Genomic DNA, 115399 nt, shown 5'->3' with positions numbered 1-115399 from the left:
AATTGAGGGTGCTGATGCACTGTTTGTGTATGGATTGGTGTGTGTATAAACACCTTCCTGTGAAACAGTATTAATATACTATACCTGAGTAATTGGGTGTGCGAAGAGCAGTGTGAAATGATGCCATGGAACGTATGAAGGCGCTATCCAGCCTGTGTAGGAGCTCTACTGTTAGATCTAAAATTTTTGTTGATGTGTGTATGAATGGTGTTTTTATAAATGTGTGGTCTGTGTTGGGGAGAGGTGACTTTTCCTTTTGGATCAGCAGGGTTATCTAACTGGAAACTGATTCCTCCTGCCAGAGGAGACATAAACACAAGAAAGCCAGTGCTTTACATTTAACTTTTAAGACATGTCCTAAGGAGTTTTCAGAAGCACTTTAGTGTACCTTTTTTGACCTTCCTGAGCTTAATATACTTGTTAGGGATAGTTATTTTCTCCTCTCTCCTCTCTCCATACCCTTCATTTTTTTCTTCTCTTTGTGGATTATGAAAAAATAAAATCAGACCCTAGTCATGGGTTGTTTAGGGAACCAGAGCCAGGAGTATAAGATCCCAAATAACCAATGTTTTTCTATTACCATTTTCCTCCTTGACCTTTTTGATGTTGCTTTTCATATTAAGGATTTTGGTCATTCTTGCTCTGAACACTGCCCTGACATGTCTTGGTATCATTTATTTGCTTGTTTACTTGGAGAGAAGTAGTTACTCATTGTAGTGCCTGAATAGAAACTCTTTGGATGACAAATACTCATAGCTAAGTCAAACTTCATAGAAGTGTAGACTGGTCACATCAATGCCTTAAAGCAGGTGGCCCACATGTTCCTGGATGTCACTTTGCATGGGCTTGCTCGAAGTGTGGAACAGGCTTCTTCCACTAACTTAGCAAGTTTATATTCTATTTTGGGGAAAGCAACCTTTAGTGTGTCTGTAGACTTGAATACAAACGTTCTTGAACATTACTGAAGAATTTGAGGGAGAGTTTTAATGGAAACATTTGATGTGGGTAAGTCATTGTCCTCCTTTGTGCGGCAGTTCTTAGGGGAGAAAAGCCAGGCTAGTTGTGCCCAGTACCATCAGAGGTGAAAGGAAGAAGTAAGTAGTTAGCAGTGTCTGTCAGGTTTAGGGTGGTTAGCTGACATCATGATGCAGCTGTTTTCTGGCACTTCCGAATTGTTTTCATGGTAGTAGGGTTGCCTTGTGTTGGGCCGCCTGTGCTCTTAGAAATGGAGGCATGCACACGGAAGAGGTGCCTGGGGGTTAAAGATGCTGATCATCAGACAGTCGCTCTTGGAAGTTAAGGAGTTCTGGAAGGGTCAGTCTCTGACTGTGCTCTTTACCAACTGGGTATTGCTTTCAACCCAGGTATGCCCAGCAAGGAAGCTACCTTGTGTTAACACTTTGCTATGAAGTGCCGTTCACCTACCATGATGCCAGCATTTTTTTCTTAAATAAAGTTTTAATAAAATAACCTGTTAATTTAATCAGTCTGTGTATCCTTGTTTTGAGCTTTTTTTTTTAATTGAAAAGGTTCCCCCTTTCTCTTCCTCTGTATTAGGTGGTAGGTCAAGAACTTCACTCCTGCCCCAAAGAATTAATGTGACCTTCAGCAACGGAAGGCTTCGGTGATGGAGTTAACTTACTGACTGACGCATTGGTTACATCTAAAGGCAAATAATGCACCAAGGACTCACGATAGGTTTGTGCTTTCAGGAATCCAACTCAGCATTAGAAAAGGACCTGTTCTCTGGATCGACAGAGTACTTCAATTTGGCACCTCTCAAGCATATCCAGTTATCGTTTTAAAATATAGGGGTTTGGATCAGAGAATTTGGAAATGATGCTTGGCTTGGGGGATCTCTGATTACAGGTGTGCTAGCAGTCTTAATGAAAATTCCACAAATATGTCATGAAAGGCATTTTGTTTTGAAATTTAATGGGATGTCAAAAGAACTCTAGTTCATATTTGTATTCTCACTCCCTGTTTGGGAGGGAGATATAGAATATATCTTCTTCTCTGGTTGCCTTTTCCTTTTGACTTCCCAGCGGCTTTGTAACTATTCCTTAAGTCATCTGCTCTTAGTATTTACTGGCCTGGTTCTGTCTGATAACGAGTTCTTTCTTAGCTGAGTACTTTGCACATTGCCTAGCCTACCCTAAGCAATTTTTCATGTTAGTTTCATAATGTGACTACTCTGAACATTATCATTCCACGATGAAACAAACAAAAAAAAACTGGTACAGTTCTGAGAAAACCAAGTTATCCAAAGACATTGAGAAGTCCAAAGACATGATTAATTAGTTTTAAACATGTGATGGTAAATATAACGCAAATGTTAGCTTTTTGGTTATAAATTGTTCCTGTGCTAAAGACTTAAGTGTTGATGGATAGAAATAAAATTTAAACTTTAGCATTGAAAATTTTTCTTAACGTTCAGAATATCCTGTGTGTATTAGGAGTATTCTGAATTGCCCTTATAAATAAACCAGAGCTTATAGTAGGCAGTTAAGTTTCATATGAACATTGAACCCCAAGAATATCTTAAAATGGTATTTTTACTGGTCCACATATGATAGTCTTGAAATGAAAAACGCTGTTTAACTCAGGCTTGTCCTATATCAAAGAAATGATCCCTTAATAACTATCTTTAAAAATATGACTGAAAAAGTAACAACAGCCCTGTGACTTTCAGAAAATTACTTTTATTTTAAAATTATTTAAGTGCTGTGATGAGAACCATGTAAGCATTCTGGTAACCTGGATTGAATAGGTACTTAATGACATGTTAACAGTTGTATTTCTTTCACTGAAATTTGGAAGACTAAGGGTAATAGGTTAGGTCCATTTACTTGTGTGGGTGGATTAGGCCATTTCTATTTTGTTGCTACAGGACATTTCCTGAAAGTTTTGTTGTAAGATCTATTTTCCCACGGAACCAATGCTATTAATATTGAGGATTGACTTCCTAAAGAACTTGGCAACAAATACAGAGAACGGTGTATCCTAAAAACAAAGTTACCCTCATTCTCATCTGCTCTATAGGTGTAACTGCTAGGCCCTGAAAAACATGTTGAGAACAATTCAGTTAAATATTAATATATTCCGGTACCTAAAGAATGGAAACAAGCATGGTCTACATTGATTATCCATGTGCATCAGTGCTTCACTTACTATTGCTGACTTTAATATATTAGCTCTAATAAATGATTAACATTTAATTTTCCTTGCTATGGAAATTGAAAGGTCCTTTTGAAAAGTTACTTGCATGGCCCTTTAAGTTTTAACTGATGCATTTCACTATGTGGCTGGCTTTTTATAGAATCATTGAAAAATCACTTCACTGACTAAATAGTGCAATTCAAATTGCTTGTTAAATAATTATTTCATGATGATATTTCTTCGCAAATATACAAAAGTAAGGGCTGATTCAGTATTTCTTTGGTTCTGTCAGCCAAAACCCAAATCAGTACCAATGAGTGCTGTTACACGTTCTCACGCTGGTCTGCTACAACTAACTGTTACTAGCAGCTTTCAGAGGAAGTCTGCAGAAAAGTGTTTTCCTATAGACATTTTATATTCTATACAGATGCTTTTTTCTGTTAATTCTCTTGAATAAAGACCAAGAAGTCCTGTCCCTGCCCCAACTTAATCCATCTTAAAACATCTTAGTTCAGTGATAGTGAAGTAATCCCAGAATGGTTAACTGGTTTGTTTGCTCAAGGTGTTTGGGGTGTTAGAACCCTATGGACTAGGAAAGATAGGCATTCTGTCACTTTTGCATTCTGTTCCCAGATGGTATTAACAATTGAGAAAATTTAGGTAATTAAGCCTGTTAAAACCTAGTAGAAAAACAAGTTAGTTGATTTTAAGAAAATTACTTCAGTTCTACAAACAGGTGATAACCAAACATTTCCTTCAATTATGACCTGTTCATTGTACAGGAATTTTAAAAAGAATTGTTACAAATTGGACCATGGACTTAAGTCTGTCTAGGATAAAGAGCTAACATTTACCTCAGAATTTCACTCTCATAGTCCATGTATTGGGACTTTTGACCAGAAGAAGATAGTGCCAGAGATATGAAGGCTTGCACATATGCAGGACCTTATTTGTTCAAGTATGCTAAAACTATCAATGTAACAGCTTTTTATTTTTTCAAACACATAAATTAACAATTAGATATTAATTGTGGTACATGGACCCTTATAGGAAACAGTACTGGCATATTACGTTAAATGGGAGTGAGTTAGTCTTTCTTTTTTAGCAACTTTAATTTAGAAAACATTTCAGTTTTTGTTAAATTTCCCTACCAAAAGGACTCTTCCCCCTACAAAAGAAAAAGATGAGCCTCCATGATATTTCCACTAGTTTTCATTGATTGAGAAGATACTTCTGACACTACTAATGCCTCAGCAGGTCTATGATGTTCTTGATGAGATGTGCTTGAGCAATCCAAATTGTCAACCATTGATGCTTTCTCATCCTGTGCACCATTAGTCCACGCCTTTCAGTCCTCCACAGGAGGTCTACCCATGTTCTGGAGATTTTAGACAGATGGGTCTCATTACTACATAAGGCTGTTGATTGCTGTTATGACTGACCCATCCCTTTTCTAGTCATGTATCTCTTGATACTTGGTTTGTGTATGCAGTATGACCTTGGTCACATACTGCAGTCTGTTCAGGAAAGTCCACAAGCATTTCTCTAGTGCCCTTTGGGTGACCAGTAATTGATTCCTCAGGGATTGTGGTATTCCATTATTTACATCCAAATAGCATTGCCAGAAGAAAGAACATTAATTTTTTTTTTTAAGGGAGATAAAGGTTATTCAAAGTACTGTCCATTTTCCAAAAGGCAAACAAGTGCCTTCTTTTCAGTTCTGAGTCCAGCTCATTGTCCATCTCCAGTTCTGTCAGCGGAGCAGCTGTGTGGATCATCCATCTATTTGCATGTCAGATGGAATGTGTCCTCTGCAAGGATAAGTTAGGCCAAATTGGAGGGTGATTGTAAACCTCAGTTAGCAAAGTGCAGATGTTATCTGTCTGCAAATAGCATCCTTGGTGAGGGATTGGCAGACTTGATGAGCACACGGTCCCTGTTTTATGCTTGACTTGTTGATAATCCGAGGAGCATAAAAGTTGTCTCTGGCAAAGAATCTCGTATGACTATATCACATACACAATAGGACACTTAGAGGATATAAGATGGCTCTTCTGCCAGATAAAATCCTGCCTCATATCCTTACCACCTCAGTGAATTGTATGATAGAAGATGTGTTCTTTGCTAGAGCAGGGCTCGTGAAAGTCCGTTGTGATTTTTTTTTTCATCAAGAGTGATGTGGCCACAAATTATCTCAGATTTAAGTAAAGACAAAAGGCCTGTCGATTGGTTATTGATATTTTCATGATTTCCTCTTTTTGGCAGTCATCATCCATGTTTTGTTTTTAAACATTCAGTATTTTTCTTTCCTTAAGATGTCTTGAATGTCAGTGTCTTTGTACCCTTAAAAATTGTTCAAGTTGCCTTCAGCACACACCCTCTCTGTATATTGGTTTTTGTTACATTATTTTTGTATCTATCAACCTTTGAGTGTCATTCCTTACATGTTGATGGGATGATCTGACTTAAATGGAACTCTTGTCAAACTTCCTGTAAACCAATTTTCTCTACTGCCCCTCACTGGTTTATGAGGTGATTCACCATCCTCTAACACAAGATGTGTGTTGTAGGTGAGTTTGTCCTTTACAAACCGGTGTGGCCCTTGGCTGCCATATTTCAGTGGGCAAGGAGGGTCAGTTATGTACTAGTGGGGAGACAGTTTTAAGTTCACCAACTTTAAGTGCTTGTACCACTTGTATAGAAAATGGTGCTGGTCCGTGTTGACATATATTCCTTTATTGCCCATTTTCCAGCATCATAGTTTACTTAAGTATTTGTTTTTTTATTTGTATAAATATCTTCCCATTTTTATTCTGTTTTGCTGCCTTTTTTGATAATTTTTAACAGGCTCTCCTATGCTCACTTTTGCATTGAAATCTAGTATGTATACATTTGTTTAATTTAATTAAATTCACATAATTTCTCTACCATCTCCTTTTAAGCAAATGTACGTTTGCTTTTTCCTTGTTTGACATGAGCTCTGCCAAGTGAGATGACCAAGTAACCCCAGTAAATTGTTTCTTGTTTTGGGATGCATTATGAAACATCTCTGAAAGTTTTTTTTTAATCTTATAGTTTTAGCTCCTAGTTTTATTTATAGCAAGAATTTGAATATTGATATGATTTTTCAGTTTTTCATATAACATGTTAGCTAGGTAATTGGACCAGTGTCCCACTTTTATGAATATTAGCAATTAGATCAATGTTGATAGATGGTCTTGTGTGTGTAACACCTGTTGGCCCTTTTCCCACCACTCTGTTAATACTACTGAAGGAGCAACTAAGGGCCGAAGGATTGAGGGTCTCTTTGTATTTTTCACGGTGCAACCTACCAGAGTTCACTTGCATGGCCCTTGAGAAGTTGGATTTGCCCGCAGGCTATTGTGAAGGATCATACTTTTAGTGGGAAAATAACATGATCATAAAAGGTTTCTGTGAATCCAGTAACACTCTCAAAATTAATTTGCGTTTTATTAACAGTAACATCTGTTGTGTACATTTGGTAAATAATAGTAACTCATTGTAAAAGAATCCTATGTTCGTTATACAGAAGATGTGTTTGCTGCTTATACTGGTCACCCGCATATTTTGTTGGAAATAAAGATAAAAGTGACAATGCTGTGTCTCCTGGATTCTCAAACCCTTTGCAACAAACAATTCCACTGGACTCCACGATCCCAGACGTAGATGAGGAAACATTTTTGGAATGATGTCAATGAAAAGTGTTACTTGCCAAACAAAAATTAGAACTTTAAAGTATCTCAGAATCTGAATTAGATCATAAGAGAAGACTTTAGGATTTGGCATAGATTACTGCTAATTAAGAATAACTTGTAGAAGAAAATAGTTTGTGAAAATGCAGAACACCCAGAAATGATTGAATAAAAACCTAAAGTTACATTTTTTTTCTCCAGTACTGTGAAAACTGTATTTTTCCCCCATCAGATCCTTTCATCTTCATTCTTACCACTTTACCTAGTTAGCTGCCTCCACTACTTTCAAACTCACACAAACCTTTCCAATCATACATGAAGACTGGCTTTACCTTTAATCCCCACTAGCCATAGCTATATCCTCAGCTAAACTTGAACAAGTCATCTCTATTTGGTGCCTCCACTTAACTATTGTGTCTTTTAAACTGTCTGCAATTGTGCTTCTGATCTAAAAATGAAAACTAATCTGTCAAACTGCAGTGATGTCATAACTGGCAAATCCAGCATCATCTTTCACTTCTCATCCTTGACATTTGTACAGGGTTTGACACTGACCTCCTGAACATTCTCAGATTTCATTTCGCTATTCTCTCTCAATTCTACCTAGCTAGGTCTCCTTTACTGCATCATTTTCATCCATCACAGAGTCCAACTGAGAGTCCCCCAGAGCTAGACCCTGTAATGGTCTTATCAGGTTAAGGGTTCAGTTATCTTCAATACAGATGACTTAGGTATCCACCCATAGTCTCAATTCTAGTTCTGTGTCATTAACTGCCTCAGGATAAATTTCAAAGGAAGTATATCCAGAACAAGTCTTCCTTTAAAGATTTTCCAATAATTAAAGTGACCTTCAGTTTCTTACTATACCCCATCACTTGTTTACTTTTGACTTCAGTCTCCTTTATAATGTTCCCTTATTTTTACTTACATAGCCACTATCCTAAGTGAGGACCCCACCCACGACCTGGACTACTAAGGCTTGCTAATTAATTTCACCAGTCCAAAAAACTGCCAAAATGATTTTCCTAAAGTCCAAGTCTGATCCTTGTCACTATCATCCCCTGCTCCTTCCTTATTCGATAAACTGCTGTGCCAACCTTCTAGATTTAGGTTTAAATATAAAATCATCTGGCTTTTAAAACCATCACCTGGTTCCTCTTAGACATAGTTTGCCTTTATGCATTATGGTGCTGAACCATAGTGTCATTCTTGCTGCTTTCACATATGATGCTCATGTTCCGTCTTGCTGGATGTCCCAGTGTCTGGAATACTGGAACTCATCTCCAGCTTTTTAGAATCTCTGGTTTCCTTCATGACTCAACTCAAACATCAGCTTTTTAAAAAAATTTTAGTTTTCAACATTCACTTTTACAAGATTTTGAGATCAAAATGTCCCTGCCTCCCCAAGACAGCGTGGAACCTAATATAGGTTATACATATACTGTCATTAAACATTTCTACATTAGTCAGTTGTGGAAGAAGAATCAGAAAAAGGGAAAACTACAAGAAAGAAAAATATGTTTTAACTTGCAATCAGACTCCAGTTTTTTCATTTCAAAAATTTGCTTTCAGTTTTCAACAATCACTTCCATATGTTTTAAGTTTTCTCCCCCTCCCCAAGACAGCATGCAATATTATTAAACACATTTTCACATTAGTCATGTTGCATAGAAGAATTAAAAATGAATGGGGGACATCTTGAGAAAAAAACGAGAAAATAGTCTGCTTCATTCTGCTTTCCAATTCCATCGTTTTTTCTCTGGTTGTGGATGGCATTTTTGCATCCATTCCTTTGGGAATGTTTTAGGTCCTTGCACCTCTGTGAAGGGCTAAGTATCAGAAACAGTCCTTGCACACTGTGGTTGTTGCTGTGTACAAAGTTTTTCTAGTTCTCCTTATTTCACTCAGCATCAGTTCACATAAGTCTTTCCAGGCCTCTCTGAAGTCTTCCTGTTCAACATTTCTTATAGCACAATAGTATTTCATCTCATTCATATACCACAAGTTGTTCAGTCATTCCCTAATTGAGGGGCATTCCCTTGATTTCCAGTTCTTGGCCACCACAAAAAGAGCTGCTATAAATATTTTTGTACATGTGGGACCCTTTCCCATTTCTGTCATCTCTTTGGGTTGCTTATAATTTCTTATAGAATAATAGTTTTCCATTACACTTATATATCACAACTTTAGCCATTCCCCAATTGATGGACATCCCCTCAATTTTCAATTCTTTGCCCCCACGAAAAGAGCTGCTATAAATAAATGTTTTTGTACATGTGTTCCTTTTTCCTTTTTTTTGTCATCTCTTATACAAACCTTGCAGTGGTATTACTGGATCAAAGGGTATACACAACTGTCTAGCCCTTTCGGCATAGTTCCAAGTTGCTCTCTAGAGTGGTTGGATCAGTTCACAACTCCAGCAACAATGCATTGTGTTCCAGTTTTCTCAAACACCACCTTCTACAGAAAGTATTTCCCATTTCCCCAGCTACTTGTGTCTTTTCCATCTAAAGTTACTTTATCTGGCACATGCTTATTTGCATACAAGTTGACTCCCCTACTGAAATACAAGATCATTTTAACTTGTATTCTCAAAGACAGCAGCAGTTTTGGTCATTCTAGTAATCCTTTCTTGTTAAGAACAGGATGTACTTCAATGAAATCCTTTCTTTGGGGGTGGAGGTGATGGTGGAAACGTCATTACCAGATCAATTATTAGGCCCGAGAATGTCAAGAAACTACAAAAACCTTTAATACCAACTAAAACAGTGTCATATACAGACAGGAAGCCATGTTTGATGGTTGGGTCAAAGGAAAAAGAAGGGCAGAGAGAGGGAACATGGTGTTTGGTAGAAGGCTGCCTAGGAAAACTTGTACAAATACGTATGTTCCAGGTCCTACAAGAAACTGATATTCCATGGGGAAAACTGGACATGTGCTTCCCTTTACTCTGAAACATGGGAGCAAGAGGCTAAGGAAGACTGGATCCCAGTTCAACAAATACTAAGCAACTACTTATACTGTTTTAGGCAGGGGAGTCATACAAAGATGAATTAAAACCTATTTGCCTGTGTCCTTGGCAAGCCTATATGTCCTGTGAAGATGAGATAAGATTAAGTGACAAAAGTGTGTAGAAAAGGTGCAAAGTTTTAGGATTCTAAGCTTTTTGTATTGGAGCTGCAAGGAACCTCCAGGGTCATCTAGTGGAACACCTTACTTTACAGGTGATACATCCCCAGAGTGGTTCTTTGACTTGCCACAAACTGCACCAGGTGGTAGGTGGAAAAGTTGGAAGTAGAGTACATTGACTCTAAAACCAGTGTTGTGGTTTAGCTTCAGGGCTTTCCTTTAAAAAAGAACCATAAAATTGTAACACCACACTAACCTTTAATCCTCTTGCAAGACCCCAAATATCCAGTTAGGCTCTCCATGAAGATTCACAAAGAGAGAATTCTGCCCTTCAAGGGAACCTATTGCACCTTGGGCCAACTCTAAATTGTTAGGAATTTCCCCCCTTATGTTGAGACATAATTTGTTTTGGTATAAATGGAAACTAGTGTGATCTTGAGCCTTTCAGCAAATATCTTTCCCACCTCAATTAAATGGAACAAAGCTTTTCATAAACAAATGAAATAAAAGGTCCTAAAATAAAATCCCTGGTTCATGTAGCACATTTACATAAAAGTGTATCAGTCCAAAAGAAGGACATATGACAAACTAAGTTCATTTCCTATTTATTTAAAGGATATAGTGTGTCTGAATCACAGGAAGAAGCCTCCTTCAAAAGGGGAAAAGGTTTTCAGAAAAGGGAGCCTAAAAATTGGGCAGTGTTCACAGTTTGCCTAAGAACCCACTGGCCTCCCTCTTTAACATTAGTTGTGGGAAGACATTAAAAGCTGTGCCTGTTTATCATAAGAAACCATACTAATACACAGCCTAGAATACCATAACAGTTTAGTATTTATGTTGCAACACTTGCATGGTTTGTGGGCATTCATTTTTCTGTGTGTTCACAAGACCAATTTCTTATCAAGCAACAAATTATCACTATAATTAATATTTGACCATAAATAGTAGAACCTTAGGGGCAACTTAGTGGATAGAGCTCTGGGCCTGAAGGCAGGAAGAACTGATTTTTAAATCTATGTGACTGTGGGCAAATCACGTACCTCAGTTTCCTCATCTGGAAAATGAATTGGAGAAGGAAATGGCAAACTGTTCCAGTATCTTTGCCAAGGAAATCCCAAATGGGGTCATAACTGAACAAATAGAACCTTAGGTGGAGAACAGACTATCTGAGTAAAATGAAACAGAAAATCTGCCAGGTAAACTACCCCCAATGGCTCGTTAATTAATCAAATCTGCATCTGCTCATTCCCTTCTCCTGTCCATTCTGGCTGGACTATCGGATTACTTCCTAAAATACAGTTCTGATTATGTCACTACAGAGATAAAAAACTTTTCTTCATTTCCCACTATCCAGAAGAGAGAATTGAAACATCTCACTGTAGCACTCAGCCTCCATAATCTGGCCAGAGTCTGCCTCTTCATCTTTATCACATACCAGTCATTCATCCTAATTTTCAACCAGACTCTGAGTATGACTTGCATTTTCTCACACCAGAGCCAGTTTTTAACTTAATAAGGAATATTCTGCCCTCTTCCTTTTCCTGACAAAAACCAAACTATTGTCTCGAGTTAAAAGTTACCTCCTCCTTGAAGTCTTTCTTGATTCTCCCTAGCTAGAAATGTTCTGCTACATATTTCTCAAGACTCATATCATATAGAATACTGCCTATAATTATATTAATATACATGCATTATTTCACTCACAGAGGGAAGGCACTGTGCATTATTTATCTTTGTATCCTGCCCACACGTAGACATACACACACACACACACACACACACACACACACACACACACACACACACACACACACACACCCACCCCCTTGAGTCTCTGGAAGGAAGAGGAGGGGAGGGAGCCTTACTATCCCATACCATCATCCCCTGCATGGTGTCCAGCCTTCCTCATAAGAGGAGAACAAGTCCAATCTCTAACCACATTGGAAAGTGTCTGTAACACATGGCTCACCCTTGAAATTCAGATACTGCCAGGATGGAACATTGAGAAAAAAATTTTCTGGACTAAGACTTGGAGGTGGGTAGGCAACTTGTAGGGTTATTCCATCAATCATAGAATTTGCAAATTGGAAAAGACCTCAGAGGGCATCTAGAACCAACCCATTCACAAAGGAATTCCCACTATAAAATTAATTGTCCGGCTCCAGATCTCCAAGGAATGGGAATTGACCACTTCTTTAGGCAAGTCATTCAACTCTTGGGGCAATTCTAATAATGAAGAATGTTTTCTTGACATCAATTCTAAATTGGTCTATTGCTCCTAGTTCACTAGAGCCAAACAAATTGAATCCCTTTTAAAAATAACATCCCTTAAAATACTTGAACACAGATGTCATGGCTCCCCTGAAGCTTCTTTTCTTTAGACAACATATGTCCAGTTACAATGTTATCATGGACTCAGGTCCCAAATCACTCCACTTGCTTTCCTTCTCCATGCTGGCCAGTTTATCAATATCTTTCTCTAGCTGTGGTGCCTAGAAAACTATACCCAATATCTTCAGCATGATATGTATACCCTGAATAGTCACTACAGATGAGTAATTAATTTAATGAATTGATTTACCTAGAACTGGACCCAGTAAATACCATTTGTATACTTTGAATAGGCAATGCAGATGGGCATTTTACTGAATAAATGAATATATATAATGAATATATAAATAAAAATAATGAACATAAATATAAAATTTAAACTTTTTGTAGTATTTTTACCATAAATAATACTGTTCCCATTCCTCACACAGTGAAATAGATAGAAAGTGATTTTTAACTTAACTGTTCATATTCCCCTATCTCCCCATTCTTCTTCCCTCCTAAAATTTGGGAAGAGTAGTCTACCTCTCTATTTCATTCTGTTCAGATCCTTTATAAATCTGTTTTTCATCTCCTCCACTCTATTGCAACTGCTTTCTCAAAAATCACCAATTGCTTAAAAAGTCATTAAATCCAATGACTTTGGGGAGGAGATTCTTATCTTCTTTACCTTCTCAATAGCATCTGATATTATTAATGATCTATCCTTCCTAGTACTCTTTAGGTCATAGGTTATCATGACACTGCATGCTCATGTTTGTGCTATTACTTATCTAATCACTTTTCTTTTGCTACATTTTCTCTTATTTTTAAAATGTGGCATCCCCAGATGATATGAGACTAATTTAGAGAATCCCAAAGGTTCAACAAAAAGTTAACTGAAGCAATTAATTACTTCAGTAAAATGGATTGTTTTTAAAAAAAACTCACAGAAATCGTCAGCTTTTCTGTATATTGCTATTAAAAACCAACAGGAGATGATAGAAAAAGAAATTCCATTAAAAGTAACTACAAAATGCATACAATATCTGGGAGTTAGCCTGTCAAGACATACTGAGGACTCATGAATACTTTTTACAGAATTATAGGAAGACTTAAATAATTACAGAAATATTCTTAGGAGAAATGACTTTATTACCTAAATGAACTCGCTACGCGTTTTATGCCATGTCAGTTAAACTACCAAAGACTTACTTCATAGAGTTAGGACACTGGGGAAAAATAGCAATGGAAGAGACCTAGCATTACTATGTCTCAAACTATATTAGAAAGTGTTCTTTCATCAAAAAAAAAATCAAAACTATTTGGAACTGGTTTAATAATGGGAAAGTCAATCAATGGATTATATTAAGTAAGCAAGAGTCTGAAGACATTGAACATAGTAGCCTATTGTTCATAAAACTAATAATATAAATAATTGGGGGGTTAAGGATATACTGTTCAACAAGAAATCCTGGGAAAAGTGGAACACAATAAAAAGGAAATAAGTTTTACATCAATATGTTACAGCAGACACAAAAATAAGTTCTAAATAGGTACTTGACATCAATATGAAAGGTCACATCGTTAAAAAAAATGAAAGGAGGTACCTTGTAGAAATCTGGCTAAGTGAAGAATTCTTAACTAAACAAGGAATGGAGGTGATTGTAAAAGATAAAATAGTGTCAAGGACATGAGTGAAACATTACTTTACACAAACAAAATCAACGTAACTAAAACAAGAAGCAATATGGCAAAAATCTTCACAGCAAATATCTCTGACAAAAGTTGGATATCCAAGATATATAGGAAAATGATACAATTTTGTATGTAAGAATAAGACATGTTCCACAACAGATGAATGATCAAAGGGTATAAACAGTTTCCAAAAGAAGAAATATGAACTATAAATAACCATGTGAAAGAATGCTCCAAGTTTCTAAAAATAGACAAGTAAATTAAAATAAGGTTTCACCTCATACCCATCAGATTAGCAAAGATGGGAACACATGAAAATGGTAATTATTGGGAAGATTATCATCCAGTGTACATTAATCCTCCTTTAGTGGAACTGTGAATTGGTCCAAACATTATGGAAAACAATTTGGAATTATACTAGAAACTGTATCTATCCATTGACAAAATGATAGTACTATTAAGCATGTACCTAAGGCAGTCAAAGACAGAGGGAAAAGTCTCATATATAACAGAATATTTATATCAGTATTTTTGTGTCCATTAATTGAAGATTAGCTGAGTAAAAATAGAATGTAATTGTAACATAAGAAACATTTAAAATGAAAAATTCAAGAAGCCTGGGAAGACTTGTATGAAATGACACACAATGAGGGGAAAACCATAATAATCATAGCAATATGAAAGAAATCAATGAAAATCATTAGAAGTCTGATGATGTAATTTCAGAGTCCCAATCATGAAGGATGCCTCTCTTTCCTCTTGGTAGAGAAGTACTAGACTATACAGGTGTCGAATGCAGCATAAGTTGTCAGTCATGACCAACATATTGTTTTGATTTGCTTAACTCTATTTCTTTGTCACAAGAGAGTGTCCTATTGAGGGTTAGATGAGGAATCATTAGGAAGTAACTATGATGTTAAAAAAAATCAATACATTTTTCTTAAATGTAGATTCTCTCCTTCTCCTCCCTCCCCACTACTGCCATTATACTGTCCTGCCATTATTACTCTGTACAAATCAATCCCAAATCTATATCTCCACCCTGACCTCTTCCAAGAGTTCCACACCTGAAACTGTGCTATATAATTCCACCTGAATGTTCCACCATCTCAAAACCAAAGCTCACAAAGATGATAAGTTGAATAATAAGGATACACATCCAGGTCTAGTGACTCCAGGTCTTCACCTCTTATTTATGAAGTTTCTATTAGGCTATCTCAGTTTCACTCTCACAAAATGAAGATAGTGCAAACTGCATGGTACAGTGGCCAGAGCACTGTGTTGCGAGTCAGCAGACCAGGATTCTATTTTTCACTCTGACATTAATTAGCTCTGTAATCTTGGGAAAGTCATTTCTCCTCTTTGGATCTCAGCTTCTCATCTGTAAAATAAGGTTGGACCTGAAAGGCTGAACCTCGAAAGTACCTTCCAGTTCTAAAAGTTATGGTCCTGTGAAATCTGCTTCCTTGCCATCTATTTCCCCATTCCTTCTAAGGAACCTGGGAAATGCTATGTTTCAATCTTAGTTTCACCTTACAGAAACCTTCAGCAATTTGCTTCTGACTGAATCTCAAAATTACATTTGTCATCATGTCAATAATAGCTTTTTCACCTCCTAAAAAGACTACCAAGTGGATGTAACAGAAAAAGACAACACGAATATTTTGAGAGACTTTTATACTGAGGCTCTTGTCACAGGATTAGAATTTCCCTTTCTCAGAACCAAACTGCTTAACATTGTCATCATCGTCTCATTCTATGGTGACATGGAGTAATGCACAAAAGGCACACATGTGCTTGCTGTATTGTATTCTAACTCATTTTTGCTAACCCGATTGCCCAATAGTGTTTTATCCATTTGCCCAGTTTATTTGAAATTAAATAAATTCAAAGAAAGCCTTGGATCAGCCTACTTGGCTGCTTATACTGGTGATGACATCTCTTTAGGTAACATTTCCCTCCTCCAGGAGGAAATCCATTTTCTTCAACAAGTTTCATGGTGATGATCTCAGAGCGTTTTCTTGGGCTGTTCATACAAACACTTTCTTGACTAACATCATCTGTGCTGTAGCATGTAGATAAATGTCCCTTCTCAAGTAGAGCTTCTGTGACTCCTTGACATTAGACTTATAGACTATCCACTCTAATCTTTCCATTTGCAGATGAGGAAACAGATTCAAAGAGATGAGAAAATGGGTAGAATCACACAGAGAATTGTTTTCTGACTTCCAAGTCTCTCTGCTGGATCCTCATCCCTGACCAACATTTGGGAACTTCATGTATAATTATTTTTAAATATTTGCTTTTATTTTTAATTAATATTAATTTAAATATTTAATTGTAATCCTATGCAGTGCATTGGAAAGAGCCCCGGATTCTGGGTCAGCTTCTGAATCCATTGGGTAAGTCACTGAAGCTGAGCCTTGCCTTCTTTCACTGTAATATAAAAGTGGTCTCTAAATTGGCTTTAACTCCTGGCAGGGCAGGAGGAGAATGTGTACAGCACACCTTGTCCAGTGGGAGCAGTTGACCTGCCAAAAAGCAGCTGTTTAATTATTAAACTGAATCAATGAACTGATTTAACTGGACAAGAAAAGATTCTGTCGGGGTTACGAGGGAACTGGGATTAAAGACAGAAGGATGACGGAGGAAGGGAAACGAGGTAACACAAGGCACGCCCCCTTCCCCGGCCGCCAGGCCTCTCTGATGTCACGTGTCAGGTTACCGACCGCAACACGTCGGTCTCACGCAGTGTTACTGCGCAGGCGCAAATGAAGCCCGGAAGCTCTGTGCTCCCTTACACCCTTCCCAAGTCCATGACAGACGAACTGCGCAAGCGTGGGGGACGCCTTGGGCCGGGTTTTCCCAGTGCGCACGCGCACGTTTAGCTTCTCATGTCCTTTCACTTCCTGCTCTTCCTTTCGTTCCTTTCCGGTTCACCCGGCACCTTGGCGTAGCTGTCTTTCCCTGCCTCAGTTTCCGGTGCAGTCGAAGTGCTGGGGGCCGAAGCGGCCTCGGGGGAAGCGCGAGCACCATGGTGAGTGAAGGAGACGGGGGAACTTGAAGACACGAGCCCGCGCGGGATCGGTGGCGAAGCCAAAGCGTCCCTGGAGGCCGGGGCCCTCCCCTCCCCGCGCGCAGTGCTGTGCGGGGCTCAGAGTCGGTGGCCAGGGGCACGATCCCCGAGCGCTTCTGCCGGCGCCCCCCTTGTGTCAGGGCCTGCCCTCTCTCCCCTTCCTGCCTCGGTTTCCTCCTCTGTCGAGGGGCCCTTAGAAAGCTGTGCAGCTGGGTCTGTTCTTCTCCGAGTCCACCAGCCAGGCTTCCTCCGAGGCGAGCCTTCCCCCCAGGGCCAGGGTCCGCTGCATGGAATAGGATTTCTCCCGTCCCTGGGGCTTTTGGGCGGCTGGAAGTCTGCCGACGAGGTTTGAACCCCAACTAATACGGAAAATGGCATCGATAATAAGATAGCATTACCTGACTCGGGGACCTGCCTGTCTGTCGGAATGAGGGCTTTTTAACCGTCCTTCATTGTCTTTGTTTTTTTAATATACCTTGAAGATGGGTCCTCTTGTCACTATGTAGTACATAGTATTGTGTACAGCTGTACACAATTCAGCAAATATTTGTTATTGATAATGCTGCATATATGAAAAGAGATAGGAGCCGAGTAGAGCTAACAGTTTACTGGGGTTGATCAGAAGTGGGATCAAAGATTTAGAGTTAGAAGGGACCTCATAAGGCATTTCATCCAGCCCCCCCTTTTTAGAAATGAGGAAACTGACCTCTAGAGAGATTAAATGATGTGCTAGTAACAGAACCAGGATTTGAACCCACATCCTCTGATTTCCAAATCCATTCTTTCTATTGCATCTTCCTGGGTACCCAGTAACTTTTTGTTGTTCAGTCAGCAAGCATATGTTAAAGGCTACTTTTAAAATGTTGATTTAAAAGTATTTTATAATAAAAATGCACATTTACTAATAGGTCAGGCTGTGGAATAAATGCTGGAGATACAGCATCCGTCTTTCCCCCCAGAAAAAAAAAAGGCTCCCTGCTCCTTAGGAGCTTACGGGCTGATGGAGGAAACATGCAGACATTATGAACTAGCAAGATGTGTGCAGGGTGGGTGGAGATGGTCAGCAGAGGATGGCACCACCATTAAGGGGAATCCAGAAAGGCATCTTGTACAGGTGGTATTTTAGCTGGGATGTGCAGGAAGCCAAAGAAGCTCAGAGACAGACTGGAAGGTCAATTCCAGGCATGAGAATGTCCAGAGTTGAGAGATGGAGTGTCTTGTTTGAGGAAGAGCGAAGAAGTCAGTGTGGGGATTGCAGAATATGTGCGGGTTAGTAAGGTGTAAAAAGACTAGGAGGATGATCTGGGGCTTTGTTGGGCAACAGAACTTTACGTTTAATTCTGAAAGTGGTAGGGGAAGCCAGTGGGATTTATTGAATTGCAAAGAAGATAACATGGTCATGTCTGTGTTTTAGGAAGGTTGGTTGGACAGCTGAGAGGAGGATGGACTTGAGTGGGGGGAGCCTTGTGATAGGCTGGCTGTGATGTGAGGAGGGCCTGCACCAGGATGGTGGCTGGGTCAGAGGAGAGAAAGGGGCCATATATTAGAGATGTGGGCTTGGCAACAGATCGGATGGGAGAGAATGAGCAGTCATGAATGACACCTTGGTTGCCGGCCTTGGGGATTTATTAATTTCAAATAAACTGGGATAGTTAAGGTAAATGGATAAACCAAAATATGTATTGGGCAAATCAGATAAGCAAAAATTAGTTAGAATACAGCAAGCACATTTGTACCTTTTGTGCATATTGGTGGTGCCCTCAACAGTAATAGGAAAGGAAGGAAGGATAACGAGTTCAATTTTGTACATGTTGAATTTAATATGTCTACAGGATATCCAGTTTGAGATGTTCAACAGGTAGTTGGAGATGGGAGGCTAAAGGTTAGCAGAGAGGTTAGGGCTGGATAAATTGATTTGTGATTCATCACCATAGAAATGATAATTGAATCCATGGAAACTGATGAGGTACCAAGAGGGAAAAAAGATAGTCCTAGAAGATACCCACAGTTAGTGGGCATCACCTGAGTGATCCAGCAAAGGTTGGAGAAAGAATTGGTTATATAGATAGATGAAGAAACAGAATAGAGTGGTGTCCTAAAAACCTAGAGAATATGAAGGAGAAGAGGGTGATTGACCATGTCAGAGGCTACAGAGAGGAAAGGACATTAGATTTGGTAATTAAAAGAGCATTAGTAACTTTGGATGCAGCAGTTTTGTTTGAAGGATGTGACTAAAAGCCAGACTGTAGAGAGTTAAGAAGAAATGGAGGTACCTAGTTTTTCAGATGTCCTTCTTAGGGAGTTTGGCCACAAAGGGCAGGAGAAGTACGGACTGATAGCTATCATCACATTATGGACTGAGGAAGGCTAGACCAACATTATACACCCTATTCCACAATACATTCTGAATGGATGCTAGACCTTACTATAAAGGTTGTACTATAAAAAAATTAGAAGAGAAGCAAATCACATATCTCCCACAGCCTTGGAAAGGAACTGTATTCTTAACCAAACCTGGGATGGAGGCAATTAAAAAAGAGAAGAGATAACTAATTACATGAAACGGAAAGCTTCTACACAGACAAAATTGATATACTTAGGATAAGAAGGGAAACAGTCAAAAGGGAAAAAAATCTTTGTACCCAGTTTCTCTGACAAAAGTTTAGTGTCCAAGACACACAGAATTAATTAACAGAAAAATAGACATAGGTAGATAAATCTATCAATATGTAGTTTATGATTTCTGAAATTAAGAATGAATAGAAAGAAAGAATAAAAATGAATTTTCTCTCCTCACCTTCCCTCATCATTTAAATGCTAAACTTTGTGATATTGAGCATAATTTCAGTAGGAATTCAAAGTGTGAACTAGAAGTGGTAGCAGGGAAGGTTTACAAAGGCAGGGGAGGAGAAGATCCAAAAGGGGAAAGAAGCTTGAATACCTGACAACAGCTCACTTCACTATTGCCACTACTGGGCAGTTTTGTACTTTCATTCTCTAGGGCACTTCGATTCCCTTTTGGAAATCTTGTGTTGGAGAAATAGAGTATAGTATTAAATTACAAATTTCTTGAATACCATTCTACTCTTTACTATTTTGTAATAATTCTGAAGTTCCTTATTTAAGAATCCTTTTTCTCACTGTTCACCCTGGTGGTCAGTCTGGATGCTAGAGTGAGTTCACTCCTTGATTTTGTTACTTTATCATTTTGATTCACAAGTTCAGTGGATCCTATTTTCTGTTTGCATTTGTGCACCCTTGTTGTATTATGCCAAACTGCATTCAGCTAAGCAATATATTAAATAAATATGGACAATCTTTCTTCTCTCCATAGGCTCGAAATGCAGAAAAGGCCATGTAAGTACCAACTTTTTTCCAAATTGAAATATCCTTCTGGAACTTGTTTGTACTATAGTTGTCGTTTTAGATTATGAGAGCTTTGAGAATCATTATCTTTAATAAAGCCCTTTGTATACTAGTTAAACCAGCCATCAAAGCAGATTTATCTCCCATCCGTTCCTAAATTCACTAGCATGTTCTTTTCATCACTATTTCTATTTAATGTTTAGTACACAGCCAGCAGAATTATAGTGGATAGCAGTGCCTTTCACTTTCAAGGGAAAGCATTTATAAAGAGTGGGAATTCCTGGAGTGGCTACTCAAGATCAAATTATTCAAGGTTATTCTTATTACCAGAAATAGAGAGGTACAAACCCAGTAAAGGCTATAAAGCTACCTTGTTCCTCATAATAACTCTTAGTTGTGTAAATTTGTGACCTTTAAAATAAAGATACTACTCTCTGGAGTGATGGTCATCCAAGTGCCAGAATAAACACAGAAGTCCTGACATCATGAAATGCCCCACAACTACCTTCTTGCCACTGCTTAGTCACTGTACATTTTTTTAGTCGTTATGTGCTTGAGTAATTTAGACTCTGATGCCAATTTAGCGGTATCCACTTAACTTTGAAAGTAAACTCATGGAATTTCCTCTTCTAATTTTAGGACAGCCTTGGCGAGATTTCGCCAAGCTCAACTTGAAGAAGGGAAAGTTAAGGTTGGTTTACATTATTTTTATTTTTTAAATTTGAATGTGTTACAAATAAATTCCAATAGTCTTCTCTCTTGGGTCACATTTGGCATTCACTGCTCCAGAATTCCTATGTGGTCCCTACTGTATTCATAATATTTGAAGGTCTTATGGGTCCTTATATTTGAGTTTCAGTTTCTGATACCATCCGTAACTAAAGAGCTAGTTAAGAATAAAAAATTACCAAATGTGATGAGATCTATGGTCCAATCAGCCCACTATTCTATCTCTCGTGGTAGCAGTAAATGGCCATGGTGACTTTAACCAAAATATACTTTAAAAGAAACCCCAGGCATCCCTCCTTCCTCCAGGTAAAGCTGGTGGGAAATGAGGTTAAGGAAAGAGAAGAAGCTCAAAAACATAGACCAAAACATCTAAATCAGACGCACCTGAAATGAGTGCAGTAAGCCAGGCCGAGGACAAGGACCTTTTGCTTAAATAGATTTGGAATTGCCAAATGTGGAGGAGGCTCCCCACAATTGTAGCCACTTATTAAGTTCATAGGAGTTTTGGAATAAGTGCAGCATCAACATGGATATTTTCCTCCCATTCAGGAACGAAGACCTTTTCTTGCCTCTGAGTGTAATGAGCTACCAAAAGCTGAGAAATGGCGACGACAGGTGTGTTTGATGTAGATGAGTATTTGTTTGTCACATAACTCAGCAGCTAGTGGTTCTATCCAGAATGAATGTGGAGGTTATGGGTATGTGCTAGTAACAACACTTTAGTGTCTCAATGATATTTCAAAGTTCTTAGCATTCCCCCTCATTTTACAGATGAGAAAACTGAGGCCCAGAAAGTTGATGGGAGACCTCGTTTTTATTCAGTTCTGTGGTCTGATGTGCTGTTCTTTTCACTGCTTACAGCCCTGGTTATATGACTTAATTCTGGAATATTGTTCCTCTTTCCTCCACTAACATCTTACTTCAATGTTATCTTAAGACGTTGAGGTGACTCTGAATTCTAAAGATTATGTCTCTTGGAGCACACATTTTTCTGGTCCTAACAGCCTAGAAGGACTGCACATTGGCCCAGTTGCAAATTGTGTCTGTTATCCGTTGAGCATCCTAACTAAATTTAAAGAAGACTCACCAACTAGATGATTTATTTTTTTATTTACTTATTTTACTATTTATTTATGTCATAGTAACTCACAAAAATTGTCTGCTAGCCTAAGGCAGTAGTATGCTTCATTGGAAAGATACACATCCATACCAATGAAATCCTGAAAGTATTGTTAGTATTTCATTACTCTTGATTTTTCTATTCTAGGTAGTGATTTTTAAAAAAATTATAATTTAACCTGAAAATTGGCACAATTTGAACAAAAACCTGCATTTTCCAGTTTGAGGGATTAAAGTTATCTTTCTATGCAGTATCAAAACTATGCAAAAATATTTTTGTTTGTTGCAGATTATTGGGGAAATCTCAAAAAAAGTGGCACAAATTCAAAATGGTAAGCTAGATTTTATTTTTCATTCATCACATTTATTTAGCACTGGCAGAGGCCTGTAATAAGCACTGGAAATGCAAAGGGGAAAAACAGATTGTCTCTTCAGAGAGCTTGCATTTTAGTGTGAGAGAAGATAACTCTAAGTATAAGTTAATGTGTTTTATTCACTGTTCCTCACAGTTGGGTTCAGGTTGGGTACACAGGGGTTTAAACAAATGAGTGCACAGACCCAGAGGAGAGAGTATGTGAAAAGGCAGTGGGAATAATCCAACTGGAGAATATGTATTTTCCCTGGTTTGGAGAGTAAAATCAGTCAGTCGATAGCCATTCAATAATTGCCCTGTTGCTGGGGTCCCAAAGAAAAGCAAAATGTGTTTGAATCAAATTAGGTTTGTGTTATAGGTGGATCCCAGTGTGGCCTGACTTGCCAGCTGAATATCCTCTTGTCTTATCTGAGTTTACTGGTTGTTTTGAACAAGATTTTGAATTCCAAATTTTCTCTCCATCTCTCCCCTTCCCCCACCCCAAGAGATTATGCATTCCAATTACCCCTTCCCCCAGTCTTCCCTCCTTTCTATCACACTTCTCCCTTCTCTCATTCCCTTCCCCTCTATTTTCTTGTAGATAGATATTTACACCCCATTGCCTATATATCTTATTTCCCAGTTGCACATAAAAACAATTTATAATATTTGTTTTTAAAAAACTTTTGTGTTCCAACTTCTCTCCTGTCTTCCCTCCCCACACATCCTCACTGAGAAGGCTTGTAATTCGTTATAGGTTATACATGTGTAGTTATGCAAAAGACTTCCATAAAAGGCATGTTGTGAAAGACTAACTACATTTCCCTCCATCCTATCCTGCCCCCCATTTATTTTATTCTCTCTTTTGGCCCTCTCCCTCCTCAAAAGTATTTATTTCTAATTACCCCTTCCTCCTATTTGCCCTCCCTTCTATCATCTCCTCCACTTGCCCCCTTCTCCCCAAATTGAGTTTGCATGTTATTCCCTCATTAAGCCAAATTCGGTGAGAGTAAGGTTCACTCTTTTCATCTCACCTTGCCTGTCTTCTCTTCCATTGAAAAAGCTTTCTCTTGCCTCTTATGTGAGAGACAATTTTATTGGGGGAAGCTTTTAAAAAAAATTATAATAGAACTAAAATTCTTAATGTTTTTATTTTTAGCTGGTTTAGGTGAATTCAGAATTCGCGACCTGAATGATGAAATTAATAAACTCCTAAGAGAGAAGGGACACTGGGAAGTTCGGATAAAGGAGCTGGGAGGTCCTGATTATGGAGTAAGTGAAATGAAATTAATGGAATTTGTTGAAAAAGCATATCTTGGATAAAGAAAATTCACAGAAAGGATGAAAAGAATAACTTCCTAAATTGTTACTTATAATGACCTTTTGATGTAATATTTTTAAAAGTCCCCCTTCAGCATTTGAAATTCATTGAATTCATACAACCCAAGAAAAGTGATGGGCTCTCATATTTCATCAAGATGCTTACCAAGCTCAGTGCTTCTAGGATCTGGACCCTCTCCCCATATCCTGTCTTAAAGAGCCAGCAGTAGTTGCCCGAAGGACTTGAATTTGACCGTGGGGTTTATTGCTTTGAAGGCAGCAGCTGTGGGCATCTTGGGTGGATGAATCAGTGGTTCAGTTCTAAACTGGCAAATGTCCATGATGGCTTTTCCTTTAGAGTGGCAAAGTGAAAGTAAGCACCACCAGTAACATATTAACTACAACAGTACGCTCTTGTCCATATCCAGTGCCTTCTACCAATCATATGACGTAAGACTCAAGGCCCTTCGCTGTTCTGATTGATCTCCTCTTCCAGTTTGTCAGTGGACACTTCCAACTTGTCAGTGTCTTTCTTAAACCATGGCACCTATAACGGCACATGGTATTTCAGGTAAGACCTGACAAAGGCAGAGTATAGTGAGACTGTCACCTCCTGGTTCCTGGAAACCATGCTTCTCATAATGTAGCCAAAGGGTAAATGAGCTGTATCAAACTGCTGGTTTGAGCTTGCAGTCCATTAAAGTCCCCAGATCTTTTTCAGAATGCCTCCTGTCTATCTGTGGCTCCCCTCTCTTATTTTTTTTGTACCCAAGTAACTTCATATTTATCTTTCTTGAATTTCATCTTACTAGATTCAGCCCAGACAGCTTTTCAAGATTTCGGATGCTAACTGCGATTCAGTGTTGGCTACCCTTCCTAGCTTTGTGTCATCTGCAAATTTGGTGAACAATCTAGACCTTTGTCTGAGTCATTGATCCAAGCACGGATCTCTGGGGTATTCCACTATAGACTTCCTGCCTTGTTGACATTACACCATTAACAATTACTCTTTGTATTTGGCCATCCAGCTAGTTCTGAGGCCCTCTGATTGCATTATTTTCTGATCCATTCTCAGATTTCTCTTCATTTCTAATAAATCTTTTGCCTTTTGTCTATTTCTTATCTCTCCATCTTCTCTATAAGAATATTATCAGGTATTAAAAGTTCTGCTGAAATCTAGGTAAACTATATTCATGGCATTTCCCTCATCTTCTGGTTTAGTTTTCTGTCAGAAGTGGAAATGAGATTAGTCTGACCTGGTCTGTTCTTCATAAAACTTTGTTGGCTCTTTGTAATCATAGTCCCTTTATAGCTAGCTAGCTCTTTGATGGTCTATTCTAGAGTTTCCCTAGGATTCAAGGTCAGATTCACTAACCTGTAGTTGGCAAATTCTCTTCTCTTTTCATTTGTAGAACATCTCCACCCTTACTAATACTTCTGTTTTTCATGATTTTTCAGTTACCACCAACTTGGCAATCACATATGTCAGCTTTGAAGACCAGAAGGCCTCTTTCATCCGGGCCAGTTGGGCGTTCTCTTCCAGCTGTCTCCTGAGTAACTTGGGCAGCAGCTCACTGTTACTTTTTGTTGTTGTTGTTCTGTTGTAGTGTCAAGAAAGGGAAGACAAACAAAATGAGAATTGAGCACTTTCCTTTTCCTTTGTTGTCAGTCTTCATCATCCCATTTACTCCCAGAAAAGGTCCTATCCTTTCTTTGACTCCCCTCCCCCATCCCCCAATATAGTTAAAACCCTTTTAACCCTTTTTTTGTCGCCATTTGCTTTCCTCACTACCTGTAACTCGTTCTCAGCCTTAGGTTACCTGACACCATTTTTATAGGACTATGTCATGCTCTTATATTCTTTTTGTGTTACTTGGCCTTGCTTCCATCTTCTGGATATTTCTTTTTTTAAACCTAAATTGGCTGTTGAGTTCCATACACATCCACATTGATCTCTTCGGATAAAATTTTTTTCCTTTTCATTGGAATTGATAACCCTTTATGTCTTCAGAATATCGTTCTTGAGCATCTACCATCCCTTGGGGCTAATTTCACTGAAGTATTTTACTCCATGGGATCTTACCTGTCTTTCTTTTGAACTCTTTGAAATCTGCTTTCCCCAAATCTAAGATACATGTCAGATTGCCCCAATTTTTTCTCCTTCTCTATCACAAACTCTGGAATGGAACAGGCACTTCCCTGCCAAGGTTCCTATCAATTCTACCTCAGCAGCCAGTACCTTCTTGTTAGTAAAGGTCAGGATAGAATTTTCCCTTCTTGGTTCCTCCACTTTTTAAAGGATGAAATTATCTTCAAGGCAAGTCAAGAGATTTTTAACAGTTCTGCCTTTGGTAGAAAGAGAGCTCCAGCAAATGTCTGGATAATTGAATAATGAGGATAATCCCTCATCACTACTATATGCATGCTTTTGTGCCAGGCTTATGATTTATTATCCAAACTACTCATCTATTTCCTTTTTCTGTCCATGTGGTCTGTAGTGTATACTTATGACGGTCCCTTCTATTTCTCTCTCTTTTGACCATTACCTAAATATTATCCCACTCTTACTATGTTTTCTCCTTTTTTTCCTGATTTTCCATACATGAATACACATATGCTACCATCCTCTCCCCATTCTCACTACTTTTTTTTTCTGACATTTCTTTTTATTTTGGAAAAAATATACCCATCCAAAGCCATAGTCCAGTCATGGATTTCATCCCGCCACTCCAAATCTCATTGATACCCATGTCAGATATGCCCCTTTGTATTGGGTCCTTGAGTTCAATTTATTTGTTGCCTAAACTTTAAGCATTTGAGTACATGCTTAAGAGCCTGTGGGCTTTTACTACTTTTTTCTTGTATTTTTTTGCCTTCTTGTTAATATCTTAGCTGCTGTTCCTTTTTAGTTACTCCCTATAATGTCCATCTTGGGTACTCTACAAAGATGATGTTCTCCCTCCACCATCCTTTTTGTTTAAGTTCTGTTGATTAGATTGCAAAACACCTAGCAAATACATTCTCACCAGCATTTGATATATACAGGGATCACTCAGTCCTGTACCTCTTTCTTGGACACTACCAACTAAGCCACAGCTATTCACATCCCAAATTAATTTTTTTTTTCTTCTGTCTGCCTTACTTTAAGTGGGTAAAATTGAGGAAAAAACAACCTATTTCCTTAAGGCCTTCAGTTTTTTGCTCAAGACTTAATACTTTTAAAAGTCCTTTCTGGAACTGTCCTTTGTACCAGTATCAGTTACCATGAGTGGGGAGTTGTCATCTGTTTTGATAATTCTAGGAAGTTTCTTTAGAATGTCTTGGATACATGCCATAGGAATATGATAGACCTCTCTATTGTTGTTAACAGCTGGACAAATAATTGCTTTAAATACCCCTAATTATCACCAATTACTACCGCTCTGATCTCTTTTCCCTGACATCTCACTTGATAGTGTCTGTGGCTTTGCTGTAGCCTTCTTGGGAGGATGAGCTGCTTCTTTTTCCTTGAAATATCCAGCTCTTTCCTCTTTATGAAAACCCTTCTCTCCTTCCCTATCTTTCTATGGTCAGATCTCCCCTCCTTCACCTCAGAACCCTTTTCCTCTATTAAAGTTGTGATTCTGTTTCCTTTAGAAATCTTTGTTCTGCCTAACAGTTTGGGGGGGGGAGGGAGCATTTTTCTTGATCCTTTACTTTCTCTGGGATGTAGATGAGCCCCCATTCACAGCCCCAAAGGGTCACACAGCTGGGCATAAGTGGAAATACCGCAGACTCTGCAGTGGTTAAGATCTTCAGCCTTGTATCTTAAAATTACCTGTTGTCCTTACACCTTATCCCTGAGTGCTTGCTTAGAAATTTCTACAGCCCGTTATTAATTTTTAAAAATTAAAACTATTTAAAACCAGTTTGTCCCTTTACCAGTGCACTTTGTCACTTAACTCTGTTGTTTTTCTGCTTACCTTCTCTGACCTGTCTGGCCTAGCCTTGTCAACTGGCTTCTCCTTATCCTCAGGCATCATTGCTTAATGCTTTTTTATCCTCCTTCATTCTTTTGTAGTCCCTTAGTTGTCTTTGATTTTTGGCCTCCTAAAAAATTTTCTTCAGTTTCTTCTCTGCAGATTAAACCTCCATCATTGGTCCATATCTTCTCCAGGTTCACCTTCTGATTTCCTTCTCTTCTGACTCAAGTCCTCTTTTCACCTTTCTCCTCTTGTAACTTTCTCCTAAAAGCCAGGGATAAAGATACAGAGATAAAAGAAATACATAATATTTTGCCATTTCAGAGTCTTATCACTTCTTGAACAAATGGGGTGTTTTGAAAAAGTGACTTTACAGGAACTTAAAGTAGGTAGAAAAGAGTTTGCTGTGGCCCAATAAATTGTGTCTTGGTTATGCCATACATCTCTTTTTAGGGGTCTGGCACTTTAAATTTAATGGATATATATTAATCACTTTGTATGTCACAGGCTTCATGCTGGTGCTCAGTGTACAAAGACAAAAGCATAGACAGTCTTTGTTTGCAAGGAGCTTCCAGTCTACATACCTTTCCATGTCAGGATCTAAGTTTATCTCTTGTGATTCGACTTCATAAACATTAGGGCAAAAGGACCTTCTTTTAGACTTCTCTTAATGAGGCTTTTTCTTGTCTTTCTTTTTTCTTTTTTTAATATAAGAAAGTTGGCCCTAAAATGTTAGATCATGAAGGGAAAGAGGTTCCGGGAAATCGAGGTTACAAATACTTTGGAGCAGCTAAAGATCTACCAGGTGTCAGAGAGCTTTTTGAAAAAGAACGTAAGTACCTTTATACATACTTTGTACGATGTTATTGTAACTCGAGTTCCAATATTTGGGATTCTTTAGTTCCAGTATAGGATTTAAAATAGAGTCTGAGTTTATTTTCACTTCTCAGCATTATATGTCTAAATTCTTTAGTTTGTACTTCAGTTTGCACAATTATGTGAGTTTAAAAGCAAAAAGGAAAAAAGCAATCATATCTTAGTGCTAGTTGTTTTCAAGTTGTGAGTTGGATTAAGAAGGCAGCCTGCTGTACTGGGAAGAGCTTGGGAAGCAGACTTTTTTGAGTCTGGCTTAGGACCCAGAAGATGTAAGGCCTGGCTCATCCCTCTATTTGGGCAAAAATTTCCTCATCTGAAAAATAATGGGGTCAGGACTTTACGATCTCATAAGTCCCTTCTGGCTTTAAAATGCTGTAATTTTATAATTCATGTGGTTACTCGTTTCCTAAATTCTTTTTTATAGGTTTGGATATTTTTTTCCTATAGGGTATTAGGGAGGGAGTGGGGGAGATAGAGAAACAGTGGGAGGATAATTGTAGTTTGGTATAATTCATATTCCATTAGATTGTGAGCAGCTTGAGGGCAGCTCCTTTTTTTGTATCCTCAGTGCTTAGCCTAGTGCTTGGCACATACTAGATGATCATTAGTAAATGCTTATTGATTAACAGTGCTTCAAATATTTTATGGGTCTGGGTATACCCCTTACTAAAACATATCATAAAATGTTCCATAATTTAATAGATGACCTTCCCAAGTTGTAACTTATAAAATTCATCCCCCTTTAGCTTGACCTAGTGCTGAGATTTTTCAAGTTTTCTCCCCCCGCCCAACCCCTGTGCCGTAGTACTGGAGGGCTAGAATGTTTATTAAGCTTTAAGCTATTATAGAAACCAGGCGTGTCAGAGGAAAGGGTAGGTGTTGAATCTTAGTTTATTAGTAAATACTTGTTCTGTATTGTAATATAGGATTAAAAGTTGGAAAGGACCTTAAGTCTTATCTGACCCAAGTTCTCAGGTATCAGATGAGGAAACTTCATCCCAGAAAGATTAGAGGCCTTGTAGATTTCCACTCCAGTGTCTGCTTTGATTGAAGAGAAGTACAGAATCAGCCGGTCAGCCCTGATTAAGTACCTGCTGTGTGTAGCATCCACCTGTATCTGACTGGAGTTATCTAAGGGCCAGTTAGAAAGACAGACTGTGAGACCAAGTTTATAGAATACTACGTTATGTCCTGGAAATTTAGTGTGAACAAAATGTTGATATTTCTTAGCAGTTAGGGGTTTTATTTGTACATAACAAGGTGACTTTGTGGCTGTTGGTTGTTTTAGCTCTTCCTCCTCCAAGGAAGACTCGAGCTGAACTCATGAAAGCTATTGATGCTGAATACTATGGTTACCGAGATGAAGATGATGGCATTTTGGAACCTTTAGAGCAGGAGCATGAAAAGAAAGGTAAATAAATCGATGGCCATTTGAACAGCATCTTTCTATTCTGTTTTTAATACTTCATTTTAGCATTAATGTTTTAAAAGATTTTGAGTTCCAAATTATCTCCCTTCCAGCCCCTCTCCCAGCCATTGAAAAGGCAAGCAGTATAACATCAGTTATGCATGTGAAGTTATGCAGAATACATTTCCAGGGGGATGTGAAGGATTTTAGGCTCCCAATTCAGATGAGGAGATTTGAGAACAGATAGGACACATTTATGAAGTTAGAATCAGATAGCTTCCTGCTTTGTTTTAGGGATAAAAGGAAAAGAAAGTGAGAAGCAATGAAAGCTGCACAGGTGTATAGGATAGTAGACAATCATTGTTTCAGGTGTGCGTCTTCCAGCGTCTGACTCTTAAGTTGCTTGGCCTGCCAGGAATCATGTGACCTTAGCTTATTCTTTCAAGTGAGTGTCAAAGAGCCTCAAATAGAGGTTCTTAGAACTTTTGCTCTTGGAATTCTACATCTGAATGTTAACTCCTATTCTGTCAGGGATGGAGAGAGAACTTTTTTTTTTTTAATTTAACTTTTAACATTTATTTTCACAAAATTTTGGGTTACAAATTTTCTCCCCTTTTCTCCCCTCCCCCCCCCCCAAACCCAAGCATTCTAGTTGCCCCTGTGACCAATCTGCTCTCTCCTCTATCTTCCCTCCCTGCCCTTGTCTCCGTCTCCTCTTTTGTCCTGTAGGGCCAGATAGCTTTCTTAACCCCTTAACCTGTATTTCTTATTTCCCAGTGGTAAGAACATTACATTTGATCCTAACACTTTGAGTTCCAACTTCTTTAGCTCCCTCCCTCTCCACCCCTTCCCCTTGGAAGACAAGCAATTCAATATAGGCCAAATCTGTGTGGTTTTGCAAATGATTTCCATACTAGTTGTGTTGTATAGGACTAACTATATTTCCCTCCATCCTATCCTGTCCCCCATTACTTCTATTCTCTTATGATCCTTTCCCTCCCCATGAGTGTCAACCTCGGATTGCATTCTCCTCCCCATGCCCTCCCCTCCATCCTCCCCCCCACCCTGCTTGTGCCCCTGTCCCCCACTCTCCTGTATTATGAGATAGGTTTTCCTATCAAAATGAGTGTGCATTTTATTCTTTCCTTTCGTGGAATGTGATGAGAGTGGACCTCATGTTTTTCTCTTGCCTCCCCTCTTTATCCCTCCACTAATAAGTCTTTTGCTTGCCTCTTTTATGAGAGATAATTTGCCCCATTCAACTTCTCCCTTTCTCCTCCCAATATTTCTCTCTCACTGCTTGATTTCATTTTTTTTTTAAAGATATGATCCCATCCTCTTCAATTCACTCTGTGCACTCTGTCTCTGTGTATGTGTGCATGTGTGCATGTGTGTGTATGTACTCCCACCCAGTACCCAGATACTGAAATGTTTCAAGAGTTACAAATATTGTCTTTCCATGTAGGAATGTAAACAGTTCAACTTTAGTAAGTCCCTTATGACTTCTCTTTGCTGTTCACCTTTTCATGGTTCTCTTCATTCTTGTGTTAGAAAGTCAAATTTTCTTTTCAGCTCTGGTCTTTTCATCAAGAAAATTTGAAAATCCTCTATTTCATTGAAAGACCATTTTTTCTCCTGAAGTATTATACTCAGTTTTGCTGGGTAGGTGATTCTTGGTTTTAGTCCTAGTTCCTTTGGCTTCTGGAATATCCTGTTCCATTCCCTTCGATCCCTTAATGTAGAGGGTGCTAGATCTTGTGTTATCCTGATTGTATTTCCACAATACTTGAATTGTTTCTTTCTAGCTGCTTGCAATATTTTCTCTTTCACCTGGGAATTCTGGAATTTGGCCACAATGTTCCTAGGAGTTTCTCTTTTTGGATCTCTTTCATGCGGTGTTCTGCGGATTCCTTGAATATTTATTTTGCCCTCTGGTTCTAGAATCTCAGGGCAGTTTTCCTTGATAATTTCATGGAAGATGATGTCTAGGCTCTTCTTTTGATCATGGTTTTCAGGTAGTCCCAGAATTTTTACATTGTCTCTCCTGATTCTATTTTCCAGGTCAGTTGTTTTTCCAACGAGATATTTCACATTATCTTCCATTTTTCGAATCTGCGCTGTATGTTCTGAGATATCTGTCTTTCTCATAAAGTCCTTAGCGTCCATCTGTGCCATTCCAGTTTTGAAAGATCTATTTTCTTCAGTGAGCTTTTGAATCTCCTTTTCCATTTGGCTAATTCTGTTTTTGAAAGCATTCTTCTCCTCATTGGCCTTTTTAACCTCTTTTGCCAATTGAGTTAGGCTAGTTTTCAAGGTGTTAATTTCTTCAACATTTTTTTGGTTCTCCTTTAGCAGGGAGCTGATCTGCTTTTCATGCTTCTCTTTCATCCCTCTCATTTCTCTTCCCAGTTTTTCCTCCCCCTCTCTAACTTGATTTTCAAAATTCTTTTTGAGCTCTTCCATGGCCTGAGCCCATTGGGTGGGCTGGGGCACAGAATCCTTGATTTCTGTGTCTTTGCCTGATGGTAAGCATTGTTCTTCCTCGTCAGAAAGGAAGGGAGGAAGTGTCTTTTCTCCGAGAAAGTACCCTTCAATAGTTTTATTTCTTTTCCCTTTTCTGGGCATTCTCCCCAGCCAGTGGCTTGACCTCTGAATATTCTCCTCACACCCACCTCATCTCCTGATCCTCCCAGCCAGCATTTGGGGACTGAGATTCAAATGCTGCTTCCCGCCTCAGGGCTTTTGGCGGGGGCAGGGCTGCTATTCAATGTGAGAATTAAGTTCAGATGGTCAGGTTGGGACAGGGCCGCCTCTCAGGCACAGTTCCCTCAGGGGGTTTATGCACAGACCTTCCACAATGCATCCAGGCTCCCACCTGCTTGGGGAGCCCCTGTCTGCAGCTGCCTCTCAGCTTCTATCTCCCGGGGGGGCCCGAGCCATGGGGGCACCCCACTCCCCTCTCGACCCGCCAAAGAGACTCTCTCACCGACCCTCGTGACCTGTGGGTGGGGGGCCTTGTGCCGCCGCTGGAGATCCCGTCTCTGAAGCCTGCTTGGATCTGTACCTCTCGGAGCCGCGGCCACCGCAGGTCTGGGCTGGGCTCCGCGTCTGCAGCGCCACGGACCTTTTGCGAGAGGTTTGTAGGTCCCTCTGTGGGTGGAGGGACCCACGTGGCCGCAGGATATCCCATCTCCGTAGCCCGCTCGGTTCTTTTCCTCATGGTGTCGCGGCCACTGCAGGGCTGTACTCAGCTCCCAGTCCCGGCGCCCAGTCCACAGCGCGAAGGACCCCCCGCGAGAGGTTTGCAGGTCTCTCCGGAACAGAAATCTCCCTGGCTCCAATATTCCGTGGCCTCTGGGTGCAGAATTCACCGTGAGTTGGTCCCCTCTAGCCGTTGTGTGGGTTGTGGGTTCGGAGCTATGTGTATGTGCGTCTTTCTACTCCGCCATCTTGGCTCCGCCCCTGAGAACTTTTTAATGCACAAAGATCCTAATGAGTAGAAAGACCTCAGTTCTCAGTGATCAATATTGCTATGTATAAATGCATATGTGTATTTATCAGTTCTTGAGCAAATAATATAAATTCATTTGCATTCCCAGGAGGGAATCGCCCAGTTCTAAAATTCCAAAAAGCCAAGGTAAACTGATGTACTTTATAAGAAAGATCATAGAAACCACAAACTAGACCCTGGAATCAGTCTTGTCAGTCCTGGTTAAATAAACCCTACCGTAACATGGCACTTCTGTTAATGCCTCCTAAGATGGTATTAGGGTTGGGTTGTTTTTTTTTTAATCTCTTGATCTTTAGAATAAGCCTGTAAATTAGCTAGCATAATACCATTTTACAGGTAAGGAAATTACTAGGTCAAATCAGGGGTGGGGAACCTGGGGTCTGGAGGCCACACTTGAGAACCTAGAGGGCTACAGGTTCCTCGCCCCTGGGGCTAAGTTGTTATCCTCCATTGTTAAGTGCTCTGTACTTCTTAAAGTTTTTTCACATCTATTATCTCCTATTCCCATTTGATCCCCATAGGAACAATGTTTCCTATTGCACAGATAAAGAAATTGAGGTCCAGAGGTGTTTGTTTAAAATAAGCGAAGGGGTAGAAGCAGCGGCAGCAGCACCAAGCAGAGGAGGCAGCCGGAGCCGGAACAGGGTGGGTATCATGGCTGGTATCATCACCACCATCGAGGCAGTGAAGCACAAGATTCAGGTTCTGCAGCAGCAGGCCAGTGGTGCCGAGGAGAGGACCGAGTGTCTCCAGGGGGAAGTGAGGGGGAGAAGTGGGCCTGGGAACAGTCTGAGACTGAAGTGGTTTCCTTGAACCATCGGATCCAGCTGGTTGAGGAGGAGCTGGACTGTGCTCAGGAGCGCCTGGCAACTGCTCTTCGGAAGCTAGAGGAGGCAGGGAAGGCTGCTGATGAGAGTGAGAGAGGTATGAAGGTCATTGAAAACCAGGCCTTGAAGGATGAAGAAAAGATGGAGCTGCAAGAAATCCAGCTAAAAGAGGCCAAACACATTGCAGAAGAAGCAGCCAGGAAGTACGAGGAGGTGGCCTGCAAGTTGGTGATCCTGGAGGGGAACTTGGAGCACACATAGGAGTGGGCCGAACTGGCTGAGTCCCATTGCCGGAAGATGGATGAGCAGATCAGACTGATGGACCAGAACCTGAAGTGTCTGAATGCTGCTAAAGAGAAGTATTCTCAGAAACAAGACAATTATGAGGAGGAGATAGATTCTTACCAGTAAACTCAAGGAGGCAGAGACTCGTGCTGAGTTTGCTGAGAGATTGGCAGCCAAACTGTAAAAGACAATTGATGACTTGGAAGATGAACTGAAAGGCACCCAAGAGGAGCACCTCTGCACACAAAGGATGCTGGACCAGACTCTGCTTGACCTGAATGAGATGTCGAAACTCCTTTCCCCCCAGCCCCACCCTGTTGCTGCTCCTTCCACTGATTGACTTGGCTGAAGTGAGCCTACCTGAAGCTGACCTTTACCCTGAAGGCTGCTTTCTACTCTGGGTCCTTGCTTACCCTCTCCTCCTGCCTTCACTCCTACCTCTAGCTCTCCATGTCAGTTTCACCACACTGTCTCCGAAGTTCTCCCAGAGATCCCAGATAGGCGAAGGGCTGAGCACTTTTGGGAAGGACATTTAAGGCAACATGAGCACAGTGCAATAGTGTCTTTAAAAGCATGTTGTATGATGTATACATTTTGTAATGACCTTTTTTGTGGTTCTTGTAGCAACCACTTGTAAGACATTCCAGATAATTCCCCAGCTCCTTGGCTGCGTCTAATTACTTTTCCCTCTTTTGGATGGTAAATCTTTCTACCTAAACAATGCCCCTTCTTCGTAGAAGAGGGAAAGAGGCGTTAGACTGCCCTACTGAGAACCAGACATAACTCAAGAAAAGACTCCACCAAGGGAAACCTTAATATTGCATTCCAAGCACCAGCCAAACCAGAAAGGTCATTCCAGGAGGAGTTTGCCAAAAAAGTGCTGTTCAGGTTTTCAGCTTTAAGGTGTCTCGGGGTGTTGTTTTCTTTCTTTTCCTTTTTCTCTCTTTTAAACATTTAAACATTTGCATTAGTAGCAAACAAGCAAATTACACAGACAAGACCTCTCTGAGACCAAATTGTCTTCCCTCTCCTCATTCACTCGCAGAATGGATCATGTGCCCCCGAAGTTGGGGTGTCTACTATCCCCACTTCACCTTTGAAAAATAATGTTGTTGGGTTTTTTTTGCCACTGATTAGCCAAGTGAAATTCATCTCATTTTTCATTCCTGGGTCTGAAGCTGCTGCCTCTAAAAGTGCCATGTCATTGTGCTTTGTATCTCTCAGTGCTGGAGAAATCTTGAATAGCTTGTGTACAAGACTTTTTTTTTTAATCTATATACATTATTTTTGATGCTTTATTTCTGTCAGGTGGGGAGCACCAGGACACCCCCCCCCATCCCCCCTCAACACCCATCTGGCTGTGAGTGCTCTCTGTCTGTAGTCCATGGGCTGGCAATGTGCTGATCTTTTTCATTTTTTTTTTTCCAAGGTTTCTGTGAGGTCTGTGTTAGGTTTGCATCGATCAGCTTACTGGCTTAAATGTACTCTCCTTTAGTGTGGTCTATTTGGGAGCCAATCTGGAGAAAGGAACCAGTAGTGCAAGTGCTTTGATATTGAAAATGGACACAGTGTCTTTTGAAGTAAAGAGCCAGTCCCTCCGTAAATATAAAGTAAAATCAAACAAGCAAAGGGAAACAAGCGTCCATTGGCCGGCTGCTCTGTGCCGGGCGCGGCGCTCAGCCCTCATAAATATCACCCCAGGTTTTTGAGGTCTTTACATGCTTCCCATCATAGCCATACTCAAAAATATCTCTCCACCCAGGAGTTAGGAGTGATTTGCCTGATTCATTAAGCTAGGATTATAATTCTAATAATAATTGACTGTGATATTAATAACTGATACTTATAGTATTTTAAAATTTGTAAACACACTTCAGGGGAAGGAAATAAGCATTTTTTCCTCAATTATATGTAAACATGTAAACAAACATTTTTGACATTCGTTTTTTTTTTTTAATTTTGAATTCCACATTCTTCCTTCCTCACTTCCCTCTCTCATTGAGAAAGCAGGCAATTTTATGTAGATTATATATGTGCAGTCATGCAAAGTGTTTCCATATTAGCCACGTTGCAAAAGAAAATAGAGACTAAAAACCATAAGAATAATAAAGTTGAAAAAGGATGCCTCAGGCTATATTCAGACTTCATCAGTTCTTTTGGAATAAGCATTTATTAAGCACCTACTATGTGTCAGACACTCTGCTGTGTGCTTCACAAGTATTGCCTCATTTGATCTGACTTTAAATACAAGTTAGATGTCTTGCTTAGAGTCACATGGCTGCCATCAGAGACTGGAGTAGACTGACCCTGGTCTTCTTGGTTTGAATTCCCTGTCCTGTTCCATCCCCCCCCTACCATTCAGGTGAAACCTTTCCCCTGGACAGCTTGGTCACTTGCAGCCTAACTTGAAGGTGCCAGAAGGTGAGAGTAAAGGGAATTTGATTCCATTATCTTTTAGAGAGTTCTCCCCAACATTGGTCATTTGGAACTCTGGGGGTTTGTATACATTCAACATCCCAGGTTCTTCAGTTTCTGCATTAACAGCCTCCATTGAATGGTTGATACTTATCTAAACTGCCACCTTTGGTCAGGACTTCACCTCCAGTTCACCCTCCCAAGCCTGCTCCTGCACAGGCCAATTGGGGTGCTTGAAGTGCTCCCCTTCTTCCTCATGGCTGAGTCAATCCTCCCCTCATTGTGTTCTTCATTCATGTCTCTGATGGTAGCTTCTCCCTTAGTCCACTCACTCCACCTGAGCTCTCCTGTGCTTGGAAGACTGATTTCCTCACGTAGTGAGTTACTCATAAGAGTGTGAGAAAATCAGCCTCCAGTCTTGTTTCTGAGTCCTTTGCGTGTAATTCTGTGGAGATCTGCTCTTTTTTATGCTCATATCTTTTCTTGAAATTTGTTCAGTTATTCTTGTGTTTCTCTCAGTTTTTTAGCAGTACAGCCCCCCATTTTACAGATGATGTAAACGCCTAGATGCCATGACTGCCTGGTGGTCCTTCTCCCCAGCTTGTTCATTTACCACATCATCCACCTAGCACTTACTACAAGGCTTTAAAAATAAATACAGTTGCACTTACTATAAGACTTTAAAAATAAATACAGTTGTTGACTCTTTGAGAATGACCTTTGTTTATTCTGTTTTTAAACAAACCTTAGATCACAGACTCATGTTGTGCTAAAACTGGCAGGTACCCTGGAGAGCATCTCATCTCACACCTTCCTTTGGCAGGGCAGGAGACCAAGGCCAGAAAAGGGGAATAACTTCCTGTGGCTGAGTGGTATGTAAGTGTCAGGGCTAGGGCCAGAACAGTCTCTCATAGGCTGGGCTCCAGAACGCTTGCCCCCTTCTGTATCTGGGTCCTTCACCTCTGGGTCAGCAGGTGGGAAGCATGGATGATACTTGGTCTCTGGAGTTAGGCTTAGCCATCGCAGTCATTGGAGTGCTCAGATCCGTCAAAGCTGTTTGTCTTTAACATGTTGTTACTTCCACTTCTGCTTTCAAATACCTCTCCACTTCTGGTACCCAGGCCACTCTTTCTGCCCTGTGGATACCTTGGGTGACACATTGCTACCTAGCTCTACTTTTTTGCCTCCATCAGAATTTATCCCATTCAGTACATTTAGTAGTTTTGTCAAACTCACTTGGCAGCCTTGGATTTGGAATTAAAGGGATCTGGGTTTGCATCCCAGATCCAACCTTGAACAAGTCACCAAATATCTCTAGGCTTCATTTTGTCCATCTCTAAAACAAAATGAAAAAGCTTGGACTAGATGACCTTCCTTTATAGCTCTAAAAAATCTGGTACTATAATGAGATAAGGGAAAAGGAAATTGGAGCTCCGTGGTCATTGTACCTTTTTTCATTCTACATATATTTTGAGAGTTCAAAAAGGTAATCAGTCGCTTAGCTTCCAGATCTGTTTATATACCAAATTGTTAATATAAAAGGGCAAACCAAGAAAAAGGCAAACTTAAGCATATCTTAAAATTTTTATCTCAGAAACATAAACATTTGAAGTGTAACAGAAACTGAGAGCTCTGTATTCATTCAACAAACATTCAGGATCTATAGGAATGCATACAGCACAGGTAGGTAATGGTCAGGAAAATAAATACCAGTTTGTTAGTGATTGGTGCCCCCTTAAACACTTTTTCATGACTGTTTTCCCACAAGCAGGTTGATAGATACTGAATCACTAAACTGGATAGAATTAGAGCATGTTGACTACAGCATTGTTTTGTGATGTTTTTGTGGTCAGGAAGTTCAGAACAAAGGTGGGCATCGGGCTAGGTGGGCATTCATTCACTTTTCTCTCCCTCCTCCCAGCAGCACAACTACAGAAGATCGTTCTTTTGATTTTGAATAAACTTAAACTTAGAAGGGGGAGGGAATAACACTTGTTCTTGTGTTCAATCAGTCATAGCAGAAGCAGTAGAAAAGTGGAAAGCTGATAGAGAGGCCCGGCTTGCACAAGGTGACAAAGAAGAGGAGGAGGAAGAAATAAACATCTACGCTGTGAATGATGATGAGGTATCGTGGCAAGGGGATGAGCCCGATCACCTTCAGTTCCTGTTTGGTCCCTTTGAGATCACTGTCATTGGTTGTCCAAGAACTGTATTTTTTCATTCTTCGCATGAAAACATTTGGGACCTGTACAACATGAAGCCTTGTCATTAAATCCAGCTGAGCCCATCACCAGAGATGTTGATTACGATTTAAAAGTTTGAGCTGGAAAAAAATCTTGGAAATCATTTAGTCCATTTCTCTCATTTCATAGATGGGAAACGAACCCAGCCCTGAGGAGTAAAATGACTTCTCCAAACAAGGGGAGTGAGATCATATAAAGTCTTTCAGGAATGTCATACACATGTTTTGCGGGATGGATAGGATAAGGTAGAAACTGAAGGCAGAGAGCTCCAGATTCAGTGATGGTAGAAGTCAGCAGACAGGACAGTCAGAGAACAGAACAAGCAAACCAGCTTCTGTGGCTCAGGCTTCATTTATGGAAAGAAGCTTATTTCTGTCCCTATTGGCTGCCTTGATACTGGGAAAGTGAAAAGCCTCAGAAGGCCCAGGACAGCTGAAATTGAGTTCTCCTGCTAGAGAACGCATTGATTCAGAAATGCAGGCCCTGATGGTGAGCAAAGCCCAGGCTTCTGGAGCTCCAGGTACAGCATTTGAAAAAAACAGGGACATCATTTTTCTGGCAGATCTAGTACTTGTAAGGTGAGACAGTAATTGGGGTTAATCAATACTGGGTGCTAACCTACAGGTAGCTGTGTTGAGTGGTTTGTGAAGTATGTTTTCCATTTTCTAGTCCGATGAGGAGAGTGCCAAGGAGAAAGAAGGAGAAGAAGGGCAGCAGAAATTTATTGCCCACGTGCCAGTGCCCTCCCAGCAAGAGGTAAGGAGCAGACTGGTGCAGTTGTGGCCTCAGAGGGAAGAGTTTTCTTTAAAAACATTGTCACCAAATTCCTGAGTCATGTTTGTCACCCAGAGTGCACACAGATCACTCTTTGTTTTCCTTTCCCTCCTGCTCCAAGAACCTCATTTCTCCCCCTTTATCAGCTACTTTCTAAAAAATAATGATAGCCTCTAATGATAGCACTTTCCTCCCAGTGGCCTTCCAAAGGAGGCTGGCTAAGTCGTGGTTTAGGCAGAGGGATTTCTTTTTTGCTTTGGCACCTATTTGGTGATTGCTTACTTACTAAATATTTTTTCAGTGAGTGATTCTGTTATGTAGGAGGTGATTTTGGTGCAGGTCCTAGCTCTGACACTTACTAACTTTGTGACCCACAGGCAAGTCAATGTCCTCCTGTGACTCAGTTTCCTCAGCTATAAAATCATAATATTTCTACTGTCTTCCTCATAGGGTGAAGCAGTAGCAGCAGCAGCAGCAGCAGCAACAGTAGTAGTAGTAGTAGTAGTAGAAACAGCAGCAGCAGCAGCTAGCATTCATACAGTGCTTACTATGTGCTAGACACTTTGTTCCTTGTGACAACTTTAGGAGGTAGGTGCTATTATTACTCCCAATTTATAGGTGAGGAAACGGAGGCAACTTCACCTCTATGTGAAATGATTTGTCTAGGGTCTTCCTGACTCCAAGTCCAGCTGTCATCAGAACAAGAAGCGTCTTGCTTTTCACCCCCATTTTTACCAAACTTCCTGTGAAGACAGTTGCCCTTGGCTCTAGTTCAGATCCTCAGTAAGGATTGCTTAAGTGACTCCTAAGTGTCATGATCTTTCTCAGGGGGCATTTATATGTAAAAGTGTCCAGGTTTTTCTTTTTCATTCTGCTCATGGAAGTCTTCATTTTCTTCCTGTAGTGCAGGATGTTTATTTTTTTGACAGGATTGTATTTTATTGTGTGAAATATTAGGAAGTAACTAAGAAATTATGCTGAAAGAAAAAAAATTTTTTTTCTCGTTCTGATGAATGTAATCTAATGAATTCTAGTTCCACTCAATTAAGTAAACCTTTATTAAAGGCTTTGTGTTAGCACTGGACTACAAAGCCAAAGAAGCCAGACCCTTCCTTCAAGGACCTTGTTCCTTATGGAGGAACTGACTGAATGCAGGAGTATTACAAGATTTGGTGACCTGTTGTGGATGTAGGGTATGAGGGAGAGGAAAGAGTGCCTTTGGTCCCTTTTTGCCCCTTGACCCCTCTCTGTGTCAACACCTCTAAGTAAGCCCATCCTCAGAGGCAAGCGTCAGAGATAGCTGGAGTCATGGGGAAGGAGCCAGTTTCAGGTAGAAATGGCAATGAAGGAGAATTGGGCACTAGAAGAGGGAGCTTTTCCCATGGGAAAAAAGAGGGCTGAGAGAGGAAGCCATTATTTCTGAATAAGATTTGATGAGAATCCAAGGACTTAGGTAGAACATCTGATGAGAGTGCCTCCTTATGTGACAAGTACTGGCCTAGGGAGGTATCCTGTTCCAGTCCTTGGGGTTCCATGTGACACTGTTGACATTGTAGTTCCTCTGCAAACTGAGGAAGTGTGTCACAGTCATTCTAGACATTTGGAAAGGCTATGGGTTAGGGAAGGAAATTGGATTCTGCAGGCTGCTAAATTTATGGATGAAAATTGGCATTTACTAATTCACATGTTTCTGAGGCAGCTGGGCAGTGTGGTGAGTAGATCACTGACTTGTCAGGAAGATCTGAGTGCTAGTGTGGCTACCAGTGTGTGATGCTGAGCATGTCACTTGACCTTTGTCTGCCTCGGTTTCCTCTAAAACGGTGATAATAATAACATCTACCTCCCAGGGTGGTTGTAAGGATCATGTGAGATGATATTTGTAGCATACTTTGCAAACCCTAAAATACTACATAATTGCTAGCTCTTTTTGTTATTAAATAGAGATGATAGTTCAAAGAATTTCAGAGCTGGAAGGGACCTTAGAGATCTTCTGATTCCTCATTTTACAGATGAGACAATTGAGGCAGAAAGGTGACATAAGTGGACCGGTTTGACCATTGATGTAATGTTCCACTTTGCACTGGGATATTTGGCTTTGTGGAGACATAGCTTTTAGCACTTGGCCCTTACACAGAAGAGGCTTGAGGTGCTCACTGGACACAGAGTGACTCTTCCTTATTTCTGTGTTTAGATTGAGGAAGCTCTTGTACGAAGAAAGAAGATGGAACTCCTTCAAAAGTATGCCAGTGAAACCCTCTTGGCCCAGAGCGAGGAGGCAAAGAGGCTTCTTGGATTTTAGGATCTTGGTGTCGCCTGGCCTGGAGGTCCTCAGCGGTCCTACCCATGCTCTCCATCCACCCAGTGTTGTCCACTACCAGATACAAACTGTCACAGCGGATTAAAGGGGGTCCTTCTTCAGGAACTTTCCTGTTAGCTTTGGGGATTGCTTAATAGTAATGTTTTTTCCTTTAGTTCCATCCTTAAGTCATAAGAATCCATTTTTTAAATCCACAAGATGGTCTACAACTGTTTTGGCATATTGCTTGGTATGAGGTTGTTCCTGGTTGGGTTGTTCATATGCTGAACATTTCAGCAATTTATTTTGTATAAATATTTTATTGCTGTATCAATAATTTTGAAGTTTGTAATATCTAATCATTGTGATGTTTTTATTAAATACTTTTGTAGGAAAGTAAATGTGCCGTGTTTTCATGGGTCTGATTTTATTGAAGTTCTCTGTCTTGCCATTGGTATCTCTTGATTCACATCCTCTCTATTCCTTCTCAGTCTCATCTCTTGGATCCTCTTCCTTTTCTCTCTACACTCTCATTTGGTCCTTGGGCTCAGTTATCATCTCTGTGTAGTCGACTCTCACATCTGTGTGTCTGTCTCTAGACCCCAAGTCCTGTTTCACCAGCTGCCTAATGGACATCTCACACTGGTTGTCATGGAGGCACCCCAAGTCAGAACTCTTTCTTTTTCCCTCTAAACTAACCCCTCCTCTTACTTTCCCCATTACTGTTGAGGGCATCACCATCCTTCCAGTCACTCAGCTCTTCTTTCTTTCATCCCACACATCCACTCCCATCCATCCTTTGCACAGTTGTCAGTGATGTTTTAAGTATAGATCTAACCATGTTTTCTATTCAGTAAACTCCAGTGGTTTCTTATTCTCTCCAGGATAAATTGTTGGCATCCAAAGCTCTTCTCAGTCTAGCCTGTTCCTACCTTTACTAATTGTTTCTCTTTTACCCAGGAACCCTGAGGGTCTTCTCCTCCCAGTTTGATTTTCTTTTTGTTTTTATTAAAAGAGCCATCCCTTGAGCAACTACTTAAGGAAGCCTATTCATTGAATGGGTGTATCTCACTCAAATTGAGAATGCTATAGAACCTTAGTGTGAAAGGGCCAGGGTCTCCCACTGCATCCTGGGCCATCTCCAGCGGTCCTGATGAATATCAGGCCACTAGACCCAGATGGCTCAGGAGGGGAAAGTGAGGCTGGTGACCTTGCACAGCCCTCCCTTCGTCAAGTCAAGTCAACTGCAAGTTATGTCACCATCCTGATGTCCTGGTCCTCTCAGAGAACAAAGGACAAACACAACAACCACCTTTCTAGTCTTTGTACTACTCCCACCATGCCCTCTGTGGGTCCAGCCATGCCAGCTTCTCTGCAGCTCTTCACACAGGACGTTCTATCTCTAATTTCTTTACGTTTGCACCTGCTTCCCCCCATGCCTTTCTCTTCCCATCTGCCTCTTAGAATCTCTAGTTTCCTTCAAAATTCTTCTCAGTTGCAACCTTCAACATGAAGCATTTTCCAGTGCCCCCAACCCTAGCTGCTAGTGCCCTTCCTCCAGAAGTACCTTATTTTCATTTCCTATATTGTATATACTTATAGTGTACATCCTCTCCCCTCCATTAGAATGTAATAGGATGTCTTCCCAGAGCTTAGCATAGTACCTGTTACATGGCAAGCATTTTATAAATTCTTACTGGTTTTAATTAAAGTAAAACCCAGGAATATTAGCTCTCGTCAATCTGATTGTAAATACAAATCCTCCAATTTTAAATCCAAATTTTCTTAAATATAGAAACATTCTTTAAAATGTAAATGTAATGAAACACTCTGTTTTGACATAATAAGTACTACCCAAACAACCCCATTCCTGGGAAACTGATAGCTTGCTTATTTTTGATATATTTAAATATTTGTTAATACATTTAAATATTTCCCAGTTATGTATAAAATAATTTTAACAATCACTTAAAAAAGTTTTGGAGTTCCAAATTCTCTCCCCCCTTCCAGCCCCTCCTCTGTCCTTGAGAAGGCAAGCTATTTGATATCGATTATACATGTGAAGTCATGCAAAACGTTTCCAAATTTAGCTTGTTTATTATTAACAGGAAGTTATGATGCGCCCTTTAATTTTGGCAGCGTGGTCATGTCTCATGAGATTGACCAGAGTTTTGTTCCCTCCTTGTGTTGACTTTACGTAAAATGTGGGCACATTTAAGAACAGGTCCTGAAAAAATGAACAAAGGACGTTAGGCAAACTGGTTCATATATTAACGTTGGAATGTTGAATCAATTTGGGGATTATATGATTTAAAGTGATGACTTGTTAAAATTGTCCCAAGCAATCAGAGTTGAGAACATGGAGAGCTGCATATTTGCCTTCTTTGGTGGAGTTACATAAACAGTTTAGCCATTGTATCCACCTCATGAGCCCCTACCCTGTCCACATAAGGCCTCCAGTAAGGAATGGGGTGCTTGCTCCCCAGGAAACGCTGTCTGCTGGCAGGTATAGTATAAGCTTGCTCCTGGAGCAGAGCACATTTGACTCTGCTAAACTGTCAGTTTTCATAGCTATTTGTACTCTAGGTGGTGAGTATGTCCCCAGAGACAGACAGCCTTCCTTCCTCACCAGGGACCCTATCCTATAGCCTTGGTTTGGGTGGTTTACCCCACTGTAGACATGTGCTCTGACGGTGTGCTCAGGTATTCCAGATCCCAGACCTGGCGCATCACCTAGCTGCCCCTGTGATCCTATGAGTAAATGGAAATTATGAAGAAGAAGAATAGTAAACACTTATATAGTACCAACTACGTGGGAGGCACTGTGCTAAATGCTTTACAATCATCTCATTTGATCTACCCAACAATCCTGAAAGGTAGCTGCTGTAATTATCCTCATTTTAAAGATAAGGAAACTGAGGAAAACAGAGGTTAAATTACTCGATCTAGCTGCCCCTGTAATCTCATGATTAAATGAGATTGCATGGAAAGCATTTTAAACCTCAAGAGTGCTCTGTCCATATCAGCTGGCTTCATGACAGTCTGTTGAGCTCTGGTTATGATTTTTATTATTGTCTTCCGCATTGCACTGACTCATCCCAACTTAGCCAGATGATGGATGACTGAAGGGAGTTTTGTGAGTTGGATTTCCCCTCCTCTAAGATCACATGTTGCTTCTCCCTTACCACTGGGGTGAGGGTCACTCTTCCCCCAACAGCCTCCCTGCTGGAGGAGGGGTACTCTTACGAGGAGAAGTTTTCATAAATTCAAGACTAAACTATATCCTTAAAACTCATTTTGTGACCCAAGGAATTAGAGATGCACAAATAGATTTCCTCTTCCTGATAGACTGCCAACTAAGCTGGGAGCTCTTCTTTCTCTTCACTCTCTTCCCAGAACCTAGAGCGGGTCTGGAGGCCTGCTTCATTTATAATAGTTTTGTATCCCTTCCTGATTCTTTCCCTCATATGTATTAATGCTGAAACCCTATTATCTGAAAAAAGAATTCCGCTTTTTAAACATATGAAACATAATATTGTGGGCACTTATTTATTGAGGAGGAAGAGGTTTCAGATCCCTCTACTGGATTTTTTCTAAAGAAACTTTTGTGCTGAGTTTTTGAGATTAAAAACCTTTCTCCTCAGTACAAAACATGATAAACCAGATCAAACCTATTAATAGTGAAAAAAGAGGCCAGCTTACCAGTTGGTATTTATCAAAGAACCTACTCTTTTGACAATTTTGAGCAAAAGTTGTAAAAAAGAACTTATAAAACATCCCAGCAAATTGTAAATTTGATTGTTGTATATTTCAAAGTGCGAATGTGTCTGATGAATCCAAGTGGAAGGTCACCTAAAGGGCAGTGAAAAAATGCAGGATGGGCATGAGTGGGCTGGACCACAAAGCTGACCAAAGAATTGTGCAAGAGATGCAGGATGTCACCCGAGGGATGAAATGAATGTAGGCCAAGCAATGGTAAGGAAAGATCCACTGATGGACAGCCCATGTGCTGTCTACACAGTGTCCAAGGCCTGCCCCCAGCATGGTCAAAGGACCCAGTCAGTATAGAAGATTCATGGAAGGATATAGGCAAGAGTCACATAGGTTGAGAGGGCACAAATGAGCCGCTATGCACATCTTTGAAGTGTGTGCTCAAATCAATAGGATTACAGATCTACTGAAGGGTATCTCAGTATTGTAAAGTATAAGGTGCTTTGTATAAAGTATTTGATCTGACCCTCACAAGTCTGTGAGAAACATGATATAGATATTATTATCCCCATATTACAGAGGAGAAAAGTGGACTGGGAGAAGCCATGATGCCTTTATGATTACAGAATGTCAGAGGTGGGATTTGAACCCAGTTCTTTGGTAAACATATTTCAAGCTCCAAAGCGTTCCATGATCAACTTTGTTTGGGGAAATCTGCTCTAGGATCATCCAGACTTAATGTTGGGATTTAGAGATTTTCAAGAAACATGAATGTGGTCATAAGATCCACCATGCCCCAGTTGCAAAAACTGATGCACTAAGATTAGTTTAGAGAAAAATGACCCTATCAAATTACTTCAATAAACGAAAATACAATTTAGTTTCTTGAGTAAACTACATTCTTCTTTTTATGGAATCATCTCACACAGATGAAGGCTTAGCAATCATTCCCCAGTCATGTTAATTTCCCAGTTAAAAAACAACACAGTTTGAGGCTTTGATTATAAACCTAACCCGTCACTATATTGTCAACTTCATTTGAAAAGAAACCTATTGGACATTACATTACCAGCCTCAGCTTCTGGAGATCCAGTTCATAAAATGGAATTCCAACCATGTTGTGCCAAGTGACCTTGTCCCTTCTTAGTCTGAGTGGCAAGTGTCAGGCCCTTTCTAGAAGCAAGAATATATAGGGGGCTACATGGAGGCAGTGGGGTAGGAGGCAAGATGACTGGGGCTAAATGGCCTGGTGGGATGTGAAGCATGATCTGAGAATTTCTGGATGTAATGAGTTAGGTGAGTTTTCACTCAGACTGCTTAGTTCCTGGGAAGGCATTCCAAAGTGTCTGTTCATCTACCCCAACCCTGCAAGAGAGAGATGGGGTAGCACAGCAGGTAAAAGTGTTGGTCAGAAAAACATTGGTTTGATTCGTTGATTGATTGGTGTTAATTAGTTAAATTGATAGTGAAATATTATTATCAATGACTGAAGAAATATTAATGAGTACTGGAAATTTGTATTGGGGGAAACACCAGAATAGGGGCTTGAGCCAATAGGATAAGAAATCCAGGTTTTCCTTGAGGTTTTCCCTGTAAGTCTCAGGGAAGGATGCAACTACCCTCCAGGGACCCAACTTGGCAGCTTGTATGAGTTAAAATAAAGCCCACACTCCCCATGCCTCAGTCTATATTTATTAAATAGGCAAAGAATATTATAAACCTTAAAAGGCTTATATTATTACAGTCTTCATTCCTGAAAGACTGTTCAAAAGACTGTTCAAATCGGTGTAATTTTTTGGCTTTAGACCTCTGATCTCAGCAGTATAGAGAACTCCCTCTCCCTCCATAATGTATAATCTGAAGGAGTTGCCTTCATCACTGAAGTGTCAAGTTACTTGTCTAGGGTCTAGCTGCCAGCATAGGACAAGGACAGACCTTGAATCCACATCTTCTTGACTCTGAGGCCAAGAGATTCTCTTGTGTACTTGTTATAGTAGAAATTTATTTTGTACAAAAGGAACCAGCTCCCTTGCGAACATTAGGTCCAGGTTTTGCCACAGTTTGAGAAGCAGTTCTATACATAGACGTCATTTGTCAATATTCCCAACATTCCAGATGAAAGAGGCTGCAGTTGCCTGGCGGCAGCTAGCTGCTCCGTGGACTGAGAGCTGGGCCTGGAGGCAGGAAGATAAGTTCAAATTCGGCCTCAGACACTTACTAACTGTATGACCTTGGGCAAAGGATTTACTCTTCCTGTGCCTCAATTTCCTCATCTGTAAAATGGGGGTACACAGCACTTACCTCTTGGGTTGTGAGGATCAAGTGAGCTAGCAAATGTAAAGCTCTTTACCAACTTTAAAGGTCTATGTAAAAGATGATGAGGATGATGATTGCTATTATTGTTATGACAGCAAGATGGCACAGTGGATAGAGTGCCTGGATTCAGGAAACCAGAGTTCAAATTTGACCTCATACACTTACTAGCTGTGTGACCCTGGGCAAGTCATTTAACCCTGTTTGCTCAGTTTCCTCATCTGTAAAATGAGCTGGAGAAGGAAATAGCAAATCACTCTAGTGTCTTTGCCAAGAAAACCCCAAATGGGGTAATGAGAGTTGGACACAAGTGAAACAATGGGACAATAAGCAACAACTAGGACTGAGCAGATGGGGCTTTAGGCCATGGAGGAGCACCTTTCTCGGGGTGCTTCCTCTGCCAGATGCGTATCAGCAGGTGTCAGTCACCTCAACTCCACCCCCAAAGCTGCGGTGCATCTTCCCCATTGTCCTAATGCCTTTCATTTACACAGCCAGCTTTATCCCTAAGAGCAGAGGTCATTTCTTCCCTTGCCTTCTTCTCAGCCAACTTCATACACCTACTTAGCTGTTCTTCCAACTAGCTCTGTCTGCCTCGTGATCACTATCTCCTTCCTTTCTCTGGAGTCTGAGGACTCAGGCTTGGAACTGGGATGAGAGAGTCTAGGAGGCAGGAAGAAACCTAGAACTCTAGAGGAAGCCAGACCTATTCAAGATGGCACTGCAGAAGTCAAGTTAACCTCACTACATTACTGTCTATGGACCACTGAGAGCAGAAAAGAAGACCCCCAGGTCTCAGTGGGATGAACTGGTAACATCTTCTCTTTTTGGACTTGATCCTATGCTGAAGGTAGCCTTGACTCTGCTTGATCTATGATGCCAAGATAATAACTGTATGGTTAGTGGTTATTATCAAACTACTGAATGTGTAAAGAATTCTAGTTTGAGCCAGTTGGTGCAAAAATTTTTGTTGTTTTTCAGTGATTTCAGTTGTGTCTGATTCTTCGTGACTCCATTTGGAATTTTCTTGGCAGAGATGCTGGAGTGGTTACCATTTCTTTCTCCAGCTTGTTTTACAGATGAGGAAACTGAGGCAAAGAGTGACTTGCCCAAGGTCATACAACTAGTAATGTTGGAGGCCAGATTTGAACTCAGGAAGATGAATCTTCCTGACTCCAGATCAGGTGCTTTATCCACTGCATCACCTAACTGCCCCTGACTGCAAAAAAAGCTTCCAGAATTGTAGAGGGAGCTACCCTAATCATGGTCAACAATTTCTACAAGTATGTAGAAACTAATAGATTACTATTTGGAATATTCAAAATGACTGGATGAAGCCAGGAAAGCCGCTCGTCATTCATGTTAGGACTAGTATCATTGACCAATGTATGGACATTCCCACTACACTACAGAAGAAAAAAGAAATCTTTGGAAGTATAAATAGAAAAATATCTTATATCATGCATGGAAGGGCTCCTATTTTAAGAAATGGAGTATGGCTTGAGAGAGGGTAATGTGTCTAAGCAGGCATGTTTTAGCGTAAAGATCTATGAAAGACATACAAACTGTCAAATTTAGCCTGTGGATTCTCTCCCCTAGGGGTATATGGCTGAAATCAAAGCAATTTCTGTTTGTCCAAGGTTATTCCACTTAAACTGTTTTAATGAATCACAGAAACAAACTAAAAAGTAAGGTAGACCTTGATGTGTTCTTGGATGTATTTCCTCTCCTCCAGACTATGACCTGGGACTCCATGCTTGACTCTCTCTTGCCCTGCCCAGATAGATGAACATTGGTTGCTAGTCATGGCTCTGTAAATGTCAGTTACCATTTTTAAGAGGAAGGGAATGAAATCACTAATGTTAACTGTCATACCACTAGGGGGCATCTAAGGAAAGAAAGAGCCTGTAATGGAAAGGCAAAAAGAAAAAAGAAAAAATTAAGCATTTTTTAGATGCACAGGAGAAAACAAAACGGCTATAGAAGGGGACACAAGCTGGAGACATTTTGTGACTACTTTGTAAAATGTCATATATACTTTAAAAAGCCATACATAGAAATTCATCATTTCTTATATAATCTTTTTTGTTCTTTGTATATTGAAATGTTAAGTTTATAATAAAAAGGAAGAGTCATTGTGTTATCTATTTGAAAAAAAAAGTCAGAGTTGGAAAGGATATTAGAAACTATCTAGTACAATTATCTCATTTTACAAAGGAGGAAACTGAGGCCCCAAGAGGTTAAGTCACTTGCTCAAGGTCCAGAAATCAGAGGCAGGATTTGAAACCTGAATCAATGCTTTTTGTCATAGGATATGTAATATATTGATTTTTTGGGTCTAATTGTTTGCTACAATGTACATTTCACAATCTAACAATAATAAATACTTCTGGGCTTCCTTTCGCTCTACTCTGAACCCAGGTCCTAAGGGATCTTGGCCTCTAATGAGAGGAGTTATATACCCACACCCTGGTCCCTGGTACCTTGGGGGGAAATTACTGAAAGTTTAGTTTGGCTCATATGTATGATCTCCCAGAAGTGGGAAATAGAAAGATAATCAATGCATGATATAAATCAGTATGGGACAGGTATTCATTTAATACACACACAAGAAATCTTGTTTTTAAATTTTTTTCTTTCTTTTTTTTAACTTTCTTTTTTTAAATTTAGTTTTAGATTACGACTTTCATTTCCACAAAATTTTGAGTTCCAATTTTTCTCCCCATCTCTCCCCTCCCCTCACCCTAAAATACCTTGCATTCTGATTATCCCTTCCCTCAATGTGCCCTCCCTTCTATCACACCCCATCTTCTCTTTTTTCTTGTAGGGCAAGATAGATTTCTATACCCCATTACCTGTATTTCTTATTTCCCAATTATATGCAATAACCATTCTCAACATTTGTTTCTAATACTTTGAATTCCAACTTCTCTCCCTTCCTCCCTCCCCACCCAACACCACTGAGAAGGCAAGCAATTCAATACAGGCTATATATGTGTCGCTTTGCAAAAGACTTCCATAATAGACATGTTGTGTAAGACTATCTATATTGCCCTCCATCCTACCCTGTCCCCCCTTTTTAAATTTTTTTCTATTCTCTCATTTGACCTTGTCCCTTCCCAAAAGTGATTACTTCTAGTTACTCCCTTCTCCCATTTGCCCTCCCTTCTATCATCCCCCTTACCCCACTTGTCCCCTCCTCCCCTATTTTCCTGTAGTGTAACATAGATTTTCATACCAAATTGAATGTGCATGCTATTCCCTTCTTAAGCCAAATGTGAAGAGAGTAAGCTTCACTTTTCCCCCTCAGCTCCTCTCTTTTCTCCTCCGTTGAAAAGTTTTTTCTTAACTCTTTTATGAGATAATTTGCCCCATTCCATTTCTCCCTTTCTTCTCCCAATATATTCCTCTCTCACCCCTTAATTTTATTTTTTATAGATATCATCCGTTCTGATTCAACTCAACCTGTGCTTTCTATCTATATGTGTGTATGTGTGTGTGTGTGTGTGTGTGTGTGTGTGTGTGTGTGTGTGTGTAATCCCTCCACCTACCCAAATACTGAGAAAAGTCTTAAAAGTTACAAATATTATCTTTCCATATAGGAATGTAAACAGTTCAGCTTTAGAAAATCCTTTGTGATTTTTCTTTCCTGTTTACCTTTTCATGCTTCTCTTGATTCTTGTGTTTGAAAGTCAAATTTTCTCTTCAGTTCTGGTCTTTTCATCAAGAATACTTGAAAGTCCTCTATTTCATTGAATGACCATGTATTCCTTTGAAATGTTATACCCATTTTTCCTGGGTAGGTGATTCTTGGTTTCAATCCTAGTTCCTTTGATTTCTGGAATATCCTATTCCAAGCTCTTCAGTCCCTTAATGTAGGAGCTGCCAGATCCTGTGTTATCCTGTTTGTATTTCCACAATACTCAAATTGTTTCTTTTTAGCTGCTTGCAATATTTTCTCCTTGACCTGGGAACTCTGAAATTTGGCCACAATATTCCTAGGGGTTTCTCTTTTCAAGTCTCTTTCAGGAGGTAATAGGTGCATTGTTTCAATATTTATTTTGCCCTCTGGTTCTAGAATATCAGGGAAGTTGTCCTTGATAATTTCATGAAAGATAAAGTCTAGGCTCTTTTTTTGATCATGGATTTCAGTAGTCCTATAATTTTTAAATTGTCTCTCCTGAATCTGTTTTCCAGGTCAGTTGTTTTTCCAGTGAAATGTTTCACATTATCTTCTAATTTTTCATTCTTTTGGTTTTGTTTTGTAATTTCTTGGTGAAATGGACAGACCAAGACAAGCACAGGCAAGAGTTAATTGAGAATTTGGGAGCGTCTTTATTAGCCGGTGGCTGTCCTCAAAAAAGGCAGCCCTGAACAAAGGTGTGTATGCCTTTTAAGCATCTTAGCCCTTCCTGGTACAGCCTTGCAGTTCCAATAGCACACATTTTTCACAGAACAGTTTTGACAGGGGTTCCTAGGTACTGCTAGGCAAGGGGGCACAACAGAGAGGGGGGCCCAGGCAGCTGCTAGGCAAAGGGGTACAACAGAAAGTGTAGCCACTAACAGAAAGTGGCTACTAGGCCCAACCCTGCCTAGAAACTCAACAGACATTATCTCAACCCAGGGGCTCTGGGGGGGGGAGGGGGAAATAATGTCCATTTCACTTGGTTTCTCATAAAGTCATTTGCTTCCCTTAGCTCCACTCTCATTTTTAAAGAACTATTTTCTTCACTGAGCTTTTGAACCTCCTTTTCCATTTGGCTAATTCTGCTTTTTAAAGCCTTCTTCTCCTCATTGACTTTTTGGACCTCTTTTTCCAATTGAGTTAGCTTATTTTTAAAGGTGTTATTTTCTTCAGCATTTTTTGGGGTTTCCTTTAGTAAGCTGTTGACTTGCTTTTCAAGCTCTTCCATGGCCTGAGACCATTGCATATTCATTTTGGAGGTACTGGATGCAGAAGCCTTGACTTTCTCTAACAGTATTCATTGTTCTTCCTCATCTGAAAGAATGGAAGGAAATACCTGTTCACCAAGAAAGTAACTTTCTGTGGTCCTATTTTTTTCCCTTTTTTGGGCATTTTCCCAGCCAGTTACTTGACTTCTGAATCCTTTGTTAAGAGGAGGGTCCTAGTGCTCCTCCTCACCCCAGGACTGTGGGTGGGGCTGAGATTCAGATCAGCTGCTTAATTCCCTCAGGGGCTTTAGGAGGAGGTCTTCACAGATGGACGCAGCCACCTGGGGCCATGCAGGGGGGGACCTTGCTCCCCTCTCACCCAGCTGGGAAAGCCCTCTCACTGGCCTTTGAAGCTTTCTTTGGTGCTTGTAGGTTGAGGGGTCCGAAACCCTCCCTCCTGGGGATTCTGCCCTGGAGGCCTGTTCTGGTCCTGTTCCTCCCAGTGTTTCTTGGCCAGGGCTGGGACCCCACTCTGCTCAGTGTCCCATGGGATAGACCCTTTCCTGTCGGCCTTCCAGGTTACCTTTGACTGAAAATCTCTTTCACTCTATCGTTTTGTGGCTTCTGCTGCTTTAGACTTTGTTGAAAGTCATTTTTTACAGGTATTTTATGGGCTGTGGGGGAAGAGCTAGAGTATGTGCATCTTTCTACTCTGTCATCTTGGCTCTGCTCCCTCACTCAAGAAATCTTAACACAAAAGACTTTCATATAGCAAGCATAATTTAATAATATAGGGGCTTATGTGCCTATCAGTTGAGAAATGGCAGAATGAGGTATAGTATATGAATGTGATGAAATACTAAGAAATGATGAAGAGAATGACTTCAGAGAAACCTGGGAAGATTTGTATGAACTGATGCAGATTGAAGTGAACAGAACCAGCATGATGAGATCAACTTATACACAGTCTTGTTAAATTTTCAACATAAGCATTTCTACCTTCAATAAAGACAAATGCTAAAAATTGGGGTTTATCTTATTGTTTTGTTGGTTGCATAGACTTAGGAAAGTAATGACTAAAATGTTAATGTAAATTAAACTTAAAAGTATCCAGAATTTAAAAAATAAATTTTTTGGCAAGCTAGTCTTTGAACATTTACCAACACACCTCTGCCCAAATGTTCCATTTTACAGATGAGAAAATGGACATCCTCAAAAGTTATTACTTGTCCAAGGTCAAACAGTGTCAAATCTGGAACTTTGGCCCTGGTCCTCATGGATTTCAAACCTGGGAGGGGCCCATAGAGGTCCTCAAGTTCAATCTCCTCACTTTTCTTTTTTTAGGGAGATGAGAAAACTTGAAGTTGGGAAAGGTTAGGTAACATATCCAAGGTCAAAGAAGCAGCAAGTACCCAGTCGCATCTATCCTGATACCAAATCCAGTGTTCTTTCTCCTAAACTACCTACCTCACATACACTCTTAGTGCCTAGCCCAGGGCCTGGCACATAGTAGGGCACTTAATAAATGCTGATTGATTGATGTATGCCAGATATGGGACAGGAGGATAGTCATTTATCTAAGATATTTACAAATTGCCTAGCAGTGCCAAAAAGAACACTGGACCAGGAGTCAGAAGACCTAAGTTTGAGTCCCAATCCTTTTCCTAGCTTGCTTCACTTCTCCAGCCTCATCTGTAAAATGCAGATGTTGGACTAAGAGACTGCTCAGAAACCTTCCAAGTCTTCACAAAGCTCTGTACTCTCTCCTGAGTGGGGGGAAAGGGGTGAGGGGGAAGAGAGATGGAGATGGAGAAGATAGTCCCTGTCTTCAAAGACCTTACAATCCAGGTGACAGTTAAGTTCTGACTCAAATTGAGGTTTGGATCTGAGCAGAGCATGGTTGTGAAAAACCAGCTAAACCCCAGTGGAGGCAGAGCTCAATGGAGAGGAGACAGGGACTGGGGTCTTTAGAAAGGACTTCTTGGACCCTTTATTGTCTCTCATTTCAATCTGATTTAGAAAGAGACAAGCTTTCGGTTTCTAGGATTTCTAAAAGATGTTATTTGCAAAGAGACTTTGGGGGAATTCCCAGGGGGAAATTCCCATTTCAGAACTGAGTCACTGCAGAAGACTGCAGCCTAAGACCATAGGTCTCTACAAAGTGATCTCAAGATATGTTTCCTCTGAGAGATGCGGGGTTGGGTGGAGTATCCACCCAAGGACAGTCTTATTTTTAACATCCTCTCAGAAGAGCTAACCTTCTACAGGAGACAAGAAAAATTCTGCATAGTGGAAAGCCCAATGGACTTGGACTAAGGAAGATTGGGTTTGAATTCTTCCTGAGTCCTCTTATTAGCTCTGTGACCCTGGACAAACTCTTGGCCTCAGTTTCATCATCTTAAAAATGGGTCTGTAAAGCTGGATTTAACAGTTCCTTTCAACTTCAGGCCAAAGAACCCATGAACAAGAACAAGCAACCATTGTGTTGCTATTTTACAAAATTTGTCACTACTTTGTTAAATGTAACATACATTAAAAAAAAACTATATATAACTGAAGATCAGGCTCATATTCCATCTTCTTCTTTTTTCTTCTTTGTATCTTGGACTATTTGTGTTTGTTAGTGATCATTACATTCATAATTTTTTTCAATCAATATTTATTTATTTTTAATTAATTTATTTAACTTTTAACATTCATTTTCACAAAATTTTGGGTTCCAAATTTTCTCCCCCCTTGTCCCCTCCCCCACCCCAAAACACCAAGCATTCCAATTGCCCCCATCACCAATCTGCTCTCTCCTCTATCATCCCTCTCTGCCCTTGTCTCCATCTTCTCCTCTGTCCTGTAGGGCCAAATAACTTTCTATATCCCTTTATCTGTATTTCTTATTTCCTAGTGGCAAGAGTAATAGTCGACAGTTGTTCCTAAAACTTCGAGTTCCAACTTCTTTTCCTCCCTCCCTCCTCACCCCCTCCTTTTGGAAGGCAAGCAATTCAATATAGGCCAAATCTGTGTAGTTTTGCAAATGACTTTCATAATAGTCGTGTTGTATAAGACTAACTATATTTCCCTCCATCCTATCCTGCCCCCAATTACTTCTATTCTCCCTTTTGATCCTGTCCCTTCCCATGAGTGTTGACCTCAAATTGCTCCCTCCTCCCCATGCCCTCCCTTCCATCATTCCCCCCACCCTACTTATCCCCTTACCCCCCACTTTCCTGTATTGTAAGATAGGTTTTCATACCAAAATGAGTGTGCATTTTATTCCTTCCTTTAGAGGAATGTGATGAAAGTAAACTTCATGTTTTTCTCTCACCTCCCCTCTTTATCCCTCCTCTAATAAGTCTTTTGCTTGCCTCTTTTATGAGAGATAATTTGCTCCATTCCATTTCTCCCTTTCTCCTCCCATATATTTCTCTCTCACTGCTTGATTTCATTTTTTTAAAGATATGATCCCATCCTCTTCAATTCACTCTGTGCACTCTGTCTCTATGTGTGTGTGCATGTGCGTGTGCATGGGTGTGTGTAATCCCACCCAGTACCCAGGTACTGAATAGTTTCAAGAGTTACAAATATTGTCTTTCCATGTAGGAATGTAAACAGTTTAACTTTTGTAAGTCCCTTATGACTTCTCTTTGCTGTTTACCTTTTCATGCTTCTCTTCATTCTTGTGTTTGAAAGTCAAATTTTCTTTTCAGCTCTGGTCTTTTCATCAAGAATGCTTGAAAGTCCTCTATTTCATTGAAAGACCAATTTTTCCCCTGAAGTATTATACTCAGTTTTGCTGGGTAGGTGATTCTTGGTTTTAGTCCTAGTTCCTTTGACTTCTGGAATATCCTATTCCACACCCTTCCATCCCTTAATGTAGAAGCTGCTAGATCTTGTGTTATCCTGATTGTATTTCCACAATACTTGAATTGTTTCTTTCTAGCTGCTTGCAATATTTTATCCTTGACCTGGGAACTCTGGAATTTGGCCACAATGTTCCTAGGAGTTTCTCTTTTTGGATCTCTCTCAGGCGGTGATTGGTGGATTCCTTGAATACTTATTTTGCCCTCTGGTTCTAGAATCTCAGGGCAGTTTTCCTTGATAATTTCATGAAAGATGATGTCTAGGCTCTTTTTTTGATCATGGCTTTCAGGTAGTCCCATAATTTTTAAATTGTCTCTCCTGGATCTATTTTCCAGGTCAATTGTTTTTCCAATGAGATATTTCACATTATCTTCCATCTTTTCATTCTTTTGGTTTTGTTTTGTGATTTCTTGGTTTCTCCTAAAGTCATTAGCCTCCATCTGTTCCATTCTAATTTTGAAAGAACTATTTTCTTCAGTGAGCTTTTGAATCTCCTTTTCCATTTGGCTAATTCTGCTTTTGAAAGCATTCTTCTCCTCATTGGCTTTTTGTACCTCTTTTGCCAATTGAGTTAGCCTATTTTTCAGGGTGTTATTTTCTTCAGCATTTTTTGGGGTCTCCTTTAGCAGGGTATTTACTTGTTTTTCATGCTTCACTTGCATGTCTCTCATTGCTCTTCCCAGTTTTTCCTCCACCTCTCTAACTTGATTTTCTTTTTTTAAAATTTTAATTAATTAATTAATTTAACTTTTAACATTCATTTTCACAGAATTTTTGGGCTCCAAATTTTCTCCCCCCTTGTCCCCTCCCCCCACCCCAATCTAACTTGATTTTCAAAATCCTTTTTGAGCTCTTCCATGGCCTGAGCCCATTGAGTGGGGTGGGATACAGAAGCCTTGACTTCTGTGTCTTTCCCTGATGGTAAGCATTGTTCTTCCTCACCAGAAAGGAAGGGAGGAAATACCTGTTCACCAAGAAAGTAACCTTCTATAGTCTTATTTTTTTTCCCTTTTCTGGGCATTTTCCCAGCCAGTGACTTGCCTTCTGAATATTCTCTTCACACCCACTTCACTTCCAGATCTGCCCAGCCAGCAATTGGGGTCTGATATTCAAATGCTGCTTCCCAGCCTCTGGGCTTCGGTGGGGGCAGGGCTGCTATTCAGTGTGAGATTAAGTTCAGGTGCTCAGGTTGGGGCAGGGCCACCTCACAGGGCTCAGTTCCCTCAGGGGGTTTATGCAGAGACCTTCAACAATGGATCCTGGCTCCTGCCTGCTTGGCAAGCCCTGGTGTACTCCTGCCTCTGCTGCTGCCTCCCGAGGGGGCCTGAGTTATGGGGGCACCCCACTCCCCTCTCGACCTGCCAAAGAGACCCTCTCACTGACTCTTGTCACCTGTGGGTGGAGGGACCCATGTGGCTGCTGGAGATTCCATCCCTGAAGCCTGCTCGGATCTGCTCCTCTCAGCGCCGCGTGGCCACGGCAGGGCTGTGCTCAGCTCCGAGTCTGCAGCATGACAGACCTTTTGCGAGAGGTTTTCAGGCTCTCTGGAACAGAAATCTCCTCCGCTGTGTTGTTCTGTGGCTTCTGCTGCTTCAGAATTTGTTGGCAGTTCTTTTTTACAGATATTTTATGGGCTGTGGGTTCGGAGCTAGCGTATGTGCATCTTTCTACTTCGCCATCTTAGCTCCACCCCCCCATTCATAATTTTTTTAAAAAAGAGAGCTAAACTTTTAGGAGTTTTGAAAGACTGTATCTTTCTGCTTAAGTGTTCCAGAGTTCTGTTCCTTTAGTGGTGAAACACTTTGACATTTTATGTTAAATGCTCTTAATCTCTGTAGAATGCTATTTACTAGGCTATAGTGGAGAGCCTGGAATCATCCAAATTCAAAGGAAAGTACTCTGGATTTGGAGTCGAAGGACCTGGTTTCAAATAATAATTACATGCATCTATATGCCATTTTAAGATTTCCAAAGAATTTTACATTTTCTTATCTCATTTGAGCCCCACAGCTACCCCATGGGCTAGGGATTATCATTCTTCCCATTTTATAAATGAGGAAACTGGAGCTGAGCAGTATAAGGGATTAGCTGAGGATCTTGCTGTGTATTGATATTTAAGGCAGTACTTGAACTCTGGCCTTTCTGATTCTTCAAACTGTAAAATGAAGGGATTGGCCTAGATGTTCTGGAAGGTCTCTTTTAGCTCTAAATCTATGATTTTAAGAATGGGAATAAATAACCTATTCATTCATTTAACATGCATTTACTGAATATTGACGATGTTAGCCCTTGACCTAAGCATTTGGGAGGATACTGAATGAATGAATAAGTGTTAGGTATTTACAATATGCAGATTACTGTGCTAAACTATGGAAAGAAAAGGAAAAACAAGAGTCCTTACTCTCAAACCATTTATATTTGATAAGGAAAAGAAATTTTAGCTGTAGGGTCAACGATAGGGCCTATGGTGGTTGTGGTGGTAAAGTGCATGATGATACTTCTTTAATTTCATTTTCACGGTTGGAACCATATCCATTTCCAAGGCTGAACCATTTGACAGCATTGTTTGTCCTTCATTCCTGACTTGCTTGTGAACTGGATTTAAGTGAGGCAGAGCTGTGTAAAGCTGTCAGCCTCAATCTCTTCCGGAGTCACTGGAGTCCAGTGGCAAAATAAAAGTCAAAAAGATCTAGAATGGAATGCAGTGCGTGACCATGGTTTTTCTAAATTAAGGTCTTTCCTAGGTCTGTTTGTCTGAGGCAACACTCATTCAGTGACTAAGGACTAGGTAAGAATTGTGACCAAAGATGTCCTAGTTTACTATCACCAAAGTTTCAGTCCGGATGGAAAAGAGTTTCTGGCCAGAATAGAAAACAATTGCTATTATTTACACTCATTCTAAGACATCAAAAGCTAAACAACGGGCAAGGAGACTTGAGCTGGGGACTATTATTGGTCATTCAATGAAAGCCAGAGTAATTTGGTTTAATCAAGTATCTTCATTTGAATCATAATAGGCTTTTTAAAAGCCTATTTTTTTTCAGAGCTATATTTCAAGAAATCATAGATGAAAATTGTTCAAGACAATAAGCAAATTGACCCAGCTTTTTGGGAATAAATAAATGAATGAATGAAAAATGAGAGTAGAGGCTGTGATAAATAGCTTCAGACACTTCATAGCTGTGTAACACTGGAGAGGTCACTTCACCTCCATCTGACTCAATCTCTTCATCTGTTAAATGGGGATTATAATAGTATTTGCCTCCCAGGGTTGTTGGGAAGATCAAATGAGATAATAAATGTAAAGTGTATAGCATGGTGCCTGGCACGTAGGAGGCCATTTAGAGATGCTCATTCCCTTCCCTTCTCCCTACTAGAGATTATTTCATTCTTTGTACTTGTATCCTCAGTGCCTGACACAGCTTCTAGGGCTTTGGCGGTGAGAATTTTCTAGTAGCAGCAGCTCCTAAGGAGGGGCTAGTGATCAGGTCCTATTTCCACAAGGATTGCTTCTCTGAGCTATGCGGTGTGTGTGCTGCAGTTTGGTGAGGGTCTTGGGATCCCCAGTGTAGATTCTTTTGTGGTCAAGGATGGTGGACCCCTTTTCTACTAGTGATTCCGTCCCTTCTGGGTTGGAATCAAAAGTCATGGTGTGAAAGTGCTATTATTAGCAGACTTCTTGGGTTTAGAGTCCTGTACCATCTCTGAGTAGTCCTGGCATATGCTGACTCCTCTCTCCCCCTCTGAATTTCATTTTACTGCTTCTAGCTGGTGGACAGTAGTAGGTGGTGGGTGGTGGTGGTAGGGGTGGCAGACCTTTTCTCCTTGCTCTCCTGGATGACAGTGGCATTATTGTTGTCTTTTGTTCTAGAAGAGGACCAATGACATCACAGGGTGATGTCTTGACTCGTGCCTCAATTGTATTTAAGTGATGAGCAAAGTCATCAGCCTTAATCTCTCCTCCAGAGTCGTGAGTCCAGTGGTAAGACAAAAATCAAGAAGGTTGTCGATGGCCTGGGATGGCCTTTCTAAATTAAGGTTTTTCCCAGGTCTCCGTTTGACTGAGGCAACACCCATTCAATAACTAAGGACTAAGTAAGAATTGAGACAAAGGATGGCCTAGTTTACCGTCACAAAAGTTCCAATCTGGGAGGAGAAGACCTTCAGAATTTCTGGCTAGAATAGAAAACAATTGCTATTTACACTCATTTTAAGCCATCAAAATCTAAACAATGAGCCACAGAGACTTGAGCTAGGGGCTGTTTGCCATTCAATGAGAGCCAGAGTGATTGAGGTTTGAAGATGAGTCAAGTAGTTCTATTTGAAACACAATGGGTTTTCAAAAGCCTGTTTTTTCAGAGCTATATTTCAAGAAATCAGTGGTGGCTGAGTAAAAATGAATAAAACACTATTTCTGCCCTCTTGGAGCTTTAGAGTCCAGGAGGCAAGATGGGATGTATGCCAATGACTTTTTTTTAAAGTTAGAATTTAGGGCAGCTAGCTAATGAAGTGGGTATAGCCCTGGTCCCAGAGTCCAGAGGACTTGAGTTCAAATGTGACCTCAGACACTTACTAGTTGTGTGACCCTGGGCAAGTCACTTAACCATGATGGCCTCTTTAAACAAAAGTTAAAAGGAAAGGTAGAACGTAAAGAAGGAGGAAGGAGGAATGATGGATACCTAAGTATTATGGAACATCAGAGGAGGAGTGGTCAGAATCAAAGGAATGAGATATGTCCTAAAGGCTTTGTAGGACTGGTAGAATTTCTACATGTGAAGAAGAATACCTTAAATTGGGTAGTTTTCAAAGCCTTTTCTCTTGATGCTAAAATAAAAACCAGGAATAATTTAGGGGGTGGGAGTGGGGCCCATTCGAGACTTCTTGGAATCCTGTAACTTATCCCAGGTTTGTTATTTTTATCCTGTTCTCCTATAGCTTCTAACAGTTTTGTTGTTTAGTCCAAACCTCCAGAGGGCTGTGTCTGCCTTAGGGAAGGAAAGGGAGGGACAAAGCTGGGAAATCTCCTTTGGTTCCTCAGTGGGGCCAGGCTTGAGAGAAAGTTTAGCAGAAAGCAGCAGAGAAAGGGGGGGGGGGTCAGGTGAATCCCTGGGGTCTTCCCCAAGGCATAGAAAGGAGGGGCTAACCTGGTCTGGGACTATGGAGGCAAGAAGAGGTAGAAGGGAGGCAAGGGGAAGTACTGGTATCCTAGACTGGCATGGGGCTCTCACCACCCCATTAGAGTGGCTCAAAGAGTCTCTTCCTGGACTGTGCCCAATTGAAAGGGCTGAAGACATGTTTGTCATACAGTCATGAACACCTAAGGCCTCAAGGAGAAACGAAGTCTTCTGGGAAGCCATAGAGTCTGGCTCGCCATGTGTCACTCCTTTCCTGCATGAATGGGGCATTGGCTATTGGGAAGGGAAACTCTCAGGAACTGAAAACGACCTCAGAAAATGAAAAGCAGAGCAACGACCTGCCCCAGCAGAGCCTGAGCCCCTGAGTCAAGTTCCCCTTTTGAGTTTCAGTCTGCCACCTTCAAATATCAAGACCTCCAGGCCACAGTGAGGTCTTCTTCAAAAGAAGTTTCAGCTCAGGACTTATGCCCTCTCATTAACACCACTTTAATAAAAATTACAGGGCATTTAAATTGGTAGGGACTTTAGGAATCAACTGGTTAACCTCTTTATTTTATAGAGAAGGAAACAGTTCGAAACACCTCCTACAGGAAAGCCTTTCCTCTCACTACTGCCTAAGGCTTCCCCAATCCCTCTTAAAGCTGAGGGGAGGCAAGCAGAGGTTAAGTGATTTGCTCAGGATCACAAAGTTAATAAATGCCTGAGCCTGGATTTGAGCTCAAGTCTTTCTGACTTCAGGACCAGTGCTGTATCCATTGCACCACTTAGCTGCCTCCAGATGGAATATATAATCTAAAATAAAATAAATCCTTGTTGTCTGACTGACTCCAAGAGGGAAAGATTCTGGCTAATGGCCCCCAACTGGTGAGTGACAAAAGCAGAACTGGGCTCTGGATTCTCTCTGGTCTCCCAAGCTAACCTTCCCACTTCCACTTTACGCGTATTTATTTTGTTATGTTTTGTTTTTCCACATAGACAGTGTATATATATATATTTTTAATCTAGTGTGCCTCAGTTGATTAGAAAAGTGCTGCCTCTGTTCACAAACAACAGCATTTACGTAGTGCTTTGATCCTAAAAGCAATCCGGTAAAATTCATTTTACAGGTGAGGAAACTGAGGCACAGAGAGATTTGTGACTTGCCCTGAGTCATAGGTTTTCCTGACCCCAAGGCTTTCACTCCAGTCACTGAACCATCTAATTGCCCCCCAAAATTCAAAAAACAAAAATCTGTTGATTCCCACAGCCTTTCTGAGATTCATTCCTTTGGATTAAACATTGATTTGCTAAACCCTCTGCTCTACTTTTTAAAAGATTCAAATACTTCTGAGAAGAGGAACATTGACATATAATATCTTAACATGGATGACTTTCTCGAAGACGCGGACTCCAAGAGAATTTTGGGTGGCTGGAGAGAGGGGGAGGGCTCCCATCTTTACAGGGTTTTTTTTAAACATTTAAAGTGTACATTTTCCTTACAACTCTAGTACAGATTTCAATCATCTCCATTTATAGGTGAGGACCCTATGGTTCAGAGGGGTGAAAGGATTTGCTTTTTTCCCACTATTCTGAATTGATGGAGAGAACAAAGCAGGGGGGAGACCATGCCCGTGATAAATGTTACCATTTTGTCTCTAGCTGGCCTCCAGATCTAGACTTTGAGCTGTGTGACCCTCTGAGGAACAGCATAGTTCCCCTTCCTCAAAAGCCTTGATAAAAAGAGGTCCTGGAGACAGAGTTAGGGCATCCCCAGGGACTTTCCCCAGCTCACATTGGGTTTTGTTTTTACCTTTAGAGTTTGTTCTCCTTCCTTTATAACAGGGTCTAATCATAAGCAAACCAAAGCACAAGGCCATCAGTGTTGCAACTCAAGTATTATTGAGTTGTTCCAGTCATATCTGACTCTTCGTGACACCATTTGGGGTTGGTTTTCTTGGCAGAGATACTAGAGTAATTTGTCATTTCTTTCTCCAGTTCATTTTACAAGCGAGGAAACTGAGGCAAACAGGGTTAAGTGACTTGCTCAGGGTGACACAGCTAATAAATATCTGAGGCCAGATTTGAACTCAGGAAGATGAGTCTTCCTGATTCCAGACCCAACACTCTGTCCACTTCCACACCTAGCAGTAACTCAGCTAGGTTCAGTCAAACTGAGCTGGTTTACAGTTACGGTTTCTTTCTAGCTAACTTTGCCTAAGTGAGCTGTGGGATCCTAGACAGTCCTAGAGTCCTTGAGAAGCACTTTGAGAGAGAAACAAGTCCCAAAACAAGCATCCAGAAGCATTAATCCTAGAAACCTAGAGGAATCAAGAGCCCATGGAGCACTGGATGAGAGAGGGGTTGTAGAGATTGTGAATGATGGCTGAGGCGTCGCATTGTCCTTCCCTTCAAGTCCTTGCTGTGTAGGAGGAGGGAGGTGGGCCTGGGGAGATCAGAGGAAGAGAGGACAAGATAAAAGGAAGAAACGGTGCTCAGTTTGAGCTGGAAATCAGTGTTCTGACCAGGGTTTTAACTCCAGGCTGGCTCTGCCAGTACTTGCTGGCTGCCCCCAGGCAAGTGACTTACATTGTCTAGGTCCCATTCTTCATTTCATGGTACAGTGGACTGAGAGCTGAATTCAGAGGACTGAACTTGGAAGCAGGCACAGGGGCTTGAAGTTTGAATTCTGGCTCTCTCACTCACTACTAATGCACTCCCACTAGGCCAAGGCCTTTGTCTCCATAGCCCAGCAGTCTGAGGAATACACCATGCCCCAGAGGTTTTAACTCTTTCCTGTCAGTAAGATCTTTTACCCAATCCTTGAGCAAATGGTAACACACTGCATAGAGCACCTGGCCTGGAGTCATGAAGACTCCTCTTCCTGAGTTCAGATCTGGTCTTAGACACTTACTAGCTATATGACCCTAAGTAAGTCACTTAACCCTGTTTGCCTCAGTTTCCTCACTTGTAAAATGAACTGGAGAAAGAAATGACAAACTACTCCAGTATCTCTGTCAAGAAAAACCCAAATGGGGTCATGAAAAGTCTAAACAACCTGAATTTTTAAAAAATTAACTGTCTTTCAGTATAATTGGTCTCTTTTGTAATCCTACTGTACAGTTTATTGTACATATTTAAAAGTGTGATTCTGACAAGGGTCTGTGTAAAAAAACCCGACTGTACAACACCACAACCTAATCCTGGGTTGTCCTCCTTCCCAGTAGGTAAGAGCATGATTTCAAAGGCCCTGCCATGCTTCACTTCTCTCCCTAATCCCAGACTAATCTGGGCAATGGCTTTGAAAGCATCGTGTGAAGCCCCACTGCAGTTTTGGAACCATGAACAAGCATTTATGTGCCAGACACTGTACAATTATCTCACTTGATTATCACAACAATCCTGAGAGGTAGGTGTTAGAATTATCCCCATTTGACAGTTAAAGAAACTGAGGCAGACAGGTTAAATAACTTGTTCAAAGTCATACAGATGACAAGTGTCTTAAGACTGGATTTGAAACCAGGTCTTCCTGAGTCTAGGCCCAGCAACCCCCCCCATCCACTGGCCACTAATCTCATTAGCTGTATAAGATTGATCACTCAATCAACAAGCAGTGGTGTTCCCACTCTATGCCACTGCCCTGCAGAAAGTCTCAGAGAAGGAATGTATAGAGGGAATAATGGCCCCACTGTCCTATTTTCAGTCTCCCACCATGTGCTCAAAAAAATGTAAGGCTTTATTCTTCACTAACTCCTATTACTAATAACGGCCCTGCACTTCCTATGAATCTTGAGACCAATGCTCCTGAGTGCCTTGGCTGTACAAGTATGATGATAATAAATCTTTGCATTTGTAAAGCATCCTACTTTGGTCATGCTCATTTTCTCGTATGATCCTCACCCTGTCCTAAGGCAGGGATTCTTATTCTCACTTTACAGATGAGGAAACTGAGGCTTCTGTGAGGGTGTGATTCACCCCAGGCCACATCTAAGACTAGAAAATGTCTAATCCTTAATCCTTTTTGGCACAAGTACAAAACTTGGGGGTTGCCAATCCTTCAGACCATAGGCCAGAAAGATCTGTTTTAAAGTAGAAAAACTGAAGCTGGGGGAAGTGAATGTTAGGGAATCATTGGCAGAGCTGGGATGAGAAACCAGCATGATGTAGTTAGGGGAATGTGCACTGGACCACAGAGCAGGAAGCTTGGATTCTAATCTCATTTCTTCCTTCTAAAGTCTGTAACTTTGAACAAGTCAACACTGCTCAGCTTTGAGACCCTTTTCTTTAAAATGGAGGTATTCGATCTCCCAAGTCTCTATCTTGAAAATTCTGTTCTGACTCCAAAATCAAGAATCCATTCCCCCTACCCCAATTTATGTGCTTCTTGATGGTTCTTTGGCCTAGTTTTTTTCTGTTTCTTGCCTGAAGGGAGAGCCACCATGCTGCTTACCTCTCTCTGCCTGTAAGACAGACATGGACACGGGCGCACACACACACCCCCTCTGACTGCCAGGAAATGAAGATCTGGCTGGGTATGTGGTTACTTTAGCTTGAATCTAATGCAAGTGGGGAAGGTTGATGGAGAAACAACAAAGCTCTCTTTACATGTCCACTTTTTTTTAATGAAATCTGTTTAATGGTGTACAGGGGTGTAGCAACTCTGAGTTGGCTAAAATTTCCCAAAAGGCAAGTTTCATATTTTTTAAAAATAAACATTTTTATTAATAAAGTTTATAAATCCATAAATAGATGAAAGGTAAAATATCAAAACATGACTAAAGTATACAAAGTTCACTCTCAAGGCCTCACATTCCAAATTGCCTTGGCCTTATCTGGGTAGGTCAAGTCAAAAAAAAGAGAATGGTTCCCCATGTTCTCCTGAGGAGAAAAGTGACTGAGGAGCTATAGGAGACACAGAAAGTGACAGAAGAGAGAGAAAAGGGGACCCCAAAGGTGGCCACCCAACACTGTCATCTCTGATGTAATTTTGGAAATGAAATAATTGAATTCAATATGAATTAAGAGCTTTCTTCCCTCCTACTTGCATTGGCAATCCAGAACCCATGCTGGATCTCAACTTTCTGCCCTCGAGGGACCAACAGACAGACTGCTATGGGACTGGGGGCATCTATGCTCTCCCCTAGATTTAGGGCAGATCTTTTTGGGGGATGGCAGTTTCACAAAAATGAAAAATTACAACAAAAAACCCTACACAGTCTTGGAATGATTCCCCATCCCTACCTCTTCAGAGTAGAGAATGCCCAAATCTGTTTCCAGTTTCTATTTTAAATACATTATAACATGCAAACCCTGGTCATTCAACAAGCCATCTCAGCAGATGTGGCCAAGATTAGACAGTTCAGACATCTGGGAGATAGTGAGGCTAACCCACAAAATCTTAACCATGTTTCTCAGGCCTCCATATGATGCCAGGACAAAGATATGGCCATCCCAGGTTTCCCTGGGTCATGTTAACTACAACTTGAAACTCAAACTAGCCCAGCAGGTCAGAGCTGGTTGGAGATGAAATTCCATCAGAACCCAGTGTCCATTTTGCAAACCTCCCTGGCTGGCCAGGCTGGCTGCACTTGGCCCTAGCAGCCCCTCCCCCTGCTCTTTGGTAATTTATACACAAGGAAGAGATTAGAGCAGGTTCTCCTCACTATGGGTGGGGGAGGTGTCACAGGGAAGGACATTTAAGAAGGTTGGGGTTCACCGAAGCCAAATTATGCAGTTACCCAACAGTCTCTAATGGGTAAACACCAGGCTGATGGAAGGAAGAAGGTCTTGTTCTCCTCAAGGCTCAAGTAGAATGAAATTTTCCCAACTCCTTTTAGTTCTGTATTTTGCATTCATTTAATACACACTTAGAACCTACCGATGGGTGATGGGTGGCAATATGGTAGGCCCTAAGGTAAAGCCAAATAAGATGGGGTCCTCAAAGAGAGGATAGCTATCCATGCCAGACCTCCACCACCAGCTAAGTTTCAATATGCAGTGCCACTAAGTAAAGGGAGGGTGGGGAGGACTTGTTTACCTGGGGAAAGAGGTAGCCTTTAATCAGGGCCTTCCAGAATGGTTAAGATTTTGATGGATGGAGATAGTGGGTGATACACATCAGGGGAGTCAGGGGGACTTCCTGGCAGGGTTGAATAATGTCAGTAAAGGAACAGTGCTGGGAAAAGAGCAATAGGAAAAGCCTGGAAAAATAATGAAAGGCCTTGAACAGCTGGGTGAATTTGGAATTTGGGAACTGTATAGGCGGCATTAAGGGGAATGATATCAGAGATGGACTGAAGCAAGGTAAGTCTGGTGACATATAGGATGTGTCCTGGGGGAAAGAGAAGGGAAGCAGAGGCCTAGTTAAGATGTGATTACTGTAATCCAGGCTTGAGGTGATCAAAAAGTCTGTCGCAGGGCAGGGATACCAGGAGCCAAAAGGAATGGAGGAGATGTGTGAATGGAGGAGATGTTGAAAGAAGTTGAAAGATTAGCATTTGATTGGATTTGGGAAGCAAGAAAGTTGTCAGAGACAAGGGTAATTCAGTTTCTAAACCTGAGGTGCCATTGAAATAGGAGAAACTGGGGTTTTTTGGGGGGAGAGTTAAAAACTGGCCTTAACTTCTACTCAACATGGGAAATTCCAGACATGATGTTAAGGGAAAAAGAGGAAGGGAACTGGCCAAAACTAAGGAAACAGCAGCAAGAAATCTGAAATTATCCTCTACCAAAGCCACCAGATACCAGGAGTTCCCCTTTCACAAGAGAATCAAAAACCTCATTCTCCACTGTCCCAGATGATCAGACACGCCCCTACCCCTGTCTTGTAGCCAAGGCATATATTTTTAACCAAAGTCCTTTCTTCAGCCCAAATGCAACTACACAGTAAATTCTAACTTGGCAGTCGTATAGGGGGTTGAAAAGGAAAGGCTGGGGGGCTAAGAAACCAATGGAATAAGAAAGCAAGCTACGGTTCTGCCTTTGTGGCTGTAGGCTGACAAAAATTCAACGTGTACCCTCAAAAAAGGGGAATTCTATAGTGGATGATGATCTGAGTATCAGTGCTAGCCCCAGGTTAGGGAAATAGCAATCTGCTGGGGAGGAGAAACCACTGGTCCTATTTTAGTCCTAGGAAATGATTGTGTTCGGCATGTTACAGCATCTTATTGGATGCAAAGCCCTTTCCTCACAATAACCCAGGGAGGGGAGAAAGGTCTGGCTTCCAGATACCCATTTTGGGTGGTTTCCTTTGCCAATACGCAGGCAGTTTTACACTTTGAAATTCATGGCAGCAACAGCCAAGGATGTGGGGTCTCACAGGGTCTTTTAAGAGGGATCTGGGAGTACAGTAACTCTCTTCCAAACAGATGTTACTTGAAGGACTAAGGAGTCTAGCTACTTGATTCTGTACTGGGGACAAAGACTTATGTGCAATGGAGACCAGGCACTTTTTACGTGGCGCATGCAGAAGCCTTCCTGATGCAGACCAAGAAAGAAAAAAGGCTTCTAGGTACTTCCTGGTCCCTCTGCTCCACATCATGGAGTGGCAAACAGCTTAGTTAATCCACCCCCATCCTCAGAATCACTAAGATTTGATGATTTAGCAGAATTCAAGATTTTGGCAGTATACATTCTGGGAAAGTTGAGATATCTTAGGGCCCTGCACCTCCTGTTGGCAGCTTTGCGAGAGTTTGGAGTTTGGGGGCGAGAGAGGGGAAAGTTTGGGAGAAAAGAACCCTCTCCCTGCTCCCTAGACAAGTTCAGCCAACTACCAGAACTCCATCTGGGATCATCACTACCTTTTTTTGTGTGTAGCTGCCTTCTATGAGGCTAAAATGGGAACAGACCTCAGCATGACAGAGTTCCCTTTCTGAAGGATGGCAGTTGCTCATTCTTTCAACCTGCAGTCAGCCTGGCTTGGTTCTACCCTTCCCCAGGGTCTAGCCTAGAAGGGAGTGTAGGAGCATGTCACAGAGCCTACCTCCTTCAGGGATGAATTGCTGGGGAGAATTCTAATCCTGAAATCCAAAGACAGGGTTTGAGGACACATAGCAGCCTATATTATAAGAGGGAAGACAGTTAGTGGTAAGTTGATGGGTTATTTTTTGTGCCTCAAAAATTCTACAGAGGTAACAAAAATAGGGCACTCTGACTCTAAAAGGCCCCTGAGAATGTGCCCAGATTCACTAGGTACCCAAGAGATAAGGCCTGGAGATACAGCAGATACAGCCTTCTCTTATTTTCCATTAACCTCACAGACTAAAAGTTAAAAAATGGTCCCTCTAAGTAGGGTCTTGAAGGAATCAGATGCAGGGAGGCTAGGTTTCAAAGTCAGAGGAGGCTCAGTATCTAGTAGCAATGAGGCAGTGATGGGCAGACCAAAGTTGGCGTCCCAGAGGGGGACAAACATGAGGGCAGATGACTGGGGTACAGAACCTGGCTGATAAAGGCCAAGCAGAAAACTGTGTATATGAAAATTCCTGATGAGTTAGCCATTTCTGTGCAGCTTCTAATAACACCAGTAGACTTGTGAGGAGATCCAAAGACAGTTTCAATGCTGCTCCTCAAGGGTGCAACAAATCTATTTCTAAGAGACTTACAGTGTCCAGAAGAGTGGGGCTAAATTTTGCAAGGAGGATGGGGGTTTTTTTTAAATCATTTTTCGCTTGGAGATAGGATAAGCTTACTTTTTATTGTTTTACCAATTTGAGTCTGGGGGAAAGAAAAAGCTAACCTTTCAGTAGGGCCTCCTATTTCCTAAGAGTGTCAGTAGGGGAGCAGAGGGGAATTTCTAGCCCTACATTGTTAGAAACCAGAGAGGCCCAAGGCCCACTGTTCTGCTAACAGGGAGCTGGTATGCGTTGGTATCATTGCTGACCCTATCTCTTTCCTGTGTTCCCCAGATTCAGTGACGAGCTGCAGGGGACTGCTCCAGATGGAAATTTCCAATTGTTCTCTAGTCTGAATTTCTAGGCCTCAAGATAATAAGTTTTTCCCTCCCCTAACCGTAAGTGAAAAGTAGATTGGAAGGGCCTCATACCCCCCATCCCCACCCCATGCTTCCGGGGCAGTTTCACTTTCTGTTTAGTTAACAGGTTTACATTTCTTCTAAAAATATAAACCTTCTCAGAAACTAGAGAGAACACACAAATCATAGCTGGTTTGGGTGAAGTGAACCCCTTTCTCCTTGTCCTTGTCTGAGCCATGCCTCCCCATTCTCCATCCCTGCTCCTCAAAACACTTCTCCTAAAGGAAAGCTACCACTCCTGCTTAGAGCTGGTAGGAATGAAAAACCCTGGGGCAGGAAGGAAAGGGGGTTTTTAGAACTAGAAAAAAGAGCAAAGTTTTTTAAGCTAGAACAAGTCTGAGTCTGGCGTCTTCCCATCCTCTCACTTTGGGTCCTCAGGGGAGAGGGTAGGTTGAGTTGAGCTGATGGGTGCCAAGATGGCACTCACCACACCTTGCTCATCCGATTCTGTTTGCATAAGGGGTGGCCCTTGGAAAGGGCAGATCGCACCTTGGGCCAAGAAAAGAAAACTCAAGTGACCAGAGTCACTTGGAAACAACTAAGCAATCAAAACGGTATGAAAATTGAACAGAGGAGGAAAAAAAAGGACCTAAACCCTATTCAAATTCCACTTCACCCAGGTGGGCCACTGGGTAGCTGACCTAAAAAAAAAAAAAGCTCTTGGCCTCATTATAGTCTGAATGATCAGAATTACCATGATAGAAACCAAGACTGGCAAGGGCAAGTGGGTGGAGATAGAGGAAGGTGGAAATGGTACCTCAGAGATCCCAATAGATATCATTTCCCCTTTCATAGGTGAGGAAAATTCTCTCCACTTGCCTCACCAACTAACTTTGGGAGCTTGGATAACTCCCGAAATGCAAAGGTTTTAAAGGGACACAGGTAAAGGATTCTGGGTAGAAACTACTTTTACCTCAAATGAGTTTGGGGGAGAATGCTCTGGCTTCCCTTCCTCCTTTCTGCATCTAAACCAAAGTCAACTGATCTGTAAGCCTTATAGCAAAGGAGCCAAATACCCCTTAATCCTTCCTTCAGGGAAACTATCCCCTTATACATTATGACCATACCAGTGCCGACTGCCTTAACTATGTCCCTTTTAAAAAGAAAAAAAAATCAGCAAAGCACAATATAACTGCTCTGGCCACTACAGAATCGTTGGTCCCCCATGTTGGGGTAGGAGTTATTGCAATAATACTACTTAGCATTAGGTCAAAGAAAACTACAGTATTAGCACTGTCTATCATTCCATTTGCATCGGTGCCGCCTCTTGGCCTGCCCACCCTCTGCCTTAGCCCACTGCCATCAGCACCCACAGCCCCAGCTTTCTGCCACATCCTTGCTGTCAAGCTTGATGTTGTCTGTGTTCTTCTCACTGAACACGGGCCCACCATGCCTCATCATGAGCTCGGTGGCCACCTTCACAAAGGCTTCCTCCACATTGCTGGAGTCCTTGGCAGATGTCTCAATGGCACAGAGGATCTCGTAACGCTCAGCCAGGAGCTGGGCTTCTGTCAGCTGAACCTCTCGAAGGTCACTTAGGTCTGACTTGTTTCCTGGAGGGAGAAGCCAGTTTGGGTCAATTAGACAGATGGAATCTTCTCTGTACTCCCCTCATGGCTGGGGTTTGAGGAGGGTCAGGTTGGGTCAGGGAAGAGGTGGATGGAGTAGGAAGGAGGCAGACAGGAAGATTGGGACATGATTTCTGCATATAGTCAATAAGCACTGATTAGGGACCTGAAGGTGCTCATCATCTTCCCCCAACCCCACAATTAAACTAGTTGCCCCCTAAAACTTCCCTCTTGTCTAAGTCTCTCAATGACACTGCTATCCCTCTAGTTGTCTAGCCTCCTCAAAGCTACCTCTGACTCTTTCCTTTCTCTGTATCTCCCAGGCCCAATTAATTACTTAGCAAAGGCTTATACACTCATTCACTCACTCATTCACTCACTCATTCATTAGACAGCCTATCTCCACAATATTGTACACATTCATCCCCTTCATTCTATTTTCACTAGTCCCTTAATCTGATTATAATTATTGGCTCCCAGACTAAGCACTTCACTAGGTGCTGGGGAAAACACAAAAGATATTATCATGTGGTTCCTGAGGTCATGGACTTTATTTACAATTCAGCAGGGGGAGATGTAACATATACATGAATGGAAAAACTAAAATGCAGGGGAGAATAAGTGAGACAAGATACAAAAAGCCATGAGTCAAGAGGGGGAAGAGCTTGAAACTGGGAGGGGAAATGGGGGGGGGGGGAAGCCATGGGTTTCGAGGGATAGAAGGCATTTGAGATGAATCTGGAAGAATAGATAAACACATTTTTTCTCATCCACCCATTCAGATGGGAGATGCCTTCACATTCTGGGGGTAGATATCCCATTAACTCACCACTGGGTTTGAGACTTGCTGGTTACCCTAAACCTCATTCACCTTTTGGCTAGCAATGAGGCAGTGTGGCCTCTGGCTATGTTATAGCTTCTTGGAGCCGCCAGTGAGAATTGTGTGGCAGGGACACCAAAGGTAGATGAACAGTCCTGAAAAGGGCTTGGTCAGCCTCCATACCACAGGTGCTAGTCCTCCCTGAACACCCCCGTGCAATCAGGAGCAAAGAGTGGTCATTTCAAGTATGCAGATAAGGAAAAACTACCTGCCAATTCCATCTGTTTCAGAATGACTCTAGAATGGCCAACGTGGGAAATGGTCTTGTTTGACTATGCCTTATCTGCTACAAGGGTTTTGTTTTTCAGTTGGGGAGTGAGAAAGTAAGGAGGCAAGGGATAGTGATCAAGAAAGAATGTTGAGAAAGGAAGGCCCGAAGAAAACAGACAAGTAGGAAGCTTTGAAAGCTGAATTTACTATATACTTGCAGAATTATCATGGTATAGAAACAGTAGTGAATTTGGAGTCAAAGGACCTGAGTTCCAATTCTGGTTCTAGCACTTAATACCTAAGTGACCTTGGACAACTATATCATTTAATCTCCCTGGGTCTCAGTTGCCTGAAGTGACTAGATTAGATGGCTAAGGTCTCTTTCAGCTTTAGATCCAAGATCCTATGAAGGGTAAGCAAGTGGACACAAATCTTGAAAGTATCTCTGCTTTGAGAGCACTTTCTATAGGGGTTGAGTGAGTGGGTAGTAAGTCCTGGTGGCAACTGATGGAGAAAGGAAAGAGAGAGAACAGATGGCAGTTTGATGGGATAGAAGGGTCAAGGGATTTTTTTTTTTTAGGATTGTGAGAGCTAAGCATGTTTGTAAACAGATGGACAGGGACCAAGAGAAAGGGAGAGATTAAAGATGTATCACGTGGATAATTGATAGGACAAAGTTCTGGAGGAGGGGCAAGAGAATCTCGAGATTCTCAAAGTATAATTGGGAGCACAGGTAGAGGTATGAATTTAGCTAAAAGGAGAATTTCCTTTGAGAGGGGAGGGAAGGAGGAAAAAGTGTTTAAAGAGGTTTGAGGAGATGCAGAAAATTGAGAGAAAATTGGCTTTTTCTCAAAAAAGTCAGCAACATGGTTATGACTATGGAAGGGCTTAAAGATACTTGAAACAGTCATAAAGAATCAAGAAATTAAAGTGCTTAATAAATTATTGAATGAATGAATTTTAAGCGTGAAAGTGGAGTAAGGTCCAACAGAAAATGCTTTCTGAGCTTTTCTCCCTGGAGTGGTTGAGAACCAGTATCTCAAAGTAGGAGTTTACACTTAAACTCTTGGTATGCTGGAATAGAAAGAATGATGAATTTGGAGTCAGAAGACTTGGGTTCCAATCCTGCTTGTATTTCAGGACCTCGTGCAGGTCAGAAACTACCTAATTAATGTCACTGTTAACTCACCTTTGCAAAAATTACCACCCTGACATCCTTCTCCCCCACGTCATCAGCTAGCCCACAGTTCCAGTTTCAAATCAGACAGAGAAAGAGACAGAGAGAAAGAGAGAGAAGACCCTGTGGTCTTTGCCCTAAGGGTTCTGAGCAGAAGTAGGAGTGAGGATTTTTTTTGTTGTTGCCACCATGCATTTGGGCCTCAGTTTCCTCATGTGTAAAATGAGGGGATTAGGCTATGGCATAGCAACCCTGTTTGAGGTTAGGTGACATTGTGGGTGTTTAATAAACGCTCACTGAACTGAACTGATTTGACTGCCGGTAAGTCAGAGGAAAGGAAGCCCTATAACTTACCAATCAGCAGCTGGACTATGTTGGCGCCTGCATACTTTCTGACATCCTCAATCCAGTGTGGCACCGAGAGGAACGAACTCTTTTTGGTGATGTCATAGGCAAGGATAGCTCCATTGGCGCTTCGGTAATAGCTCTGAGTGATGGTACGGAAACGCTCCTGGCCAGCAGTGTCCCAGATCTGCAGCTATATGAAAACAGTGGAGTCTTCATGAAGGGCAGGTAATTGGGAGAACCAAATGAAACCAAGACAATACATAAAGGGCTTTACTCACTACTGAACTGGCAGGGACACAATGAACAGGAACAATCTAGCTATTTGCAGCCTCAATCAAGCTATACCAACAGCAAGGAAGGACTCTGCTGACCTGGCTAGTTAGGACCTATGGACGGTATCTTAGCTGGAGATCTGCTCCTTAACTCTGACCAGCCCAGCCCCATGGAAAGATCTTAAAGCTAGAAGTGAGAGGGCCTTAGGGAACTGGGCAGAGGGTTCATGACATAGCCCGAAGGGCAGCAAGTAATGAAGGGAGTAGGTTAATGTTTACCTCAGGCTGCCCAGGGAGTTGTCCCAGAGCCAAGGTTGGAGGAGTTACTACCTGGTTTTCTATTTTTGATAATCATGGAATTCAGTACACTAAGAAGCCTTCCCCCGCACCGCCCAGTCTCATTTTGGAGTGCTCGAGGCTACTGTTCCCATACACTGGAAGGATTCTTCTAAATGACTCATTTCTAAACCAGAACAATGAATAATCCCATTTACTGCCACCGACCAGTAGATTGCTCCAGAAGGGTCTCTCTAAGCCCCCTTACTCACAAGACAGTGGTAATAACTCTATAAAGTCCACCTCTCAAATTCCCAAGGAGAAACTGAGACATATCCCAAACCTGAGATAGTCAGTCCTTGGGGGAAGACTCTACCGCCTAGCTTTGTGGAAATAAATCTTGTTTGCCACATCATTATCGACCCATTATAGACATAAACATTCACAACAGAAGTATCAGACCTCAGTGGGATACCAGGTAGCCCTGTGCTGACCAAATTTCATACCACCTCCAATTCTGTTTGCAATGTTGTTATGGGTAGCCCCCAAAAAAGATGTGGCATGCCAAATAACACGAGGTCTTAGAACCCCTGCTTCCTCATGCCTTTCCTTAGCTCAACAGGGTCATTACCTAAGATGAGCCTATAAAACAACCAGCAAAAAGGTATTTCCTGGGGGAGGGGGCATTGGGAATGGGATATCATAAAATATGGGGACTATAATAAAATATAGAAACCCTGTTGAGGGAAAGGTTGAACAAATTCTGGCATATGGATATAATGGGATACCAACTGTGTTGTAAGAAATTATGAAGAAGCTTGGTCCTATCCTAATTCTTCCTCTAGGCAGTTAAAGACAATAAACTGGAGGGGATGGCGAAGCTGCTTGTTCCTCTATGAAGACAAGAAGACTGCTGGTCTAGGAGGTAAGGTAGACTTTCTCTGAGAAACATTACGCCACTCCCTGTGTCCCCCCCCCCCCCCTCCACTGGAAAACTTGATGAACTGATGCAGAGTGAAATGTATCTGATGCAGAGACAACCAAAACAATTTATACAATATCACTGTAACTTTGAAAGACTTAGCTCTTAGTCTTTAATGCAGCAAGTGCTATGGGATGAAACATGCTACTTACTTACCTCCTAATACAGATCATAGACTCAAAGAGTGCAGATTGAGACATTTTTCATTTTGGATATGGTCAATGCAGGAAGGTTTACTTGACTATGCCCATTTTTAAAAATTGGAAGCAATCAGAGTTAAGCGACTTGCTCAGGATCACATGGCTAGTAGGTGTCTAAGACAGGATTTGAACTCAGATCCTCCTGACTCCAGAGCTGGTTGTTCAATGACTATGCCTATTTCTTACAAGGACTTTTTGTTTTTCCCCTCTCATTGAGGGTGGAAGGATATGTACATGGATTCATTGTTAAGAGACCTAAGCAGGGTCTAAGGCTATTAGGGTTCAATGAACTCAGTGAACAATTTCCACAAAGATGTTTTACATACATGACCACCATAAAATAGAAAGCAATCGATTTGCAGTTAAAAGACTTGGAAAAGAATCCCAGGTCTGCCACTTACTAATTATGTGACCTTGAGCAAATTATTTAATCTCTGTGGGCCTCAATTTCCTCATGGGGATTGGACTAAATCAGCTTATTTTCATCTTAACCTATTTTATTTGATGCAACAAAAAACATTATTCAGGAATTCTTAAATCTTGTCCACACTTTTCACCTGTGAAACTTTCTCTACTGCCAATCCAGAGCAAGTTCACCTTAGCTCTCTCACTTCCCCAAGACCAGGTGGGTTCAGGTGCCTTGGTCTCCAGGAGAGACCAATGTCAAAAATGTTACAGCTTGTCTTGCATTGAACTCAACCATTTCTCTCTCTTACCCTGTCTCTCCTACTTCCTTCATTCTACAATTAGGGCCACCTTTACCTTTTCTTAAGTTTTCAAAATTAAGTCTTTCTTCTTCCTGTCACCCTTCATCTTCCCATCCTAAAAATTCCCATTGCCTTGGTGCTAGGAGGTATTAAGAAAAGCAAACTAATTAAGCCACAAGACACACTTAACTATTTATAGAGGAATAATTCAGTTTTTAGGTGCAAGGACTTTGTCCCCAAGCATCCAGACAGAAAATCTCTAGTTCAGCCTAATTTTCTACAAAGAAACCCAAGGCTCGAGGGGGTAAATGGCTTGCCCCAAAGTCATACAATCAGTACATATTGGAGGCATAATTGGAACTCAGTTCTCTCTTAGTTCACAAGTTTTCCCTTGTGATAAAGAAACACAATTAAGGAAAACAGTGACCAACCACACGACAATATATGGAACAGTCTTTTCTAAGTAGTCTGTTCGTGTTCTCTGTGTGAGGAGAGAGGTTTCATTATCTACATCCTAGATCTTATAAAAGTTATTTTGTATTAAGTTATCTGCTCACTAGAAACTTCTAGCTCTTATTTTCATATGAGTTTTGTCTTTTTCTCTTTAGCAGCAGCAGTAATAGTAATAGCTTATTTATATGGTGCATTAAAGCTTAGAAAGCTTTCCTTACCATAGTCCTGGCCAATTAATCTGCCCATTTTATGGACGAGGAAACAGAGGCTCAGTTAACTGAGGTTAACTGGCACAATTAATACAAGTGAGAGCCAGCTGACTCTAAATCTCTTCCTACTATTCAAGGCTTTCTAAGTTTTCCCTTTCTTTCTGTCTAATGATCACCTAGCACAATTACATGTTTAAAAAGATTGGATCACTCCCTGGCTATATGTAGCCCTGGGAGGAATGATGCAATCTCAACTCCACACACCGTTGTTTTCACTGTGTTTTCCTCCTCAGGATTATCATGTCTCTTTTGAAACTTGTTTCCCCCAAAATGAGACCTGGGAGGACTTGTGGAGCAGCAGCATGTAGTGGGCAGTGCTGGATTTGAGAGACCTGGTTTCAAATCCCACCTCACTCATTTACTAAAGAAAAGGAAAAAATGCTAAAAAGTTTGAGAATGAAAAACAATTCATAAATACATATATACATGACGCTGTCCCTATAATAGTTACATGGAAAAAATCACATGTGAATAACAAATAGGAGCTAATGAGTATGTAATTTTTACATACAGTTTATTCTCAAAATAACCCTGGCAGATAGGTACACAGATGAGGAAATTAAGACGTGGCTTTCCTAGGATTACAAAGCTAATAAGTATCTGAGGTAGGATTTGAAACAAGGTCTTTCTTCCTGACTTCAAATCCAGCTCTTTTAGCTATGCTACCTCGTATTCCCGGAAAATGCCAGCTACTTGCACAGGAACAATTTCAGACTGGAAGGCAAGGTTAAGAATCCTCTGTACCACTGACTTTCAAGCTCTGTTCCTTGTTTGTTATCATCTCAATATGTATATATATATATACACATACATATGTATATATACATATATAATATATATATGTATATGATATAATATATATTATATATATAATCTCAATATTATATACTGGAATCAATACAGTTTTCCTGAAGGATCTTAAGGTCACACAAAGAAAAAGGAAAAAGGACCTACGGATACAAGAATATTTATAGCTGTTCTTTTTGTGGTGGCAAAGACATGGACATAGAGGGGGATTGTTCATCAATTGGAATGCAGGAACAATCTGTGACTGATGCATGTGATGGAATACTATTGTGCTGAAAGAAAATGACAAGGAAGGTGGTTTCAGAAAATACATGGCAAGATCTATATGCAACTGATGCAAAGTGAAAGGAGTAGAACAGGAGAACATTGTATAAAAGTAACAGTAACATTCTATGATGATCAACTGTGGATGATTTAGCTATTCTTAGTAACACAATGATCTAACACAATTTCAAAGGACTCATGATGAAAAAATACTATGCACCTCCTGAAAGAACTGATGAACATGAGTGCAAATTGAGGTATAACTTTTTCACTCTCCCCCAATATGGCTAATATGGAAATGTTTTACATGATTTCACATGTATAATTAAATGATGTCATTTTGTTTTGTCCTCTCAGTGGGTGAGAGAGGAAAGAATTTGAAACTCAAATTTTAAAAGAATGCTAAAAAATTAAAAGACAAAAAAAGAATGAGATCGCTAATTCATAAAAGCAAAGTTTAACTTTTGCTAAATAGTAAATATATCTGTAATCCAGGTATGATACCTCTCAGGGTTTTCTGTCTTTTTTTTTTTAATCAAACCCACAATTTATCCATACAAGGATATTATTACCTCAGCCTTTGGAGATGTTAAACAGATTTGCCAATGGTCACACAGCCACACTGTGTCACCCTGAATCCAAGACTTCTCTCCCACGACCCTCTGTCTCTCACCAGCACTGACAGGCTACCATCTAAATGAGCCACACAATCTCTGAGGGGCAGGTGATCACTTAAGGTTCTTTATCCCCCAGCTACCTAGCCCAGATACTTATTTCCACAAGAGATGCTCAAAGCTTCCAAGACTCACTAAAGCTTAAAAGATATACATTTAGACTGAATAAAACAAATGACAAGAAAGGCATAAACTTGGTATCCTGGGAGGTAGTCATATCCTGAAAACAGAAATAATCCTAAAGAAAATATAAGGAATAATAGATTTAAATGCTTAAAGAAAGTTAAAAAGAGATTTTAAAGAGATGCAGAAGCATAAATACTGGCAATGACCATAGAGATCACCTTGCCCATTCCCCCTCATTTTAAAAGAAGAAATGGGTACAAAGAGGCAGTAATTTCCCCATGCTCACACCCAGCGAGGACCAGAAGACCCAGAGCAAGATCTTAATTCTCTCCATTAAGAAGGAGAGTCATGATTCTTTAATCTGACCTGTGGTGTCTTCAGAGACCAAACAAAGGCTGGGCTCTGGCTTTGGAGGGTGGCCCAGCGGGGACTATTTTTGTGTTCTCACTTAAGTATAAACTTCTCACGGGTGGGCATGCAGCCCTAAAAAAACCCAAGAGATGGCAGTGTGGGATGACGGAAAGGCTATTTTAGTGAGAGTCTGGAGACTTGGGTTCTAGCTTTAACTCTGCCATTAACTTGAACTGTGGCTTTCAGCAAATCATTTCATGTATTCAGACTGAATTTCTTCCTCTGTAAAATAAGGGACAAAAGGCAGAGTGATACAGTGGGAATACTAGAAGTTGGAGGTAGAAGCTCTGGGTTCGAATCTGCCACTGACCATCTCTGCACATGCCCTAAGGAAAGTCATTTTCCATCTTTGGGCCTTGCTTTTCTCATCTGCAAAATGAAGACACAGAACCAGATAAGCACTAATGAACTGTAAGGCTCTTCTGGACTCTAGAATTATTCTTGGTAAATCCTTGCTGAATTTTACAGATAGTAAAGAAATTTTTAGCCCACTACCACTGAATGCTAAGAGTAGATCTGACCCACTGTCCAGTTTCTGGGTACCCTTGTCCTATCCACACTCAGGGAAGGAGGAAAACAGCAGATTGGGCACCAGGGCTCAGATCTGTAAATTTTTTTTTGCCAGGACTTTAGGATAATGGAAGACATAAAGAAAGCCAGTGAGAATCAAAATGGCAGAAATGCCACTTACCAAGCTTTCTAGTAACTGAACTTGGAAATAAATCAATGATTTCACTATGATACTGTCCTATCATATACTCCCAAGAGGATTAAAAAAAAAACAACAAGGGGAAGGAAAAGAGTGAAGTTAATTACTTGGCCACTCCGCTCATAGCCCAGACCCACATGACCACCAACACCTAAGCTGCTAGCCAATTACCTACTTAATTAGATCCCTACTCCTAATAGCGCTCTAACTCAATATGAAATCCCAACCCTCCGATTAAGTAGCAAGACCTGATACTTTAGTCTCCAAAGAAGCCCAGGGGAAAGAGATGTAAAGTTTAATGAGACTGATTAGATAGTATTCACTTTAGGGAACAGCAGAGTGAGGACCAAAACACACAGATAATTCTCAGCCCAGAATTATCCTGGGCTGTTGAAAAGGCCATGTTTCACTTCATCATTATCTCACCCTTCCCAGAAATCTAAGGTGCTTAAGGTGATTTCCCCTCTGTTTCTCTTTCTATAGTTGCCCCACTTCCACTCTTGGTCCCACTGGGTGAATATTCTGCCTCGCACACCAACCTCTGTGATCTCTCCCAATCTCTTTCAATGTCTACCATCACTAGCAATCTTAAACTTAGCACTGATTGCTCCCTCCAACCCTAGTTTCATAATATCATCTGAGGCACTTTCCTCCCTTCTACTTTTTCTAACTGAATTTTCCTTTTGTCCTTGGAGCCGTAGGTGGGTGGATGTTTCTTCTCTTTTTTGCCTTAAACTCTGTTTAAATAAATTCCTGAAGCCCCACCAACTGCTCTTGGAAACTCAAGGTTGATTAATTCATACACAGTTGATGCCTCAGGCTTCTATCTTTCTGAAACTGTCTCTCACTACCCATCCCCATCTCCAAACAAACTGTGGGATCACATGATAGACTTCAAACTACTTAAAACAACAGCCAAGTCTAAACAGCCACATGGACTCCCCCTTCACACAGTCCATTTGAACAGTTCTCTGCTTATGTTAGCTAAACAAACCAAGCGAATCAACACGGACTTTGGATTATAAAATTTATCCACTTCCCCTCACCCCCACCCCACAGTCTGGTTTAATACAATCTTAACTTCCAGCTAGCAAACCAGCCTCTCTTACTCTTTTCTGTTCCCCTTTTTCATGACAAAGCCTCATCCTCAGAATAAATCCCTGGAACCACTGACATCTGGGAAAAAGGGACTAGGTTCAGCAAAGGTGTAAAACCTTTCATAAATTAGGAAGGAAGGATCCCACGGCCTCAAAGGAGGAAGCCTTGGAAACTGTCCAGATCACCCTGAGAAGGAGGAAGTTTAATATTTGTGAACCAATTGCATTTCCCTCCCTACCTTCTCTTCAGCAGGGGTTAGCCAAGGAAGGCACAGGAAGGACTTTTATGGGCTTAGAACACCATGGGGTCTTCAGATTTAAACTCTAGGCAAATTTAGCGTCAGAGTAGGAACCTCAGGACTGTGGTTTCAGAGCAATCATGAGTTTAGAGAAATAAATTTAAAAGGGTGAGTGAGACCTGTTTTCAAATATCTGAAAGGCTATTATGTGGAAGAGGGGTGACAGCTGTGTTGCTCCAGAATCAGTAAATGGTAACATGGCAGCTAGGTGGTGCAGTGAGTAGAAAGAGTGCCAGGTCTGTTGTCAGGAAGACCCATCTTTGAGTTCAAATCTGGCCTCAGACATTTACTAGCTATGTGACCCTGGGCAAGTCATTTAACCCTGTTTATCTCAGTTTGCTCATCTGTAAAATGAGCTGGAGAAAGAAATGCAAATCACTCCAGCATATTTGCCAAGAAAATCCCAAAATGGAGCCATGAAGAGTTAGACATGACTGAACAATACGGTAATATAGGGAGGTAGATTTCTTCTCAGTTAAGTAAGAAAGGACTTCCTAATCATTATAGCTACCTAACAATGGAGCGTGCTGCTTCACAAGATAATGAGCTCGCCCTTACTGGAAGTATTCCAAGCAGAGGCTTGAGCACTAGGGTATTGTATCATAGAACCTTCAGAGATCACTCAGGCCAACCTTTTCAGTTCAAAATGAGGATGCTCCTTGTCATCATTCCTTTTGAAATGTGGTACTCAGCACACTAGACTAGTCTGGCCAACAAGTCAGCTGAGCAACCAGATGGTGAAGTGGGCAGTGATGAACCTGAAGTTAAGAATTCTTGAGTTCAAATCCAGCTTCAGACAGTACCTGTGTGATATTGGGCAAATCACTTAAAAGTCTGCCTTTAGTTTCCTCAGCTGTAAAATTGGGCAACTGTTGAGAAGGTCAAATAAGTTAATATTTGCAGAGTGCTTAGCACAGTGCCTGGCACATAGTTTATTGTTATTGCTTAGTCATGACTGACTCTGTGACTCACTTGGGTTTTCTTGGCAATGATACTGGGGTGGTTTGTCCTTTCCTTCTCTAGCTCATTTTACAGATGAGAAAACTGAGGCAAACAGGGTTAAGTGACTTGCTCAGGGTCACACTGCTAGTCAGGTCTCCTTGATGCCAGGCTGTGTCCACTGTGCCACCTCAATGCCCTGACACATAGTTGGCACTTCATAAATGCTTGTTTCCTTCTTTTTAGGGAGAGGCTGGTATGGTGGTTAGTGCCATAGGAAGAATACCATGAGAGTACTACAGCTTGGAGCTTCCAGGAATGTCAATTAACAAGTTCGTTTAATCATGTTTCCAGAATTGGAATGGAGCAATGCATCCAAAGCTATCGTCCTGTCTATAGACTAGCACCCCATCTCCCAATATATGCTTATCTCTTCTCTTCCTTATTTGCTGGCCTTGGAGTCAGGACCTGAGTTCAAATCCTACCTCGGACACTTACCAGCTATGTGTCCATCTCTAGCCCTCCATCTGAATTAGTAGCTATGTGGATGATACCTACACCTGACTCATAAAGCCCTGTCTTCTTACGATGACACATGCTACCTAGAACATTATTAAGTGAGTTTGCCAAAAGTCACACAGGAAATCAGGGACATCGTGGAATTTGAACTACAATGATTCCACTATCTGTGCTGGGCAAGTCCTTTCCACCATGTCACATCTCCCACTTAAACATGTTGGTAAGTAGTTGCAACATACAGATAATAGGTGACTCCTCTCTTATGTGGTTCCCATGGAGACCACCACTAACCAACTAGAAGGTGTTAACTGGTGTTTTGGCATCCTTCTGCCATCCTAGAACTGCTGACAGGACAGTAATTCCTATTAAAAAACCCCCTAAAACAGGGATAAAAGGGCAGCCAGGCCAAGGAAGTGCTTTCTAGGGATTTCATAATGTCCCCACTGAGTAAAAGTCTTATTTCTTTCTGTATAAAATTATCCTTGCTTATTAGGTTACCAGGACATCACCAGTTCAATCACAGCTCTATGGCTAAGCGCCATCCCCCCTCCATCCAAACAAGAGGAGGCTTGGGTTGAACCATTTTTCTCTCCAGTAAAAGGGACAGTGGAAATTTCCCTGCTTCTCCAAACTAGCAGAGAAACTCAGAAAACTCTGTTCCCAGGACAACCCTTGTGAAAACTGGTCACACTGACCCAAATAGAAATTGCTATTTTTCATCACCTCCTAGGACAAGATGAATCAGAATTGGGAGTGTCATTTGTGACCTGGTCTACCCACAACCTTTTTGTGGAAGTCTGACTGTCCAATTCCACTTCTCCAGGGATGGACTTCCAATTACCACAGAGCAAAGAATTAGGTGCTTTGTGTGGGCATTTTTTGTTCAGTTTCTAACTTAATTAACTGAAGGACAAAAGCTACTGGCATCTGAGGAAACTGAGGCAACTAGCCAAAGCTTAGCATATCTGTGTCTGTTTGGTCAGGCCACTCTTATCATTAGGGAAAGAGCCAGCAATGCTTTTTAAAGTTCTGCCTCCCATTAAAATAAAGACCCCTCAAACATCCATTCTTATCAATAACTTAGCCCTCAGCGTGAATGAATTTCTCAGGCTCTTTTCTGAATGGATGTTATAAAGGCGGAAAAGATGGAAGGAAAATTTGAAACAGGGAGTGGGCAGTTGGGTGGTCAGTGGAGGAACACTGGGCCTGTTTCCCTACATAGCGGATCGCTTTTTAATCTAGTTTTTCCTCCTATTTCTCTATACATTCATTCTTAGGCAACTCTTTGTTGGGCAGCATGAATCAAAGTCCAAAGATGATTCTTTAGGGCAACATGGTGGAATGGAGAGACACTGGATTTATAGTTAGAAGCTCAAGGTTAGAGTCCATTTGGAGTTGGTCCTGGTTGAATCCTTAGCTACTGTGGCTGCCCTTTCTCCTGTATGACTTACAGTCACTTTATTAATTTCCTTTTCTTGGGCCTCATTTCCCCTAGCAGTCAAGTAAGAGGGGGTGGACTAGAAAGATTCTGGAAAGTAACAATTGGTCATTTTTTTACATTTGTATTTTCTGTACTTAGCTCAGTGCCTGGCACAAAAGAGGCACCTAAATGCTTGTTGATTGACAACTGGAAAACCTGATTCTCTTAAAATTCTACTTTATTCCATTTTATCCATCAAGGAATTTCAGAGCCACCCACTTAGGGCTAAATGTATGTGTACTCTCTCATTCTTTAGGGTTCTAAAGAATCAAATTTACTATGGTATCATGACAAGTAATTCAACAATTATATTGGGTTTCCAAATACTGATGGATACATACACACAATACCCGGCCTGTTTCTTCATCTGTAAAATGGGGATAATAATAGTACTTACTTCCCAGGGTTGTTATGAAGACCTAAATAAGATATTTATAAAGTACCTTACAAACCTTAAATCATAAATGTTACCTATTATTACTTAATGTAGGGGAAAAGCCACTGACTCTGAAGTCAGAGGCCCTGAGTTCCAAACATACCCCCTAAATACTTAACACCTCAGTGACCTTGGGTAAATTATTTACCCAAACCTCAGTTTCCTTACGTAAGAGGACAGGTTGAATTAGGTGACCTCGAGATCTTATGACTAAATTCCTGGAGACAAGATCTTATTTATTTTTATGTCTTCCTTAGTAGCATCATAATTAGACCAACTGCATTTGACAATCTTTAGTTTTTATTAAGCACTTTTGACATTAGGCAGTGGTATCAGAAGACAAAATGAAATAGTCCCTCCTCCCCTCAAGGAACTTATATTCTACTGGAAGTGAGGGGAAAGATACCATAACAAGTACAAAAATATAATATACAAGGAAATGAGAGATCAGGAAAAACTTTTAGAGAGGGAGCCTTAATGGAATCCAGAGATGCAGAGAAGTAGAGATGAGGGGATACATTCCAGGCATGATGAATGTCTTGTGCAAATACAGGGAAGTGGGAGAAATAATGAGGAAGCGCTGAGTTTGGGGAAGAGCTAGTAATCTAGTTTTTTTGAAATGCAGGGTTTGAGAGTGGGGAGAGTATGGGAGATGGATTGGAGAGACTGAATTCTCCAATTCTCCAGCTATTGCAATAGTCAAGACAAAAAGTGATTCAAGCAATTCAACAAGATGGGTCTTCCATACGTACTTATAAACTCACATTTTGAGTATACGGCAATTTTAGGTGACTCAACGTTCAGGGCCCTGGGTCTGTAGTCGGTAGTAAGAACTGAATTCAAATCTGTCCTCAGGCACTGTGTGACCTAGGGTAAGTCACTTAACCTGTTTCAGTTTCCTCATCTGTAAAATGGGGATAATAATGGTGAACAACTACCTCCCTGGAATGTTGTAAAGTTCAAATGTGATATTTGATAAATGATAATTAGCTATTTAAAAGCTCCCGTATGGCAGAGACTTTGTCTTACCTTGTACAGATTCTTACATATACCTATGAGGATCATAGGATTTATAGTTCAACTCTCATTTTACATGTAGGGGAAACCAGGACCTGAGCAGTAAATTCTGGGACCGTGGAATCTAGGACTTCCAAAATCTACTACATGAATGAACATTTCTTTGAACTGTATATCTGTTTTCAAAGAGACTGAGTCAGTTTGCAAAATGAAATGGGCAACAGCTAAAAAAAAAAAAAAATGAAATGAGAATGGAAAAAATCTAAAAGAAGCCAAAATCCACAGAAATATACAGTGATACCAAGTAGTTGAGAAGAGTTTGGCTCCTTCTGCCCATGGAAATTAAAGCAAAAATAAAGTCTTCAATTGTCTGGGGAGGCAAACATTTTCCTCTGGCACTGAATGAATGAATGTCTACTGATACTGTCAAAGACCCAACATTATCTAACATAAGGTGATTCTGAAAACTATAATATTATTCCTAATGCCACATTAGGAAATCATGCTTATACTTTAAAGGTCAAGTAGGTGATGCAGTGGATAGAAAGCTGAGTCTGAAGTCAGGAAGACTCCTCTTTCTGAGTTCAACTCCAGCCCCAGACACTTACTACAGTGTGACACTTGGGCAAGTCACTTAGCTCTGTTTGCCTCAGTTTCCTCATCTGTAAAGTGACTTGGAGAAGAAAATAACTAGTCCAGTATCTTTGCCAAGAAAGTCCCAAATGTGATCACAAAGAATTGGACACAAGTGAAAACAACTGAACACATACATTTTAAAGACTTTAGGAATTCTGGGTCGTAGGGAGAGGACTCATGTCAATTCATCTTATACAGACCAGTCATACTGAAAGCTATGCAGGGATCTAAAAGGCTATTTTAAACAAAAAATGGCCAACATTTGTCCTCCGACTGTTATGTTCATTTAGTCTGTTATTTTATGTATAAAGAAGTTTAAAAAGTGGAATCCTAGACTGTCCAATCCCACCATTTTACAGGAGTAAATGGAGGCCTACAGAGATGAAGTGAGTTGCCCAAGGTCACACAACCAAATCCAAATGTATAGTCTTCATTCTAAGTTTAGAAACTTTACCACTAACAGAAAACACTTATGAGCCATAGTCACTCTACTAACTTCCGCTCTGATACTGATTGTGGCAGGGGTAACTTTGGATTCTCTACAGTTACTCCAGCAGAACAGGTCCTATCATGGTGTAAGGACATCAGTTTAGGGCCCAGGGAATAGACACCACTATGCCAGCCAGCCTTAGACCAGTCCAGCCAAGTTGAGAGGGTTATCAAGAGAACTCTAAGTTGATGATTTTTTTTGACCCACAACCCTCAAAGACCATCTGTAAAGATGTAAGGCTCATGGATCACAGATTTAGAGCTGGAAAGGGGGCTTAGAGACCATTTTGTACAATCCCTTTTCCCCAAAGACCTCCCATTTTATAGATGAGGAAAATAAGCTCAGGGAAATTAGGAGGCTGGTATCACAGGCAGATCTGTGATCTGTGTTGGAAGGTGGTGTATACATATTAACAAAAATGACATCCTTATTGTTAAGACTTGCTTAATAGATACAACTCATATATCCAAACAAAAGTTGATCCGTACCTTGGGAGATCCCTAGGACACCTGAAATCATCTTGGGGAGCTACTCTTATTGAGACAATGACGCTGTCCAAACGCTGCTCAAATGTCTCCTCTCTAGGCATTCAAGCTAGAGGCCAGGTGATGCAGAAGAGATGCATGGATTGCACATAATTTTCAACTACAAATATTATCACCAAATTTGTTTTCAATGAGGGAAAAACTTCACCAACCCTCTTGATTTTCAATGCTTATTGGCTGTTTCAAAAAAAAAAAAAAATACACCCTCATTGGAAAGATTTGGCTGACCTGAGTTAAATGAGATTTTTAAAAATTCTTAATGTAGTGCAGTTCTTATCCTCTCCTGCCCACCCATGGCACATACATGTAGATCATCTTTGTTTAAGAGGGACCATGTGGAGCTCGGGACTGCCAGCTCCCTGACTCAATACTGGGAATCCACCAGTTGGCAGTCCCTCTTGAATAGACCCCTTTCAGTATGGGGCAGAGTCTGTGAGGTTTGGTATTTGCTGCTTACTGACTGTGTGACCTTGGCTTTACTCTTGAGTATCAATTTTTTAAATCTGCAAAATGGGGTTATTCATTGCTCTATGAACTTCACAAACTCCTTGCTAATGTTTTTGTTGTTTTGAGCTAGGAAATTTCGTCAATGTAAAGAACTTTTGGGTGGAAACTTCTACCTGATACTTGCTCTTTGAAGTTCTGTGAGAGTTTGAGGCACTAAAAAGTTAGCTAATTTGCCTACGGTCACACATCTTTTGTGTCAGAAGTAGGATATGAAAGCCTAGGCCAGGGGTGGGGAACTGTGACCCTCTAGGTCCTCACTTCGACTCAATCCAAATTTCAAAGAACAAATCCCCTTACTAAAAGGATTTTTATTATGTAAAATAAATAAAATATTTAAAAGAAATATATATTTTATTAACAAAACTTGGATTCAGTCAAAAGACTGCACCCAAGGACCTAGAAGGCTACCTAGAAGGCCTTGAGGCCACAGGTTTCACACTCCTGGCCTATGCCACACTCCCCTCCTCTCACTGTATAAAATGTAAAATATTGTTTCATTTGTTTAAAAAAAAATTAAACTCATCTCTTGATGAGATTGTATTCAATCCAAATGTTTTATAAATAAAATGTATTTAAACCTAGCCTGTTTCATTGCTTTGAATTTGTACCAATTCTCTTGATCTGGAATAGTTCACATTGGTAGGTATCTTGGTTTTTGTTTGGAGGGGGTAGCTGATGCCTAATTTAAAAGCCATAGAATTTGTAAACTTTTAAATAGGCAGGTGGTGGTGTTAGACTTGAAAATAAAAAAGATATGGGGCTCAAATTCCTTCTCAGATAATTAGTAGGAGTATGACAAGGGTTGTGAGGATCAAATGGGATGATCTGTATAAAGCATTTTGCAAACTTTAAAAATCTCTGGAAGGATAGGCACAAGGGTTTGTCTCATTTGATGACTCTGGGAGAGCGCTGCATATAATGCTGGGCTTGGAGTCAAGACTTTGTGAGTTCAAATCCAGCCTCAGATACTAGCTGTGTGCCCCTGGGCAAGTCACTTAATTTTCCTTTTCCTCATCTGTACTATGCAATGGAGGAGGAAATAGCAAAACACTCCAGGTATCTTTGCCAAGAAAACTCCAAATGGGGTCACAAAAAGTTGGACAAGACTAGATAAACAGCTCTGGGAAGCAGGTATTATTATTCCCCTTATTTTATAGCTGAGGCAACTGAGGCTGACAGGTTAAGCTACTTATCCAGGATCACACAACACATCCAGGATATGTTGGAGTCAGGTTTTCCAGACTCCAGGTTCAATGTCCTAGCCACCAAGCTATCTTGCCTAGGACGGGGAGTTGACTGAGATACATGAAACTGACTTATTCAGGGTCACCCAGCTGGCAATTATTCAATCCTCTCAGATAAACAAACTGCTTAAGCATTCTACCATATTATGTTTACACACAGCATGGTTAACAAGAACCATTTCTTATCTGTTTGTTCCAAAGGTCCAGCAGGACCTCTTTAAAAACTGTGCTGGTAGCTCTTGGCTCAAAGCATTTCCCCAGTGGATCCTGGATACAACGTGAGACCTGAAATCAAGAGCCAGGATTCATTTGGGGCCTGAATTTCCTCATTTGTTCAGTGAGTTGATGGAGCTCATTTTTCAAAGTCTGCTTCTGATCATCCCATTTTCTGTGATCCTGGTCTCAGACAGGCTTAAAAAGATCCTGCTGTGAGGATACTGATAAATATAATATACCATTAATCTGGCATAGTAAAGGTCATAAACTCCAAGGTGCTAATAATATTTTTCTTGTCTCCAACTTTGAATTTCATCTCTCTAGCTGTGTGACCCTGGGGAAGTCATTTCACTGTTTGCCTCAGTTTCCTCATTTGTACAATGAGCTGGAGAAGGGCATGGCACTTCATTGGATACTACTTCAGTATCTTTGCTAAGAAAACCCCAAATGGGATGAGAGCTGATGTAACTGAAGTGACTCAACAGGGAACTTTGCTCCCCTGTTAGTCTTCTAGGTCAGGAGAGTTCTCTGAGCCCTAAAAAATTAGTGACTGGTAGGAGCTGGTGGCACGGTGGACAGATTCCTGAATCTGGAATTCTGAGTTCAAATCTGACTTCATAAACTTACTAGCTGTGTGACCCAGGCAAATCACTTAGTTTGCCTCAATTTCCTCAGCTGTAAAATAGGGACAATGATAGGACTTATCTTTCCAGGTTACTGAGGATCAAATAAGATATTTGTTTAAAAAAAAATGCTTATCATAGTACCCAGCATAGAACACAGGGGTCTCTTATTTATAGTCTGTTTTATATATTTATTCCCTTTCAAATCTCCCTCCCCCAACAGTCTGGAAGTCAAATACTTGGATTCAAATCCCACCCTCCTGACAGATATTATGTGGTTCAATCCAAGTCATTTAACCTCTTATCAGTGCCCCCTCCCACCAAAGTCTCTAAAAGACTAAATTGTATATAAGGTCCTGATCAGCACTGGTAGAGGGAATTTTCCCACTGGACACCCATGAAACAAATCAAAGGTGTGGTGGGGGTTGGGGTGTTGTCAAGTGTAGACATTGTGCTGGACTTAGAAAACTATCAATGCTGATTGGTACCTAAACCAGGGGTTCTTTTTTGTTTTGTTTTTTTGAGTCAGACACTCCTTGGACTGATCTGAGAAAGTTTATGGACCCTTTCTAGGAAGGATGTTTTTAAATGCATAACACAAAATATTTAGATTACAAAGGAAACCAGTTATTTGGGAAATGTAACTTTCAAATTATTTTACAAACAAGGTCAGGCTAAGAAACATTTCAAGAAATTGCATGGGGTCATTGAGAAGTGAAATGATTTGCCCAGGATCATGTATGTAGGAGACAGAGGACATACACCTCATTACTTCCTAGTTCACATACTGTAGATACTTAATAGAATTAAAACAAAGTCAAAACCTGAGGTGACACACCATGTATACATATACACATGTATATATGTGTGCATATACACACATATAAATACACACACATATGTATACACACATGCTTATATCTATCTTGTACAACCACCAGACTATAAGGTAGCATTCCTGAGGTCGAATTTATAGTCCATTACAAAGAAATCATTTTCTCCTAATGAGTCATTTATGGAGTGACTTAAGAGTTTACAAAGCAATTCCCCAGAACTGTGAATACCAGTGAATTCAGTACCATCCCCATTCACGGATAAAGAAACTTGAGGCCACAAGAGACCTGAGAGGTGCAGACAGCTAATAAGTGGCTAAAATACTAATCTATGTCTTCTGCCTTGCAATCCAGGGCCTTTCCCACTTTTACCAGCTTGATGTAGTCTCTCCAAGGCTTTATTTTTTTTAACCACACAATGGAATCAATAATGATTAGGAACTGTGAGATGTACAAAGAGACATTTGAAATAGGGATTACATAAGAAAGTATGTGTGGGGAAATTTTACAATTTAAATAAGCTAATTGAATTATTTATTATGGGAATATTAAATATTATTAATTTTTAGAATTTAAATGAAGGGGTCCCTCCTATAAAGTTGGAATCACTTTTGCTACCTAGAGACATGATTTAGATGTCTAAGATTCAAGTCCAGATTGGGCCACTTACTAGCCATTTGACCCTTGGGCAAGTCATTTAAAGTCCAGGCCTCAGTTTTCTTACCTACAAAGTGGGGATCACACTTGTATTACTTATCTCACTAAGTCGTGAGGAAAAAGCACTTTTTTTTTTTTTGGTTCCTTTTTTTTGGTCTTCTTGTTGCTTCCAGTGATGTTTTCAAAGTTTATCAAAGGCTTTCTAATACCGTACTCACCTTGTGGACATTTTAAGTGGCTTAACATTACCGCTTTAATTATTCTCAAAATGGAAATAATTATGCCTGAGAATAATTCCTTGAGAGTCCTGTTCTTTCATTTTTGTCATTGTATTCTTAGCACTTAGCACAGTGCCTGGCACATAGTAGGCAAAAAAAAAAACCACAAAGATTTTGAAATAAATATGCTGACTACACAGCTTTTCTTGCCTACTCAATGGGTTGAGGGAAGGAGGGGGAGAATTGGGAATTGAAAACAAAATTGAGTTATTGTGGAAAAAAATTGACTGTTCATTGGGACTGGTTTGAATTAACCCTGAATGGGCTTAAATTCAAGACCTGACTTTCATAGATTTCTTTTAGTCTTTTAAAAAGTCATTTCCTATATTCCCAACGTCTAGTAGGAAAAACAGTATTTAACATTCTCATTTTAAAGGGAAGCAGACCTAAATGACAGTTAAGACCATGGGTTCATCACTTCTCTCCCATGGCGCAGCATGTATATCAAATGTTTCGCTTTCTCTTTGACATGTGCAAGATTTATTTTACAAATGAAGCAGACACAGTTAAATGGTTTTTGTTAGCAAGCCCACGTTGACCTAGAATTTAGCTCTTATCTAACAGTATATATACTTTCAAACCTCTTTTATTCAAACCAAGCCAAGATCCAAACAGAATTTAGTAAAACATGGAAATGTGTCACAAAATAGGCAGGACAGTTATGGGAAGGCCAGACTACAAATTTTAAAAACCTATGATCTTTGACTTCACCCCCTCCCTGTTCTTAAAGAGCCTGTTAACAGATGATAACAAAACTTGGTGAACATTTCAGCACAGGGAGAACTTTGGAGTGGGCATCCCCTTAAAACCAGAGGCCTCCTCTGGAGATATCTGACAAAATTTCCCCAAAATGGAAAGTTAATTCTGTAACTTGAGGTTGGAGAAGTAAGGATATGGATCTATGAGGCTCTTCCTTTAACGTATTAAATGTTTGTCCTGTGCATTTAGAAAATATTTTCTGCAATAGATCTCTGTGGTCTTGGAGATAAATAACAAGTCCAAGTAGCAACCTGGGGAATTTAGATCCAGTTTGGATTTCAGGGGAATGGCCTGATTCTCCCACAGTGCACCAGGCAGAAAGGTCATAGTAAGCTCACAATTCACCCTAGCCATGAGGCCTTAGAAGTTTTCTGCCAAATCAACATTAAACAGTCTTTGGATTCCTTTTCTGTGGGGCCAAAACCAGCTGACTCTACCTATAGCAAGTTGGAGGCTGACCTACTATAATTAGACTGAATTTGAATCCAGCATTTTATTCACTCTGCTACACAGTCTCCAGGATTAGCCAGAACCCTTCTGTTTTCCTTCAAACTTAGTTGAAAAACTTTCTAAATTATTTAAATCTACTTTCCTGACTTTTTAAATGGAGTGCAGTAAAAATAACTAGAAATATAAAACTTGGAAGCTGGAAGGGCCTCCAGAGGCAAGCCAGTCCAACCCCCATTTTACATATTTGGTCTAGTGAGGTCCAAATAAGTCAGGTGATTTGCCCAAGGCTATAAGCTATTTAGTTACTAAACTAGAACTTTAATCCACCTTTCCTGACATCTATTCTAGGTTTAAAATTTTTTTTTTGGTTCATGATCCTGGAACTTGCTGTGTCTCAGGGTCACTGATTTCCAACAGAAAGGCTTATTGTATAGTATCAGGGGAGCGTGGAACATCATACTGAACGTGTGCTGACCCAAAGACATATCCCAGAAGTGTTTTCTTTTTTGAAATTTTAAATTAAATTCTGACTTATTTTTGTGAGTTGGTTCCTTATTCTAAATGTCAAGAGCAGAAAACAATAAAAAATTTTGGTAAACTGAGGACTGTAATTAGCATTACAGAATACTAGAGTTGGCCCAATTCCCTCATTGTTTTGATAAAAAGTGGGATCCTAAGAAATTATAATTTGCACAAATTTTCATAATGAGAAATGGCGGAATTGGGAAGATCCAAACCTCTTCCTACTCCACCCTCCATTCCAGTTAATCCAGGTAGCCTTGGGCAGGTAAACCATTTTACTTGGCTGGGTCTCAGTTTCTTCATGTATAAAACATGGGAGGTGGTTGGCTAAGGTCACTTCCATTCTGACTCTGTCCCGTTCCCCCTGCCTTTTTTAAGGGATGACAAGACCTTATAATTTCATTGATGTAAGTAACTTACATTGAAGAAGTTCCCTCTACCAAAACAAGTCAGCATCTCTTCTGAAATGATCTTAAGAAGGTTGCTTGAGCTACTAAGAATTAGGTGACATGGCCAGGGTCATAGTTCCATAGTTCTTTCACTTACTTAAAATTAATTTCAATGTTAATAGCTACTAAGGAAGTTTCTTGGCACTGATGTTGAATGTGAAGTTGCTAATGAGACATTTTACAATACATTTATTAGAAATTTTACAACAAACCAAGACTTCTGCTGGTCCCCAATGATCCAGGCTTGCTCAGGCTCTCAACAGGACCATTTCAAGATCACCAGAAGAAACAAATAACTAACCACCTACCTAGCATTAACTTGGACTCTGGGGCATAGTACACCAAGAACCTTCCTCCTAAGTACAGGCTGTTATCACTGACAGGTAAACAGGTACGTTCTGCCCAGATACCAACCAATTCCAAATGTGGCATACAGTCTCACGAGGTCACTACAGATGCTTGGTGAGCAGGCAGACAGTCTGGGAGATGGAAACCATCACCACTATTTATACCTGTGTTTCTGACTCTTCCCCTTCTCTCCTCCCCCCTCTACCAGCTGGCATCATGCACCAAAATATCCACCTACTCTAGAGCACCGCCCCCTCCCACACCCACACCCAAACCACCTGGCTGAGCCACCTGTTCCGAAGGGAAAAGTCATGGATCACTTCTTAAAGTTACTCAGCAATTTTCTATAGCTGTCCTCCTCCCCTAACTAAACAGGGCATTTAGAAAAACATGGAGATTGTGGATTCCTTGAAACAAGAACACTATCTTCTATTTCCTTTGTGACTCCTACTAGTGTTCCCAACACAAGGGTCACAAAAACACTATTGACTTACATGTTTTATCAAAGTTTCTATAAGGAAGAGGGAAGACAGATATTATCTTCACTTTTTCCCAGAAACAAAAACAGAACTCAGTACTCCGACCAAGGTCAACAATGAGCTAAGACATTAGCCAAGCTAGCTGGGTTCTGGTTTCAGATGGACCACTCAGATAAAGGTTGTTTAATCAATTAGTCGATAAACATTTGTGAAGCACCTATTCTGTGCCAGATACTGGGCTAAGTGCTCAGAATAGAAAGGAATCTTTCACAGCCTCAGTTTCTGAATCCATCAAATGGGGATGGTAACGGATCCACTACCCTCACAAGGTCAAATGTGAACATAGACGGAAAAGTGCTTTGTAAACTGGAGAGCCCCAAGTGAAATGTAAAATATTATTGGGAGGCAGTTGTGTGGACAATTCAGGCCCAAATTACTTCCACTTCTGCCTTGAGCTATCTGGGCAATTTTCTGATTTTATTTTGTTTGAGGGCACTTGGCCATTTGCTTCTTCTGACCTAGGACCCAGGGGTGGCACACAATAGTCTACAGAGATTTCTAATAATTGGTCACATACATGCTTATATGAAGGCTTTTTTTTTCACAGTAGGAAGGTAGTTCATATCTAATATTACCTCCATGTTACAGGTGAGGAAACTAAATCAGAGGTTGTGCAGGATCCAAGCTCACACAACTAATAAGCATCAAAGTTGGAATGAGTTCTAAGTACACAGCTCTTTCCACTGCTCCACACTGCCCTGTCCTTTAGACTATATTGCCAAAATTCACTCCCATCCTCCAATAATTTCCAGAATTTTCCATCTATGTAAAATTCCTGAGCAGCATGCTCTAGGGTCAGTGTTTACCGAGACCTGCCCACCCATCTCTCTCTAAGGCTCCAGCGGGCCCTCAAAGGGTGGGGAGGGTGTGGACTTCCTTAAACCACTTCCACCACCTATAGCCTAAAGAAGTTTCTGACTAGGTCCCAGACAGGGCGGACAGTTTGGCAGGAAAGTTTCTATCCCTAGGCAGCTTTCGTGACCGAGTTTATTTCCAGCTCACCCCTCATCCTGTGAAAAGTACCCCCCCTTCCTTTTTGGAAGGAGTGAAAAGGGGGGGGGGGAGAAGCTGGAGGTTCGATTCTGGTTAAATTTCTGAGATCTAGCCAGCCAAGAGTGGTCCAGAGAATACCAAGGACGAAACAGATGGGCCAGCTACGAACGGGGACCAAACTCCAAATTAACCCCAAAGCGCAAGCTTGCTGTGACAAGAGGGTGGAGGAGGGGGTGGCCCCGTGGAGCCAAACAGGATTTGGAAGTTAACATTCTAGGAGAGTCTTGGCTGTAACAAAGAACACTGGAAAATCTCACAGTGACCACCTCGAAAAGAAACCTCAACTCCAGCCTAACTTTTTTCCGCTCTTCCCCCCTTCTGGAGGGAAAAGGGAAGAGTCGGGGGCAAGAGGACCCAGAAGCCTCGGGGCCGCTGGTCAAGGCCTAGGGCAGCTTCAGGTCAAGAGGTAGGAAGGGAGCAGAGAGGTCCCTCGAGGGAGCAGAAGGCACAGTCCTGCCCCCTCTTTCCATGCCCGATCCCCAGGGCACCAGGGCCATATCACACACCCCCCCTCCCCCTTCCCGAAGGCCAGACTCGCGCTAGGGGATTGGGGGTAGGGGAGAAAGCTTGCAAGGCTATCGGAAACTCGCTCCTCCCTGCCAGAGGCCAGGATCCAGGGGCTCTCCCGGAGTTCGGGGCACACTCTCCCTCTGGGGGCAGCAAACTGGCGCCCCTGCCTCCCCTCCCGACCTCGCTGGCCAGCCCCACCTTGACCCGCTTTCCCTGAATCTCCAGGGTCTTCATGGTGAAATCCACACCGATGGTGCTGCCCTGGCGCTCCGAGAAGCTGCCCGTCTTGAAGCGCTGCACCACGCACGTCTTGCCCACGCTCGCATCCCCCACCAGCACCAGCTTGAACAGGAAATCGTACTGCTCGTCCGGATCCCCCGGGCCCGGCCCCGACATGGCCCCGGCCCCGCGGGGACAGGAGGGCACCGCAGGCGGGCGCTGGAGATCAGCGGAGGAAGGCCACGGTCTCGGCGCAAAGCGAGCGCACGGCCGGTCCTTTCCGCCGCTCTCTCCGCTCCTCCTCCGAACGACGTGGAGCCGCCGCTGCTCGGGCTGCCGCGGCTGCACCTGCGGAACAGACCACGGAACTGCCGACCCGCTGCCAGGCTCGGCCCCAAGTCCAGCCCGGCCCCGAGCGCACCGCCTCCTGCCCGCCCCGTCTCCAGGCCGGCCCCTCTACGCCACCCCCTTCGCAGCCCGGCCCACCGCATCTCCGGCTGCTCAGTCCGGGTCTGGAGCATCATCGCTGCCCCCTCCCCCACCCCAGCTGGACACCTCCCCCCTTCCCCGCGGGATCCGTCCTCGGTCCGGTCCTCAGCCCCGCCCTCCGGCCCCGCCCCTCTAGTCTCTTTTCCCTGGCTAATCTGGTCCCTCCCGGCGGCGGGGCTTGCCGCATCACCTCTCCCCAGTCGGGATCCTCTGGATCAGCTTTCCCCGCCTCCCACCCTCCAACCCTCCCCTGGCTGGGCAGGGCAGTCCCGGCCCCGCCAGCCCCACTCTCTTGTCCCCTCCCTAATCCGACCTCTCCGCCCCGCCCCCTCCCCGGTCCTGCCCCTTAGCCCCGCCTTCATCATCCGCTTCCCCGCGTCGGGCCGCGTAGTGCAGTCGGTGGCCCGCCCCAGCCCAGTGGTGCCCCTACCCCCATCTCAGCTGCCAGCTTTCCCTGTCCTATCCGCCCCACCTTTCTCCGCTAGTCCTCCGCACTGGGCGGACCCTCTGCATCCCCCCCCCCCCGGAGTCCCTGCCCTTCCTCACCCCGCCCTCCGCTCCGCCCACTGCTCTCGGCCCCTTGGGTCGGCTCTTTGCTGACGCGCTCCTCCTCCTCCTCCCTCTTTTCCTGCCTCCGGGGGAACCTTAGTTGGACGTGAAGAGTCCTGGGGCTCTGGGCTTGACTTGGGTCGTGTAAGGTCAAGTCTAGGTTTCTGGGCCCAGCTAGGGTCATCTGAGCCACTGTAATCATATGCATGAAGGGACCGCGGAGACCAGCCGTCCGGCCCACTCGTGTTACCGAGAAAACACCGAGCCCGGACCGGAGGCGGTCATTCGCCCAGGGCAGTGTAGCCGAGCAAGAGGAGTGCTCAGATCTTTGGACCTCTCCAGGCTGATTTTCCCCTTAGACCCAAACTGCCTCTCTCAGTTCCAAATCTGAGCAATATCTCGTGCCCCAGGGATGACTGTGACCGTTTGGGGGACAAAGTGTTACCTCTACGTCACTCACCTCCAGGCACGCATAAAAGTAAGGTGTAATGATCACAAGTCAAGTCAGCAAACCTGTAGGAAGTGTTTCCTATACGTCTTAGCAGCTCTGGGGATACTAAGTAAAAACTGCTCTCGCCCTCAGGTAGCTCCTTATGTTGCAAATGCTGGTCCTGGGAGCCACTGCACAGGCACTGTCTTCCTGCCGTCATAAAACAGGAGCGATCAATCAAGTGGCACTTAAGGTCGCCTTCCGCGTTATTTGAGAAACAATCCAAAAAGTTGCCATCTTTCTACCATAAAACTGAGAACTGTATATTTTGTCTTAATGAGAGTTTTAGTGTTGATCACAGTATCTCTTGCGCATAATAAGTATTTAACAAATACTTGTTTAATGAATGGATACTTTTCGGGGCTTTAGCACACCAGGATTTTTCAGAACACTGCCCGTTTTGTGATGATCCCAAACCCTAGCTAGAAATTGTTCCGTGCCTCAATTATTTAGCTTTATGGGGCCTGTAACTGTTCTAGAGGGCCCATTAGCAACATTCCTGCCTATGACTTTGTAGATTATAAGACAACAAAAAATTAAAATTCATGCTACTTACAACCCTGGGTCTGCATGTGGTCCTTTCTCCAGGAATTCCTGATCTTACAAAATATTATTTAAAAGGTTAAGAAATGTGGAAATGGCCTTGAAATCATTGAACTCGCTGAGTTTTTCGGTTATGCACTGAGTAAATTGGTCTGTGAATGTGCATAATGTGGAGGTCATTTATTTCAAAAGACAAGAAGTCACTGATAATTCTTTAGATTTATTGACTCAGATCTGAGGATATATTAGAATGTTGAGTAATGAAAGCCTTAATTACTTAGGAATGGTTGGAAGACTTTTCTCCCCTCTTCCTCCTTAGTGAAAAAGAAAATAACGCTGTGTTTGTAAATTATTGTGCATCCTGAAGAAAACCTCACTGGAAGCAACACAATTTTGAAAGCAGTGAAGGATCAATTTTCCAGGCATCTGGGAGAGAGGAAGATGCTGAACTATGAGAGGGGAAAGTCTTGGTTAAAAAAAAGGCATTTGAAAGGACACTAGCAACTACTAATATGCCTACCTTGCTGTCCTCAAAGAATTGTATGATCAGAAAAAGATGTGGGCTGATTACCATCTTCAAACAGAAATGTTATAGATATCAGATTGTAGACTGGTAAGACTCAAGAGGGACGGAAGAAGCCTCTAGGGAGTGAAAGGATTGTGGCTTTGAGTAATCAGGTCAATTTTGGCAAGGTCAAAGGATCAGACTTTGATTGGCACTCTGTGAGAAGGTAAAGAGTTTACTCTCCCTAAGGGTATTCTTAGTCCTTGGACAACCAAGGAGAAATGGAGTCACTGTTGGAAGTTAGAGAGGCACATCAGTTGACTACCCCATTGTTCCTTTCAGCCTTTGGAGGATTTCCTAGACCCTAACTCCCTTTCCTGGTTACCACTCCCCAGTACTGTAGTCTCCTTCTTTAGAAAGTGAGCTCTTTGAAAGGTTGAAGAGCTATGGTACTTGGCCTTAGTAAATGCTTTTCGTTCACTGTGTTCATTGAGAAAAGTAGATTGAGCCATTGTGGGGTGTGCCTTCCATCCACTTCTGGATTTAGCTTTTAAAGGAAAGGATTACCTTCCCTTAGATGGGCAAGCACACCCCATCCAAAGGCTAGGCTTGTTATAATCTAAAGCTGGGAGTAAGGGAGCAAGCCTGGTACTGTACTAAAGACTGGGATTACAAATTCAGGCCAAAGCCAGTCCTGCTCTCAAGGAGCTCACTATCTAATGGGGAGACAACATATAAACAGCTACTGTCTATCCAAAGAAGATATTGGAGATTAGCGAGAAAGCACTAGCATCACCGGGAAGCACAAGGAAGAATTTTAGCTGGAACATGAAAGAAGCTGGGATATGGAGGTGACAAGGAAAAGCCTTTGGGGCATAAGAGACAATGCATGCAGAGAGTTGGGAGATGGAAAATATTGTGCAAGGAACAGTACAAGGAGGGCCTTGTAGACCCTTAAAGTCCTTCATTTTACAGAAGATAAAAAGAGAAGGGAGTTACTCTGTCTCATGTCACGCAGGTGAGATCCTCTAGAGCCAAATCCTACCATGTTTCCTTGACGCCCTTCTAATCAGTCTCTGATGTGGGTAGTGGGTACCGGGTATCTTTAAAGCCAGAACAAAGGACTTACCCTTTGACCTTGACCAGGATGTTCCTGGTCACCACTGCTACAGGAAGATGTAGGGGAGGACAGAGACATGGTAAAGGAAAATGGGGAAGTGCAGATATATGGGAATTTACACATTATTCCTCCCCTCCCCTTCCCCCCCCCCCCTGCCCAACTTCCTTATTACTATGCAGGGCACTGTCATCCTCCCAGTCACCCAGGTCTGCCATGTGCCTAGGTGACACAATGGAAACTGAGCCTGGAGTCAGGGAGACCTGAGTTCAAATCTAGCCTATGTGATCTAGGCAGGTCACTTAACCTTCTGTCTGCTTCAGTTTCCTCAACCATAAAATGAGGATAATAATAGCACCTACATCCCAGGGTTATTGCAAGGATTGAATAAGATTTGTAAAGTATTTGGCACATAATAGGAGCTTATTAAAGGCTTTTTTGATGTGTAATCTTCCACAACTTCTCACTCTCACTTGACTCCCATATCCCCACTATGCTATAGGTTGCGTTCCGCATTAGACTATGAGCTCCTTGAGAGCAGGTTCCTCCTTGGTCCTCACAAATCTTGTTCCTATTGGCAGCCTGAGGTAAAGAGTACTGCCAAAGTAGGAAAAACGAGGATCTTTAATGCAGCTGAGGGGATTCCAATCTAAGGCCACCACGAAGCACCAAAGGGCTGGTGTGCCCAAGAGGGGCCAAGCGGTCAGTCCCAACGGAGGCATAGCATCTAGGAGAAGGGATTATGAATTGTTTTGCAAAACAACCAAAAGTCCTCAGAGAAGGCTCAGGAATGTCAGTAGCCCTGAGGGTCAAGTGAAGTTTGTTTTATGAAATAGAAGGGACCTCCTTTCTTTCTTCAGTTGACTTTGCTAGCCTTCCTTTTAACTGGTTTAGACTGTTCTCAGGCAATCTGAAACTGTTGTCAGGCAAGGTCAACACCACCTTCACAGCATCTCTTTAAATGTCCACTCACAGGTAGTTACCACCCTACCTCAGGCCCCCATCACCTCTTATCATAGATTTCTGTCTGGAGCCTCTCCCCACTCCAATCCATCCTCCAATCAACTGCCAAGGACACCCCCTGCTCCATGAGCTCCCTATTCCTTTCAGTACCACTGAAACTGAATCGCTTCCATTTGACCTGTCTTAGGAAGATTCTGAGGATTACTCGGCAAGATAAGGTACCAGATGCTAAAGTCTTTGCTCGAGCTGAACTGCCAAGTATTCAAACTATGTTTCAGAGAGCACAACTCCAATGTGCTGGCCACGTTGTTTGCATGCAAAATGTATGCTTGCCAAAAAGACTACTTTATGGAGAACTTGCATGTGGCAGGCGATCACATGGTGGCAGAAGAAATGATACAAGGACACTCTCAATGTCTCTCTCAAGAACTTTGGATTTGACTGTGCAACATGGGAGGCACTGGCACAGGACCGCTCAGCATGGCGTGCCTATATAAGAAAAGGTGCTGTGCTCTTTGAGCAAACCAGAATTGAGACAGCACAAAGTAAACTCAGGATGCGCAAATTTGCCATATCCACCTCAAAAATTCATACGGACTATCTGTGCCCAACCTGTGGTAGAGCATTCTGAGCTCGTATTGGTCTGATCAGCCACAGTCGACACACTGAAATTTCACTTGACAATGGTGATGTCATTTTGGTCCTCTTCGAAGACAAAGGACAACAATCATTCCTTTCAGCATCAACTCTGAAGTCCTCTCTTTGGCATTTAAAGCTCTTTATAATTTGGTCCCTTCTTCTTACCCTTCCAGTCTTCTTAAATTGTACTCTCCTATGGTCCCGCCGCACTGGTCTACTTGTCATTCCTTAAACAGGACACATCAGCTAACCCCATGCTCAGAATACTGTCCCTTCTCACTTCCATGTCTTGGACTTTCTTCAAGCCTCAACTCAAAGCTTAGCTTTTCAGCAGGAGGCCACAAGTCACTTATCCCTCATTGCCTCAAAAAAATAAAAATGCTTGCTATAATAATTATAGCTAGTTTTTTGGAGCACTTTAAAATTGGCAAAGCACTTTATATATGTTATCTCATTTGATCTTCACAACTACCCAATGAAGTAAGAACTATTATCTTCCCATTTTACATATGAGGAAACTGAGATATGGAAATATTAAGTAACTTTTTCAGCATCATGTAGGTAATAAATGTCTGAGGCAGGGTTTGAACTCAGGTCAACGTGACTACAAGTACAGCATTATTTACTGATCCACCTGGATGTCTGAGTGGTAACTGACCTTTGGAGGGAGTACGCATTAGGGAATTCTTCAACCTAGAATCCTAAAATCCTTCCAGGAAGTAATTTCTCCAATCTTGATGTAGTTGATTGGAGGTCAATAAATCTAGAGACAAGAGTCTAGTTATCTTATTCAAGAAGATAAAAAGATAGGTAATTGTAGGTAGTTGCCAGGTGAATTGCTAAGTGGGCAATGCAAAGGAGTCTATCAGGTGAGGCTGCTCAGAGTTCTGAGGCTGAGTGATAGGGAAAGGATGGTAGGTGATTTGGGGTTGCAGTATTAACCTTGGGGTCTCTGGAGTTGCTGGAGATCAAGTTTATTCCAGTGAGGATGTTTTCCCTGTAGTTAAACTTATGAGAATATCCTGATGGGACAGGATAGTTCTAAGACTGTGGAGGTCTCCTTCTACAGAGAAGTAAGTGAGGCTACTCCTGTCCTTGTTAGCCAGTGAGGGTCTGTCTTAATTTATGTGACCCAGTAGCTCTATTTCTTTGGTTTCTAATTTTTTTTTTCTGAGATGTTTCCTGCAAACTCCCAGTCTACTTCCTCCACATACCTGAATTCATAAACTTATCAAAATAGAAAATATTTGCTAAAAATATTCGATTCAATTCAATAAACTTTTTTGGATTTGGTTCCACCCAATAGAATAAGCTTCTTGAAGGCAGAAACTTTCATTTTTGCCTTTGCATTCCCAGAGCCTAATCAATGCTTGATGTATATTAGGTGTTTAATAAATGCTTGTTGCTTGATTAATCGATCTGCTTTGTGTAAGTCATTGTGCTTAGTGCTGGAGAAAGTATAAAATTTAGATAAGATTCCCGGGTGAAAGTTACAGACTGGTAAAGAACAAATTCTACTATCCTAGGGGATGAAGTTTCTAGTGTTCTCCTATTAAATAGTCTTTAGTCATAAATATGATTTCTGGGATTATCACACAAAATGTGCCCCACTCTATGCTCCAGAACAGGAGTTCGCAACTTTTTTTGGGGGGGGGTCCCTATACTCCTTATTCTATATGAAAGGAAATAGATTCCATAATTTACCAAGCATGTGCATATTAAAAATAAAATAGAGAAATTAATTTCAATAGGATCATAGTTATTTATCAAAAGCTCTGTACGGGCTTAACAAGTTTCCTGTACCCTCTGGAGGTATGCACACCCAGGCTGCAACCCCTCTCCTATCCTTCTCCTCACCCTACCCCCTTTTGTAGAAGACAAATCCTTTCCCCACTTTTCAGCTGTAAAATGTGGATACTAACAGCACTTTGTCTTCCAGGGTTGTTGTGCTTAGTACAAAAATGCTTATTCCCTTCCTTCTTAACTTCCCCTGCCCCCACTCCCCTAATCATAGATAACCCTTGAAAACTACAAATTGCAGAGAAGGTGCCAGTTTGTATTAGTAGAAGGAATTTCTTCATCCTGTAGTTCCCTATACCAGTGATTCTCAAACTGCTTGGTCACAGGACCTGTTTTTACTGTTAAAAATTATTGAGAACTCTAAAGAACTTTTATTTATGTGGGTTATATCTATCGATATTTATCCCATTAGAAATTTAACTGATAATATTTAAGAAGATTTATTAATTCATTTAAAAATAACAATGAAAGTATTGTGGTTTAAAATAAATAGTATATGTGTTTTACAATAGCTATATTTTCAAAAGAAAAAATAGGGAGAAAGGTGACATTCCTTCACATTTTTGCAAATCTCTTTAATGTCTGGCTTAATAAAAGAGAGTTGAATTCTCATCTCTGCTTCTGCATTCAATTCATTGTGATGAGTTGTTTTAGTTGAAGTATAGGAATAAAATCCAGCCTCCCACAAATAGATAGTTGGAAAAAGGGGGAGGATTTTAATGGCCTTTGCAGTTAATTATGAATATTCTTTGAGAGATCAAAACCAGACAAGTGGCATTTCCTATTGAGTTAATTGCACTATAGAATCTAAAACTGAGTCAATAAACTTTTCATATTCTGCTGCATTAAAATCATTGGTCTTGTACTTTGAATCCTTGAATGAGTTTTTTACCCCTGCATGATTTTGTAACATCATGCGTCAGTTGTTTGGGAAATACGAACTGGCTCAGTTATGCAAATCTTCCAAAATGTGGACACATTTCATTATACAATATCAAAAAAAATCATATTGACTAATATCATTGGTCAATTCCTTCAGCAAAGTCATTAAGTATTGGAAAGCTGCCCAAGTTAGTGTTAGATACAAGAATTCCAAAATTCTTAATTTTCTCTTGAAAGCTCAAATTTTATAGCTGGTAATATTGTTTGTTATTTTTCTTAAAGTGATAGGCTCACTTTGTTCATTATAAAGAAAATGCCTGCCAAATACCCAAGTCTGAATAACCATAGTTTGTCTTTCAAGTAATAGTACTATTCTGCTCACAACATGAATAATTCATTATACAAACAGTTTTCCTGAGACAACCATCTTACTTAGGTATGCAATTTGTTATGCACACTTCACATTTTGCCACATGATATTAAGAAGTATGTTAACAGATATATTCAAGGGTAATGATTTGATAAAAATTAATAATTTTTGGTACTTCATCAAGGACATTCTTAAGTGAAAATGCAATTTTTAAAAATTTTGAGTATTTGGTGAAGAATACAATAATAATTCTTACTGCTGCCTTAATTGGTGCAGCAGCTTTATCCATTATTGCTTTTGTACTGTTAGTACAAATGTCAGTACAGTTGTCCCTAGAGAAACTATCAGATTCAAAAAAGTGATTCAACACTCTAAACATTTCAGCATATTTTTCAGCATATGGTGGAATACGTATTGATAACATTAGACATCCTTGAAGAAACTGACTAGTGGGAGAGATGTTTTAGAACAGGATTGTTTTTGTTTTTAATCATCTTTCAAAATTACTCAGTCTGTAAACATGTTTAAAGCACCTGCTACGTGCTTTGATTAATTGATCTGCTCTGTGCAGATTTGCACTGAGCTTAAGTACTGGAGAACTAAGAAGCCTAAGTTTGTGGTCAAGCATCACCTATCAAAGATTTTCAGTGATTACTTGATGCTGATTTTCCGAGGACTATGGGCCAAACAGCAACTCTAGGCATGTTCGTAGACTTGTCCATTTTGAAAACAGAAGTATAATTCTGCAGATGATATATTAACTCAGTCTTTGTATGTAACTAAAGCTTTGTTGTTGTTTCATCATCCATCGTCAATCCTTCGTTCTCAAAGAGGATCATTGACACCAGGAGAGTGATGTCTTGACTTGAATTTAAATTCAAAGGTCATGCAGCCCTTGGAAAACTCCACTGTATACTCATGAGAGAATGAAAGTAAAGAGAGGGAAATCAGAAACATAGTTCATTATGATAATTATGAGAAGTTTTGACCTCCCAGGTCTCAGGCTCTGCAGACCACATTTTGAGAACCACTACCCTATTCCAGTGAAGCCACAGATCTAGTTCTTACTTCCTATCCTATCTTCAACACATGATCATTGCTAGGTACCTGATCATAATACAGAATAGAAGCTATAGACTTGTAGAACTTGAGGACTCCCCAGAAACTTCATCACTGGGAATTATCATCCTGCAAGATCCACCCAGTTTTAGTCCTCTCACCTCATCTGCCCCTCTGATTGGGGGGCAGAGCCAAAACCTCCGTCTAAGGAGGAAAACCAGGCCAAACATCTGTTTCACACATTGCATTGGGAATTTCTTCAGATTTCTCTATCACGTAACTCCTAGTACCTTCTCCTCAGCCCTCCTCCCTCTCTTTTGCTTTTTATCTCCCTTTTCTATGTATTTTTCCCTGATTAGATTGTATGCTTCTTCAGGGAACAGATTATCTTTTTTTTAGTATTTGTATCCCTGGTGCTTAGCACCATTCCTAGAATAATAATAGGTGCTTAATACATGTTTAATACATTTGATACAGATGGGAAAGTAGACTTATGGTTTGTCAGTTTTTGACTCTTTTGTGGAAATAATAAGATCTGAGATTATTTTTTTCCCATTCTTTTGGTATCTTCACTTCTTTCAGGTACCTTGAGAACTGATCCTTTGAGGCCCTAAGAATTGTGATGCACCAGCCTGGACCTCCCTTGTTTACTTGGCTCAGTCCAGCTAGAAAGTTTCCCTCTTTGTTTTTTCAGTGCCATCTTTACTTCCTCATCTACAGCTGTGAAGTTAGCATCCAAATGTGACTCCAGTAACCTTGATGGTTAAAAGAAAAGTCATAAAAGTTTTTTGCAGATCTTCTCCATTTTCTGTCTGTTGATTGCTTCTCCTTTGAGTTTCATTCTTAGATGCCCTTGTGATAACTTAATTAGATCTCTTATCAAGATTCCTTCAGACTGGTTTTTCCCTCCATTGCCTCTTGTTGTCTTATGAAGCAATACTGCTCATGATCTTCCATCATCTTTCCCAGTATGATTTTACAAAGCAATTTTACTCTAAACCAATGTTACCTTTAGTAGCTGTAGCTTTCCTCTTGGCAAATAAGTCAAGAGTTTACTGAATGAAATGGTTTTAGGGCTTTTAGTTTCCTTGTTATAACAATTTGATTTACATCAATTAAACTTTCACATGAAATGATTATAAAATAGTGTCAATGTTCTATGTCCCATTTTTGGCATCAATAACTTGTCGAAATAAGTCAGGTTGTAGGTATTTTATCTGAACACCATATTTTTGGGCGCCATTTTTGTTATTTTAGCTTTGTATTAATCTTGATCTTTGTTCTAAGAAATTGGTGGACTGACTGTACACAGTCAATTAAAAAATTACTCTCATACCAGTGACAAGTTGTTTCTTGTCTCTTACAATGAGAGGGGAGGGAATAAGTATTTATGTAGTGTCTACCATGTGCCAAGTACAAAGGACTTTTTACAAATATCTCATTTGTAGTTGAAAAAACTGAAGCTAGCAGAAGCTTAGTGACTTGCCAAGGTCCCACAGATAGGGAATAAGTTAACTGAGAAATGGCACTGGGCTTGGAGTCAGGATACCTGGGTTCCGGTCATGGCTCTGGTCATTTCAGAGGAAAAGAAAATCAGCTAGGACTAGAGGAGTCAGAGGAACAAACCAGTGCTCTATCCATTGTGTCACCTAACTGCCTCTTAAAAGATAAGCAAATTCTGTTTTTTTGTGTGTGATGTTATTTGGTATTCACTGTACTGAATGTCTTTCAATTATTTTCTCAAAGGAAGTATTCATGATGTACAGGCATGAGGCTTCTGTGGACTTTATAGGTATTTGGCTTTTCTCATTCCTTATCCTACTCACTTTTTCAAATGTATTTTTGGGTCATCTCATCCTATATCACTTTGCATTTTAGTCCCTGAATATCAAAGTTGATTTAATTGGAAGGGTCTTAGTGAGTTCTTCATAGAACTCTACCCAATCATTGGACAACAATGCTACATTTAGAGTCCCAACTACCAGGTTCAAATGTATAAATGACCCAGTGGTATCAGATTCAAATAGAAACATGAATCCCTGTAAGCAGCATAATAATTAAGAAATCAAATGAGTATCTATTTATATTGTATTTTTATTTATTTTGCTAAATGTTTTCCAAATATATTTTAATCATGCTCCCCAGCACTCTGGATGATACTTCTGTAGTAGACTTGACATCCATGAACTTGTTTAAAAAATTTTTATAACTATCTCAATATAATTGAATTCTTTTGTAATACTAGATGTCTATTTTATTCATTTAACAATATAATTTTGAGAAGGGGTCATAAGTTTCATCAGACTATCAGAGAGGTTCATGACTCAAAAAAAGTAAAGAATCCCATCTGTAGATAGCATTCCAGCCAGGTCTCTTCTATCTCCCATGTACTCTGACTCAAAGACCTAATACTAAAGACACACTGATTATCCTTTAGTCTTTTCTGAACCATTAAAGAAGCTTTAGATAGAAATGGTTTCTGCTTATGCAAATAAATGCAGATATAATTCTTGGGTCACACTTTGCTCTCCCTTATGAGCAGCATGGAAATAGCATATTATAGGGGAAATGGCACTGGGCTGGGAGTCAAGGTTTCTTGGGTCAAGTCATGGCTCCATTTACTTCAGAGAAGAAAGTTGGTAAGGACTAGAGGAGTCAGATAAATATTCTAGTTAACAGTTTATTCTGGGGTTGACTTTGTCTCAGTTATAGGGCTGAAGAGACAAGGTAGTATATACTCAGACACTCAAATCCATCTATGATCTCCTCCAACAAAGGGGACCATCACCCATCAAAGACTTTCTACCCTGTGTGACTCTTGTCCAAGTTCTTCTATCAGTTTATCACAGTCTAGTCAACATCCTGAAGACCTTTCCTCACTTTTTCTTGAAAGCATGATGATACCAGTAGAATATAGGGACAGTGTATCAGTTTTCCTTTACCCATCTTCCTTTTAGATCAAACATTTTTGAGGACAGCCTTTACTGCATTCTGCTTCATCATCCCTTATTTGTTATGTGTTGAAAAGTCCCTTCACTTCTTTCACAGCCCTCTCCTTTGATGTCTTCCCTCTCTTTCTCCCTCCTTCCCTTTCTCTCTCTCTCTCTCTCTCACTACCCCCCCCCAATAAATGAGGTGCTTCTAAACCTGATCTACCAATGGACACTCAAAAAGGGAGGGGGGCAGAACAAAATGATAGATAAGAGAGATAAAGAATTTATTAAGCACTTATCCTGGGGATACAAATTGGAACAACCCAGACTCTTACATTTGACTTACATTAGAGCTAGAAGATGCAAGGGTGGAATCCAAGCTCTTAGAGATATTAATTTTAAACTCTTCATAATTTGTGGTGTTATAGGATTGTAGGCCTTACAATACTGCCTGCAGAATATCTGCATGAAAATACAGGCCTTTTGTTTTAGGAAAAAGTTTGGTCTTATTAAAGGAGTTTAAGACTTCCCAAGATATGAGAAGATACAACCTTGTACATTGACCCTCTCATCAATAATATTAATATTCATAAAAATAGGGAGGCATGTGCTTTCCCAAAGTGTAAGTGAAATGACACTGGACTGGGAGTCAAGATACCTTGGATCAGTTCATGGCTCCATTCACTTCAGAGAAGAAAGTTGGTAAGGATTGGAGGAGCCAGATGAACAATCTAGTGAGCAGTTTAGTCTGCGGTTGGCTTTGTCTCAGGTACAGGGCTGGAGAGGCAAGGTATCATACTCTTGTTGAATTCAGTGCCCAACTCTTATTCTTTCGTGATATTAGTGTAACATATGTATACTGATAGATGAACCCTAGAGGTAGCCCAGACAACTACTTGTCATGATCCAGACAGTGAGCACTCTTCATCCACTTGGCTTTTCCTGGGGCCTCCAAACTCATTTGAGTGATTGTGGGTCTTCTCCAGGAAGTCTCAGTAAAGGTCCTGGAGCTGGGCACAACCTATACAATGTCATATATAAGCAAGAGCATACGGAAAAGCTTGGCATCTGTAGGAAATCCCTCTTCCAGTTGGATCCTGTGCTGGAGCTCTGCCTTGATGGGGGAGGGATACCCTTGAGTAAGCATATGCTTCCCTATTTTTATGAATCACCTAATATTAATGATGTAGAAGGTCAATGTACAAGGTCACATCTTCTCATATCTTAAAAGGAATCTTGCATAATTTTCAGATATGCCTGTGAGATAAGTCTTTAAGGGGATATTTACTCCATTGAATTAAGCTTTTTAAGAGCTGCAAAAATAAACACAGGTGATCTTGAATTCTCTGCTTTTTAAAATCAGAGATGACACCTGGACTGTGCCTTGAAGGAGGGAGGGTCCTCAAGAGAAAGAAATTAGAGGAAAGTAATTTTTCAAAATTGGCCTCAAATACTTTTTGGCTGTGTGACCCTGGATAAGTCACTTAGCCTCTCTTTGCCTCAGTTTCCTTAACAGCAAATGGAGACTAATAATAGCACCTACCTCCCAGGGTTGTTATGAGGATCAAAAAGAGAAGCACTTTGCATAGTACCTGATATATAGTAGCTGTTAATAACTTCTTTCATAGAACAGGGAAAAGGAAATAGGTTGTCCTGTGACAGTCACAGGGAGGGTGTCTATCTTAATCATTGCTGGCAAGATTCTTACCAGAATCCTCCTTAATGGGCTGATCCTACACCTGGAAGATGGTCATCTACCTGAGAGCCAATGTGGCTTCAGGAAGGACTGATATGATGTTTGCTGCCCAGCAAGCCCAGGAGAAATGCCAGCAGCAGAGCACAGATCTGTACACAACATTCACTGATCTGACCAAGGCCTTTGATAATGTCAGTCAGGAGGGCTTGTGGAGAATTATGGCAAAATTAGGTTGCCTGAGAAGTTTGTCGGTGTTTTACTCTCCATTTCAATGATGTCATGCTTGTCTCGGTTCTGGATAAGGTACAGGACACTGAGGTCCTTTCTTGAGCTGAACTGCCAAGCAGTCAAACTCTACAGCAACTCTGATGGGTTGGCCATGTTGTTCAAATACTGAAAGTACATTTACCGAAAAAACTATTTTATGGAAAACTCACACAAGGCAAGTGCTCATATGTAGGTCAGAAGAAGGAATACAAAGACACTTTCAAGGTTTCTCTGAAGAACTCTGGCATCAGTTGTAAGACATAGGAGACACTGATGCGGGACCATCCAACATGGTGTGCCCTTGATGTGGGCACCCCAACATAGTGACGTCATTTTGGTCCTCCTTAAGCACAAAGAATAACCAGCACAGGGAGGACATGAGCAAAGATGACATGGAGTTGTCAGAGGCCATGGTGAGAACAGAGGCCAATGGTAGTTTAGCATGTGAGTATGTGAAGAGGAATAGGGCAGACCTGGAGTTTGGAATAATTTTGGGTACGACGTCAGAGGTTCAAATATTATTCCTTAGGCAACAGGGAAGCTACAAAGGATTTTTTTGAGTAAAGGAGGGACATAATCACCATTGTTAATTAGGAAAATCTAGTGTGTGTTCAGGTTTCATTAGAGCATTAAGTGCACAGAGGCGGGGAATGAGAGACAGGACTAGACAGGGAGACTAAAGACAAACTGTGGAGGGTTCTCAATTCTCAGCAGAGGAGGGGAAACTTGACTCATTAAGCAATAGGGAGACAATAATAGTAAGAGCTAGCATTTCCAGAGTGCTTTAAGGTTTGCAAAACACTTTACAAACATCATCACAACAACTCTGGGAAGTAGAGAAAATGAAATGATTATTCCCATTCTTACAGGTGAGGAAATTGAGGTTAAAATGACTTGCCCAAGATCACACAGCAAGGCAAGATTAGAACTTGGGTCTCGATGCCAGATCTAGCTTTCTTTCTACTGTGCTCCCTAGTTAGATGCTAAAGAATTGAGCAGAGAGGTGACACGACCTGGGAGATTTGGACTCTCCTTTCAGGTTCTCATCTGTCCCTAGGATTCTCCTTGTGCTAGTCTGGCTATATGTATAGCTCCTGGCTGCCTAGGTGGAGCCTAAAGTCGATTTTATTGACAAATTTTACACTCAGTGCCAATCCCCCAGTAAGTGAGGAATTTCCCTATCAAAGAAAGAAATATATGAATACTAATACTGTCCCCTCTGTTTTTTAGGCTCAGGTCTTTTGTTGTTCAGTCGTTTTGGTCATGTCCGACTCTTTGTGACTTGGCAAAGATACTGAAGTAGTTTGCCATTTCCTTTTCCAGCTCATTTTACAGATGAGAAAATTAAGGCAAACAGGGTTAAATGACTTGCCTGGTAAGTGTGTGAAGACAGATTGGAACCGAGGAAGATAAATCTTCCTGACTCTAGACTCAGCACTCTATCACCTTGACCACCTAGCTTCCTTAGGCTCAGGTCTACTAAAAAGAATTTTTATTTAATTGAACATTATTAATCTACATCCAAACCATTTCTAAGTTGAGAGAGAGAGAGAGAGAGAGAGAGAGAGAGAGAGAGAGAGAGAGAGAGAGAGAGCTGTCCAACCTGGCATCTGACATAACTATGTCCCCCAAGGTTTCAGGTAACATGAGAATCCTGAACAAGGAAAAGATGTCTTAAAATATAGTCTGTTAACTTAGGTTAACATTCCGGAACTGAGTAAGCAAGTCGCTGTCCCATTCCTTTTGGATTACTCCCTTAACTATAGGAATTAAATAAAGGGTGACCTTCTTTCTACCATTGATGTCTTAATCCTTTCTCTGTGGAGAAGAGTGGATTTAGATTGTCCTCCATTCCTTCTCTTGGAAAGATGATCAAGCAAATAATGGAGTTGTTCTTTGTTTAAAAGTTTGGTTCCACCTTTAATCCACTTCCCTTTAAAAAATATTTTTTGTTCTTTGTTCTGACCTTTGTTAAGGTTAAAAAGTTTGGTTCTACCTTTAATCCATTTCCCTTAAAAAGCAAACAAAAGCAAACAAAAACAAAACAAAACCCCCAAAATCCTGATGCACTTTTATTTGTTGTTCTGACCTTTCCAAGGGGCTTTCCTCACAAGTCTTGAAAGAGCTTTAGAGAAAAATATATCCTAATATTTCAAGAGAAACTGAAAAGAGGGTTTTTATTTTGCTTCCACATCCCTGGGGGTCTATTAGAGGTTTGGTCTTCATCCACATATTCCTACTACAGAGGAGGAGAGACTGTAAGTTTGGGGGAAAACATTCTCTCCCCAGAAAAACTAACCTTAGAGGTAAAAAAAAAAAAAGCACTATAGGAAAATGTAAATGGAGACACACCTTCAGGCTGTATTTTATTCAACAACTGCAGAATTCTAACTTGGTGGGGCTCTACTATATTGGATATTTCCATCCACAACAGGGTGAGACGGACCTCAGAGAAATGTATTATCCCACCGAACCAGCAGCATCTTTGGCAACTCCTGACACCATAAGGTTAATTCACTCTAACCTCAAGGTTCTCACATTTTCCCCCAAATCACCTGACATCCTGTCTCTTTTACGCAACTTCTGAGAAAAGGAAAGTGGTCTCTAGGCTGATCAAGCT

The 115399-nt window shown here is 41.1% G+C and overlaps 2 protein-coding genes and 1 pseudogene across 2 annotated transcripts; 2 read left to right on the top strand and 1 right to left on the bottom strand.

Moving 5' to 3' along the window:
- Positions 1-16720: 16720 nt before the first annotated feature.
- ISY1 (ISY1 splicing factor homolog) lies at positions 16721-42969 on the top strand. Its single transcript, XM_072598278.1, has 11 exons — positions 16721-17046; positions 20420-20442; positions 21091-21142; positions 21730-21795; positions 22589-22631; positions 23811-23923; positions 28648-28765; positions 30098-30220; positions 39268-39380; positions 40168-40254; positions 42464-42969. Exons 1-11 carry the CDS (start codon positions 17044-17046, stop codon positions 42569-42571), a joined length of 849 nt encoding a protein of 282 aa, XP_072454379.1. The 5' UTR covers positions 16721-17043; the 3' UTR covers positions 42572-42969.
- Positions 34137-35289, top strand: LOC140497385 (uncharacterized; annotated as a pseudogene).
- A 27478-nt stretch (positions 42970-70447) lies between the features above and the next one.
- Positions 70448-98968, bottom strand: RAB43 (RAB43, member RAS oncogene family). The gene is given in 7 exon segments (XM_072598277.1): positions 70448-73032; positions 75669-75852; positions 98457-98813; positions 98815-98836; positions 98838-98890; positions 98892-98936; positions 98939-98968. Coding segments are annotated over 7 exon segments (942 nt in total). The 3' UTR covers positions 70448-72781.
- Between the last annotated feature and the right edge of the window lie 16431 nt (positions 98969-115399).

The sequence above is a fragment of the Notamacropus eugenii genome, chromosome 3 (genome assembly GCF_028372415.1).
Source record: "Notamacropus eugenii isolate mMacEug1 chromosome 3, mMacEug1.pri_v2, whole genome shotgun sequence".
Lineage (NCBI taxonomy): Eukaryota > Metazoa > Chordata > Mammalia > Diprotodontia > Macropodidae > Notamacropus > Notamacropus eugenii.
Note: the sequence above shows the minus strand (reverse complement) of the source record. Positions and strands in the feature narration are given on the sequence as shown.

Coding starts and splice junctions, on each gene's coding strand:
- ISY1 (XM_072598278.1), top strand. Junction 21,143..21,729: donor TTGAAGAAGGGAAAGTTAAG/GTTGGTTTACAT, acceptor CCTCCCATTCAG/GAACGAAGACCTTTTCTTGC. Junction 40,255..42,463: donor CAGTGCCCTCCCAGCAAGAG/GTAAGGAGCAGA, acceptor TTCTGTGTTTAG/ATTGAGGAAGCTCTTGTACG.